This window comes from Neovison vison, chromosome 5, assembly GCF_020171115.1.
Source record: "Neovison vison isolate M4711 chromosome 5, ASM_NN_V1, whole genome shotgun sequence".
Taxonomy (NCBI): domain Eukaryota; kingdom Metazoa; phylum Chordata; class Mammalia; order Carnivora; family Mustelidae; genus Neogale; species Neogale vison.
Window position 1 is genome coordinate 33876390 of NC_058095.1, and position 140892 is coordinate 34017281.

A 140892-nucleotide genomic window follows, 5' to 3' on the forward strand; every position below is an offset into this window, starting at 1 on the left:
AGCCAATTCTGGAGTCCTCGAATCGAGGTTGGGTCTGAATTCAGAACTGGGGGGACCTAATGTAGCAAAGAGGTGCAGGGCAAGGGCGGGCCATCGGCTAGTCCTAAGAGCTGATACTCACTGGGCTAGGCCAGACCCTACGTGCCTTATGTGTCCCCTCTCTCGATCTCAGATCAGTACTGACCTGCACCATTTTTAACCCCATTTTATACACGAGGCACAAAGAAGAGAAGAGACTCACCCAAGTACTAAGAGGCAGAGATGAGGTTTAGAAACTGAAGAGCCTGGTTCTAGAGACGGCCCACCTAAGGTCATTCACTTGACAACTATTGATCGGTCCCCTCTTACCTGACCCGGGCCCACAGGTTGGAGCAGTGAACTAAGCAGACAGAGACACCACCACCCCCTCGCCCTCAAGGAGTTCCCATCCTGGTCTCTAGTCCCCTTTGCCTGTCTGTGGATATCATGGGACCTCCACCTGCCATGCTGGTCCCCCAGGCAGCCTTTCTCCTGGTTCCCATTCTAGAGGACTCTTCAGCCCAGGGGCCCTTTTCTGACTTCCATGCTCCTCCTTGGGAGATGGACATTCCTTGTGCAGGCCAAAGGGACTTTCTCAGGGCTTAGACCTGTGCAACCTCCAGCTGCTCTCGAACCCAGGGCCTTGCCCGGGGAATAACTCAGCAGAGTCGTGGCAGACACCTCTGGTATGCACACCGGCCGTTGATCCCATAGCTCACGGGCATCTGGCCCAAAGGAGGAATGGGATCTTGTTCCCCATTTCTCAGGGCAGTCTAGCATTCCCCTCCCTCTCTCCTTTCTGTGGGCAGGAAAACCGGCTCTAATTCACCCAGTGTGTCTTGTGTCTGAGTGACTTCACAGCCGCAGATTTCTGCATTTCCAGCGGGGCCCTGTGTCACTGACTGCAGATGCAGAGGGGTCAGACAGGGACTTCCAGAAATCTCAAGAGAATAAAACCACCAGTGAATGCTGCACAACATCTGCCTGCCGTAACTTCAGCAGCTCAGGTCCTGTAAGTAAGTCCTTGTTGTGTATAACTACTGTTCGTGATAGCTCTGACCACACACCTCTTTGTGCCTCAGTTTATTCTCTTGTAAAGTCAGAATAAAAGTAGTACCCACTGCATTGTGGCTGGGAAGAAATAAAATGAGTTCAAAGGATTCCAGGTGCTCCGAATGGTTTCTGGCAAAGAGTAAGTTCTGTGTAAAATGTTAGTCATAATTATTATCATCATCATTTCTTGTCGTGCTTGTCTTTCCCTTTACACGCATTATAGGGTGAGGACGTATTTTAAAAACTTGGTGTCTGTATCCTTAGCACATGCCAGGGCCTGGCACATATGCAGTATATGCTGAAATTTTAATTGGATGAACAAACGCAGTGTTTCGTGCTCTCTTGAAATATCAGATTTGAGGGGCGCCTGGGTGGCTCAGTGGGTTAAAGCCTCTGCCTTCAGCTCAGGTCATGATCCCAGGGTCCTGGGATCGGGCCCCGCATTAGGCTCTCTGCTCAGCGGGGAGCCTGTTTCCTCCACTCTCTCTGCCTGCCTCTCTGTCTACTTGTGATCTCTGTCAAATAAAAAAATAAAATCTTTTAAAAAAAATCAGATTTGATGTGGTGAAGTCACTTGATTTCTCCCTGCCCTCCACCATCCCGTGTAGGAGATTCTATTTTTTTTTTTTAAAAGATTGTATTTACTTATTTAACAGAGGAAGAACAAGAGCATAAGCAGGGGGAGAGGGAGAAGGAGAAGCAGGCTTCCCGCTGAGCAGGGAACCTAACACGGGGCTCCATCCCAGGACCCCGGGATCATGACCTGAGCTGAAGGCAGACACTTAACGACTGAGGCCCCCAGGCTCCCTGAGATTCTATTTCTTAGAGGATCAGAGCTGGAGAAGACCCGGGAGACCCTGTGGTCTAAGCTCAGCTTACAGAGAACCCCAGGAAGGGCAAGGGAAGTACCTGTTGTCCCCCAGTTAGTAGCAAAGGAAGGATTTATAAACCAATAGACAGGAGGAGTTTAAGCACATCTTGTGTGTGGCCATTCTCCGAGAATCAGAGCTCTTCCCTTCCTTGTACTTTTTATGCACTGACAACACGTCAGGGATGCTCACGCTGGTCTAGGGCTCAGGGGCACCGGGCTGGCTCAGTCAGTAGAGCATGCAACTCTCGGTCTTGGAGTCATGAGTTTGAGCCCCACATTGGGTATGGAGCCTGCTTTAAAAAAAATAAAATATTAAAAAAAAAAAAAGAAAGAAAAAAGTACAGGCCTCGGTGCTACACTGGTCAGGGTTCAAATCCCAAGGGCACCATTTGGTCATGTGCTCTTAGCTAAATGAAGCCCCAGTTTCCTTGGTTTCTAACGGTGACAGTAATAGGGAGACTGCAGGAGTTCTGTGAGGGCGAGGGTGTTCATGTCTCTAGCCCATCGGAGACAGGCTAGTTTCCTCGCTGCCTTCCCCACCTCCTGTTCTGATAGCAAACCAGAGAAAGAGAAGACAGGACCCTTTTTCCAGGAGGCAAAGCTTTCACTTTCCAAAAATGAAGGAGCTGGAGGAGACATGAGCTGAAGGGAACATCCGTGCGGGTGGAACGTTCATAGGGGACGTTTGACGGAAGAGACGATCCTAGTCTGACAGGAGAGAAATAAGGGAGATTGCCAGAGGGCAACACGAAGCTTTTCTGAGAGGCCACCGGTATAAAGTAGCCCTCCCTCCCTCTCTCCCGCTTCCCCAGATTTGCTTATTCACGGTCCTTACACCGCTGTCTCACTCATTCGTCTTTCTGCAACTGTCTGCGTTCCCTGCCAGGAATGCACGCTCCAGAAGGGAGCCTTCGTCTGCTTTATGCTGGGCGCTCCTGTTCCTAGAACAATGTCTAGCACACAATAGTTGTTCAGAAAATATTTGCTGAATGAATGAGGAGTGACAAGTCACAAAGGTGGGAACCGGACTATCTTGGGAAGAAAGGAATGATCTGACCGGAAAGCGTCTATGTTTAAACTGTTGAGAAATACCGTGGACGGTAACAGGGTCCTCAGGGCTGAGCTGCGATCCCTTCCCAAGGCAGAAGGTGGCCTGGGCTGTGGGGCTGGCGGAGGAGCTTTCTCTCCGGAAGGCCCACATTCCTGACCTTTGGCCGGCTCCTCTCACTCTCGTACCAGCTGGCGAGCCTAGAGAGATACCTCTCCCCACCCAAGACTGCAGGGGCCTTTAGGTCAGCCCTTTACACAGGGGTCATCTGTAGTCACTGCATTTGACTTTGTGGCATGTTGGCCTAGTGAGGGCAAAGTGTTGGAAAGACCGGCTGCCCAGAACCCACAAGGAACATAACTGAATCACCAAGCATCTTGTTTGTGTTGGGGGGAGGGTGGGGGTGAGGTAAACTCTAGGAGCCTTCACCCATAAAACTGTCTGCCGTATTGAAAACATGCTTCATAAAAACTCCCCGGTGACCAGGAATGTACCCTTCTAATGTGGGATGTGACTGAAAACATCTCAAAAACCTGATAGACCGCAGGTGGCCTAGGTTCGCTGGTGTGCAGCAGGGGGCGCACTTGCTCCAAATGACAGTAGTTAAACATTGACTCCCTTAGAACCTGACGACCAGCAACCCGTGTTTACAGCCCGGCACCGACACCACAGACACGGGGCCCTCCTGACGCTGAATAGTTAACAGGTGGCTTACTCAAACAGTTTGAAGGAAACATTTTCCTGGTTGGCATCCTATTGAACGAAACTGATTCTCTTTTTACAAAAGCGTTTTCACCTCTATCAGTTCTCACCGCGTTAAGACTAGCTGGCCTCCTACAGAGCATGTCTATCAAAGGATCAACGTTTGGTGAGCCTCGAGAATCCCTGTGCTAGAAGAATGCCCAGCTGTCCGAAATGAGGGAGCCCAAGTCCCAGCCAGTGGCTTGAAGAAAATCTAGGCAGTACTTCTGGATCAAGCCCACTCCTCCCCAGAACTGACCTCATGAGGGCTGCAAAGAAAATTGTTTGGGAAACTGCTCCTGGCTGCCCCTGGAAGTCATCCACAGGCACTGGAAGAAGGAAGCCGCACCCAGGGGAAATCCCGAAAAAGAGGGTGCATGAAAGCTTCCGAATGTCAGCTGTGGTAGGGACAGGCTCCCTGTTTAGGGACTGGGCAGCAGATTTGCATTTCTAAGAGCACAGAACTTACACAGGAAGGAATGAGCAAAGGGTGCCCTCCTTACCTCCAACCCTTCACCCTCTCCTAAGCAACAAGCCCCCAAGGCTGGCTCAGCTTCACCAGATCCTGCTTGGATGGCCTTGGGGTGCCCAAGTCGCCACACGAGTCAGGAAGGTACCAAGACTGTTGGGGACATGCAGATACTTTGCTCTTTTCTGGAGTCTTGGACCTTCATGGTTCCCGACAAGCTTGCGCCTAGTTCTTCTAGCAAAGGAGGACAGTGAACTACCAAGAAGTTCTGGGGTTCCTCATGGCTCAAGGACTTTGAGACCCCACGTCCAGGCCGCCTCGGTGTCCTAGAACCAAGCAAAGGGAGCAGCCAGGAGGTCCCTTCTGGCCTCTCACCCCCCTCTTCTTCCCTCCACATGACTCCAGAGGACGGAGGTGCCAGAGAGAGGCTGGGAAACAAAGGTGGCTTTCACCCAGAGCCTGCTGAAAAGGGACAACTGTGGCGGGGTCTGCAGCCCTGAAGCAGGGTCCCGTCCTGTGACTCTGAGCTCAAAAATGTGTGAAATTTCTTTTTGCTGGGTATTCTACATCAAGCGGAACCTGTTCTCAGAGAAACATTCCATTTCACAGACCCTAATGGCTTTCCTCTGTGCTGTTGCATTAATGAGGCTCCGGCTCGTTCTAATCAGAAGGAAGCCATGCAGATAATTGCCTGAATTTTTAATTCAGGGTTATGATAGGGGAATCAAAGTCACACTGCAGTTGCTGAGGCTGCCTCTAGTTCCAGGCCATTGACTTTTGCAATTTTCTTTGATTTCCCCCCCTCCGTCTCTTTCTCCCTGCCCCCACTTCTCTCTCTCTCTTTCTCTCTCTCTCTCTCCTCTCTGAGGCTTGGTGGAGACTGACAGTTTCGGGGTAGGGTGATGTGGAGGAATAGGGATGGCCCTTGGGGTCTCCTGTACAGTCTCTCCTCCTCTGCCTTCACTTTTTAAATCCCCACCCCCCACCCCATGGAAAAGCGGAGGACACAGCCTGCACCTATCACCCCAGGGCAGGTTCTGGAAGAGTCAACAGCCAGCCTCCCCGCTCAGGGTCTCCATGCCCATAAGCAAAGACAGGAAATTTGCCCCAGGAGAGGATCTCCCTTGGTAATTTACTTCTCATTTCATTTCAGTTCTTTGGGGCAGGGGAGAGAAAGGGAAAGGCAAAGGGGGAAGAAATCAGGTGACCAGATCAGCGTCTTCCAATCCCTGCCAAGGTGATTTGCTCTAGACTGATGCTGGGACCAAGGGCAGGAGAGAAGCTGGAGGAATCCAAGCCTGGGTTTTTACTAAATTAACTTACCACCACCCCCCAACCTAACCAACACTGAGTGCTAGAATTTCAGAGAATGAACAGAACTCTGAGAAGAGACAGGTGGTGGAAAGAAGTGAATTCAAACTGGTTGTTTTATGGGCCACCAACCAGGAGATGAACAGGAACCCAGAGGCTGGTACAGGGGGAGGACCCCTGACGCTGGCCAGTTTTTCCAGTCTCCTGGACCTTGGAGTGCCAGAGAATTGGCCAGGGTGAGAGTCAGCCTTTCTGGCTCTGCTCCAACCACGCAAGCTGGCTTTTCCAGGCGAGCGATTATTCCTACAAGAGGAGGCTCTTCTCCTAGCACTTCCCGTGCTGTCGACGACAGCAACACTAGAGGCACAGTTTTATACTTTAAGCTGGTAGTCATCACAGAGGGAGTCTTCCCCTTCCAGACTGGACGGCTGAATCGCTGGGCCCCAGTCCCATGGCCTCTAAGAGCAGAACCTACTTGCTCCCCTCTGATGCTACAGAGGGTCAGGACTCCTACTTTCAGGAGAAAGAGAAGGTCCTTGCGCTGCAGCCGAGCATCTTCTAGCTGCAAAAGGCTTGATGGCACCGTTCCGCTTCCTCCTGCCCAGTGCCTTGTGAAGAAGAGGTGGGACTGCCTTGACTTTACAGATCCGGAAAATCAGGTTCATGGGAGGGAAACAGAAATCGTGCCCCCAGCTGCACCTCACCTTCCAGCGGGAGCTTTCTTCAGTAGGACCCCGAAGTGTCTTGAGAGATGCCTTCTGGGCTTGGTGATGTTCCAGCTAATGCAGGCTTTCCAACCACTGGCTGCAGCTTTCCGAAATTATAAGGAGTGGTTGTCTTTATCATGCTGGTGGAATTTGCCCTCCATGGGGCTCTTGTTTCCTCAATAAAATTTCACCGCATGCTTGAATAGCACCTCTCTCCCAAGAATGCCATCCAAACATGGAGGGATAAAGGGGAGAAGACTGAGCGCCTTAAGAACATTCCATCTCTTTCCAACCAGTGGACCTCATCTTGGCTCTGTGATAGTTTAGGATACCACAGAGTATCTCAAAGGATGTCTGTGAACTTCTCTTAAACTAATGCAAAATCACTCTCCATTTCTTCTAATTATGTGAACATGAAAACAAAAAAGACGTATGCTTCGGAACCCCTGTAGGCTGAGTTAGGATCTTGTTTATTCAACCAGTCAGCAAATGTTTAATGAGCACCTACTATGTGTCAGGCACTGAGGTCACTGAGATGAAAGATTGAGCGAGGACTGCCCTCCTGGAGGCCACAGTGTATGGGGTAGATGGATGATTAAAGGATTCCCATGCTATATAGGGGCTGCGGCAGAGGGAATTACAGTATCTTCTAAACACTAAAAGGGAATCCTGAAATTGAACTAATAAGATGATAGTGAAACTCCAACAAAATAGAAAAATCGTGAGTCCTTTTTCCTGAGCCTCAAATGTAGATCCATTCAGAGACAAAGGACCCCCTTCTAAACTTTGGTCCCTTCCCATCTCAAGAACCATCTTTCCCTTAGCGCCCTGGAGACCCAGGCCACCCCCCAGGTCCTGTGCATTCCAGCTCCAACCCTGTGAACTTGGGAGTTAATGATTAAACTGGGCATGGGTGCCATGGCTTCCTTGGGGTAAACGGGCTGCTCAGCCCAGGAAGCTACCAAGCTCCTGGCTCTGCCCCAGCCCAGGATAGGCCAGAGAGAAAGATCCAGTCCCCACACTTAGATATAGCTCATTTTCAAAGTTGGCTGTGGTCTCAACGCACGGTCACCAAGCCTCCCGTTACAAACTTTAGGCACTGTGCTGTAGTAGAAAGGGGAGTGGAAAAGGAGATGGGGGTCTTGTATGAATCCTGGTTCTGTTGACTAATCAGCTGAGTGACCTTGAGACAGTCTCCTTACCTTTCCGGGGTTTCAAGTTCCTCCTCCATAACAGAAGGTTGGACCATGAGGTGCCACCTTCTTTTCCACTTGTATGCTTTGGTATGTGGTTCCTTTGCCTGGTACACCCTTCCTGTCTGCCTTGCCTTCCTGCTCATCCTTCAGCTGAAGCCTCACCAAACTCAGAAAGCCTTCCTCCACCCTCTTCCTGCAGACTGAGCTGGAGGCTGAGCCCCCCTCTTTAGTTCCCTTTGTCTAGACACTTAGCCTATTATCACAGCTTTGTTTTCCCCCTACCCCTACCCCAAAGAGACCCTGAAATTCCTGAAGACAGAAACCTTAGTTTATCTATTTTTGTATCCCCCACACATCGCATAGTGCCTGACATCAAGTGTGTGTTCAGAAATTTCAGCTTTCACCCAATTAGAGTCATTGTGATTTGTGAACTTCTTTCTGCCATTTTGCTTAATGTTTTCTTTTTATCTTTTTGTTTTTTCTCTCTCTCCCCTTCCCCCTCCCTTTCTTTTTTCATTCTACTAAATTGACTGTATTTTCTTTGTTTGAAGGCTTTACATTTTATTTTCCTACTTTTTAGTGGGAACCCTTAAAATCATAACATAATAAAAAAAATCATAACACAAATTCTTGTCTTAATAACTATAAAGTTAATAATACCTCTGATCTCGTTCCCCAGAGTATAAAAGCTTTAGAACACTTTAACTTATCCCTATTGTGTCTTAGTACTTTAGTTTCATTTTATTTTTAGACCCACCAAATTATTTATTTATTTTTTAAATTTGTTTGAATACTGACTCCTCCACATACTAATCACGTGACCATGAGCTAACAAAGGAGTCTTTTTTTTTTTTTCAATTTTATTTATTTGACAGAGATCACAGTAGGGAGAGAGGCAGGCAGAGAAAGAGAGAGGAGGAAGCAGTCTCCCTACTGAGCAGAGAGCCCAATGGAGGGCTAGATCCCAGGACCCTGGGATCATGACCTGAGCCGAAGGCAGAGGCTTTAATCCACTGAGCCACCCAGGTGCCCCCAGACCCACCAAATTACTTTAAAAAAAAACCTTATGGCCATGGGCGCCTGGGTAGCTCAGTGGGTTAAGCCTCTGCCTTTGGCTTGTGTCATGATCTCAGGGTCCTGGGATCAAGCGCCATCGGGCTCTCTGCTCAGCAGGGAGCCTGCTTTTCCTTCTCTCTCTGCCTGCTGCTCTGCCTACTCGTGATCTCTCTCTCTCTCTGCGTGTCAAATAAATAAACTAAATATTAAAAAAAAAAAAACCTTATGGCCAGGGATTATAGAAATATAGTAGTATGCATACACACACACACACACACACACATATATATTTAATTTAATTTATCTCATCTTGGTTCTTGCAACACCATTCCTTCCATCTGGGCTCAGGTCTCTTCTTCTTGAAGCATGTCCTTTAGTAACCCTCTCAGTGAGGGTTTGTTACAAATAAACTCTGTGTTTGCCTGAAAATACCATTATTTTGCCATCCCCCCCAAATAGTACTTTAGCTGGGTCAGATTAATTTCTTTATTGATGGTTATTCTTCCTGTGTCCTTTGCAGACTATTTCCACTGTGTTCTGGCCCCTTTGGTAGCTGACGAAAGGTCTTGTTTCAATCTGTGTCTCCTGTATAGGAAATGTGTTTATATTTAACTCTGGTAGCTTCTGGCCTTTTGGGTTTTTTGTGTTTTGTTTTGCTTTGGTCTGTATTATTTCTGCAGCTTCATTAATCTGATGTGTCTGAGCATATAGTTGTTTGGTCTGTCTTGCACAGGACTCAGAAAACTCCTTTAACCTGAGCAGTCATACCTCTTCAAAGTTGGAAGTCAGGATCTCTTTAAATATTGCCATTTCTTCATTTGTTCCAGACACTGTTCAAAATCTCTATTAAAAGTATGTCGGGGGTGCCTGGGTGGCTTGGGGGGTTAAAACCTCTGCTTTCAGCTCAGGTCATGATCTTAGGGTCCTGGGATGGAGCCCCACATCAGGCTTTCTGCTCAGCAGGGAGCCTGCTTCCCCCTCTCTCTCTGCCTGCCTCTCTGTCTACTTGTGATCTCTGTCTGTCAAGTAAATAAATAAAAATCTTTTTAAAAAATAAAATTAAAAAAAAAAGTATGTTGGGGCTTCCTCCCCCCCCCGGTTTAAAATACTGTTTATTCATGACCATGTCCCCTCTCCGGTGTAAGGTCCAGCCTTCCCCCTCTACTTGGCCATGTCGATCAGGCTCTGCAGGGAGGTGGGTCTCACCCTGGACAAACACCACTCCCCGGTCAATGTAGATGACGAAGTAGCCAAAGTGTTGGGGGCGCCTGGGTGGCTCAGTTGTTAAGCTTCTACCTTTGGCTCAGGTCATGATCTCAGAGTCCTGGGATCGAGCCCTGCTTTGGGCTCTCTGCTCAGTGGGGAGCCTGTTTCTCCCTCTCTCACTCCCCCAGTTTGTGTTTCCTCTCTCGCCGTGTCTCTCTCTGTCAAATAAATAAAAATAAAATCTTTTAAAAATTAAAAAAAAAAAGAAGCATGCTGGAACTTTCTGTTCTCTGTTTCATGTCTCCTAGCCTCCTTCCATGATGCGTATTTATCCACTTTTCATTTCAGGTGACTTCCTGAGATCCATAATGTGTATCACTAATTCTCTCTCTGTTTGTGGCTATTCTATCATCCAGCCAACAGTATTTTTTATTTTTGAAAATTCCACTTTTTTAGATTAATTGATTCATTTTTAGCATCCCATTCTTGACCTTTTACCACAATAAATATTTTCAACCCACATATCTTACATTTGCTTTTAGAATGTTCTATTATCTGCAATTTTTGTGGGTACTAATGTTCCTACTTCTTTTTTTTTTTTTTTTTGATTTTTTTTTGATTTTTTTTTTTTTTATTTACTTGACAGACAGAGATCACAAGTAGGCAGAGAGGCAGAGAGGCAGAGAGAGAAGAGGAAGCAGGCTCCCTGCTGACCAGAGAGCCCGATGTGGGGCTCCATCCCAGGACCCTGGGATCATGACCTGAGCCGAAAGCAGAGGCTTAACCCACTGAGCCACCCAGGCGCCCATGTTCCTACTTCTTGTAGGAACCTACTCTCCATGACAGTTTCTTAGCACAGTTGGTAACTTTCATCACAGGGTCATCTTTGGAAGGGATTATGTTTTGGGCCATTTCATATATACCTCCTCTAGGATTCTGGTGATTTGACTGGTTTCAACTGGTTTTTACACTTCCTCACGTGGATATTACAAACTGAGACTCCACACCGACATACGACACAGTCTATTTTTTGTGGTGTCTCTTCCCCCACCTACTGTCCCAGGAGGGTATTAAGGCTCCTTGTATATTCCCTAGATCGGGAGCAGTTTTCCAGTTCCCATTTGTGAACAGGGGAACTCTTAGAATCTACCCCACCTCCTCACCTCTCCCTGTCCTCAGCATTTCTCTTCTGTGCCCTTTAAGTATCAAAACATAGCTTCTGACACCTCAGCACCTGTCTCAGATTCTGAGACCCCTGTCAGCCCTCAGGGTCTCAGTGCTTACTGGGCCCTCAGACTTTGAATCTTCCTCTTTATTACTTTCTTACAAACTCAACAGTGTATTTGGAGAAATTTTTTGTTGTTGTTCTACTTAATCCAGATTGTCTGTGACTTTTTAGAGAAATGAACCCATGTTAGCCTATCTCATTAGCCAGAAGTCTCCAGAAAATTCTTTATGATGAATGAATGAATGATATCCAAGGTTGCTTCAGGTCCAAAGTCTGTCCTTTGAAGTGTAATCAGAGGAGAAGTTTAACACCAGAGAGAGGAATCTAAGTACCCTATGCATCTTTCCAGATCTCTCTGTGGAAATAGACAAAAGGTACCCTGACTCCAGTGAACACATGTTTTGGCACATAAACTAAGGTTTGTTCCCAGTTACATTGGGTGACAATGGACAGAAAATTTGCCTAGGTTTTTTTGTTCTTCAAAATGGAAGCGATTTGGGCCACCTGGATGGCTCAGTCTGTTAAGCATCTGCCTTGGGTTCAGGTCATGATCCCAGGGTCCCAGAATCAAGTCCTGCATTTGGGTCCTTGCTTCCCCCTCTGCCTACAGCTCCCCCTGCTTGTGCCCTCTCTCTCTCTCTTTCTGACAACCAAATCAAATCTTAGAAAGAAAAAGCAAGAAAGAAAGAGGGAAAGGGAAGGAAAGAGAGGAGAGGAGAAGGGAAGGGAAGGGAATGGAAGGGAAGGGAAGAGAAGACAAGGGAAGAGAAGAGAAGAGAGAGAAGAGAAGAGAAAAAAGAAGAGAAGAAAAGGAAAGAAAAAGGGAAGACCCAGACTTTCAAAGCTCAGATAAGAAACTACAGTCAAGAAACTATAGACAAGGGGTGCCTGGGTGGCTCAGTGGGTTAAGCCTCTGCCTTCGGCTCAGGTCTTGATCTCAGGGTCCTGGGATTGAGTCCCGCATCGGGCTCTCTGCTCAGCGAGGAGCCAGCTTCCCCCTCTCTCTCTACCTGCCTCTCTGCCTACTTGTGATCTCTCTCTGTGTCAAATAAATAAATAAAATCTTAAAAAAAAAAAAAGAAAGAAAGAAAAGAAAAGAAACTACATACAAGAAACACCATATGGGTGTGGTGAGGCTCTGTCCGAGTACATGGTATCCTAGGTGCACGAGAAAAGGAGGGGCCAGTCATTTCCCTGGGTGAACCGCAGGGAAAGAACTCGATTCTATTTCCTTGCAAGACAGTCACTTCCCTTCTGGTGACTAATGCCAAGGATATTTTTTCTAGAGTCTTCAAGCGAAACTCAAAAGGCAGGCTCCCTCCATCATGCCCACTCATGAGCCCAGACCCCGTCCTCCCACACACCCCAGAGGCCACCGAGGCTTTAGTACCAGAGCCAGAGTGGATCATTCAGTCCAGTTCCATTGGTATAGACATCGGCCCCTCTGGCTCCTCTGAGCCCACCTGCTTTTTAGAAACAGTCCCAGACCTCCTGTGGATACCTGAATTCTTCTGCTGGTGGTAGGAAGAGGGAGGAATTGTGGTAAAGGCTGACCATCTGCCTATTTGTATTCATCCCTTTATCTGATGGTGTTCTAGAACAAGAGCCCCTTCATTCTGCTACTCTGGTTCCATGAACCTGTTTTGTTTTGTTTGTTTTTTTCTTAAAAGGGGGGTGGGGAGGAAAGAACTTGTTCCAGTAATAATCTCATCTACATTTAATTACATCGCCCCAGGGAATTTTTCTTTCACTGGCAATGAAGGTAGCCTATAAACAGTGTCGAGGGCCCCCAGGCTCTAGTCACTTCCTGCATGAGAAACAGAGGGGCTCCCCTGAGCCAGCCCAGCGCTGCATGGGGACCCAGGGTCTGCGCTCTTCCCCACGGCGATGGGCATGCCAACTCTAGCAGTGAGTTCTCCAAGTGGCTCTTCAAATAGGCCAGGAAAGATGGCAAAGATGAGACAGGAAATTCCTTGAAGGAGCCCCTCAGTTTTATTGCCAAGAAAGATGCAAACGCCCCAGCTCTCTAATTCTGTATGTTTAAGGCTTTTCTCTCTTAGAGATTAACAGGAGGAAAGCAGCTAAACTGAGTGGAGTGCCACAAATTCCCACAGGCCTCAAGTGCATGGTCAGAGGCAGAATGCAGGGGTGCTGCAATGCTCAGCATGAGCGTGGGGTGTGGCGGGAAGGGGGTGGGGACTTCAGAGAGAAGGACCTGAGCACTTGCTGAAATCAGCCCCTTCATTTACAAAGGGGGAAACTAAGCCCCCGCTAGAGGAAAGGATGCCCCAAAGTCACTGTACAAATACCCCTAGGGTATTTTAAGTGCATTTATTAAAATATTATTATTAAAATATAATACGGATAAGGAAGATGTGGTCCATATACACTATGGAGTATTATGCCTCCATCAGAAAGGATGAATACCTTTGTAGCAACATGGACGGGACTGGAAGAGATTATGTTGAGTGAAATAAGTCAAGCAGAGAGAGTCAATTATCATATGGTTTCACTTATTTGTGGAGCATAACAAATAGCATGGAGGACAAGGGGTGTTAGAGAGGAGAAGGGAGTTGGGGTAAATTGGAAGGGGAGGTGAATCATGAGAGACTATGGACTCTGAAAAACAATCTGAGGCGTTTGAAGTGGCGGGGGGTGGGAGGTTGGGGTACCAGGTGGTGGGTATTATAGAGGGCACGGCTTGCATGGAGCACTGGGTGTGGTGAAAAAATAATGAATACTGTTTTTCTGAAAATAAATAAATTGAAAAATATATATATAATATATATTATATATAACTATATAATATATAAATATTATTAAAGTAATTATTTTATTAAAATCCCTTGGCACATTCTCATGGCTCCTGGGTGGCTCAGTTGGCTGAACATCCAACTCTTGATTTCAGCTCAGGTTGTGATCTCAGGGTTGTGGGATCGAGTCCCTCACTGGGCTCACCGTTCAGCAGGAGTCTGCTTCTCTCTCTCTCCTTCTCCCTCTGCCCCTCCCCCCTTGTGCTCTTGCTCTCTCTCAAATAAATAAATATTTTTAATAAATAAAATTAATTTATTTGAAAGTGAGAGAAAACAGGCAGGGTGAAGGGCAGAGGGAGAGAGAGAATCTTAAGCAGCCTCCCTGCTGAGAGTAGTGCCCCATGTGGGCTCAGTCTCAGGACCCTGAGGTCATGACCTCAGCCAAAATCAAGAGTTGGACACTTAACCAGCCAAGCCACCTGGGCGCCCTAAGTAGATATGTCTTTTTAAAACAAAAAAAAATGGGGGCACCTGGGTGGCTCAGTGGGTTAAAGCCTCTGCCTTCAGCTCGGGTCATGATCTCAGGGTCCTGGGATCGAGCCCCACATCAGGCTCTCTGCTCAGCGGGGAGCCTGCTTCCCCCTCTCTCTCTGCCTGCCTCGCTGCCTACTTGTGATCTCTGTCTGTCAAAAAAATAAATAAACTCTTTAAAAAATATAAATTAAAAAATAAGACCAAAAAATGCCTTCTGAACAATTTATGAAAACTCAAGAGCTATCTAAGGCAGACTCAACTGTCCTTAAGTTTCTCTGGTACTATTAGGATTCCCTGAATTCATCTGGGGAGAAAAAGTACCAAATACACGACGAATGCATGAAAAACCAAGTCAGGCGTGGGCAAACTACATCCTGCTCTTTTGTATATCCTATAAGTAGAGAGTGATTTGTACATTCTTTGAATGACTGGGGGAAAAAAAAAAGAAGGAAAAATGACATCTCATGACATGTGAAAACCCCTTGAAATTCACATTTCAGTGTCCATAAATCAAATGTTTTTGGTATACAGCCACATTCATGTGTTTACATATTAACCACGGCTGCGTTTGCAGCAGAGTCCATAGTCAGACAGACTGTCAAGTGCTCAAAACCAAAAATACTGACCATCTGGCTCTTTACAGAGAGACCTTGCAGACCCTTCAGGTCGAGAAGAAAGATTTGGAGCAGGAATTTGGAAGTGGTCCCAGGCTATGCCATCTAAAGCTAAAAACCTCCCAGGGGGAACCTAGTACTCATGAAGAAAAACCCCTCGTGGCTTACAGAGGACGGTGTGTCGAGAGGGCAAGAATTCACCCCCTGTGCATAGAGAATCAGGGTCGTGTCTCTGTGAGCTCTGTCTCCATCCTGTACCTTCCCCATGGTTCACAAGCTCCATTAGCCCTGAGGGTCCCCATGAGGGCCTCCGGGTGGTTCCCCTGACATGTCCCTTTAAGACCATTGCACTTTCTGTGTAGACATCACAGGTATCCTCCCATGGAAGGCCCTTTGCTATGGGGTATTAGGAGTTGGCAATCAGAAATGAAGGTTTAAAAAAAAAAAAAAAAAAAGAAATGAAGGTTTCCAAATCAGGGACTTGTGCTTTGATCTGCTATTAAGGGTATCAGAAGATAGGAGAAATGAAATTTATCCTTAAAGCCTTTAGAATTTCCTCCTCCGGGACACTGGCCCTGACTCTACCTCTGACCTACCTCTGCATGACTTTGGACCTTGAGCTAATTAACATATTGCACCGTAAAGCGGTTATTTGGCTGTTGGTCTCCAGGACCACACGGACCTGATCTTTGCATCTCTGGATCCCCCAAGACCTGAGACCACACCTGGCATACAGTAGGTGTGTTAGTTTGCTAGGGCTGCTATAAGAACATATCACAGGCTGAGTGACTTAAGGAACAGACGTGAATATTCTCACAGTTCTGCAGACTGGAAACCCAAGGTCAATGTGTCCGCAGGCTTGGTTTTTCCTGACGCCTCTCGCTGGCTTTAGAAAGCCGCGATCTTCACGCAGCCTGTTCTCTGTGAACACATATTCTGGGTGCCTCTTCCTCTTCTTTTAAGGACACTGTTCCTATGGGATTGAGGCCCAATTCTTAGACCTCATTTAACCTTAATTACCTCTTTACCGGCCCTCTTTCCAAATACAGTCATATGGGGGTTAGGGCCTCAACATGTGAATTTGGGGGATGCATGATTCAGTCCATAACATTGAGTGCCTAATAAATAATTTTTTGCAAAGAGGGAAGGAGGGATGTATCCTGAGCCCTAAAACATTTACAAACAGCAGGACATGATACATACGGAATTATATCATATAGTAGAATAGACCATCCTCTCTTCCCCTTTCCTTCTGAAATGGACTCAAGCCACCAGACACCAATTATGTTGAGTTTTGTGCACTGAACAAGAGAAAGGAGCCTTTGCTATTCTGGTCTTCCCATGACTATTGACCTTGAAGCAACAGACCTACTCTCTAGGCCTTCCCAATCATCTTAGGCGCTTAGGGCACTGAGAAATATATTTTACATCAGAACTTGGTATGTACATTTCCCAAAACAATGACATTACTTTGCAACATGGTCTGGCATTTTTATTTACAGTCTTTAAAAAAAAAATAAGTTTTCTTCATGAACCAATAAATTGATTTTATGACCCACTAATGGCTCAGGACCCATGGTTTGAAACACACACAATTTTCCTTATAAAAGAAAGCATAGAAGGGTTCCTTCTCCTTTTTTCCCCTAGTTATTCTCCCTCCGTATATCACTTAGCATTTTACAGGAGACTTCTACAGATCTTGTCTCATTAGGCCTCACAACAATCCTGAGAGGTACATTTTTTTTTTTAAAGATTTTATTTATTTATTTGACAGACAAAGATCACAAGTAGGCAGAGAGGCAGGCAGAGAGAGAGAGGAGGAAGCAAGCTCCCCACAGAGCAGAGAGCCCAATGTGGGGCTCGATCCCAGGACTCTGAGATCATGACCTGAACAGAAGGCAGAGGCTTTAACCCACTGAGCCATCCAGGTGCCTGAGAGGTACATTTTATAACATAAAAAAAACTGAAGGTTAGAAATAGTAATTATACCCAACATCATTCAGCCAGAATTCTACTGGGATTTGAACCCATGTTCTCTGGCTTCCATTCAAAACTCTTCCATGTATCATCCTGTTTTATTTTATCAAAAATGGGAATATTTACCCATTTTTTCACACATTTATTTGACTATTATAATTGACAATTCTTACATTGCTTCCTAATATAAGAAAGTTTTAAATGTGGAGGTAATTTGATTCCTAGCATCTAGGATCCTCATATTTTATTTTTTATAAAATTTCAAAATTTTTATGAAGCCTGAGTGAAAATATTTTTTCAGATTATAAAAAAAGTAGAAATAAATTATGTAAAATTTGGAAAAATATAGAAAAGTTGAAAAAGAGAAAATCACCCGAATTCTGGATACCTAGAGAAAAGCATTGTAGGCCGTTTGAGTGTTTCCTTCCGGTTTTTTTTTCTCTATATAGCCACATCTACATTACACTAGATTTTATCACTGAACATTATCCCAGAAGTCTTTTTCCCACATTATTTCAAATCCTCATGTTTTTAATGTGACAAAAACACTTCATGGTGCGGACATGCCACCATTCACTTCACTACCCCCTACTGCTGGATACGCAGTTTGTTTCCAGTTGTCATCTTTGTAAATTGAAGAAAAGAAACAGTCCCCAAAGCCTTTTCAGTGCCCAGCTGTGTCTCCTGGATCAATTCCAACATTCACTAAATCTGTCCTGGAACTCAGAGGTAGACAGAGACCTTCACTATTATCTAATTTAACGTCTTCAGCTTAAGGGTGTGGATTCCTGTAGGGGCTCTACGACCCTACAGCTGGATGATGGACAGAGCCGAGTCATGCCCTTGGATGGGGGAAATCAGAGAATCTTCACATTTAGGAATGAAAAGTCATGTAAGGAGACCCCAGACCGAGGGCTATATTCTCATCACCCACTCAGCCACCACAGCAAAAAGTCTCCAAAGACCAAGCCCTCAGAGTTTGGGGGCAGGGAACAGGATTTGCCTCAGATGACACTGGAAGATGATGAGAGAACAAGCCTCCAGACCCAGATCAAGTAATTCCCCACCACGGGTGCTCTCCGCGCCGCTGCAGAGGGGCGGTACAGATCACAAAGTGTGAATGAAAATACCCCAGCACCCAACTGCACGCCCTCCACGTGGAAAGGAAGTGCTCCAGCACTACGGTCTACTGTTCGGCTGAGTGAGCTCTAAAAACCAGCAAAGCAACAGCTTTTATGCAAATCAAGAAGACAGGAGTAGAGCCACTAGTTTTTAACAATTTAACAAACTCCCCAACAACTAGCAACATTAGTCATCAATGCAAGATGTCAGCAGAAATTTCATTTTCGTGATTCTTTAAACTAGAAATAAATTTGGGAAGAGTCACATTTTGCTATCAAGTACTTTGAGCTTTCCCCAAGCCCAAGCTTTAAGGAACACCCCAGATGGCAACAACTATCTGCCTTTGGTTAGTCTGTAACTAGGCCCGGCCTCAGTCCCATCACCTCCATACCACCTAGAAAATTCCTGACTTCCATTATCCCAATTCCACCAACTGCTGCATTTTGGTTCCTTAAAGAACCTGATTATTGCCGAACTACAGGACTAACATTACTTGTCCCAGACTTCCCTTGGCTGCTAGCTTTGTGTCAAAAACGGGTTACATGGCCAATAACCACATGGACTGATATCAGCATTCTTAGAAGGCCAATGGGCATTGCACATCAAAAGCCACAGAAATGTTGATACCCTTGGGACAACCAATCTCACTCCTGGGACTCTTCCCCAAAAGAGAAGTCAAAAGGAGAAGGGCCTTTGTAACTGATGTCCCTCGTAGCGTTAGAGCTACCCAACAAGAGTTCTCTACTGACAGCTGCCTTTTGTTGAAGAAATTCTCTGACAGGTCTCAACATACTTCTAAAACCTCACAGTGGCTGTGCACGAGGGGGAAACTGAGGCTCAGAGCACAAGGCGGGAACTGAATCCAGGTCACATGGCTAGCACCCGGCAGATCCAAGGCTTGAACCAAAGACTCTGTGACTGTCCCACTCATCCCTAGGATTGCTTAGGACCAAGACCCCTGGAGCGGTGAGGCTCAGGAATGAGCCAAGATGCAAGAGCCCCCATGAGAAGCATGAAGACGATGCAGCCCCACAGGAAAGGCCTTCCTGAAACAACATTAAGGGGGAAAGAGGAGCACTTCAAATTAAAGCCTGCAGTGTGATTATAATTTCCATTAGAATATTGTAAAAATTGAAAGCAGTCCCAGAGACAAATCTCTGGGCCAAGATTCAGGGGGAAATATGGGTGGGGGCTTTATTCTAGCTCTATTTCCTTGAATGTTATACCAATGTCTTAAAAACAGGCCTCAGGAATAAAAAATGTAAAAAACAAAAACAAAAACAAAAAAAACCCTGCCTTGGTCACTGACTTGAGGTTAAACGAGCACACAGGGCCGTTTTTCTCTGTCCTCTACCTTTGGGTGACTCCCCCTTCCCCGTTCCTCCTCCCCACCCGCCAGCTCTCTCGGTTTCATGATGCCTGCTCCGTGCTGGAAACCACAACTTCCCCCCTGGGGATTGCTGAGCACCTAGGAGGGAATCACCGGTAGGTCTTTTTCAGCAGAGGTGAGAGGCTATTGGAATATGACATCACTATTCAAATGGTGAAGGACAGAGGGAGAGCACCAAGCAAATTCATATGCCAAGGAGAAAATCGGTGGGCTTTTATGGCTCTGTTGATGGGAAGTGCCCTGCCGACTGAAAGGTCAGGAGCTGACGTGTCCCGTGGCACTGGAGCATTGCACGAAATTGCAAAAATAGAATCTTATAAAAATTCATAAGCTCATGAAACACCCACTTGACTTACAGGTTCGGGGTATGGTGGCCGGAATTCCAGCAGGTCTTGGGACCAGAGGAAGCCTAATAGCTGCATCTGTTTGGGGCACCAGTGTGTCCTCAGCACTGCCCTCGGCCCCTCTGCATGAAAGAATGCTGGGTAACTCACATGCACAGAGGGTTTCCCATATATATGCCTTGAGCAGAGCTCCTCTTGTTTTAACTGATTGACTCCCACGGTAGATACTGCTGGTTTACCTTCTAATGAAGAGTGCGGTCTAGCACAGTGCCTGGCATGTAGGGGAAGTAGCTTCCCTTTGGTTACTCATCTGTGCCTTCTTGGTCCTAAAGGAACTTTGAATGTCCCCTTCTCCAGTGAAAGTACTGTGAAAGACTTGGTGCCTCCAGGACAAGGCACTGATGACTTGTCATGCCCATCCAGCAGCTACCTGTGGCTGTTGCCTTTTCCTTCCTATCGGTGCTCCTACTATGCTCTGCCTGATCAGCCCACCAGTGGGATTTCTCTTTCTCTGATAGGAGTTCTCTCTCTTTCGCTTATCCATTCTCCGATCTTTTAAGACGTTAATCTTTGTTGTGCCTAGTTGTTGATGTCCTTGTTTCACTTTTCTTTGCAAGCTCACTAGATGCTAGGTGCCTTGCTTGTCCACACTGTTCCATGCACGCCCAAGAGTCTGCACATGGAAAATGCCACCCGGATACATTTTGCAAGGGCTCTCCTTACCCTCCAATCCCCCAGGGTCCGAGCGCGATACCTGGCATATAACAGGTGCTTCATGATCATGCGATAGACAAGTGAACAAATAAATAAGTGATTAGCAGGGAGTTTATATAGGGGCCTGAGTGGAAAGTGGGTCATCCTACAAATATACGCAAAGCACCTGTTGTTGGCTATGGGAGGAGAGTCACAAGATGGAAGGTTTGTTAGGCTCCCTGAGAGTCTGGTGAATTATGGCAGCTTCTCTGTTACATGTTTCCTATACTCATGTGATCCTAAAGGAATCCTATACATGCGAGGGGACACTTCATTTTACAGATGAGACTAACTCGCCTGGTTGCCCAGCTCTCCCTGACTCCAAAGCCAACATTACCTCCTTTCACTGGACAACCATTTAGCAGAGTGGTCAAGGGCATGGGCTCTGGGGTCAGACGATCTGGATCCATGTCCTGACTTGCTTCTTACGAAGCAGTGGGAATTCTGACCAAAGGGAAACCACCAAGGCTTAGTCTGTAAAATAGGGATTGCGATATTTCCCACTTCAACGGTTGTTGGGAGAAGTAAATGAGACAGTTGAAATAATATCCCCTGAGTGAAGCACACCGCAAGCCTTAGTAACAGTCGTAGCAGCAGTGGCGTGGGGTTGATGGTAATTGTGGTGGTAGACCTCCACATGAAACTGGAAGACTGTCTGAGCGAGTGTGAGAGCGGGAGTGGAGGGGTGGATTGGAAACCCAGCACCTATGGGAAGGCGGCTGGTTGTCCTCACCGCCTAGGGAACAGGAAGGAGGGCTGCAGTTCCCAGGAATAACCACAAGGTGGAGCAGCGACTGCGCACCCACAATGTCTGAACCCCCACCCCCCACCCCGCTTAAGACAAAATAAAGGCATTAGGTACTAGGAGTACTCTGAAGAACTCAGCACTCAGGAGACTCCTGATACATCGAGGCAGGTTAGCTCCTCAAGCTTTAGAGGTGATTTTTGTCCCTGTCATTTAAGACAGGTTTCAGGAAAGCAAGGTCAAACATAGGAAAGCACGAAGAGCTTGGGCAAAGTGGGAACAGGGCAACAGGGGGTGACCACGAACAGGGGTTCTCAACTTATTCCACCTGACTGATAATGTTGTGACAGGGTTTGCTTGTGCCACTCCCTCCCAGCTGGGGTGGAAGCAAATGGGTCACAGGTTACGAGCAGTTCCCCTTTCTTTCTCAATCATCTAGACCCCATTAGGTGAGTTAAAGAACAGCTGGACTGGGCCACACATGGTCGCCTGGGATGAGGGGAGTTTAAAAGGTCTTGGAGGCATAATATTTCAAGAAACCTCTTACACACAGAGGCCTAGCATGGGGCAGAAGGCTGACTATGGGCAAGATGGACCTGGGTTCAAATTCTGCCTCTACACTATAGTTATATGACCCTGGGCAACGGAGTAATATTAGTACCAATCCGGTGGGTTGTTTTGCCCATTAAATGAGACACTACCTGTCAAATGCTTAGCATATGCTGAGGAGTAAGTACAGTAACTGGTCAAAGAAAGGCAGCTATTATTATTACCGGATAGTGATGGAGAAAAGATTGCTGTGACGTCCGCTCCCACAATCCTGCAGAGGTCCCACGGTCTCACATGCCAAATGTCTTATATTTTGCTCAGTTTGTATCACATGCGATGGAACTGACTTCCCAATGAGAGCTCAAGGCCCTGAAAGTAAGACTCAAAACACCCATGTCTCTTGACCATTGCACAATTCTGACTATAATTCTGGACATAGGAGAGTTGAGCTGACCATCGAGAAGCCCTTCTGTTGGTCAGTTGTGGTTTCCAGCAGCTGGAAAAGGGTTTCCAGCACGGCTCCTAACGAGGCAAGCCAATAGCCATTTGCTAAGCACCTGCTGTATGCCCAGAACACAGGGACCGTCCGCTCTGAGAATGTCCTGGGTGTCCGTTTTTTCTCATTGCCAAAATGTGGCTCTGGGGGAGTCTGTGTACCTTGGCCCCCTGCTCCGACCTAACTGACCCCACTTCTGGACAGAAACACTGGCATGGAACAGAAGGGACAGTACAAGAAACTAACTTGGTTCAGTGCATTTAGGCATTTGTTTTTCAAGTTCACAAGGCCATTTCCTCCAGGACTAGACGAAACTGATGTATAAGTTACTGTGACATTGAAGGCGAGGAAGACAGAAAGAACTGGAAGTCCCACTCACATAAACTCAAGAGAATCTGAAGGGGCAAAGGTCCATTCTAAATATCTTCTTGGACTCCTAAGCCCTCCTCGGCCTCATTGCTCTTTCTGCCTTACTGGTCTCTGTTTCCTCAACTGGAAAATGAGAGTATGCGAGCAACAGGTCACAAGGTCATTTGAGAACCCTGGATGTAGCTCCTGGTGGAGGCTCACGGTGGGAGAGCCCTGGCTCCTTTCCAGTCACCAACTCTCCATGTGACCCAGAGTCCTTCTTTCTGAACCTCAGCTTGTCCATGTGCATTGTCCGTGTGCACATGACCTCCGAGGTCTCTCCAGATGACCTGGGGCCCACTCTAGCTGGGCCGTTGATGCCACTTCTAAGGTTGTTCCCAGATTTGCCTGCTCTGTTCTCACCCCTGATTCAACAGTGTTGACTTGGGGCTTGACTAGTAGATGAGTTTCACTTCTTCCTCTCAGTGGCGGGTAACTTTCGTGATGACATACATCTCCAGAGACTGTCTGGGACTCTTCAGGTAGATGGAGGCAAACATGACTATCCTTTGACAGAAGGGCTGGGGTTGGTCGGTTTTGCTATTGTTCTTGGAGAACCCATGACCCTTCTTGTGTGGCAGTTTTAAAGTAGGAGCACTGGCTTTGTTTTTAATCAGCAACTTTACCCATAAAGAAATTTTGAATGGCAATTATATGTTAAATATCTCAAACTTCTTTCCTTGCAAATTACAAAATGAACAGTCTTGCCGTTCCTCCTTTGCTCCTGCCCTCTCTTCAACCCAGAAATTCAGGGGCTCTTTAAAGGTATTTACTTACCTTTAGAGAGGGGGAGAAGAGGGACATTATAATGGGATTTCTCCTTTGCCCTGATTCATCCTCATTTTGTTACTGGCTGAGCACTTCCCACACATCTATATAATCAATACTCAATAAGCTGAAGGTTGACCTTCAGTGACTGGGCGGTTCCTAAAAATGAGAATGTGGTACATGAAGGCACTGTCTTCTGGAAGAGTCCAGGATGACATTGGAGTCAATGTCCCTTGATAAATTCACGGAATGTGGGGTTAGGTCAGCAGCCCCCATGACTGCAGCATGTCACCCAAGCCTCTTTGGAGAACTTTTTAGGTAGGAGCTGGGTTTTGGGTGAAGAGGCAGTGATAAATGAATCATAATTCAGAAGAATGGCAAGGTGATTGGGGGAACTATGATCTGTTCTGCAGATCACGAAAAGATGAGCCCTGGTGGGGCTGAAATTCAAATACTGTCAGGGACCAGAGAAGTTTCATTCATTCATTCAAAAAACATCATTGAGACCTACTAAGTGCAGGCATTGCTCTGGATGCTAGAGCAGACGACAACTCAGTAGAGACCTGAGGGAGATGAAGAGTGAGCTGTGCTAATATCTGGGGAAGAGTGTCCCAAGGCAGCAAATAGCAAGTGCAAAGGTCCTGAGGCAGGAATGCATCTGGTATGTTCCAGGAACAACGAGGAGGCCCTGTGGTTGGAGTCGAGTACTTCATGTAGGGTTTTTGCGCAAAGGGAGAAGGGTTGCCATTGAGACATTTCTCAGCAGAAAAGAACACGATCTTACTTTTGATTTGACAAAATGCCTCTGGCTGCTGAGCAGAGAATAAACTGGAGGGAGCAAGGACAGGAATAGAAGGACCAGAGAAGACAATGACAGGTGAAAGTTGTCTCATGTGACCGAGAGGATGTTGATGGAGGTGACAAGAAGCGATCAGATTCTGGGTTTATTTTGAAGGAAGAGCCAGCAGGATTTGCTGAAGGATTAGATGAAGGTAGAAGAGAAAAGGATGAGTTCTTGTTTGGGGCATGAGCTGGTGGGAAGATGGGATCACCATTCATTGGCTTGGGAGAGATTGCAGGAAAAGCAAGGTTGAGGAAGGAAAAGGGAAGCTGTGTATTCACAGCAAGATGGGGAGAGACATGTGGCAGCCTTGTCCCACCTTGAGGGGAGGTGATGTCCAAAATTCTGATAAAATAGGTCCACTACCACACGTACAAGTAATACCGTGAGGTGGGGAAAGCCCTGGTTTTTTTTTAGTCAGAACACCTAGTTTTGAGCCACACACTTGCCACCCTCTAGCCAAGGGATTTGGGGCCTTTCACGAAAGTGTGCTTGCTCTGACCTAGTCGTCTTCCCAATCAGGTTGTGTAGATGCGCTGTGAAAAATGTAAAACATTAGCCATGGAGGTGGAGGGAAGGTGCAAGGAGACCAGTCTCTGGAACCAAGGGGAGATGGGTTTGGAGTCTCTTGCTATAAATATGATGTTGGGCATGTTTCAGAATCTTTTCAAGTCTTGGAACTAGGAGGTTCTTAACAGGCAGATAAGACCAAAGAAAAGGACCTTCGAGATCATGTTGCTTTGAGAACAAATAATACCAGAGCTCAGAGAAGGCACAGACTTCCCCAAGTGACCCAGCAAGTGAGGAGTGGAGCTAGGACTGGAAGCCAGTGCTCCTGTGGCTTTGCCCCGTCTCTGTTAGGAAAAACGGAAGCAGCGGGGGTGAAATCAGGATCTTCTCCTCGATGTGGACCCTTTCCAGTCTTGTCCGCAGGCTCACACAGGCTGACCAAGGTTCCATGACCAAGGCTTCCCGGTAGTGACGGCAGGACAGAGCGGGGCTTCTTGAATGGTCCCTTTTAGCCTCTTGGATTTCTCTGGGGCCTGCAGTGTTTGCACTGGTCTAGACATTTTCCACCAAAGCTCCCGGCAAATATTTGAGGGCCCCGATACAATGCCACACAAATAACCATATCTAAAGCTCTCCCTCGGGTAAACAGCCTCAAGTCCTTAGTCAGTGAGCAGTGATCAGAGGGGAAAAACCAAAACCAAAACTGGGCGGCTCCTCGAAACAGTTTTTAGAAAGTAAACCTCAAAGACCACCTAGCAGGTGACACATTTTTTGTTGTGGTTAAAGTCCCAGTTTTTTGTACACCATTCACTGAAAACTTGGCAGGGTGTGTGTGTGTGTGTATGTGTTTAACAGCTTTTCCCTGATACAGAAAAAATGCCCTGTGGGAGCAAATGCTGTTTTAAAAAATAACTTTTAAACTTCAGAAACCCAGTACGTACCCCTCTTGTTTGGTCTCAAGTGTCGCGTGTACAATATTTAATAATCCCTCTATCCGACAGTGGTAGGAAAGACTTTAGAATTCGATTAAATGGGCAAACTTTTTTTGCTCTGAAATTTTGACATGGTTCACATGAGAAATTTCCTGTCATCAGCAGAAGGAGGTAAATGTACTCCCTCCTCACACATGAGCCAATCTGGGGGTAACCCTCAAGCAGCTTTGGATGGGGAGATGGAGAGGAAGTCACATGAAATTTCAGGGATAGTGGCTAAAGTTTAGACCAGGGAAGCCACAGTGGGTCACCCCAGGTTAGAAGTCCCAGGACCACTCCTGACCTTCCAAGGTTAGAAATCTGCCACCCCAGATCTTCAAAGAGTCTTCATTTCATCATCCTTTCTTCTGCTCTACCTTCACACCTGGTAAATTGGGAATCCTAGTTCCTAAAACCTTCTGTTATTCATCTCAGGTAATCACAGGTTAATCAGACCAATTATCCACTGGTAGTCAGGGAGTGCTTTCTCAGATGCAGAGAACGAAATTACTTTCGTGTATTATTATCGGCAAGAATAGCAACTAACATTTATTGAAGACTTGCTCTGTGACATCACTGTGTATTATCTAATTTAATCTTTATTAAACCATGAATTTACACTGTATTAACCCCATCTGACCCACATAGAACCCAGGTCCTCGCTAGAACCCTATTCCAGTCTAAATACAGGAAGGCTCTTTAGAAATAACTGACAGAATTTCAGAATTATTAAAGCCCAAAAGATCATATGATCTTAATGTAGTGTCTTGTATGTTTATTCTCATCACTGATACTTAATTAGTACTTCCTAAGCCATAAATAGGATCACACTATAAAAATGTTTGAAACCTTTTTTTCACTTAATATATTGAGATATCTTTAAATCAGTAAGTAAGGATGAAAAAATATCTACAGCACTTGGGATTAAGGAAACTGGCACTTTCTTATTTTGCCTTAATTTTTTAGAATGGTTATATATCACAAAGAACAACAATTTTAAAAAAGCAAGTTATTTCCATTCCTGGAAAACAAAACAAGATTCCATTACTGCATTGGCCTATGGCAGGACATGGGCACAAATCTGCTGGTAACAAAAAATCACTAATCATCATCTGCACCTGCTTAGAGCTTTCTGGTTTGCAAAGCACATTTGCGTACCGCTTTACCTTAATCCTCATACTAATCTTATATGATATGCAATATGATGCCAACTTTCAGGCCAAGGAAACAGGGTCAAAGAGTTTATAGTATTCATGACTCAAGGTTACACAAAGCCTTAAGATAGAAGCTGGGCTCAGTTTTCTTGATGCCAAGTGGTACACTTATTCCATTACTCCCATACCTTTTTTTTTTTTTTAAGACTTTATTTACTTACTTGGAAGAGGAGAGAAAGCACAAGTAGGGGAAGGGGGAGAGGGAGAAGCAGACTCCCCGCTGAGCAGGGACTACGTAACTACGCAGGGTTCAATCCCAGGACCCAGGGATCATGACCTGAACCAAAGGCAGAAGCTTAACCAACTGAGCCACCCAGGTGCCCCCTATGGTTATCTATCCACATAACCTGGGTCCTTGGTATTTTCTGGATTCTGCTGCCACCTCCTCCTAAAAGTTTACATGATGAGTCTTCACTCTGAGGGTCTGCTGTTTTGAAAAGGACATCTGTATATAACAGCTTCCCCTGATTGCTGGAAAGATAAAGATAATGCCTTCTTAATCACGTGTTCTTAGCTAGCCCCTCTATGGAAAGATGATACACACAGGGCAAGTGTGACCATAGCACCTCCTGGAAGCTCCTCCCTCCCCTCCCTTGCTGTGGGCTTCCTTGAGCCCTGTCTGCTCAGAGAGCACGGGTGATGGGGGAACCTTCCAGAGAAGGACAACCACAGTCAGCCCTTGTTGTCTGTTTCCTAGGTGCCAAGCCCCTGCCACTCTTCTTCTTAAGTCCTGACAATAATAGTGTACCCATTTTCACAGGAAGAAACCGAGATTCACGCAGGTAAAGTCTCAAGCCCGTGGTCACAATCAGTAAAGAGTGGAATGGAAATTCAGTCCCAGCCATGGGCCCCTAGTGCCTATGCACTCAAATTATGCTCCCCTCGGTGACCCCCTCAAGGAGTGAGTACACAATGGAAAAGAAGGGATCAGAAATCCTGCTTGGGTTTTTAAAAGTATACGTCTTAATCATTTGTAAGTGTACAGTTCAGCAGTATCAAACACATTCACACTCTTGTGCAACCATCACCAACAACCATCTCTAGAACGTCTTCACTCTGCAAAACTGAAACTGCAGCCATGAACCACTAACTCCCCATTCCCTCCCCCCCTACCCCCGCCCCGCCCCGCCCCCAGGCAACCATCATTATACTTTCTGTCTCTGTGAATTTGACGATAGTCAGCATCTCATAGAAGTAGAGTAATACAGCATTTGTCTTTGGGACTGGTTTATTTCACACAGCATAATGTCCACAAGGTTCATCCGTGTTATAGCACGTGTCCACACTTTCTTCCTTTCTAAGGCTGAATAATATTCCATGGAACCCATTTTTCTTCTCCGTTCATCTGTTGATGGACACTTGGCTTGCTTCCCCCTTTCGGCTGTTGGGAATTATGTCGCTGTGAGCACGCATGTGCCAGTATCTCTTGGAGACCCTGATTTCAATTCTTTTGGGTGGAATTGTTGGATCCTATGGTGATGTTTATGAGTTTTATAATTTAAAGAAATAAAGGTCTTTTTTTAAGTGAACACTCACATGGATTAAAACATGTTTAATAATGAGGCCTGGAAGATAATAGTGGATAAAGATGGTGGGCTTGGAGGTCCTTGAGGTCATCTTGGGCTCTAGAGCATCTGTTGGGCTGTGAGATTCCTGAGGGCAGGGGCCAGCTTTGCAGCTCTCCACCCCACCCCATGCCCGGCTTCTGGTGGATGCACAACATACATGGACTAGAGGAATAACTTCATCACAGCATCTAGGCAAGTGACAGATTTTCCCAAAGGTAAACAAAGGACTGCATGGAAGCAGGGCCCCCTTGACAATGAAGGACAGGACTTTGTCACTTGGGCACTTAACTTCCTCGGTCTTTTTCTCCTCGGTTACATGAAGACACTACCACCTTGTATAATTCACAGGACTTTTTTTAAGGATTTTATTTATTGGGGCACCTGGGTGGCTCAGGGGGTTAAAGCCTCTGCCTTCAGCTCAGGTCATGATCCCAGGGTCCTGGGATCAAGCCCAGCATCGGGCTCTCTGCTCAGCAGGGAGCCTGCTTCCCTCTCTCTCTCTCTCTCTCTGTCTGCCTCTCCGCCTACTTGTGATCTCTGCTGTCAAATAAATAAATACAATCTTTAAAAAAAAAAAGATTTTATTTATTTATTTGGTAGAGAGAGCATCAGAGAGCAAAAGTGGGGAGAACAAGAGGGAGAGGGAGAAGCAGACTCCCCACTGAGCAGGGAGCCTGATGTGGGACTCAATCCCAGGACCCTGGGATCATGACCTGAGCTGAAGGCAGATACTTACCCACTGAGCCACCCAAATGCTCCTAATTCACAGGATTATTGTGAAAATTCACCATTCATTTATTCAACAAATAACTGCATGCCTCCTGGCCCAGGGCTAGATCAAAAGCAAAATAAGCATTCAATGAGCATTGCTTGAGTTTTCATTCCGTATAATTTTATATAGTATTTTTTATTCTTTGGTAAGTTCCACATTGAAGTGCCTTGTCTTATTCCTTTGTCTTTGAAACAAGATTCTAAAAAGAAAGAAAGTGCTCAGGGCTTTCTTTTCATGACCTTCCAACATGACTTTGTTCTGTTAGGTCTATAAACCGGAAGATCGTCTCCCATGTCCTAGAGGAGGGAAGCCCTGGGTCAGGAGCTTTCTGGGAAACTGCACATTCCTCTGCTCTCGGAAGAACCCATCAGCTTGCCTAACCAATGATGGGCATCTCCAGCTGCAAGCAGGAGTTAATGAAGTGTGTGGGACAATGATGGGAAAAGGTCAGCCTCTCCATCACTCCTGACACGGCTGCTAAGTGAAGGCCACGGAAGGGAACTAGCCATAGGGTTAAGAGAGAAGGACCAGAAAACAATATCCACTTCATTAGCCGGTGATTCCAAATGTGTGGAAAGAGGCCAAGGTCCAGCCTACAGACTGTGACGAGACGTTCTTACAACGCTGAGAGGTCTGGGCAAAGGCCGACTCAAGAGCGTCCACGCTGCCTCTATCCAGTGGCATCTTGGGGACATTTTCCCTTTACCCTTTACCTGTCCACTTCCCCACTCCTTCCTTCCTTCCTCCCTCTTCCTCCCTTCCTTTCTTTCTTTCTCCCTCTTATCTTTCCTCCTTTGCCTTTAAAATTATATTAATCTTCTCTCTTTTTTCATTATCCTCCATTTCTTCCTTTGAACTTTTCTCTCATCCTATGCTGCCAGTCAATTTCCTCTTTTTTCCAGATCTTGAAAAATTCCCGAGAGGCAGACATCTGGTGGCCTCTAGCCAGGTTTGTTTTTTTGTTTGTTTTTTTTTTAAAAGATTTTATTTATTTATTTGACAGAGAGAGATCACAGTAGACAGAGAGGCAGGCAGAGAGAGAGGAAGGGAAGCAGGCTCCCTGCTGAGCAGAGAGCCCGATGTGGGGCTCAATCCCAGGACCCTGGGATCATGACCTGAGCCTAAGGCAGCGGCTTAACCCACTGAGCCACCCAGGCGCCCCTCTAGCCAGGTTTTCAGCTACAAAACATAGCACTCGCATGCATTAGAACAGGGTTCCCAGAGCGGAGCTCACGAGGTGGTACGTTGCCACGACGGGATGAAAACACGAGGTCTTACTTTCATGTTTGCATTAATTCCGTGGCCTTTTTAACTTTCCTGTTTGCATCCAGTGTTAGTACAGAGGCACCTGTAGTAAGTGTATTAGTCACTCAGTACAGATTGTAGGATTGAGGTGCTCAAACCTTTTCAGCTAAACTGAGAGGAATAATGGGGACACCCGTTTACGATGCCCACTTTAAGAAAAAGCCCCTTAAAAACCAACACTTCCTTCAACTCATTCCTGTTGCCCGTCAGCGCCTCTGACTGTGCTCAGAGGGGGCTTCTGGACATTCGGAGCTGCTGCCCGGCTCCATTTTCAGCACTAGGTCCCTTACCTGAAAAGTCTTCCTTGGGAAGAACCTTCATTACCAAGTGTCTCCCACGCGCCCTTTCACTTTGCTGTCTTTTGGCCTCTCTGCACAGGGGACAGTCCTCAGACCTGCGACACATCTGTGTGTCTGCTCACTCCCTGGTCTTTTGGTGGGTGGACGCAGAGCTTTGTGAGGCCGGGCCTTCCCCAGCTTTCCTCACTGCTGCACCGCTAACTGAGAACCGTGCCTCACACAGTGCTGGGTGAGCAAACAAATGGGGTCATGGATTGGCTCTCTTCTCTTTTTTTGTCATTGATATTCTAAAGGCTAATTTCACAGCCACTGTGAACACTCTCTGACCCCCTGGCCAGACCCAGTTCCTTAAGAGCAGGAGCTGTCTCTTTAACATCTTTAAACTCCCAAGGTTCCCCTCCCCCCACCACTGAAAGTGCATGACAGATGTTTGTTGAATGAATAAGTGAGCGTAGGCTGGGCCTTGGGTGGGCAGAAAGGCGGAATGGGCACAGAGCGAAGGTGAGGCCAGAGCCTGGGAGGGTGCCAGCCGCGGGCTGTACTTGCTCTCACGCAAGATGGAGAGAGTTCCTGTCCCACGGCTTCAGATACTCGCCATCCACTCAGAGGAGCCCAAACGGAATCCTGCAGTACCTCAGAGGAGCTCAAGGTGGTTTCATGCTTCCAGCAGACACAACATGACAGGTTTACGTGAGAGAAGGTAGGTTCATAGGCCCTGCTGGTCAGTCCAGTCAACGGGTACCGAGAACCTGCTACGGGCCAACACTGCCTCAGGACATGGCAACATGAAGATAAATGAAAATGCAGCCCTCCCTCTGGGGGACACCCCCCCCCCACCATGCCCACAGTCAGGTCCCTGAAAGGCACAGAGGGCAGAGATGGCTGTCGGGTGGGAGTAGAGATGGAGGGGCCTGGCGGGGCCAAGGACACTGGGTTGCGCAGAAGCTAGAGCTAAAATTCCATCCCAGAAAATTAGGGAGGCGACAGGACATGAATGTAGTAAGCTGAGGCTCCAAGCCCCTGAGGCAGCAGCCTTCACTTACAAAACAGAAACTCAAAGGTAAGATTATTAAGATTACAGAGCATTAAACCCCAAGCATATCCACGAAGCCAGACCAGCCAGACAGTGGCTGAACTCCGAACCTCCGGTTCGGAACCACTGAACTCATTCTGGAGTTAGCTGGGGTTTCCTAAGGGAATGAGCCCTCAGCTGATCCCAGAAGGTTGGGGGTGCGGGGTGGGGCAGGGAATTGCTAGAAGGGACAGAACTCATCAGGAAAGCTCCTGCAGCTCGTGAATTCTAAAGCAAGTTTTCAGGGAGGTTGCAGAATCTGGTTTGGGCTTTAAGCCTTTTCTCTGCACTTGTTTCTGCCTGAAATGCTCTGTGACTCCTTGTTGTTGAAATCCGACTTACCCTCGTAGGGCTCTGAGACCCCACTGAACTTTGCTGGCTCCCCAAAAATTCCCCCAAATTATCAATGTTTTCTTCTATTGATTAATTGTGCCAGACGGTTTATGTCTTTTACCTTTCCTGCCAAATTCTACGCTGTTTTCTTTTTTATAGATGAAGAAACAGAGGTCAGAGTGGCAACTTGCCCAAGGTCACAACCTAGGAAGTGGCAGAGACAGATTTCCAACCCAGCTCAACCCGACTCCAGGCCCCTGGCTGATCCCCCTGGGGCATTCGCCCCTCAGCTCGTAGCTGGAACCGAACTTGGAAGGCCAGCCCTGCTGCTTTTGACCTTCAACTTGCCATGAACAATAGCAGGTCCTCTGCAACTCAAGCTCTATGAGCATCAGGGAGAAAACTAAAAGTAGGAATTGATAATACCGTCTCCTGTGGCTGCGATGAGGAGTAAAGAGCATACACTGCTTTTATGTAAAGCCATCAGCCGGGCCTTTTATAACGCCTCCTCCATTCCTAACTAGAAATAGAGGCGTTTCCACGTCTCTCTTTCCCACTATGTAAATAACTCCCATTGACTCTCTCTCCTCTCGGTGGCCCGACCCCTACCGCAGAGCCTGGCACATAGCGGGGGCCTCAGTAAATGTTTGCTACATTGACTCAGCAACCCTGCAGTGCTCTTTACCCCCAGGCCTGGGAGCAGGGACTGTGCCTAGTCACCAGAGCATTAAAGAGTACCATCCTTAGTGTGCGGCCCAGTGGTCACCCTCGTGCCCCAGGTGCCTCTCTAGACAGCACTCCCTCCACAGAACAAGCACAGGGCCCCTCATGGGAGGAGGGGAGATAAAGGGGGTGGGGAGGCACAGGGTAGCACCAAGTGGGTAGCCCTTCCTGACTCAGAGCCTGGCCTTTCCTGGCACCCAGGCCTTTCCCAGCACCCTTTCAGCTTTTCTGTCGCTCAAGCATGACATTGGGAATGGAAATAGGAGGATCCTGCCTTTCTCTTCTGGCTCACACCCTCCGTGCTCATCGTGTCGTTATACAAACACAGCCCCATGATACCTAGATGCAGAAGACCTGGGCCACGAGATGGTGCTTCTGACGCCTCCCAGGGTCATTTTTCCTCTCTGAGCCGCAGCTTTCTCATCTGTGAATCTCGGAGAGTACTGGCTGTCTTGCCTTCTTTATGGGACTGTCTTGAGGATCGTTTGATCTCAAGGATCAAATGAAAGGAGAGAGCTCTTTGCACACCATAAAATCCTGTTCAAATGTCGCAGTTCTTCACATGCCAGAGATCTTGGACAGGAAAGACTGCTGTCTCTCTCTTGCACGTGCAATCACAAGATTTCTCTCTGTGCACTAGACCATTCCAGGTGCTTCTGTGTACTCCTTCCTCTGTCTGGGTGGGTAGGGGACTTGCTGCCAGAAAGAGCCAGGAAGGAGGCACCTAACATGGAATTAGGAGGTCCACCCTTCAAGTCCCATAGTCATTTGTGGGTCCCTGGGCCACCAAAAACTCTCCCTCTCAGAGTTTACATGCACTCATCATTAAAGCAGGGATGATATTGCCTACCTCATAGTCTCTGAGAAGTAAAGGCGAGAATAGAGCAAGGGCACCTCACTAACACTTATTTGAATATTAATCTGAAAACAAATTCCAAGAAATTTTCGTAAATATTATTGCTCTTCCCCCCCCCTCCAATACCATACCCTAGCCCACACCGTTTCTTCTACAAACATTTATGGAGTACCTGCCGGGTGCCGGGCCCACTGCCAATCCCTTTTCATGGCTGTGGGAGGAGGAGGAGGAGGAATAGATTATCGCTTTGTAGTAAAGGCTCTCCATGCTTAGGTGTAGTATTTATTAGTTTAATATCATACTAGATTGCTAATTTTTAATTTAATCTTTTACAGGCTACTGGAAACACCCTATTTCTAAAAATGACCCTGTAGAAGGATGTGAGTTGTTGAATCGAAATGAGAGAAATCTCCTCAACCCTTAGGAGTTACCTTGGCAAAGATCATCTGATAGCGGCCTGTTTGGGAAATAAAAGCACGAGCTGGAAGAGATTTCTAGAAAGAACGCCGAGGACTGGGGTTGATGGGATTTCGGATCTCCCCGTAATCATTTGTTATTAGCTGACAGCTCTCCCCAGAGGACTTCATAGGTGGCAGGCAGGTGCTTGGTAGGATTTGTCCGTGAACTCACACTGGAAGCTGTGCATCTGGAGGAGAGGCAGGGAGGCAGGCCCGGAGGGAGGCCATGAGCCATGCCCTCTGAGGAAGCCCTTGACTGAAGGTAAGACCTGCTTGTGCCAGCCCCCACGCAAGGTGTGTTCTGTGTTATCTAATTTAAATCTTCTATTAACCCTTTAAGGTATTGATTCCATTATTATTACCATCCATATATGGTGATAATATAAAGACTCAGAGAAATTAAGTGACTTACCCCAAAGCTATACCCGCCCTGGTCTGCGGCTCCAACGCTAGGATTTCTCCAATGCAACGCACTGTGTATCTCTTGGGAAAGTCATTTCTCCTTCCCAAATCTGCTTTGCCAACCCGCAGACAAAGGCTGTGATTCTGGATGACCACAAGTTCCCTTCAGATCTTTGGATTTCTAGCCGCAGAAGTGCTTTATCCAAGGATTGACAAACCGTGGCCCATGGACCAAATGCAGTGGCCAGTTGTTTTTTTTAAATAGTTTCATCAGAACACAGCCACACCTAGTCATTGATGTCTCAGCTGCAGTAACAGATGGGAGTAGTTGTGGCAGAGACCACATGGCCTCGAAGCCTGACATGCTTCCTGTCTGGCCCTCTAGAGAAAAAGGGCCAGACCCCTGGAATATGCCAACATACAGGTTTTAATAGTGAGAAACGATACACAGTGAATGGAAGAGACTCTCCCGGGCCACACAGCAGCTGGGAGACATCCAGTTCCAACTGGGAGACGGCCACTGTTCACATCTTACACTTTGTAATTATTTAATTGACTTTTCACTAAGTTACAATTTACAACATGCACAAGTCTGAGGTGTGTATCCTGGTGACGTAGCCACCATTCCCATGTGAAGACAGAGCACTTTCCTGGCACCCCGGAAAGCCCCCTTGTAGCCCATCCCTGTGAACACACCTCCCCCCTTTCTCCAGAGCAACCTCCGTATTAGCCTCTATCACCGGAATTACTTCTTTTTGCTTTTTAACTTCACGTAGATGGACTCACACGGTGTATATACCCTTTTGCATCCAGGAATGATGTTTCGTTTTAAACTACAACTTCATGGCTGATAGTTTGGAAAATCGAGCTGCGCACATAAAGGAACAAATATACTCCTTAATGGCGTCACCCAGAGATGATCACCGGTTCATTCACTCAACAGGTATTTTGCTAAGCATGCGAGATTGCCAGGCCCCTCTCTGGGCATTGGAGAGGGAGAAGTGAGACAGTCCCCACCCTCATGGAGCCTCCAGTCTGTGGTACAGGTTTTCAAATGCTGCTCTGGAGTCCCATAGAGATCCTGCCAGAGGTCATAAGCCACCTGCCCAAAGGCCTGGAAGTGGACACCCTGGGATTTTGAAACCATTTAGAAATGTCAAACCATAGAAGAGTTAGGGAAATCAAATGGTCGTGTGGACTAACTTGCTTTTTTTTTTTTTTTTCTCAAGAAGTGCTTTTATGAGTAAGAGAATTCATTAAAGATTATTGAAGAGAAATTTTCTCATTTGGGGGAGGTCTTTATTTTCTTTGAATTAACTAAGTAGCATCTTGACGTCCATCTTTTAGCATAAAATTTATTGGGGTCCTGTGGAAAATATGCTGTTTCCTCCTGGTTGGGTGCCATGAAACCCACACAGAGGAGTCTCCTAGCAATCTTCTTCTTCATTCCATCATGACCGGGCATCATGAGAATGCTATGTTTCCAAGCTCAGACTGTCATTGAACTTTTTGAGACTTAAGGAAAAAATATGGGAAATTTGAAACATACAAATAGAAACATGTAAGACCCCATAGATGTCATCATTCATCTTCAGAAATTTCAAGTTTGCCAGTTGTGTTTCTGCTATCCCTTCACATCTTATGGGGTAAGGGTGCTAACTGGCCATTTCTCAAAAGCAGAATCAGAAGCCCTGAGAGGAGTGCTCTCCAAAGGCCCTTGGGAAGGTGAGTCCTCCAGAAAGGAGTACTGTATCCAGAACTAGGACCTGAGGCTCTAACCCTGCAATCTAGAATGTTCTCTGGGCTGTGGTAACAGCAAAGCCCCCACGCCCCTTCAGACCAGGATAGAACAGCACTTATGTTTTACTCTAGAGATGATTTCATTTACTCTAGAGATGATTCTACGAGGCCTTCTAGACGCAGCCAGATCAACGGGAGCGCCTTGGAGAATGGAGCAGCAGCTGGTGGAGAGGACCAGGCCCTCCCCGCGGCAAGCTAAGCAGACATTGGGAAGTGGGGGGAAGATGGTGCGCCCAAGAGTGGGAAAGGAACATCACTTACACTATGAAGCTACAGGAGAGGTAGGTCTCCTGGAACCACATTTACTATTCTGCGGAAATTCCAAGATGGTGCTCAGGCCTTCAGACAGTCTTGAGCCAACTGGATTTTAAAAATGATCTTACAATAAGGCCAGCACTTACCACAGCAAATCTTGAGATCTGACCTGCAGATGCATTGTTTGAGTAGAAGAACCTAATACAATCTCTTCAAATTCAGTAACTCTTAAAAAAAGAAAAAAAAAAAAAAAAGCTGATCATGAAAGACCTCAAAGGGATCAGCTGCCTGACTTCTTTGCCCGTTTTCATGATGTGCTGCTGCTTCTTCCTGAACATGGGAGAGCAGATCAGGTCACCCTCAGGGAACACACAGTTACTAACTCATTTAATCCTCACACAAAACCCAGCAGGGTGTGTTGTTATCATTTTCCACAGAAGGAAACTGAGGGTCAGGGTGATTATGTAACCTGCCCAAGTCCCAGCGCTGGTTAAGCAGATCTGAGACCTACATTTAGGCGCGTTTGATTTCTGCATCTACTCTGTACTTCTCTGCTGTGGATCCTCCACTTCTGCCTCATAGAAACACCGATTGCAACTTCCCATCTGCCAAAGCAGTAAAAGCTGGAGATTTTCCTCTTCCATCTTAATGCCCTGCTCACAAGTTCTGAGCCCCAGTCCGGGCCCTTCGCTTACTCCAGGAGCTGCCAGACACCTCTAAGTGTCTTTTGTTTTATTTTCCCACCTTTAAAATGAGGCTACTGTATCAGTTCATCACCATTTTGTCCCGGGTGAAGCATAAACACAGAGTATTTCAACGATACTCTTGTTTCCTCTATTTGGGGGATATTTAACCAAAGGACTTTAGGAGGTAACTCAATTAGCATTTATGACCTACATCCTAAAATCCTGAAGGACTGTCTGCTGAGATACTTACACTTCTTTTTTTAAAAGATTTTATTTATTTATTTGACAGAGATCACAAGTAGGCAGAGAGGCAGGCTTTTTCTACCTGCAGAGCAGAGAGCCTGATGCGGGGTGGGGTGGGGGGGCTCCATCCCAGGACTCGGAGATCATGACCTGAGCAGAAGGCAGAGGCTTAACCCACTGATCCACCCAGGTGCCCCTACATTTTTCTTCTTAAATGTCCATATGAAGAGGCAGGTATTGCATCTGGGTCGATCTATAATTGCCCCTACTTAATAAGCCCCCCTATTATACCAGGTAGCATATTCAAGGTAGGTCTGAGCCAGAGGATTACAGGAAGTTGCTGGATACAAACAGCCAGACTAACTATAGATATAACCGGACTCTGGTAGGAAATTTCCCTATCAAGGTGAAACTTCCTGTACGTTCACTGGCTTGAGCTAGAGGGAGAAAAGAATGGGTTTGCAAACACCTGAATTTTGAGAGACAAGGAAGCTTGAGTCAGACTTGGCGCTCAGTAGTTTGGAACTACGAATCAAAGCTTTGCTGTTGAAAGGGAAGTGACTGCTGGTGTTTTAATGGGTTTTCCCAGCTGAACACAGAAACTGATCTTCATTACACTTGACTGCTTCTATCATGATAGCAAGTGAGAGACAGAGAAAAAGAGATTGTTCTCCAGGGACATTTACTCTCAACACTTCATTATCCTGGCTGAGGGGAGCTCGGTAGGCAGAGAATGTTCTCCCATTGGGCCGAATTGTGAGGGGCAAGGACCTGCCATATGTCACAACAAACTAAAAAGACAACAGGGTGGAATGAAGGGCCCTCGTTTCCATCAACTTATTTCTCCCTTCTCAAGAAAAGAGCGTGAGATGGTGTCAGCCTTCTTTAAGGCTACGGGAGCACAGTGACCCCCCTTCTTTCTGGCTCTACCAGCACCCAACCCAGGAGGGAGGAGACCCTTTGAGAGAGGCAGACTCACTCCTCCGAAGTCAGTCCCACCTGGGGGACTTCAGCTCCCACACACCTAGATTCATCCAGAACCAAGCAGATGAGAGCCACCAACCTTTCCTTCCCCCTCACTGAAATTCCTCCTTTCCCAGAACTAGCCCCAACTTCCTCCTAATTGTCTTTTAAAGGTGGGAATGGTAGGAGAATTTGATTAGAAGCTCCTTTGCAAATTCCCTGCTGATTCTGAATTTTTGTCCCTAATCTCTGAATCCCTCCAGGCCCAGCTCTGGATCTGCCTGATTCTGAGAAGCTAAGGCCCCAGGGGTTAGCTTTTTCTACTGGAACTGGCTTCCTCCCTTTCCCAGACTGAAAAGTGTTAACACCAATTATTAAGCCAAGGATTTCACAGGTGGTCTCATTCGATGTATACAACGCCCCTCCCCCGGCACTATTGGCATCAGTGTTTCACAGATGAGGAAACTGAGGCTTAACGAGGGTCGGGGTTCCTCTGCCCACCTGCCTCCCCCCCCCCCCCCAGCTATGGGTGTACTGTGGATCCTAAAAAGCTCCTTGCCCTGTTCTGCTGCAGGTCAGGGCCAGCCTGTATGTAGGTCCAGGGGCGCCACAGGCCTCCTTCTTTCCCACACCGACAGGGGAGATGCAGGTGAAACTCCCATAGAACTGAAAGGTTCGGGCTTCCTTCCAGACCTAGGTCAAGGCGGTAAAAATCTTCACTCCCTCACCAGCTTCGTGGGCGCCGGCTCCCTCCCGCCACTGCCTTGGTTGACTTCACCTCCCAGGAGCTCCGTCCTTGGCCCGGGGAACCGCTGGGTCCTGGAGCTACGAATAAACCAGAAGGCAGTGGGCCGGGGGACACGCAGCTCCCACTGTTTCTCCAGGCAGCCGCAGGCCAAGGTTTGCTTTCACTGTTCCAAAGGAGACCCTGCAATCCTAGTTTCGCCGGAAAAGCAGAGGCGCTTTGATATCCTGGGTTTAAACAGGAGAGCTTGGCCCAGGCGGCCAGCTCCCCCGCGGCTTGGCCGACCTAGGTGCTGGGGCAGCCCGGCGGCTGGAGGACCTCAACTTTGGCTGCTCCGCGGGCCATAAATTAGTGGGGGCCTCCTCCCAAGGGTTCTCCGGGCCTCCTTCCCTGTCGCCTACGCTCTCGGGGCCGGCAGTTCTGCGAATCCAAACCTCCAAGACTCGTCTGGGGAAGGCCTAGGGTCTGCAAAATAGTACGGGTAGAACTAAATGGGGTCGCCGCGATCCGCACTCACCCCGCCTGCCACCCCCGTTTCCTCCGAGTCTGCGCGTCCATTCCCTAGGGGGCAGTTTCTCCTCGCCCGGCTGGCTGTCCCTGCCCACCACCTGCGTGGTTTGGGATGCGTCGGAAGGCCTCTCTACTCTTCGCACCCTCCTCCGTCTCCTTCTTCCAAGGGCACCCCAACTTCCTCCTTCCTCCAGCTCTCACCTGCACCCCTGAAGTGCAGTTTCTTCTCTCCAGACTAAACCTGGACCCGCGGCGTCTGGAAAAGCCCCGGAGTCTCCCATACCGAGGCTGCAAGCTGCTTGCTTACCAAGTCCAAAGGTCAGCTAAAGTTTGGCTGATAAACAGAACCAGTACAAGAAGGTCTTCAGCCCCCCAGCGTGAGTACAATGGACCCTGGCAAGCCCTGCTCCCGGCCCAAGTCTCCAGCTCTCCACATCTGCCCCTCATGCTCTCCCTCTCTCCCTTTCCCCCCTCCCCACGACCATTTGCATCTTGCCGAAAGCCGGGCCCTCCCCGCTAATTTGCATATCTTATATGGCCTAATGGTGGCGATCATGGCAAGTTAGAAGTTTTCTGGCTCCTCTCGGAGGAGACTCCGGGACCCCGGGGAGTTAACAGGTGTCTGGAGGCTGAAGGGTGGGGGGGGCTCCTGGACTTGGGGTTCGCTTGTGAAACTCCCCTCCACCCTCCTCTCTTGCACCCACCCACCCCCTCACCCCCTTCTTTTTCTGTCCTTGGAAAATGGTGTCCAAGCTTACGTCGCTCCAGCAAGAACTCCTGAGCGCCCTGCTGAGCTCCGGGGTCACCAAGGAGGTGCTGGTCCAGGCCTTAGAGGAGTTGCTGCCATCCCCGAGTTTCGGGGTGAAGCTGGAGACGCTGCCCCTGTCCCCCGGGAACGGGGCCGACCCCGACACCAAGCCAGTCTTTCATACGCTCACGAACGGCCACGCCAAGGGCCGCTTGTCTGGGGACGAGGGTTCCGAAGACGGGGACGACTATGACACCCCTCCCATCCTCAAGGAGCTGCAAGCGCTCAACACCGAAGAGGCGGCAGAGCAGCGGGCGGAGGTGGACCGGATGCTCAGGTAGGCGCGGACCGAGGTGGGGAGTACGCGCGGACCGAGGTGGGGAGTACGCGCCCCAACCCCTGGAGCCCGGGCCTTGTGCCTGAGTGACGCTGCGCGCGACCCTGTTTCCCACCAGAGAAGTCCCCCGGGGGGTGCGCCGCTTCTCTCCCAACACCTGGACCCCTCCCAGTGCCGCATTCGGAGGGTCCTGAATCCCGAGGCTCCATCTCCCCTTCCCCAGGCCAGCGCCCGGGACCCGAGGGGCCCTCCAGGCCTGGGAGAGCCCGAGCGGCGGAGCTCTGGGCGGGAGATGTGCTCGCGCCACTGGGTGCAGTGAATCAGTGGCCACTTCCCGCGAGCCGAGGCTCCCGCCCGCACAGGTCCCAGGCCGAGCGTTTCTCCCGCGCGCCATCTCTCCCGTCCCGGGAAACGCGGGCCGGCGTCCGGTACCGCGTCCTGCTGTTCTTTGCAGAGGGACTGGCGGCGCCCGGGGCCGGGATCCGGGGGGCGAGCTCTCTGGCGGGCACTCCCATCTGCAGCGCCCCTGCAAGGCCCTAGGGTTATCCGGAATCCCCAGGGCCAGGTTAGATTTGCAAAGGGAAACGTTGGCGTGTTGTAGGGCCGGGGCGGACCCGCAAGGGGCAAAAGGATCACGTATCTAAGGAAGCCAGGGGCAAGTGCGGCTAAGACCGCCTTCGCAGCGGATTTGGTGGCATTTTGAGAAAGAAGGGCGTTTCCAGATCTGGCCGCCGACATCCCGGCGTCCTCGCGGAATTCGGGCCGCCTCGCGGGCCTGGGATCTTTTGCTGGGCCTCCCCGACCGGCCTAGGGCTTTGACAGCTAGTTACTAATTATCCAAGGAGCCGAGCGGTTCTCTTAGACCGCACGTTGCTCCCGGCCCTTCGGCTTTAGCACCGAGTCCCTTGCGTGGCCTCAGACCCTTCAGCGCCGAGATTTCAGGACAGGGGCCGGAACCAAAGTCGCGCCCCGAGTAAGGCAGCCTCGGCGTCCCGGCCGCAGCAGCAGTTTGGGGGTGGGATGTGACCTTGCATTTGAATTTGCCATCTGGGGACCCAGCGGCTTACTCTCTAGCAAAGATAATTGGGGATTTCTAGATTTTTCCCCTCCGAAGTATTTTTTGCTGTTCGTAGGTTTGAGATTCTTCCCTCGCGGTTCCCCCGAGCGGCATTCGTTACTGCCGGGGTTCGGGCGCAGGAAGGTGAGGGATCAGAAGAGGAGCCGCTGGGGCTCCAGGGCGGCCTGGAGGGCGAGCAGAGCCGGGCAGTCTAACCGAGCTCCCGGCCGCCGGCCACGGGGAGTCCGCGGGACCCAGTCCCATCCACCTGGACGCAAGCGTGCGTCTTCCAGCGGGGTTCTGGGAGGTTCTGCGAAGCCCGAGGCGACCCAGGGCCCCCTCCGCACCCAGCCCCGCGCTGGGCTGGACGCAGCAGAGATGTAACATAAACGGCAGCACGTGGAGTTAGGGTGTTATTAATTTATTTCTATAAATCATCAACAGAAAGATACACAAAGAGTCGTGATTAGGTTGAGAAGAGAGGCGGGTTATTCATTGGTGAAGTTGTAAACGCGGCTTAGAGAGGGAAGGAAGTCCGAACGCAGACGCGGGGCTCCTGCCCGTGCACGCGCTCGGCGCTGCGGGGCGCTCCCTGCCAGGCCCCCCGGCGCCTAACCTGGGCTGTCCCGGCCGCCCCGGGGCGGTGCGCACCTGCCGACCGGGCCTCGGCCCTGTGCCCTCGGCGCAGCCTGGCTCCCGCGGGACGGGGAGGAAGGCGAGGGGCAGAGACCCTCACCCGGCTGGAGACGTAGAGACGCAGGATAGACCCACGGTTTTCCCTCCTTTCCCAGGCGGGTGCCGCCTTCCCTCCCCCACCTTCGGGAGTGCTCAGACTTTATTAAAGTAATTTTTCAAGAAATTGCTAGCGGTTCCCAGGTCACTGCACGGTCGGCTCCCGAGCACTCCCTTTTTTGCCCACCCTGTTCCAGTAAAGTGGAAAGAACAGAACAGAAGTGTCTTGGCTGGACGCAGGACTCCTGGAAGGGAAAGGCAAGAAGGAAAGGTCCGGGACGGCGCACCACTTGGCCCCGCGCTCCGGGCTGCAGCCGCCTCGGGAGCCCGGGCGTTTGGAAAGGAAGGAAGCCAGAGTTGAGGCTTCTGAAGGAGCTCGGGGCGAACTGTACGGGGGTCCAGGGCTTTACTGCTCCTGGGCAGCAGAGTCCCTGTTTGAAAAGGAGCATGCTGGGCCCACTCCCGGCACCGGGGTCGCACGTTTGACACCTGCGCCCGAGCACAGTGGCCGCTCGTGTTTCTCGGGATCCGTGTTTTTGTCGGGGTTTGGAACCTCTCGATCTAAGCTGTATTTTCAAATGGACAGACGTAACTAACTCTCTGGGGTCCTCCCGGTGAATACAGGTGAATTCTGGGGTCAGAGAGCTGTAAAGGTATAACTACGCCATCTTCCCCCAGGCTCTTGTCATTAAATACGGGCTGAAGGGTTTACTCGAGTTTGTAGGGTTTCTCTTGTTTTGTTTTTTTTCTTAACCTTCCCAGTTGTTAAACTAATTATTCTTTCCACAGAACCTTTCCATCTTAGAACAGTAAACTATTTTCCTAGGTTTCCTAGACACACGAAATGAACACAGGTAAAGAAATTTAAACAAAACGAAGAGAGTCAAAGAATCTGTTAAAGCAATTAACTTTGAAAATCCAAAGGCGTTTTCTAAGTTCCAAAGCAATTGTATCTGTTGAAAGTGTTTTTCTACCCTAAAAATATCGATGGAAATATTCCCCAGAAGCAAGCGTTAAAATGATCGCTGATGTTTACACGGGTATTTGCGTCGTGTGGATATTTTCCGTGTGTGAAATGGATTGCGTTTTTGCATTTTTTTGCCCTTGTTTTGTCATTATGCTTCATCACTTGGATGTACCTTTATAAATACTTGAGAAATGTATTGACATATATATATAATCTTAAAAGTGTGTCTTTCAAAACATCTCTGCTAAAGCCTGTGATCTCATGAATTTAATATCAAAGACTTGTTAAAATAACCAGTTACTCAGACACTTACAAAATATGTTTATACATTTTTAAATTCGTTAAACAAAAATAAATTTTATTTGCCATGTGATAGGCACCATTTAGAAATGACCATTTCATTTGCAACAGTATCTCTGTTTTATCCTCTGCTTTACACGTTCTTTATTGTTTCATTTCAAACTCAGGTTTTTTCTTCATTTTTTTTCACGTTCTATCAGACTATTATACACATCAGCATTTAGTAAAGGGGTATTCGGGGTTTTTTTTAAGTTAAATATATAACTGTCAAATAGTATATGTGGATATGTCAAAAGTGAATACTTTTGTTCTATATTGTGCCTCATTTTTAAAAATTTCTTGTTTTAAGTGATACCTCTCACTTTGAAGTCACCTATTCAATAAGCAAGAAAATATATTGGCAAAGTTGAAAGCACTTTAAATAAATAAAATTCAAAAACCCTAGTACATTGCTGCAGAGAAGCTTTTTGCGTACCTGTGTTTCTGAGAAATGAAAAGTATAATCAAGTTCTTATCCCACGCTTGAAATTGATGAGAAACATTGCCTTCCAGATATATTTCTTCCCTGATAGGGTCAGGGTAAGAATAGGAGAAACCATGGCATTTGGGATGGTTAATACCTTATTCAAAAATTTATTTGAAATTATCCATCCCTATTAGGTTTCATCTGGAAGGTGGGGCTGTGGAGGGTTGTTTTGTTTGTTTGTTTGTTTGGTTGGTTGGTTGGTTTTTAAACTTGCTGTTACCTCCCTGAAGTGATTCTTCATTCTGGGAGGAACATCATTGTATTTCTTAAAAACTTTTCTGAAACTCTGAAAACTTGAACATTTGACTGAGAAGTCCTCCTTGCTTCTCAGGAGATGGACACACATGTTTCACTCTAATTTTATAGGACAAAAAACTGAGACACCTACTCAAAGGAAATAATGTGGAAAAGGTCTGGAATTCCAGACTGGTGCTGCCCCCTGTCATTGCAGGAGGATCAGCCAACCCAGCCCCAAGTTAATGGCATCTCCACTTTCCAGAAGGCCTTTGCCTTCCCGTCCCTCACTTTCCAGGAAAATGAAGGAAAGCAAAATAAAATAGGAACTTTTCTTTCTGCTAAAGAAAGTGAGTGCTGGTAGTGCCTTCCCATCCCTGAAGATGGGACGTCATTGTCACCTTTATCCTCCTGATCTCCGATGACAGGGACTGAGTATACTGTATAGGAGCTCTCGTCTCCCTTTCTTTTAGGTTCTGTCTTGGCCTTACCTCTCTCCCCTCGATGTCACTTGGGCAGATGGAGAAGTGGGTGAAGATCAGGGTTTTGTACAGAGTGTAGGTAAAAGCCCTAAAAAGGGAATATTTCTACCCAGACATCTTCCACCAAAATCCTAACCATCTGCTTATCTGTTTAGCGAGGACCCCTGGAGGGCTGCCAAAATGATTAAGGGCTACATGCAGCAACACAACATCCCCCAGAGGGAAGTGGTCGATGTCACGGGTCTCAACCAGTCCCACCTCTCTCAGCATCTCAACAAGGGCACCCCCATGAAGACCCAGAAGCGCGCAGCCCTCTACACCTGGTACGTCCGAAAGCAACGAGAGATCCTCCGACGTAAGTGCTCTAATCCCCCCTGGACCTCAACCTGGAGTGACCTTTTCCCTAACTCTGACCCCTGTGGGATGCCTCAGTTTCCTCTACATCCAGAAGGCCTGCGGAGCATTTGGCAGATACAAGGAAGCTGGCAGGTGGATTTGGTTTTTGTAGTTACCATACAGCGGATTGATTTCCATCATTTTCTTCTTCCATGGTCCCTTACTACTCAGCCAGCTGGCTTGATGAGTCCATTAGTGTGTGCAATGTACATTGAATTTTCTGGTCCCCGCTTCCAGCATCCTTCTCTTTGAAACCAAGTAGGTAACAGTGGACTGTTGTCCCCAAACTAAACCAAAGCTCCCCTTGCTGCAGATCAGAGTTCCCAAGGAAGATGTCCTGTAGTCATTCATACCTGTTGATCACTAATACTGTTCTTTTCCTCCCCTCTGGAGAGCATGTACAAAACAGAAGATAGCTGTAGATACAGATACAGTCAGAACTCAACCCTGTTTCCAGGAGCGGGAGCACTCTCATCCCAAAGCAATTTAGGATGATCCCGGACATATGTCAATATCGACACAGTTTTGAGACTTCAGCTGATGACCCTGTCTGATGAGGAAGCCGCTCTGGCTAAATCAGGACATAGCAGCAGTGTCTCCATTTGGGACACTGACCAATCAGTTACTGTCATTCCCACTTCCATCCCCAAATTTCCTTTCTGTCCCAAGATTTCTTCCACTCAGTAATACCAAGAGATTTTTGTTTTGAAGTGTAGGGAAGTTTGAACTGCATTTGAATGATGGACTGTTTTTATTTTTAGGAGAATATGCTTTTCCATTATCTTTAATTATTTTGATCTGGCCCTTTTCCCAGGAAAATTTTGTATGAGCTTTCTACTCATCCCATCCACTGTCCTCTGGGCCATGGGCTCCTCTCTCTTCATCAAGATACTAATTTCCACCACTTTCTGGTTTGGGTTTTTTCCACTCTCACTGGATGTCCACTTTCTAAAAAATCTTTCTTGTTTTCTGCCATACAGTGCTCTGAAGTGATTGTTACAGTATTTATTGTCTCTGTGCCCATGGGCGGAAAGGCTTCCTGGAGGAGGGAAAGGTTTTAGACCTCCCTCTCCTAGGGTGTCTGTCTTTTGAAAGCATTAAATGGATAGATGAGAAGAAGCAAAGCCAGAGGTCTTTGCTGCATAGGAGAAGGGGCCCCTTTTAAACTCTGGGTTGATTCGCCACACACAGGTCTTTAAGAATTTGTGTTTCTGACATGAAGCAACTCTCTCTGATTCCTGAAGAGTCTGAGAACATTCTTAGGAGCCACAGTCTCCGAAGGCCAGAGAACCCTTGGGCCTGCCCTCACTCCAGTCCAAGCCTCATGTGGCATCTCCAGTTTGAGCTGCCTCCCTGTGTTCAGTGGATCTCTCAGAAAGCAGAGAGATCCAGGAAAGGCCAGTTAGAAGCTATGAAAAAGACACATGTCCCAGAAACTTTCTCAAGATGCTTGAGATGAAACTGTCCCTGCAAGGGATTTTTAAAATCATTATTGTTTTAAAGCCACATGAGATCTAAATCTTAAGAAACATTCCTTCATTCTGTAGATATTATTTGAACATCTATTAGGTGCCAAACACTGTCCTGGGCTGTAAGATGCACGGGTTTTGTTTTTTTTTTTCCGAGATTTACCACCTGATGGGGGAGATGGCATGTTTAAGTAAATAATGACTGTCGCTTTCTAAGAGCTGTTATAAAGGTGTACACAAGGGGCAGCAGAGGAATTGCTAAATTGCCTGGAGATATCACAGAGGGCTTCCTAGAGGAGGTGGCATTGGACCCAATTCTTGCAGGATGAATTCAAGATACACAAGCATGGGATAAAAATTAGCAAGTGAGATGGAATGTGTGAAAGGAGAAAGGGGGGAGGATTTATTTTTTTTAATTGTTTTTATTAACATTTAATGTATTATTTGCCCCAAGAGTTCAGGTCTGTGAATCGTCAGGCTTAGACATTACACAGCACTCACCATAGCACATACCTTCCCCAGTGTCCATAACCCCACCACCCTATCCCCACTCTCCCACCCCCCAGCAACCCTCAGTTTGTTTTGTGAGATTAAGAGTCTCTTATGGTTTGTCTCACTCTCGATCCCATCTTGTTTCATTTTTTCCTCCCCTACCCCTCAAACCAAGGGGAAGCATTTAAAAAGACATACTTTTTTGGGGCGCCTGGGTGGCTCAGTGGGTTAAGCCGCTGCCTTCGGCTCAGGTCATGATCTCAGGGTCCTGGGATCGAGTCCCGCATCGGGCTCTCTGCTCAGCAGAGAGCCTGCTTCCTCCTCTCTCTCTCTGCCTGCCTCTCTGCCTACTTGTATCTCTCTCTGTAAATAAATAAATAAATAAATCTTTATTAAAAAAAAAAAAAAACATACTTTTTTGAAAACTGAAAAATGATATCAGTGATAATATTCATGGGCCCATGTACATGTAGAGAATCTGCTTGTCCAAGCTAGCTCCTGAGCCTATAAAGAGGCTGCTGAAACCAGAACCATTTTCTGTCTCCCTGCTTTCCCCCATTGATCTGGAAGGAAGCGGAGGAGAGATGGTGGTGGCTGGAGGATGGGCCGAAGTCTAGTTCTTCAAAACTCCAGAGGCTAGGGCCCTGAGGTGGGCAGAGCCCAGATGTTTCCAGGCACCTGCAGTCAAGGCAACCTGGCCGATTTGGGCATGCGTGCAGGGAGGCTGCCTCCCCAGAAGGCAGCCCTCAGACAGAGGCCACCCCAAACTCTGGGCAGCTGTGAGGGAGCCTCACCCCTACCACAGACAAAACTAGTCAGTTCTGTTACCTCTACCCAAGTCAGATGTGATGGTTTTGTGGATGTATTGTTGGGGTTTGGTTTGTACCAAGAGGTGATGCAAAGGTTGCTGATTAAGGAGGCGTCATGTCTGTAGGGCTGTGGCCCGTGCCTCACATCCATACAACTTTGGGCAAGTCCTATAAGCAGTCTGAACCTCGGTTTCTTCAGCTATAAAACAGAGAAGACCAGACTTCTTGCATGGAGATGTTGTGAGAATTAGATGGACCTTTTGGATACCCCACCACACCGGGGGCTCAATCCACGTTCATTGTCATGATCTGTATTTGGGAACAGAGGAAGAACCTCCTGTGGCTCCTGGGTCCTCGGGATTATCCTTACTGGCCTTGCCTCTTACTCTTGGTGACGCCAGAGGGAGGAGAGGAGACCTTGAGACAGGAACTTCCTACTTCCCCTCTTGCTGTCCCTCAGGTGGCTGTATGAGCTGGTGGCCATGGAGACCCAGTAATGTAAGAGGTGTGGAGGCACTTGGAAAAACATGGCCTCCCTAGGAATGTGGGTCCCCATCATCATCCTGACTAGAGGTAGATGTTTTGAAAGACTATTGAATGCCCCCTTAGGTTTTCACCTGTCCCATCCCACAGACAGGGAAACAGGCGGGGCAGGGGGTGGGGAGAGTTAGGTGACTTGGCTAGGGCCCTCCTTTAGCCAGAACTGAGGCAGTGGCTTCCTGCCCAGAGCTTGGGCAGGGCTTCTCTCGAGGTGTCTGAAGCACTTATTGGGAATCACTGAACACGGAGCCGAAAGTGGCCTGAGAATCCTCCAGAGTAGGTAGGACCCAAATCTAGGCCCCAGGGATAGGTCAGACACTACTTAGAACTTGGCCAGTTGGCAACCATTCAGACGAAGCCCAGCACGGCCTGTAGCAGAGTCCCGAGTTCAGGCTGGTTAGAGGCCCACTGTTCCCGAGGATGGGCCAAAATGGAAAATGATCCCTAGACCGGTAGTAAGTTCCCCATCGCTGGAGGGGTGTAGACTCGAAGACCACGTGGAAGGGTGTCATGGAGGGAATTTGAGCATTAAATAGTGGCCTGACTCTGAAACTTGGAGAATTTTGGATCAAGTTGGCTCTGACACCTGCAGAAGTGACTCCAGGAATCAAGAAAGAAAAACATCAAGGTCCAGAACCTGGGGACTGGGAGTTAGGAAGTGAATCTGTCATGTGTCCTTGCTCAGCAGGGTGGCTAGCCTCTGTGTTTGTTCATCTGTAAAATGGAACTAAAGACTCTGAACCCTGGTTCGTGTAGTTCTGAGGAAGATGAAAACAAAGTTCTCTTCTCCCACAAGTGAATAGTAAATCTCATTTAAACCTCATGGGCTAGAGTGTCCCCAGTGGGTGAGCTGCCACCTTTCATGCTTTCATTCAACAAAAAAATGTATTGAGGGTCACTGTGTACCCAGATCCTGGGAATTGACGGGGAGCATCGCTTTGTCTACATTTATCTTTCTCCAACTCATTAAATGCCGTTGCTAGAAAGGTCCTGTGTTTGCAGTCTTCTGCATTTGCCGTCTGTCAAAAGTGAGGCAGATCCGTGAGACCTTTCCTTCTTGGACTGTTTCCCTCATAAATGGACCCATGGACACACACACACACACACACACACACACCATTGCCTTTGAAATTATCTGAAATCTGAGAGCTTCTTCTCTTTCTATTCTAAAACTCCAGTTATATTTATTCCTAATAGTGAACAGGTTTGGGGGTTTTTCTGAGGGGATAACATCATAAGGTAGACGCCTAGGATGCATGAGGAGAGAGGAGCGCTGGGGAGAGCTGTTTTTTGGTTTCTGAATATTTGGTCTAAGAGCATATTGTATCTTTGAGCCCTTTACCTCTAGACCTGAGACTTGGTTGAGCTCATCCTCTTGGACACCAAAATGCAAGCGTTCAGGATTCAGAGGCTTGCTTCATGGCTGAGGGCCAGTGAGCCGATGAAAACACACTGCCGCTCAGACAAGGGCTGGGCCACAAGGGAGCTCCTTCAGAGAAAGGAAAGCAGTGGCTTTGGTGGAGGGGCCTGTTGTGGGCTTCCCCCCTGAACCCCATGGCCCCACACGTCGTAATGGCAGATGGCCAAGCTTAGGGGAGAGGAATAAAGGTGTTTTTGTCTGTCTGTCTGTCTATCTGTCTGTCTGTCTGCCAAGTGAAGGCTACAGACCCTATCAAATCTACTCCTTTCTCTTTTCAGAATTCAACCAGACAGTCCAGAGTTCTGGAAATATGACAGACAAAAGCAGTCAGGATCAGCTGCTGTTTCTCTTTCCAGAGTTCAGTCAACAGAGCCAGGGGCCTGGGCAGTCCGATGACGCCTGCTCTGAGCCCGCCAACAAGAAGATGCGTCGCAACCGGTTCAAATGGGGGCCCGCATCCCAGCAAATCTTGTACCAGGCCTACGACCGGCAAAAGAACCCCAGCAAGGAAGAGAGGGAGGCCTTAGTGGAGGAGTGCAACAGGTAACACCACCAGAAGCTCACTCGAGCAGGCGGGCAAGCACATGGACCTGAGATCCATCCCTACAGTGCTGGGATATTGAAGTACTGGTTATCCAGCTAAGTGTGGCTACGGCAGGGTTTCCCAAAGTGTGGTCCATGGAACCCTGATTTCACACTATTAACAAATAAGTTTGAGAAACTTCAAGTGCATTCTTCCTCCCAGGGAGTCGTAACCCACGTTAACCTTAAAAAGACCCTGAGAAGTCCTAGAGTTGAGAAATAAGAAGCATACGTCGCTTTGTTGAGTTGATTGTGAGGAAAGGGGTACTTAAACGATGAACTGTTATTGTAGGGAAGATAATTCGGAGGTTGCTGGTCCAAAAATAAGATGTCAGTAGGACAAGAACCAGTGTTTGACCTCCATGCAGACCAGGGAAAATCGGTCCCTTAGCCAGAGATTGGCTCTGGCTTTGACCAACTTACTGGTCCAGGAGGAAACTTGGTGGAAAAGAATTGGTTAGATCTGTCCAATGCACTCTGCCCACACTGCTTAGAATTCTTCTGTATCTTAACAACCACATATAATTTTAAAGAAAATGATTAGAAATCCTTGGGATATATTTTTTGTTTCATTCTTGCCATCTTCCCTGACTCCAACATTAACTTTGACTTCCTAAAAAGTCTTGTCTGCAAAAGGTGGGGGACACTGGGGTGACTCAGTCAGTTAACCTTCCAACTCTTGATTTCAGCTCCAGGCATCATGATCTTAGGGTCGTGAGATCTAGGCTCATGTCAGGCTCTTCACGGGGCATGGAACATGCATGAGGTTCTCCCTGTCCCTCTCCCTCTGTCCCTCCCCCCTTTCTTGTATGAGAGCTTGTACTCACCCTCAATAAATGAAATGAAATGAAATAATAATAAGTCTGGTCTTTGCTCTGGCCAAGACCTGTGGGCTCTCTGTCCATCTCTGGGCTGGGCTGGCTCTGATAACAGGACATGGCTAGGGAGCTGAAGCCAGGAAAGGACATGTCACAGAATCCCCAGGCTGTGCTCTGTCCCCCTGCTAATGAGAAGACCCCCCCCCCCAGCACCCAGCGGTGTCTGGGAGTCCCTCTCCCACCTGGCCAGCAGTAATAAAGCTAGAGACCAAGCACCTCTCTGTTCCTCCTTCCACCACTCCCAGCCTGCCCTTTGAAGAGGATTCCTGTGGCACATAAGGAATATGGCATCCCTGGCACCCTTTTGGGGCTATCTGAACCCTAAACGACCAGAAGTCCCTCGAAGGGGTTCAGATGGAGCTAGCGAAAGATTTCACCTTTTGTAGGTTGGGAAGAGTCGCAACACAAGATATCAAGAGGCCCTGTCTGGACCCTCTCCCTGCATTACCTGCCCGTTGGCTGCTCTCTCTGTGTTGGGAGCCACACCAGAGGCCTGAGCCTCTCATTCCGGGGCCACAGAGCTTGTGTGGCCCATTTTCGGCCCTACTCCAGCCAGATAACTCCATGGGCTGGACTTCTCTCAGAACAGGCTTTTCCCCAGGCCCCATCTCTGTCCTTGGCCTCTTCACGCTCCTGAGCAGAAGCACTGAGATGTTGTGTCTGGGGCCAAGGACCAGCAGGCCTCCCCCTGGCTGCTCTCACTCACCTTCTTCCCCTGCTTCCCCCTCCCCTGTCCATCCTCAGGGCAGAATGTTTGCAGCGAGGTGTCTCCCCCTCCAAAGCCCACGGCCTGGGCTCCAACCTGGTCACTGAGGTCCGTGTCTACAACTGGTTTGCAAACCGCAGGAAGGAGGAGGCGTTCCGGCAGAAGCTGGCCATGGACGCCTATAGCTCGAGCCAGACGCACAGCCTGGACCCCCTGCTCTCCCACGGCTCTCCCCACCACCAGCCCGGCGCCTCTCCTCCAAACAAGCTGCCAGGTAAGCCTGGCCCAGGCCCCAGTGCCTCGGAGGCCCAGCCACCCTGCTTCTCCCCACCGGTCTGGGCTGGCGCAAGGTTTTTCCCGAGGAGGAAATGGCAGGACGGTGCTAGGGCTGGCCCGCTCCCGTGGCTAGAATGTTCTTGGGAGAACAGTGTGTGGCTGCACTCAGGTTTCCTCTGAGTCCTTGCTCAGACTGTGGGAAGCCCCTCTTCCCCAACTTTCTCTGGGTCTCCTTTCTTCTCCCTGGGTGGCTGCTGACTCAGCAAAGCGGGGCAATTGTTGGATGAGATGGAGAGACTGCTTTATTGGCACTCCACATCTGAACTACAGGGTCCCCTCTACCCCGTCCAGATCCCATGCCGGGGCTCCTTCCAGCCCTAGCAGGGGGAGCCCAGAGGCCTGTGGGGAAGGGCCACTCTGCTGGCAGTCTCTTGCTGGCTTCGGTGCTCTGCCAGAGTTAGTGCAGAATCTCACCTGACAGCTTTGCAGGGCTGAGATGGCCCAAACCGGTTGAGTCCCTACTGTGCGCTGCCGTGTGCCGGGCCCCTGGCCTGAGTTAGGCGTCTCTGCTACAGGGTTTGGGCTTGTCGGGCCCAAAGCCTACATCATCACTGTGGGAAAGCACCCCTATATGCTGAGTGGTGCATCAGGCCTGGTCTGAGGCAGAGCACTTCTCCCCGCCCTGCCCCGCCCCCCAGGGGCTTAGTCCTTCCCGGAAAGCTGGCTGCCCAGCGTGAGGATGCTTATTGGGGCTGGCTTGGTGTCCATATAGAAAGAGGATGGCATGATCTGCCCCCTGCTCTGGGGAAGGGTTTGCAAAAGGAGAACCAGGCCTCATTTGCAACTCTGCCAGCGCTTGCTCTGCTGCCGGGAGCGGTCTGAGGTCTGGGGCTGGCCTCAGTGGTGGGGGGCCCGGCTGGGCTGTTGCCAAGCATTTGTTCCACACACTGCTCCCACAACATGACTGCTTCCAGGGTGTCTGGGTACCTTGGCCAGGCCTGGGGCCTTCTTGGAACCCCACTCCCGCAGAAGGGAAAGGTTCAGCCACGCAGGGAAAAGGTTCAGGTTATTCTTGAAAGGCCAAGAAGCCCCCTCTCCCCCCTGCTGCCCCAACCCCAAAGAGCACTAGCCTGATGGCAGAGTAAGTCCATCCCGTAACGGAAATCCAAAGCAAGGGTTCAGAGGGCAGAGCAAACGGCATGTGGCCAGCACAGAGCATGACTGGGGCACTTACTGCCCGCCCGCGGTGATCCATGGAGCAGGGGCTGGAGCGGTGGGGGGCGTGGTTGGGGCAAGGGGCATTATTGAAAAGACAATGGCTATTGTGCTGGGACCTGTGATCTCCACACCAAAGTCAGGGAGCCTGCAAGCTGAACAAAGGCCGGGCAGCTTTCTGACAAGCTGGGGTTGTGGTGAGGTCACCACGGGGTCGTTTGGCGGAGGCCTTCTGTATACTTACAGGAGACCCAGAGCGGGGCCAGAGGAGCCGGGCAGGTACTGGAAACTGAGCAGGGTGCATGCCAAATACAGCCCAAGAGCTTTCTGATCGGGGTCCTGGGACGCATGGTCCCCCTGGAGTGGGTTCCCTGGGGTCCGCCAACCAGACCTCAGCCTTTGAAAAAAATCATGGAATGCTAGAACTGGGGGGAGCTTCAAAGAAGGAAACAGAGACCCAAACGAAGCAGTAACTTGGCAAAGTTAAGAGAGCGAGGGTGGCAGACGTGCCTAGAACTCGGGCCTGCCGATTCCCACTCAGCGCCACGTAGGTGCCTGTGCGTCCTGCCCACAGAAGCTTCTCGTCTCCTTGGGAAGGCATCGCGCTGGCATGGAATGCACAGAACCATCTAGGGCCCAAGGCTGTCGTCTGGGGCCTCGTGTGTGTTTCTAGGGAGGGACTCCTGTTTATAGAGCAATAACGAGGGGACACTGTGTGTTCATAGTGGCCGCCTTCCCCTCTGCCTGAATTTTCACGCAGGGCTCATCGTGGCAGTCCTTGTGCATTCCCAGAGAGGGGGTTCTCTGGACTTGGTTCTGAATCCTGCCCCTAGCTAGCCAGGTTGATCCCCACAATGGCAGGGTGATCCAGTCATGTCACTTCTCCAGGTCCGACTTGCCTGTCTGTAGAACAAAGAAAGAGGACCTGCCTCATCAGGCCCACGTGAGGATTAAATGAGAGAACGTGTAAACACCCTCTTTCCCAATAAATGGTGACGACTCTCATTATTACTGTGGTTCTGACAAGCAGCCACAGAAAGAAAGGCAGGCAGCAGCCATCCATTTCCTTCGGACTTTCACACCCGGGGGCATCGTGTCCTAAGAGGCGGTGACATGCGCCCTGGGGCCGGGCTGGGGCCTGGGGTGCAGGATGCTGGGAGGTGTGATAAGCTGCAAGGGTAGCAGTGAACTGTGCTTGGGCTCCCAGGGGACACACCCCAGGCTCTGCAGACAGCAGGCTGGAGCCCCTGGCTCAGGGTGGGCTGCGTAGGGTCTGCAGAGCCTGGCAATGTGCTTCCTATTGGTATGGCCTCTAGCCAAGCCTAGAATGTACCTGGACACTGAAAAAAAAGAGCTCTGTGGGGGGCCAGGGAGAAACCAAGACCCAGAGTCAGCGTCAGCCCTAGTACCCTCTAAGGCTGAGCCTGGGGTGGGGGACAGGGAGACAAGGCCCCAGTGCCCCTTCTCCGTTCTCCTGGCGCCCCCCGCCCCCCCGCACGTGAGCCAGGAGCCCCTGAGGGCACAGGAGAAACCCATCCTCCCCTTGACCCTTCTTCCTGGAGAAGAGAGCATCCCGTTTCTAACGAGCCCCTGGTCTCGCGGCCAGTGTCGGTGGGTTGCGTCCCACTGGCCCACAGTGACCACAGTGTGACCCGGGGGCTGGAATGTCCCGCACAATAGGAGTGGCAGGGGGAGCACTCTGCCTCGGTCAGCAGCTGATTGGTTACAAGGTGCCCCACAAACACCCTGTCAGCAGAATCAGCTGTTTTCGGGGGCTGCCCCTCCTGCCTTTACAATCACGCACCAGCATGCGGCCCAGGGTTGTCATGGCTTTGTCCCCCTTATGCATGCTTAATTGACAATTAAGTTGGGGCTTTGAACCAGCCTGGCTGCCGCTGATGGGCCTTCATCTTTCCAGGGAGAGTCACAGGGGCACCCTTTGTTTGCTCTTCTTGGGGGCCTGAAGTTACTGTAGCTGGCTGCCGGCAGCCATTTATCTTCAGCCTGGAAGGCCTTTATCTGCAATCCCCCTCCCCATTCCAGCTCTGGCCAGCAGGAGCTGTCCCTGGTTAGAGGCCCCATGACAGCCCATTCTGAGGCCATTGAGGAGGCCCGGAGTGATGGCCCCTATCTCCATTCTGGAGCAGAATCAAGAGAAAGGCCCCCAAAAGGTCAGAGAGCAGGGCTGTGGCAAGGAAAGGGACTGGTTGGAGACAGGTGCTTGTATTGATTGGCTCGAGGAGGAGGAGGAGGAAGTTGGCCTGGAAGGGAAGCCGAGGCTTGGGCCAAGGCTAGGGATCCAGCTGCATGAGCTGTGGGGCTCCGTGTAGCCTCCACTCCAGTCTGCGGCAGACTCACCTGGCCAGCTTGCCAGCGAGGGGCAGAAAGACCTCATCAGCCTTTGTCCACCCAACATGTTGTGTCCTTGCTCTTACACCATCTTTTGGGGAGGTTGAGGTTCATCCTCCTAGAAAGAAAGTGAGGCACAGAGGTGAGAGGGAGCCCTTTCAGAAGAATCTTTGGATACCCTGACCGACAGCCTTTTTACATGGGGGACTTCCATTTCTGTGGCCATGTTCTCTTGCCTCCCTTCGAACTCTATTGCCCCCTCTCCAAGCCCAGGGTGGACTTGATTGGCCCAGTGGTCAGATCAGAGATTGAAACCCATTGAATCCTGCTACCCACTTCCCCTGCGTGGCCCCCTTCACACGTCCTCCCCAAGTCACCCACCAGAATCGAAGCCTGGGTCTTAGACAAATCGAACCCTGGGCCAGGATATCTGTGTGGTTGCTGCTGTTTCTCCCTGATGCAGAAATTGGTAGGACCGGAGGAAATCTCCAAAGTGCCCAATGGAAGGGTTATGGCTGCATGTGAATAATCATAACATGGAGTGTTGATTAAATATTTCCTGGGTCCCAGGCCCTGGGCTGAGCGCCTATATGCATCATCTCAGTTAAACCTCACAGCAACCTTATAAGGGTAGAAACCTTCTGTCCCCACACCCCCATTCTACAGTTAAGGAAGGGGAGAGGTTTAGAAGGTAGATTATTTGCCCAAGTTCATATAGTAAGTAAGTGGCAGACAGGTTTAGAACTGTCACACGCTTACCATCTCTCTGCATTATGCAGATGCTAAGAACTTTGCAGGCATGGAAACATACACACTACACATACACACACTACTCCCATAGTCCCTTCTTCTCCCACATTCTTACTGCTCCCCTCTGAATGACAAAAAGGCTTTAGGAGAGCTGGGCCAAGGATGGAGGGGTCACCCAGTCTGGCTGGTTTATTGCTTCCCGCCTGCTCCCCCCCCACACAGTTGCCCCTGACCAAGGAAGATTCTGCACCCTGCCCCAGCAAGAAATTCAAGCCTCCTCTTTCATGAACCCATCCCCATCTGGGTAGGGATTTGAACTGCCCTTGTAGTCAGCACTGTCTGGGGCACTAAATGCCTTAACAGCTTAATGGGGCCCAGAGACAGCCTGGGCACCTCAGCTCCCCTCTGGAGCTCCGCCCCCTCCCGGGGCCCGCAGACAAGGGGCGGGGTTTATGAGGGCGGCTGTAAAAATATTCATCTCCACAGCAAAGGTCCCCCTGGCAAATAAGCCCCATTGTCCCTGAGTAATAGATCATTGCAGTTCAGAAAAGAAACAAATCCTGCCTTGAAACATCTGGTACTTCAGGAAACACTTTGGTACCAACACTTGGGAGCTGAGCGCTTCTCCTCCGTCGGGACTTTATCTGCCGGTCGTTTTATCTGCTAAATTTGAAGGTCGTTTATCTTGCAGTACCACCCATGGGCTGCCACTAGATTGAGGAAGACAATCAGGATATTAATGAGATTAAGAGGCCCAGCCTTTCAGAGGCTTCTGCTGGTAACCTCCTCCTGATAGTTGTGGCCCGTCCCCGGTCTGCATACAAAGAGACCTGGGCTCAGAGGCACTGCACAGAGGGGCTGGAGATACGGGAGCACTATCGCAGTAGGCAGCCTGGTGGGCCATGCCTAATCATCCCCCTGAAGGACCCTTAGATGATTCAAGGACTCCTTGTTGTCTCCAGTCAGCTCGAAGGAGGAAGGAAGCTGCCTACAAGGGCAGAGCCCTGGCCAGCAGGTTCCTGGAGAAGTGCCCTTGGAATCTGTTGAAGTTTTTTTTTGTTGTTTTTTTTTTCTTAAAGATTTTATTTGAGAGAGAGCACACCCACACAGGGGCAGGAGCAGCAGGGAGGGGTAGGGGGAGAGGAAGAGACAGACGGCCCTGGGGCTCGATCCCAGGACCCTGAGATCAGAACCTGAGCCCTAGGCAGATGCTTAACAAACGGAACCACCCCGGAGCCCCTGGTTGTTGAAGGTTGAAGCGAACTTCTTGATATGAAGGCCCAAGATCTGGCATTTTGCCTCTACCCACTTTTCAAGGAGAAGTACAAGCACAAATAGGGAAGATATATAGATGTAGATAGGAATGAAACATAACCCCACAATAAGGTCAAGTCAAGCATTCAGTTGTGGTTATCCTAGTGGTCTGGTATAGGGGTTGGCAAACTTACCCTGGAAAGAACTAGACAGTAAATATTTTAGACTTTTCAGGCACTATAGTCTCTTTTCACAACTGCTGGACTCCTCAGAATAAAAGCAGCTCTGGACCATATGTAGGTGAGCGAATGGGAAGGTCTTCCAGCAACACCTGATTTATGGGACTGAAGTTTGAATTTCCTATAATTTCCAAACATCACAAAATGCTCTCCTTTTAACTTTTTCCCCAAGCATTTAAAAAATGTAAAAACCACACTGAGCTGATGGGTTCTACAGAAACAGGCTGCTTTGGAGTGTGGGCCAGAGTTAGCTGACCCCCACTCTAGGATAATGGTTGCCAAACTTTGTCACACCTTAGAAATCAACTAAGGAGCTTCTAAAAATCCCAGTGCCCAGCCTGTGCCATAGACGCCTGACCATCAGTAACCCAGACGCTTCATACACACTGAAGATGATCTGTGGACTTGATTTCATGATCTAGCAACAGAATTACAGGCTGTCGGGGAAGACCTGAATTCCACCTTCAACTTGACCACTTATGAGCTATGTGACCCTGGGCAAATCTTTGTGATCACTAAGCCCTAGTTTCTCAATTTGTCCAAGGGGGACACCAAGTCATACAGATGCCACAGGGATTAAATGAGATAATGTATGGAAACACCCTGGAGATTGCAGGTGCTCATAAATGGTAGCTAATGCCATACCTTGCAGAGCTTTGTTTTGGGGTTCCCCCCTCCTTTCCCTCCCTTCCTCTTGGAGGTCTTCCAGTCCTAACTCTTAAAGAATTTTTTTTTTAAGATTTTATTTATTTGACACACAAGAGAGAGTGCACGTGCATGCACAAGCAGGGGGAGTGGCAGGGAGAGGAAGAAGCAGGCTCCCACTGAGCGAGGATCCCGATGTGGGGCTTAATCCCAGGACCTCAGGGATCGTGAGCTGAGCCAAAGGCAGATGCTTAGCTGACTGAGCCACTCAGGCGCCCCCGGGCTTTTAGACAATTTGAGTGTTTTCCACTAGATACTCATCTCGGTGTTTGTGGCCAGCGAAGTCTGGCCTCCCTCATAGAATACTGTTTTTTATTCTTCCAAGGACGACTGCCCTGTGACATCCATAGCATACTTCCAGGGCCATGTCCGGTACAATAGGCATGTAGTGCAAATGCACTAAACCGGAAGAGAAAAGTGGGGAAGCGCCAAGGATCATGGGGAGGGGCAGAGGCTCATGACCATGTAGCTGGGAGGTCAGGTTCATAAGATGACCCTGAATTTCCTGGAGGGCATTTTTCTCCTTTAATTCAGGGAGGCGTGAGCACCCTGCTTGTGAGTAATTAGCCCCGGGAACCTGCCAATTAGAGGGGGTGTGGTCCTTTCTCGCTGGAAGCCTGGTCTGAGAAACTTAATGGTCTTTGTTCTTAGGAGGGAAGCCCCCCCCAAACTTAAGGTGAAAAGAGCAGCAGGGAGGGGAGGGGGAGCACACCCCCTGCAGTGAATGCGGGAAACCTCAGAAGCTCCAGAGGGCTGATTTTTCTGGAAGCTCCTTCCCTCCACCTGTGAGCCAGCTTCTGCTCTAGACCGCTGCCCATTGCCCTCCGCTCTGGCTGCAGCGGCCAGACAAACAGGTCGTCAATGAAGTTCAGTCTTTGATGCTTTCAGAAAGTCAAGAACCAACTTTCTTAGGACCCATACTCACGTCCTTCTCAGGTTGGAGGAACACGGAGATCTCTTTGGTGTTTAATGATGCTCCGGAGAGAAGTCTACACCCCCTAAGGCAAGCAGGCTACAAGCAGTCCCTTCCCGGACCACACTCAGAAGGGTGTATCTGGGTCATGGGTGGTAGCACCCCAGAGAGGCTCAGGCTTGATCTGTGGTTCTTTCACTGTCTGGTGGTTACTTGGTCTCTCTAAACCTCAGTTTCTTCCTCTGTGAACTAGGGATCATGGTACCTACCTCCTGAGGGCTGTTGAGCGTCTTAAGGATGATCCATAACCAGGTGTTGATGGCTCTGGAGCCTTCCAGGCCTTGAGAGGAAGGAAGAGCTCTGGGTTTCCCTGGGTTCTTGACAGGGGTGTAGCTTGGCAGTTTCACCCTGGAAGTCTCCCTTGGGCAGGAGCCCTGCTTCTCATTTGAGGCATCAGAAACCATGACATCGCAGTACTGGCAAGACCTGGGCTTCTCACATCTCCTTCCCAGGCCACATAAAAGGCATCTGGGAAGCTCATTTAAAAACATGCAGGTCTCCTTTTTAAAATCAAAACCTGGCATGGGGGGGGCGTCAGGCATGGGGAGTTTCAACAAACTCCTGAAGAGATGTGGAGGTCTGAGGTCAGGGCTGGGTATTGCAAGGCCTGATGGAACAGGAGGGTCGTGAAGGGGTTGATGGTTGTCTGGATGGCCCTTTGCTGAACTAGAGGAGGTGAGGCAGCAGAGGGAAGGGTCAGAGACTCCAGAGCCATGATTGAGCAGGAGTGACCTTGGGCCAATCACTTCACTTCCTAGGGATTCTGGCAAATGAGGGTGTTGGACCTCTTGGGTCTGACAGATGATTATTTGGAGATCGGGGATCCTATGGAGTCTTGGGACCCAGCAGCAGAGGAAGGTTGGCCATTGTGGTATCTTACTGTTAAGCTCATCATCTGTCCCTCTCCCTTGCTCCTTCCCCATTTCAGGAACTGTGTGCTGTTACAATCCTTCCACCTTTATTAGGGACCATTAGAGCTTTACAGCACCAGCAGATTGGGTGGGGCCAGTCACAATAAACAGATTTATAATGGGTGGAAATGAGACACCTATCACTGTTGGGGGTTAACACTTTCAGGGCCTTTGAGTGGCAGCCCGCCTGCCCAGGCCTTCTTGCCCTGCGGGCCGCAGGGAGCCTCCTCTGGCCAGCACCTGTTTGACCGCGCTGGCAATAAAGCCCAGTGAGTTCTTGCTCGGCGAGGGTGGGAAACCTCTAAATAACGTCTCTCATCTGTGTAACATCGATTTGCATGGTGGGTGGGCACAAAATAACTGCTTAATATATCTCAAGATATTTCACGAATGGAAACATTCGAGTTTACAGATGGAAACAGATGGATCTGCTCCTCCTTCTGGAGAATCCTCCTGGTGGGTGAAGTAGAGGGTTTGCATCCCTACATGTCCAAGAAAAGAAACAAACCAAGTAAGGCTGTTCTGTCTGCCAACAGAGCTGCTCCGGAAGGCTCTAGAACTATGTATGTATTCTGAATGGTAGAATTCTGGGCCGTACCAGCATCTGAGCCCGAGTGGGCTTTCTTCACCACTGGTCCACAACTGGTGCCTAGCATAGGGCCAAGGTTCTGTGTATCTTGCAGTGATGAGGTCTGTCAGGGAGAGCTTCACATCCAAAAAGGTGAATGCATAAATCCCGTTTTATTACCTGTTTCTTAGTTTTAAACTGAGCGTGTGGTATTTGTTTCATTTTACATAACATAGTATGTTGTTATTTAAAGCATGTGTTCCCTTTTCTAGAAACAGTATCATCCAGCACTGTCTGCATTGATGCTGCTTAACCAGCATATACAGCCTAATACACACACACACACACACATGCACGCACGCACGCACACCGTCCAACATTAAATGCTACCAGGAATTTTTCAAAGAGCAAGAGTATTCATTCTCCCTTAATGTTCTCATTTAGTTTCTACTAGTTTAGTTTACAAGCTTAGTTAAGTCTGCTCGTTTGATTTAGTTCTACAGCTTAATGTTCTGCTAGATTAGTTCTTACGATCTCTTACCAACATCCCTTAGGCAAGAAAAGAGCTAGTATGGCTCTTCCTGAGGTTTTGTTGAGCAAGCTGAGGTCTAGGAAAGGGACTGGACGTTGTAGATCAGAGTCATTTGGCAAGATGGCACTAAGCTGCCGCTATCCTCAGGGAGTGCTCCCTGAGTGCTTTGCCAGTGCTCCTGGTCAGTGGAAGCCAGTAACCATCCAACCTCTGAAGCCTCAGTGAATAACACCTGGTGCTGCCTGGGACCGGGGTCCATGAGATGGCGACCAGTGGCTATCTGTCATGATGATGACAATGGTGATGATGCCTGGCAGCGGTGATGAAGAGGCTGGGGTCTGGCCAGGCAAGTGCCCATAACGAGGCGGCTCCGACACTTGCCAGGCCTCAAAAGATCTTCTCCCTGGGTGTCACTTCCCAGCAGGGCTCTGCTTATGAATAGGTCGCAATGGAAAACCTCTCCTTTCTGAGGCAATTTTATGAGCCCTTCAGTCACAATACAGATGTCTGTTTTTAGGACCTTACTTTTGTGTGGACACCTAGTGGCTCAGTCTGCTGATGGCTTTATAGCCTTCCCCTGTTGCCCAGACCCACTAGAAGCATCATCATTCTCCTCACCAGCCAAGCCCAGGGGCCTTTGTTGCAGCCACATTACCCCTCCCCGCAAAGGCTGCCTCTGAGAAGAGAGACCCCAGGAGCCAGACTGCAGCCGGGCTCTGTCTGTCCTCCCTGCCTTTACCCTAATGATGTCCACCATTAACCCTTCTCAGTTTTACTCCAACTTCCTTTGGAGAAAAAGGCATTTAAGTGACTCTTGTTGCCACAGCAAATTCCCATTAATTAATCCTTCCTCAAAGTCACCCGATGAGGCCCCAAACTGGGTTCTCACAGGGTGAGTCTAAATTTGGGTTCCCACCCACAGCCCCAAACATTTAGAAATGGTCATCCTGTGCTTATGGAAGCACCCATTCCCATGCCCCTTATAGCAGTTAATGGGGGTTATGTTTAGGTCTCAAGAAATCAGGAATGGGTAGGCTCCCCACAGGTGCCCCATTGGCCCTTTTTTTACACCAGGCAGAGCTCTGCCCAAGATCTCTGCTGCTTCATACGTGATACTTAACACCGCTGTGCACCAACCTCTGGCCTTCCAACACCAAGTCACCCAAACATGTCTGTGCTGTATCTACCTCGATGATCTTTTACTCTCTTTCTCTTCCTCTCTTGCTTCCCCTTCTCCCTTCTTAAGAGGCATGGCTCCCACTAACCTCAGCAAAACCAGGAGATCTAGAGGAGAGATGTTTCCCACTCCCACTTCTCCACCGTTCTGTTCAGCAGACCGGCAGTGTGGGTCCTGCACAGGGCCGGAGTGTGAGTGATTCATTCATCAGCTGCTTGTTCCAACAGTATTTACTGTGTGCCTACATGGCTAGGCTCCCAGCGCCTGGGTGGCTCAGACAGTTAAGCGTCTGCCTTTGGCTCAGGTCATGACCCTAGAGTCCTGCAGGATCAAGTCCCGCACGGGGCTCCCTGCTCTGCGGGGAGTCTGCTCCCTCTCCCCCTGCCGCTCCCCTTGCTTGTGCACACACGTTCTCTCTCTCTCTCTCTCTCTCTCTCTCAAATAAATAAAAATGGAATCATTAAATAAATGAAAATAAAAATAAATGGGCTAGGCCCTGTGCAAGGCGCTGAGGACACAGTGGAGAAGGCAAGCAAGGTCTTGCCCTCATTGGGTGTACATTCCAGCAAGAGATACAGCCAAGCAACAAGTAAACAAAATCATTTCAAACCATTGGTGGCTGATGATGGAGCCCAGCATACCTGGAATCGATTCGGGGTCTACGGGAAAGAGGAAGAAGGGTCAGCTTTGGAGGGGAGACAAGGAGCCAGAGGTAGTGAAAATAACCTCTTCTTCGTTGAACCTCAGTTTTCCATTCTGTCAAATGGGCATCTGTGACACACGGAGAGCAGCGTGTGTAGGACACTCACAGAGGTGAGGACTTCTTGAGCTCTCAAGGGCCAGACTGGCCTCTCTCACTTGTAGCCACGGGCTCTAGGCTGTAGTGCTCATTGCCAGTTGTCTGATGTTTACCTGTAGAGACTGGCTCTGGGGTAAGGACCCGGCAGGGTGGCCCGGGCGGGCCTCATGGGGAGGACAGGCAGAGTTTCTGTTGCCCTTCTACCTCCCCACATGTGTGATTTTCTCAGGCGCTCTGTACACGTTAGCGTCTGTTCTCAGCCAAGATGCTTTAATGGAAAACGACTTTTTTTCCCCCTTTTCTTTTCTTGGCTCCCTCTGCTTTGATTTTTATAAGAAAACCAGTTTGTGGGCTTCCCTTAAGTATCACTCCACTTTTACTCCTTGAGTTCAAGAGTGTTTACCGTCCCCGCGGGCCTGTCTGTGTTTCTGCCCTTACGAACCGGCCTCCTCACTGAGCCACCTCAGGTAGAAGGCGATGTGGAATTGAAACCAGCCTAGTGTTTGAACTGCTTTCATCTTACATCAGCTTTTTCCTCTCAGGCTTTCAGATTTTTAATCTCCTAAACTCTCTGCAAACATTAATCTTGATGCCCAGAGAGGAGGAAATAGGACTAGGATCTGGCAGGAGTCCCGTGTCGCCGATGAGGACACTGAGGCAGCAGGGCTGTCTCCTGTGTGGAAAGCTCTCGTTGCTGGAGTTCTAGTCACACAGCGGGGAACGGTGCGCCCACTTTTATCCCAGATGAGCATCTCAGAAGTTCCCAAGACGGAATCATGTGTGTCTCTGACTCTTTCCTCAAGAAAGTGACTCCTCTGTGGGAAAAGGGGGAGTGGATTGCTGTGGACGCATTACCGGGCCCCCATCAGGACTGACCTCATTCCTCCTGGCCCCTTCCCCGGCCCTGAGTTCTGGCGTCATAGCAAAGACAGCTCTGTCTGCCCATAATTGATGGACAGGGTTGTTTCCTTTTCTCCTTCACACGCTCCCTCTTGCCTGGGCTTAAGTTCCCAGTTTCTCGACCCAACAGGGTTGGGCTGTGCTCTGCATGAGGTTAGAAACACACGGGAAGAATGCGTGTGACAGAGCCCTGGCCCATTGAGTAATGTTTACTCTGTTGGTGGCTGGGACGCTCGCTCACACTGGCAAAGGTCCATCGGTCGGAGGAACATTCCTGCATTATCAGGGATGGGAGATTGGCTTGGAAATGTCAAGGGTGAAAGGCATCCCACCAGATTCTGGGTATAACTCACAGACCCCTGGAAAATGGGGGCCCTGGCTTCAGTGCCAGAGGCCACGTGGAGGCAAGCCAAGCTTCACAATTGCCCTGGAGGCCCCACCTCCCTCTTCCCCCCACTTCCTATAAAAGAGCAATTCTGGTCATGTTTCCCTGGCTGACATGGCTCTTCTGTTTTCCCAGCTTTTTCTCTCCCCGGAAAACCTGGTGCTTCTCTCACCTTATTTTACTCACTCAGTATTCTGGCTTCTGAGGAAGAAAGATCCATACGGCCATCTTGTAGATAAGAATGCCGAGATGCCCAAGTTGACCGGCCCAGGATCATCAAGGCAGAGAGACAGAGAGAATTCATTTCAAGTGTCTCGATGCTGAAGAGACAGAATTCATTTCAAGTGTCTCGATGCTGATGGCCTGTTGATTTCTGGAATTGTGGCATTCCGGCTGTTCTTAGAAGCTCTTAGGGAGCTATAGTTCTCGCCCCCTGAAGCACAGGTTTCTGAAAAGTCCTTGTGGTTAATTACACCCTGAGTGGGTCCTCTCCCAGGTCCTCCTGCAAGGCAGTTGTGTCTGGCCTCAAACACAGGTCCATAGCCAGTTCTGTAGAAGCTGACATTGACATCAGAAAAACCACAGTGCTCTGTAAAGTCACGCATAAACCATGAGGTTTATGGGTTGGGGGAGAATGGGGTTAAGGACACACTACTCAAAACTTCTCCAGTGACACCCTTTGAAGAGATAAGAATCTAATAAAAAGATGAGCAGAGTTTTACCCCTGTGAACTGGTTAGGAAGTGTTTCAGTGCAACAATATATGGCGTTTTACCTTGAAAGAGCCCTAAAGTTTGCACAGGGGAGCAGGTGTCACAAGGGCTTCAGCCTGCTTCAGCCTGTGAGTTCCCGTGAGGTGGTGGGCGGAGGACTGTCAGAAATCGGAGGGAAAGTTCTAACTCCAGATATGGGTGGAGGTGGCCGATAGCCCATGCAGGGAACTGCTGGTAGCTGGTAGAGGCTTAAAGGGGGTGTGTGCGTCTGCGTGTGTGCGTGCACACTAATGTGTTCAGTGTTTTCCCCTGTGGCTCTGCTTGGCTGGGTGCAGGTTTCTGGATTCCTCAAATGGGAAATTCACGTTGCATTCAGATTATTCCATAATGTATCAATAGAATTGGAACAGATGCATGCTTTTAACACCAGCATTGCCGTAGGACTGACTGCATTTTCTCCTTCCGCCGGAAGGGATGCTCTCTTGTCCTGGGGCATGCCTGCTCAAAGCAGCTGAGGGCTCATTCCTTCTTTCAGTAAATAGTCACAGTCCCAGGCCCTCTGTGAGGCTCTAAGGATGCCACAATGAGTAAACAGCCATGCCTTCCTTTAAGAGGGAAAGAGAAGTACCCTGTCAAAGGAACGTTATGGTGCCAGGGGACGGACTCCTGCTGTAAGGTTCTCAACTGTGTGTAAAATGCAAAGGGCAAAGCAGGTAACTACCAGGATGAATCAAGGAGAGCTTCACAGAGGTGGTGACATTAAGCCCTCTTAAAAAAACAGATGTGACATGGAGAAGAAGGGAAGAGCTTTCCCAGCAGAGGGAACAGCAGAAGCAAAGGCACGGAGGCAGGGGGTGAACAGGCCAACATGACGGACAGCAGGTGCTCTGATACGGCTGTATGGGGGTGTTGTGTGAGAGGCTACAGCCAAGGGGCTTGGAGTCCCAAAGGCCTGATTCTGCCAGTCCTTGCTGTTGTGGCTTTTCCAGGAGGCAGTGAGGGGCCATGCTGGATTTCCAAACAGGGCAATGACATGGTACGAGTTTGTTTTGGAAAGAAATCCCAGGCCGCAGCAAAGTGAAGAGTGCCCTGAAGGAGGGTGCTGGCACAGGAAGCCGAGTGTGAAGATGCTGGCTTCTGGAACCATGAGTTCCATTTATGCCTTGATACTTCTGACCAGTCGTATTGCATAGAAACTGGATGCGTTGTCTCTGTCCCACGTGCCATCAGGAATTTAGAAAGAGCCCCATACCCTTGATCCTGAGGCCTAGGAACAGGTGAAGTAGGTCAGCTCCTCCCCAGGACCTCAGGGATGGCTCTGGATTCTAGCTGGGAGGACTTTGGCTGCTGGACAGAACGTGCTGTGGTTCCTAGGACCAGCAATGGGGACGTGGCCAGTGAGTGCTTTGAGCTGGGAAGTGAGTGCAAGGGAGAGGACCACCTTCTGGCATTGTCTATCTCCTCTGGGGACCTCCGGGGACCTCTGGGGCTATTGACGCAGCATCTTCAGTCAGTTAGTATTAAACCAGAGCCCTGGTGGTATATTCCCGTTCAGAGTTCATGGAGGTAAAGAAAGAAGGGGAGAGGCCATTCCACTGCCCTAGTGTAGTACCTGGCCTGTGATAGGGGCTCAGTCAAGTTTTGTGATCTCAGCCTTCCTGAAAACATCTTTTAGACAAAGATGGTCCCAAGGTAGAAGGAGCTGAGGTATCTTGAGCAACTGTTATGTGCCAGGCAGTTTCTGGGGACTTTCACATCTCTTAAGGTCATTCGTCTTCTTCCCAATGACCTAAGGAGCAGAGACTGTTAAATAGCAAAGAAACTGAAGCTCAGGGAGGTTTAGTCACTTCCCCAAGGTCACACAGCACATGTGTGGTAGAACCAGGATTTCAGCCCAGGTTGCCGGGTTCCAGAGCCTCCCCCGCGCTCCTTCTCCTTTGAAGCGCTCTTCTGGGTTTGTGAAATACCCAAGGACCTGGCCTCTCCTTCCTCCAACGAGAACACTATTCCTGGTGCATCGCCAGCAGATACCTTGTGATACACCTTCCCCCTCCACACGCCCTTTCAGGCGGCTGCCTGATCCCGGAGCCACCTTCTCTGGGCCCAGAGTGATTCCCAGACTCCTGGGGAGAGGAGCACCGGTCGGAAAGCTCACAGGTGAATCAGGAACGGGCGAGCAGCGCCCCCAGCCTCACTCCCACCACACTCAGGGGGCGATAGCAGCCCCCTCTCCCCGGGCTCAGAGGTGAGGAAGCTGGGGTTCCCCCAATACACTGAAGGCAGAGCTGGGATCAAACAGGGATCCCCTAACTCCCTCCCGATGCTCCCTCTTAGCCAGAGGTCTAGGCCCACTGGTCTTTTAACACAACAGCCCCACCTTGACATTTCTCCTAGAATTGAAGTTCTGCTGGGGGAGAAAAACGAGGTTTAAAAACCATGGCAGCCTTGGGCTACATTGCTGGGGTTCTAACAAATGGCTCTCGACACCCCTTCTGCCAGGCTCCTTCCTAAAAGGAGGCTTTTGTTTCCTGCGGATATCCTTGGTTAATTATTTTTAAATAAATAATTCTGTAGCCTGCAGTAGGGGAGAAGCCTCTCCGTGACCCATATTTGATCATCAGAGGACTGGCCCTCTTCCTTCGGCCAAATTAAATAGGCTAAAACCGGAGTCTGTTTGACTTGAGGCTGAATCGATGGCGGGGACGGGCTGGGAGGGGAACGCACACCTGACTCCTAGTGTTATCACCGCGCTCTCCGGAGCAGAGCATCTTGGGGAGGTAAATAGCTGGCCCGGGAGTCAGAGAAAGCAGGAGAAAACAGGGTGAAGTCCAGTCCCTCCAGAAGGAAAGAATGAGAGTGGCAGAGGCCAGGCCTGCCTCCCAAGTTGCTTCCAGAGCAAAACCTCAGGGCTTCTTCAGGGAAGGATCCTTTGGGAGCCCTTCTCCAGGGACAGGTCATTCCACTGGGTGCTTAGAACCTGCCCCAGGTTGTCTAGAATTCTAGAGTCTTCAGACAGGTACCTTGGGGTCCCTCTCCATACTAGTCCCCTCCCCACCTATAGTTACCCCTTTTTAGCATTAGGCTAGGAGACTTACAGATATTTTCTCCTATCTCGAGATCACTGTGTTAAGGATATGTTTCCTCCATTGTATGAGACGAGGCTATGGCACAGACAGAAAAGTCATTTTCCCAAGATCATCTCCAAAGAGCAAATTCGGGAACCAAGCCTGAGTTTCTCTAGCTCCTAAGCCCACAGTCTTCTCATTGTCCCTCCTTGTCAGAAATCTCTTTCTCTTGCTGATGTAAAACCTGCTTTTCTCTTTTCCATTGGATCTGCTCTGGCTCCTGAGCTCACAAGGCACACATCTTTCTTCTTCTGTGTAACAGCACTGGGAGCTATTGGGACACACCCTGCCAGGAGCCCAGTGGCAAATGTGAGTGGAGAAAAAGAACCTAATGTGACCCAGTGGGGCAGAGTAGAGAGACTTTGGGGACTGCAGGTCGCTGTGGAGGAACATGGGCAGGACCAGGCAAGGGGTGCTGGTTTGGAGGCAGGGAAGCCTTTCCTCCTTTTAACGTTATGGCTCCTGTTCCCCCAAAAGTGGAGTGCCCTAGACCAGTAACCACCAGATTCCAATCCTGTCCCACTGCCACCCCCACCAGCAGCCCCATGCATCGAAGGATGAGGACAACCACCAATAGAAGAAGGTCCATAGAGCACACAGCCGCTCAGAGTCAGGCAGATTGCTTTTGAAGGTTGGAAGCCTGCCTTAGCATTTGTTTGTTGTCTTCCTAGTCCCCTATGGCTCTGGGTCATATCAGCCTTGGGTAACGTCCTTTGGATGGTGCCAGGAAAACTGGCTTGGGTCTCCTTTTGGCAAGCTTCGTGTTAGTGATTTGGAGGCTCCTGGTGGGGGAGGGGGGGCTTTGTAGCCTCCTCGGGAGGGTGGGGCCCTGGGGGAGCAGGAAGGAGGGCAGCGGGAGACAGACCAACAGAACCAGTGTCCTTGATACAGTCAGAGTTAATAAGGGGAAAGCTGGCAGACGGAGAATTGCAGCCAGACAGTTGGCCCACCTCTCCAAGCAATGGCACTCTGAGAGTATTCCATCTCCCTACCTTGCAGGTAGACCCAGGGTCCCTCAAACCTTTTTGTTGAATCCAAAGTGAAAAACAAGAACATGGTCTTCATCAGCTTTGAGCTTAGGTGAGGTGTCCCGGAGACCTCCAGCTTTGTCTTTGGCTGTCTTGTGGGCACATCCTGCGAGACTTTGACCCTGCAAACTGGGGCCGGGTTCTTTGCCCCCACCCTCTTTCTCCTTCCTTCTGTGGGCCACCTCTGCACGGCACTTTTGCCTTCCTGAGCGCAGACCTCTGTTTTGGTTCCTGAGCAAGAGGGAGGGTCAGAGCAGTGAGGCTATAAGCATGCTTGGTTCTCCCCTCCCTTGCAGACTAACCATCCACATCCCGCCAGGATGTGCTCCCTGCCCCACCTCCTGGCGGCTGCACCTTCCCCTGAGCCCTGGAAGTCAGCCAGATGGGACCCCATCAGAGGAGTGTGAGTTACAGAGCCCAAGACTCCCAGCCGCAGCCCCACATCCCTGTCCTGCTCCGCCCCTGTCCCCCCAGGGGCCTCTCTGTCTCAGCCAAAACCATGGTGTGCAGAGATGGATGCCTTCTGCTATGGCTCGTGCAGGGGTCCCTGGGCAAGTGCCTCTCTGTAGAAGGGGTCTGCTCATACTTTGCAGGCCCCACATTGCCATGAGTGCTGGGAAAACATTTCTAGAAGTCATTTTGAAGAGTAAAAGAAATACTCTTACCAGGAAGAGAAGGCCAATCTCAGCACCTAAATCCTGAAACAATTATGCTAAAGCAACAACGAGGGGAATCCTCTCATGCATTTGAGTTCCTTCCTTCCTCCTTCCCTCTTTCCCTCCCTCCCTCTTTCCCTCTTTCCCTCCCTCCCTTCCTTCCTTCCTTCTTTCCTCTGACAGGTATGTATTAAGTGGTTACCAAGTGACAAGACACTAGGGATACCACCATGAACAAAACAAAACAGACAAAAAGGCCCTGCCCTTGTGGAGCTTACATTCTAGAATTTGAAGTCAGGCCCACGCCAACTCTAACCTAGAGAAAGATGGCCAGTGTTTCTTGTGGGCAGACGGGGGAGGAGAAGGCTACTTGGCCTTCTTGGCGTCCACCCTTGCCAACAAGGGGAGCAGAGTCTGTGTTCCAAGGCCCTGGGGGCACTCACGGCTGCTGTGGGGTCCGTCTTGTTTTGCAGGCGTCCGCTACAGCCAGCCGGGGAACAGTGAGGTCACTTCCTCCTCAACAATCAGCCACCATGGCAACAGCGCCATGGTGACCAGCCAGTCCGTTTTACAGCAAGTCTCTCCCGCCAGTCTGGACCCTGGCCACAATCTCCTCTCACCTGATGGTAAAATGGTGAGTACACCTGGGCCATTGTCGCTCTGGAGCTGATAAGATAAGAGGCAAAACAAACACAACTTCTCACAAGGCCTGCCTCAAACAATGAGCCATTGTAGCCCCTTCGGGGAAAATGGGGGCTGTCCAGAGTTGGAACGGAAAGGTAGGACCGGTGACCCAGCCTTTGGCGGGTGGAAGAGGTGTTCAGTTTGAACCTAGCCAATAAATCTGACAGAGTTCTGCTCTCATTTTATTGATTGAATGCCTCATAAAGGAGCAAGCCGGGTGGGACCCTGTTTGTTTTGGGGCCCGCCAAAGACATTTGCGTTGATAAAATGTTCATTCTTACCCACCCCCCACCAAGGCCTCCAAAGCCAGTCTTTTCACCTCAGAGAGGACTTCACTTGGAAACAAGCCCCCTCTTTCTCTTCACCGTCCCCTGGTGCTGGCATGGAGAGAAACTGAGTCAGGATTTAAAGGGCGGTAGGGATGGAGGGAAGCTTCTTGAGCTTCTTGATGTACCTCACGGAAGAGCACAGCACAGAATGGTGGGGTGGGGCAGTGCTTGCCCAGTGAGAAACACCGACTTTGAAGTTCCAGGGACCAGGGTTCAAATCCCAGCTCCTGCACATAATAGCTGAGTAGCCTTGGGCGGGTTACTGAACTCTTAGTCTATGTCTTTCTTTCTCAGCTATAAAATGGGGGTGAGAACAATATAGTAGCTTGGGGGAGCAAGTGTGCTAACAAGTTAAGACTCCGCACCATGTCACAGAGTCGAGAAACGCCGTGGTGGCGTGATGTGGATGTCTGTGTCCCTCTCTCTAAATGAAGCTTTCTATGGCCATACCCGCAGCCCACACCCAGATGTAAGTTTAGCACACTCGGTGAGGAATAGACTCTTGGAATTGACAAGGCTCTCACTCTCTAGCCACACAAGGGCAGGGGAGCACGGCGGGTGAGAGAGACAGGCATTACGACACCGGTAAGGGCAGGAAATGGAAAACTTTATTCTTTGGGTCACGCTCTGTGTTTCGGTGGGGGAGGAGCTGCTGGTTCCCAGCTTCCTCGCTCAGGGCGGAGCTGCACACACTCCCTCAAGGTGTCTGACCCAGAGGCAGGTGGGGGCTGGAGCAGTGGGGGGGGGGGCTAGGGGAACGGGGACGGGGAGCAGATGCCATTTCAGACCTTGACGTGTGTGCACTGTGTAGGCAACACAGGAATGGTGAGTCACAGGTGACTGAGTCCCCAGCTCCCTGGAGGGAAAAACAGTGTGTAGTTTCCAAGGGAGGGCTAGCCTGGGTCGTGGTCTGTGCAGACGCCCTGCTCTCCCCTGGTAGCAGTCTGTGCAAACGAGAGAGGCACAGGCAAGTTTCTGTGAGTCACTTGGAGACCCAAACAGGTTAGGGGTAAGGATCGCCCAAGCTGCTCTGGAGAAGGGGGGCTTATGGGAGACATAGCCCACAAAACCCTCCAGGTCTCCACTCCTCTTGCTTGAAGGCCCTTGGGGTTTCCCTTCAGACCTTCCGGCTCTCTCTCCTCAGAGACAAGTGGCCTCATCCCAAGCCGGGGCTGCTGCAGACAGGCGTTTTGCTTCCTGTTCTGCTCAGCAGTGCCCTAATGGGCAGCATATTACTGGATTGATGATTGACCAAGAGAGCACACCTCAATGTTAGCAAACACCTGGAAGCTTGTTTGCGGGGACCGGCTTTCTGCTAGTCTCCAACACCCTGGCTTACATGTTATGTCACTATTACTGGATGCCCAAATGCAAGAATCTGTTTTCTGTTAATATATAACAGGTCCATCCCAGAATGTGGTCCACCAAGGCAGGAGTGGAATATGGTTAAAAATAACGCAGGCAAGGGAACCTGTGTGTCCACGTCCTGGGCTCGGTTGTTTATCAGTGATAGGATGGAAGTTGCTTAACTTCCGCTTCCTCGTCTGTAACATGGGGGGTAATCATGCCTGCTTCGTGGGATTGGTGTGATGATGGCTTGTAGTGCGGCAGTTCTTTGGGTAAGCCCCAGGCGAGGAGTGGCAATCTCTTGTGTACTGACGTTCACTAGGATGTGAATTCAAAATCTTCCCCCGGGGATCGGTTTTGGAAATATTGCTGGTCCACGTGAGCTTTCCTTTGCACTGTCTGTTCCCTCTCCCGCACCCAAGGGCATAGGCAAAAAGCTGGCCAGATTTAGGGTTGCAGTTTGTGTGTGTTGAACATTGTGTCATTTTGTTTTGTTTTTTTAAGTACCTACTGGAGGGCACCTGGGGGGCTCAGTTGGTTGAGTGTCCGATTCTTGGTTTCAGCTCAAGTCATGATCTTGGGGTCGTGGGATTGAGCCCTGTGTCGGGCCCTGTTGCTCACACAGAGTCCGCTTGCCCTCTACTTCTCCTCTGACTCATGCTCTCTCTTTCTTAAATAAATAAAAATCTTAAACAAACAAACAAGCACATACTGGGGCTTCTGGCTGGCTCAGTCGGTAGAACATGTGCTCTATATCTTGGGGTCATGAGTTCGAGCCCCACATGGGGCATGGAGTTTACTTAATAATAATAATAATAATAAAAATTAAAACACACATACTGGATACTTTCCCAGTATCAAAGCTCAGGCCTTAGAGGCAGATGGCCTGCTTTCAACATCAACATGACTTGAGCACATTTCTGAACTTCTCTCAACCTCTGTTTCCATGTCTGCAATGTAGGGGTAATAACACCAACCTTGTAGGTTGTACACAGTAAAGCACTTAGTGTAGGCGAACTGCAAATGGCAGCATTCATGTAATTCAGACACAGTGAATTATCATGTAAGAATCATGAAGGCAGCCCCTGGCTTCCTTCAGTGCCAGAGGCAAGTAGAAAATACTTGTTGCATTTTAGAGTGGAAAGGAACTTGACCAAGGTTACCCAAAAACAGTAAGTGGAAGGGATTTGAACTCAAGCAAAACTGAGTGTGAATTCTGGCTTCCTCACTGACTAGTCAGGTGACACAGGGCTGGTCTGTCCACTGTTGGAAGGATCAGTCTCTTAATTGGTAACGTAGGGGCCGTGGTGAGAATGCCCTCCTTACTTGTGTCATTATCTGTTGAGGACAATCAGTGCAAGCACCTGACAGACTCTAAAGCCATGGTTGGCATCTGTGTTTCTCTTTCACCATTAAAATCAAACATTGAAACGGCAGAGATTACTGTCACTTCATTGACTTTCTCCAAAGGACTACGTTACCCAAAGGAAGTCTGAAGGCAGGTTACTGATTTCTTTTCTTTTCTTTTAATGACTCTGACATTTTGAAAAACAAGCCAGTGAACAGGCTGGTTCTCTCTTGTTTGATGTGGTCAGAATTCCTTCTTGGTCACGTGACCCCCCCCCAAACTGGCTCCAACCCCAACTGACTCCTTGATGCCCATTTTTTAAAAAACACAAACAAACGCGTTTGGTTTTTTTCTTCTTTCTTTTTCAAATTAACCTTGGAAGCTATGGGGTTGACCAGAAGGTCAGGGCAGGAGATAGTGTCTTACCCAGGTGCTGGTATGAGACCTATCATAGGTTTGACAAACTCCAGAAGAAGGGCAACAGGACTACTCAGACATGATTGTATATACTCTAACCCTAAAGTATCTCCAAGTAGTCCTGATACCATCAAGAACGTCTAGAGTAGTTCAGAATGTCAGGAGACATCTCTCTCCCTTCTTCTTCCCTCCCCCCTCTCTTTTCTTTCTTTCTTTCTTTCTAAGATTTTATTTTTAAGCAATCTCTGTACCCAGTGTGGGTTTTGAACTTACAACCCCAAGATCAAGAGTCACATGCTCTACCGACTGAGCCAGCCAGGTGCCCCGAGACATCCTTTCTTAAAAATAATTTTAGAAATTATTAAAACTATAAATAGTAAACTAGTTTGTCACCAAAAAAAAACCAAATTATGTGCTTGTGTGCATCTGAAGGTGTGTGTGTGTGTGTGTGTGTGTGTGTATGTGTGTAAAATTGATAAATTCTTATAATTAGTGGGGAACCTTTGGAAGCATTTTGGAAAACATCAGAATCAAAGCAAGCACATTTATGACAGTTGTTTAATACTGTTTAGAAAGTTCTAACCAATGCAATAAGACCTGTACACATACTAGTACTAGCAAGGAAGAGATCCTATCAGCACGTGGGCTCATGATGCCTTCATACCTTGGAAAAGTGAGGAAAATCAATAAGGAAAAGACACTATAAGGAATAAATAAAAGTATTTGATCCCCAGTGAAAGGTTGCAAAGTGGCCATGTGCGTAGTAAACATATTAAAATTAGTAGCTGTCTCTTGCTCATCTGTCATTAAAATATAATTCTGCCAACAGAATGGGGGCCCCTGGGGCCCAGGGCTTATCATTTAGTAGCTTTGTCATTAAGATAGCAGCTCCTTGACCAAAAAAATAAAAATTGTTCATGGATAGTGGAGATTCAGAAAAGGTAGAGAAGCACAATGATGGCTGATCTCCCCCAACCCTTAGTAGTAATGGCCGGAGCGGGGTAAGGAAAGGTCCTCTGTAAAAGGTAAGGACTTGACTTCCAGAGTCAGGCAGACCTGGGTTTGAATACCACTTACTTGCTGGGTTATTAGATCTTAGGCAACCTACGTATCTCCTCTGTGAAACAGTGATATATCTACCTGATACCGTAATTACCTGATACAGATCTACCATGAAGTTTCTGCCTCACGGAACCACAGTGAAGTTTGTCTGTTAACGTATGAGTGGTACTTAGTGGAGTCTGTAATGGTGAGAGCTTTCTGGCGCTTCTGCCTAGTCCTTAATCCACTCTCACTCGGGCAGATTTCAGTCATTACTTTCAGCAATCACATGTCTTTAGCACCAGTAAGAGAGACGGCATGGAGCAGAACAGAGGATACTTCCAAATTGAGCAAGCCACACTCCCACAATACCCGGGAGCAGAAGAATCCCTAAGGCAGGCAGGTAACTCAAAGTAGTCAACAGACAGAAGTACCATAAGGGTCGGGTTGTGTGTTTTGCTTCTTGGTCTTTAGCACCTAGAATTGTGCCGGCGCCTCAGTGGATGCTTCATAATTGTTGAATGAATGAATGAATGAGTGTGTATGAGTGAGTGAATGAATGAAAGAGTGTGTGAATAAGTGAATGAGTGAGTGAATGAATGTGTGTAAGTGAATGAATGAAAGAGTGTGTGAGTAAGTGAATGAGGAATGAGTGAATGTGTGTGAGTGAATGAATGAAAGAGTGTGAGTAAGTGAATGAGTGAATGAAAGAGTGTGTGAGTAAGTGAATGAGTGAGTGAATGAATGAGTGATGAATGAGTGAGTGAGTGAATGAATGAATGAATGAATGAGTGGGTGAATTAGCCGTCCCGAGGACTTACTGAGCCGTGTCATTTTGGATACTGGTCTTTGCAGTCCTGGTCCCACTCACGTTGCTTTTGTTTCTTCTCTCTAGCAGATCTCCGTCTCCGGAGGTGGTTTGCCCCCTGTCAGCACCTTGACGAATATCCACAGCCTGTCCCACCATAATCCCCAGCAATCTCAAAACCTCATCATGACCCCCCTCTCCGGAGTCATGGCCATTGCACAAAGTAAGCTCCATTCTTGGTCACAAAACCTAGGGGGAAGGGAGAAGAAGGGTGGGAAGTAAATCAATCTTATTTTTTAAAAAGGTTTATAAAAAGCTCCCTTCAAACTCACCCACTGCTTGTTGATTTTGATTCTGCTTATGTTTAGTTCCTTATCTCTCTCCTCAACAATATTTAGACTGTTCAGCCTAAAGAAAGGGGAACAATGGAGTCACACTGAATCTGGGTCACGGCTCACCAGCCGTGCATCCTGGGGCAAATCATTAACCTTAATGAGGCTCAGTTTCCTTATCTGTAAAATGGGTTGCTGAGGTGATCCAATAACAGTGCACAGAGACATGCTTGTAAATCTGCAAAGTGTGAGTATGTAATATTAGAGCTTGTACTTTTGTCTCGTGTTCATTTCTACCTGTAAGGATGTGGTAGATGTTCCAGGAAGTGATGCTGATGTTTCTTTTTGCTGGCGAAGATGGAGCAATGATGGGCTTCCTTCTAAACAGGGAATTTGGTGTGGTCATGGGACAGCTCTTTGGCCAGTGGTGAAAATACAGTGAAAACTCCCAAGGGAAACTGTAGGAGCATCTCTGATCCTTCAAGGAGAAACATACCGGAAGATGGGGCATGGATCTGGTCCTTCCAGTTCTAGGAGGCTCTTGTTCTACAAGGAACCTCTAGCCCCTCACGGATGGGCCAGATCAGGGCATGGAAATACTGAGGGGGGTCGCATGCCGCTCTCAGAATTCTAATGCTGATGAGTAGTCAGTTTGTTTCCGTCTTCCGTCATGGTAGCACGGGCCAAGTCATCACCCTCACCCTGGAAAGTCTTCCCGAGAAGTCTCGGGAGAGATGGAATGGTGCATTGCTCTCCTTCTCTCTGCTGATATCACCCCCTTGTCCTTGTGGCTTCCCTGTATCGAGTGCCTGCACTTCTTTACTTTGTTCCTGCCTTTTCCTTCTCTCTCTCTCTCTCCTCCCTAAGTCAGCTCTAGCCAAGGTGGCTACTCAGATCACTTCTGCAGAGAGTGGCTCGTGTGCTGTTGGAAGGTAGAACTGGGCTAGACCCACGGCAGGTACCCAGCTTTACTGAGCATGTCCTCAGCTGCTCAGGAATTGAAATAGCAAATGCGGTTGTTTTGTTTTTGTTTTTTTGTTGTTGCAGAGAGAAATGGGACTAGAGAAGCTTTTAGAGGACTGACAAAATAAAAAATTTTTAAACCCACTGCCTTTTCATAGAAATGTGGTAACCATACTAACAGCAGGGGTTGAGAGTGAGCAAGGATATCTAAGACCAGCTTGCTTGCCTTCTAGAAGATTTGGTTAAAAGACCCATATCTTAAGCTCTTTTTATCACCTCTTTATTTCCACAACCGAAAAGATACACAAACCATCCCACTTTACCTTCTTTCCTCGCACATCAAGCTTCGGCTGACACACAATCCTTAATATTTTCTTAGGCACTCTCTGAACTAAAATTTTCCCAGAAGCTATTCCATATTTTTTCAGCTTTGTTCCTCCTGATTTCTTCCACCCAGACTTCTCTGCTACCTTGCTGTATCCTTAATCTGCAGAGTATACATTGGCCTTGGAAGTGTGTTCATGGTGCATGTGCAGGTGTGTGCTTGGACTTGGTGGGGGGTATGAAGAATGGCGAGGATCCCCAGAAAACATCGCTGAAACTCGTGGTCCTAGCCAGTGGAGTGACAGGCTGAAGACTTGCTTGCAGGCGTCCTCCTGTGGCCAGCTCTTGTCCCATGGAGTCTGAGGGTCCTGCCACAGGCAGAAGTGGTAACAAAGTACTTGGTAACAAAGTACTCATTGCCAACCCCTCATTCTCTATTCATCCACTGGATGGACAACATGCTTCTCAGGCAGGAACCAGTGCCCAGAAAACAGGTGAAAAGGCCAAGAGTCACACTCCGTGGGAGCTAGAATGACATCAGTGGCTCTCGATCCTGGAATTGAGGCACACAGCAGGATCACAGACTGTGTTGAAAATAAGATTCCTGGGCCTCACCTCTGAAGGCTCTGACTCATGAAGTCCTGGGTGAGGCAGAGGAATGTATATTTCTTAAAGAGCTCCCCCAGATGATTCTAAAGCACAGGCAGGTTTTAGAACCGTGCCCTCAAATGTCATCCACTCCCATCAGGGTAATTGGCTTTTCTGGGCAGAGATTTCCCAAAAGAGCAGCAGTAATAAGCCTGGGAGGGTAGAAGTCCATGGGGCCTCCCAGGAGACCCCAGGGGAAGGTAGGAGAGGGAAACAGGATATATCAGGATATCAGGTGAGACTGGGGCTTGGGTACCTGAGCCCCTAGGGAATGGGAGATAGTGCTAGTCTGTATGGGATCAGAGGACCCGGCCCCAGCCCCCCTCCCCAGAAGACCCAGGAGGGGGCTTATTCTCCCTTCACTTCTGCTCAGGGGTCCTCGCCTTTTAGGTTTCTGATAACAGTATCAGCTAAAGCCCTGAGTAAGCACCAGCTGAGGTCTTCTTGCTATCTCCACAGAGGACTTCCCACACACCCGCTTCTAGAACTCTCTCCATTTCAGGAAAGGCCCTCTAGGTGTCGCTTCCACACTTGCCTGAAAGAGACTTTTTTTCTGAATTTTCTTCTTCATCCCATCCTGCCCTCCGTTTCACAGAAAGCAAGCTCAAAGGAACATTGGCAGCCCCGGGAAAGAGGTTGGGGTATCTTGCCCCGATCCTCTCATCCCTGCTCCCACCCTGGCTTGGCTGTCTCCCCCAGATTCCCACCCAGGGAGCACATGGAGCGGGGCGGGGTGGGGGGGCTTGGGGGTGGACCAGGGACCCAGTCTCTGCAGCGCTGGCCCCGGTTCTGAAGAGGATATAGACACAGAACAGGACCACAGAGGCCTGACCCCTCCAGAGCAGAAAGATGGCAAGAGCCCCTATCAACGGCCAGCCTTTAACTTACAACTTCCTCTTCCCACTACCTGGACCTTTTGAAGCCACAAGCTCTGTGCCACCAGATAAAATCCGTCCACTTCATAGATGGGCTGAGGTCTGGTATTTCCCCCCTCTCTGCTACAGTCAAGAGAAGGAGCATCTGACCTCTGCCAGGGTCTCTGCACCGGTTCGCTAAATGACGGTCTTCTGGCTTCGTACTCCTAGGGCAGGTTGTTGGTGGTGGTGGTGGTGGTTTTTCGGTTTTGGTTTTGGTTTTTGAATCAAAATGTGAGTTCCTGAACTCTCCTGCCCTCTGCTGGGCAGACAAGTCTGGGTAGTAACCTGTGCCTTTGAGTGGCTGCACTAAGCTGCCCTCAGGGCGCCCAGGTAGGCCTCGCTCAGAGTCAGGTCTGGAGGGAGCAGGCCAGTTAGAGGCCGCCTTCCCAGGGTCCTGGCAGCCTCAAGGGAGCCAAGTTTGGGAGGATGACTCTCAGGCCTCAAATCTGTGTAAGCCCAATTCCATCCACACACAGCTCACTGGAATGTGAGGGAGCAAGTCAGTCTCTCCAAGCCTTAGTTTCTTTGTCTGCAGAATGGATCTATAAAAACCATTCCCCAGGCAGTCTCTCACTCGAGGCCCAGCCATGCCAGGCGCATGGCAGGACTCTGTTGGTGACCATGCCGGGGCACTCGCCTCTCCGCATCCCTGAAGCCACCTCTGATCTTTCCCTCTTGTTCCCACAGGCCTCAACACCTCCCAAGCACAGAGCGTCCCTGTCATCAACAGTGTGGCCGGCAGTCTGGCAGCCCTGCAGCCTGTCCAGTTCTCCCAGCAGCTGCACAGCCCTCACCAGCAGCCCCTCATGCAGCAGAGCCCCGGCAGCCACATGACCCAACAGCCCTTCATGGCGGCCGTCACGCAGCTGCAGAACTCCCACAGTAAGGACATGGGGCGGAGTGGCAGGGGAGCTGGGGGAGTGGGGCGGGCACCACCAAGGGCCCTACGCAGCCCACCTCTGCCCTCTCTGGATCCGTACTTGCTTGGAAGTGAATTGATTTGGTCACTTTTCCCTACCTGTTATCAACCCAGACAATTCCTCAACATAACCCTTGGGTGGTCTGTGCCTTTCCTAGACCTACTCTCTACCTCCATGACTCCTGGGGGAGGTTTGAAGAGGACAGTTGAGCCTACGTGTAAAGGGGAGCTGGAGATAGAGAGCAGGGTTGGCACCCATGGACGATCTTGCTAGGCAACCACAGAGCCTTTTCCCCATGAGCCTCAGCTTAGTCCTTTCAATCTAAAATTCCAGGTAGTTGTTACCAAATGACAAGAGTAGACATGCAGTTTGTGTTCTCTGAAGCTGAAGAATCTTCTAGAATCCCCATGCTCTCCCGTTGACACACCTCAGACATCTCTAATCGAAAACCACAGACATAGATGGACAATATCACCTCCTTGCCGTCTTGGATAAAGAATAGTTGTGCTGGGGCACCTGGGTGGCTCAGTGGGTTAAGGCCTCTGCCTTGGGCTTAGGTCTTGGTCCCAGGGTCCTAGGATCGAGCCCAGCATGGGGCTCTCTGCTCAGCGGGGAGCCTGCTTCCTCCTTTCTCTCTGCCGGGCTCTCTGCCTGCTTGTGATCTCTGTCTGTCAAATAAATAAAATCTTTTAAAAAAAGAAAAAAAAAATAGAATAGTTGTGCTTCTGCCATTACCCGCCCCACCCCCACCCCCAGATTATTTCTTATATCCTGTCTTTCAACCAGTTAGTTCCCACCCACTCCAGCCACTGTATTCCTGCCCTCTGTCCTGAGCCCCAGCCCACAGCCAGCCCTCTGGCCAGATCAGGATACAGCCCCTGGCCTATAAGTTTGGCAGGGTCCCAGAGGAACACCCGAGAAGTCTCTGGAATAGAGTGATCATCTTGGAGCCAGACAAACGTTAAGATTTAAATCCTGCCTCTGAGGCTTACCTGCTGTGTAGCTATTGGTAGAGTTTCTTAGCCATTCTGAACCTCAGTTTCCTCATCCATAAAATGGAATGTAGAGAGGTTATGGAGACGAGATAAATAATGGAGAGTGATTATGGAGATGAAATAAGACTAGGTATGAACTGTATCTGGTAAACACAAGAGTTACAGAAATGCAGGTGATGATTTATTAAGGGACTTTTTAATAGGAGGTAGGAATGGGGAAGAGGGTTTTTGTTTCTCCCCTGGCTGCACAGCTCACCCTTCTTCTATCCTTCAGGGCACTCTCCCCTCCTCAGGCCTGCAGAGCTGGTTTCCAAGCACCATCTCACATTCCAATCACATTTTTTTAATGTGGCTTCTGGAAAAATCTGCCATAACCTGTAGCAGAGTCTGGGACTGCACATACCCACTTTCCTTTCTGTTCGGGACCTGATAATATACCTGATAATATGCAGCTTGTCGCTGCCCCCCTGCCAGGCCCAGGTGGGACTGTCAGAGAGTGGTCCCTAGTACCTGTGAACTGCAGAGGCCCAGTTGGGGGCCCCAGGACCAGGCAGCAGTCAGCCTCCCTCCACAGGAAGGACCGGCTGGAGTGGCAGGCAGTGACCTTTACCCCGTCACCCTCTAGAAGATGCTGTGGTGGATAGAATAGTCTGCTCCCTCCCTCACGGCCAAACAGCCCCATGCTTCTGTTAGCTGGTCATGTGACTTGGAATTTATATGAATCTAATGGATAAATCGCATAAGTCAAAAAGTTCTAGACTTGGTGAAAGAAGTACTGGAAAAGTGAAAAATGAGTCACCTGCTCCTAAAGCTTTTATTTGCATCTAGCCTCCCCTTGTCTGTTGTCCTTCATCTTTCTGTGACATCATAATATGACCTGTGATGTCATTTTAGCGCAAATTGGAACAACCCAGAATTGTACAATGAATTATACCCATGTCTAATTATAATTATTAATCAATTTGTAATTGCTTTGCATAAGACCTGGCTCTTGAGTCATGGCAGATAGGATAAGCTTGTGCTGGCCAACTCGTTTATGTTTGCTGGCTACTTAGAACTTTTTCTGATTTACAATCTCTGATGCACCACAGATGCCTAAGGCCCATTTGTTGATGTTAAGCATCTAACATTTAACTGAAAAGTCAGGAGAACAGAAGTGCCGTCCACTACCGTCAACAAGACTCTGTGCAAAGCTGTTTGTGTCTTTGGTACAAAGTACTTTCCATGGGATGTTTTCCAGTCTACAACAGCTATCATTCCCATTTTACAGATGAGGAAATTGAGGTGACGTAACTTAATTGAGGAGCCAGAATTGAAACACATGGCCGTTCTTTTGACCACATCAGGCTGCCTTCTGAAACATCACCAGCACCTGTCCCCTCTTCTCTGCCTTGGGACATAAGAGCTTACGGTGTGGGATCGGGGCGGGGTCTGTAGGTCTGTAGCTGTGTACATACCTGTGTGGTCATACCAAAGTGGTCTTGACTTTGTCTTCCCTCTGTTTCTCCAGTGTACACTCACAAGCAGGAACCCCCCCAGTATTCCCACACGGCCCGGTTTCCGTCTGCGATGGTGGTCACGGATACAAGCAGCATCAGTACGCTTACCAACATGTCCTCCAGTAAACAGGTAAATGCCCAAAGGAAGTGCGGTGGGGGCCGCGACCCAGGCTAGTGATGTGCAGAGAGGGTGGCACGTGGGGCCTGAGCCTGGTCCTTCCCAGGCTCCTGGTTACTTGCTAAAGGAGTCCCTGAGGTCAGAGGCAAAGAAGATGGGCCACCCGCTAACAGGACTTTCTGCTCCCTCAGCTTCCCCAGCAAGAACACTAAATGACCAGGGCTTGATAATCCGCTGAAGACTGGATTACACAGAGCCTTTAAGTATTGAGACTGAGTATTTCCCATGGATTGATCAGTGATCCATGGAAAAGGTGTTTCCAAGGGCAACTCAAGACAGTCACGCCCTCTAGAGCATTTCTTGCTTTGCAAGAGGGATGCCTGAGGCTTTTCCACAAATTAATCAATGGAAAAAGGGAGTAGTAAGACCAATTACCCCATCCGGGACCCAGGCTGGACCCAGAACACTGCAAATTCCAGAGAGTGACCCAACTCTCCCAACCCATGGAGATTCCCCAGCGCACAGTCAGGCCTTCAAGGAGCCTGTGTTTACTTGGTGTTTTATCAAGAAACTTAGAATTTACTTCGCAGTGCACTAAAAGTGGGGAATCCAGAGGCTTCATCACTCTTTCAGTGGGTGGCTGGTTCGTCACTCTTTCAGTGGGTGGCTGGTTCCCACCTCCAGGGAGAGCAGATGGAGCAGTAAACCCAACCAAAGACAGGGCTCATCCCTACGGCTTGTCCCTGCCATGGGACACGGAGAGTAAGGAAACAGGACAGGGTGTCTGAACACACACGACAGTTCCAGATTAATACAATAGTACCTTTTAGGAGCTGGGGTCTGTGCAGCGTGGGAACTGTTTGGCCTCTATTGATTACTAGATAAGTAGGTGACAGCCTTGAACTTCATGTCAGAGGCGCTCAGCAGGGTTTGGTCTTGTTGATGGTCTATTTTCTGAGTCCTGGGACTCAAACCTCCTCCAATGCCGTGTGCTGCCAAGTATGTGCTTTCATGGGCTCAGGTTCTCTGCTCTTCCCTTTGCCCACATCTCTTCTTGGTCCCACAGTATGGTAGAGCAGGTGGGTTCTGTTCCTGGGTTTGCCCACCTTGACCTCTCTGAGCCCTCATTTCTTCACCTTTAAAATGAGAGTCATAACATGGACTTGTCCTAGGGACTCGATGAGATCGTGTGGATTTAGGGTCCACACATGGCCTAGGCAGCTGGGCTCTGGAGTTGGGAGAGGGAGGAGGTGTGTGGGACCTGCTCTGCCACTCTTCTCTCACCCAATGGAAGATGAAAGGACACCCCCCGTGGCCCTGCCCTTCGACTCCCGTGTGATTTCCCACTCTTTGTAGTGAGCAGGGAAAACATTTATCTGTGCTCACAAATCTCAATCAGGGAACCAGCCATGCGCAGCAGCCCTGCTTGGGAATACCTTCCCCCTTTGAAAGGTTTATCAATCCATCTGCCACTTGGTCAGCCCTAGACAGGGCTCTGATTAATTATTCCTGTCTTTCCCAAGTTGACTTTGATGCTTGCTTGTTGAAACAAGCCCTCTGAATTCAGGAAATGGTCTCTTAATCAAAATTCTCCGGGACGCTCTCTGAGACGCGGCACTGGCCGGCAAATGGCTTCTCCCCTTTGCTGGACAGAGTGGCCAGCCGACCTTGAAGCTGCACGAACAGCCCTCCAGAACCACCGGGAAGCTGTCCCAGCCCCTGGGTGGTTCAGGAGTCTGGCGGTAGCCTCATCTCTGGGGTGATGAGAAGGATGTTCACATGTAGGATCAAACTATGCACGGAGCCCTGTAGGTTTATACTTCTCGTGAACATGATCTCATCATCATCTTTCTGTTGCAACTTCCTTGGTACAAAGGAATGAACTGAAGCTCAGAGAGGCAAAGTGACCTGCCCAAGGTCTCACAGCTGGTCAGTTCTAGAGCTGGACCTTCAGACTCTGGGCTTTGACTCTAAATCTTGGACTCCTTCCATTTAAGCAATACTGGCCTTGCGATCTCCATCTCAAAAACACCCCAAGCCTTTGCTGCTATTGCAGTCTTTTTTTTTTTTTTTAAAGATTTTGTTTATTTATTTGACAGAGATCACAAATAGGCAGAGAGGCAGGCAGAGAGAGAGAAGGAAGTGGGCTCCCCGCTGAGCAGAGAGCCCGATGTGGGGCTCGATCCCAGGACGCTGGGACCATGACCCGAGCCGAAGGCAGAGACTTTAACCCACTGAGCCACCCAGGCACCCCTGCTATTGCAGTCTTAACAGTCCGGATCAAGCATGAAATTCAGCCCCCGTACGTATCCCAGTCAGTCAACTTTCTTCTTCCAAACTGAAGGAGAAGGGGGATGGGGAAGTGAGGGTAAAGGTACAGTCAGACAGAAAGAACCAAGGTTAAGAAAATTTTGTACCAAATCTGTTCCCCAGGCAAAGGGTCAGAATGAATGCTGCAAGAGATGTGGTACAATGTTGCTTTCTCTTTGTCCTAAAGTATTATTTAACAAAACCAAGTTTCAAGAACGTTGCTGGGAACTGGGCGTGGTGTAAGGACAGGAGGATTCCTTGGTCCCATATTTTGGGGGAACAGCTGGGTTCAATAGCTAAAAATCACAAGGCCAGGCTTCTCCAAATCTTTCGTAGACTGCTGTGTGCATGAAATGGGGCCATTAGGGTGCACAGATGCTCCAGGCCAAGGGACGCATCCCGGGTAGCCCTTCTTGAGAGGCATCACAGAATGCTGGGAAAAGCCAGCAGACTTGCATTCACCCCAGTACCTTCCCTGCCCCACCACAGGACCTTGGGCAGTTAATTCATCCTGCGGGACCATTTCTGCATCTCTCATGGGGAAAATCCTAACCCCGTCTCACAGGATATTCACATGCCTAGAAGAATGGCTGGTACATGGTCAAGTACTCCACGTGCTAAGTCCTTCCCTCTTGCTGCTTTCCATCTGTGATCCTTTAGGAGATGCCTTCTATCGACTCCTTCAAAATTTGACTCATTGCTTGGTCTACATGCTTCCCATTTTTTTTTTTAAAGATTTTATTTATTTATTTGACAGAGATCACAAGTAGGCAGAGAGGCAGGCAGAGAGAGAAAGGATGGGAAACAGGCTCCCTGCTGAGCAGAGAGCCGGATGCGGGGCTCATCCCAGGACCCTGAGATCATGACCTGAGCCGAAGGCAGAGGCTTAACCCACTGAGCCACCCAGGCGCCCCCATGCTTCCCATTTTTATACTGACTCAAAGATGTGCTCTCATCCCTGGACTCCCACACTCCCAGGAAAAAAGCAAATCGTGAAAGGACCTCTCAAAGCACCAGAGCCCTTTGTGCTTAGCCAAATGCCTGGACTATAGTAGATGTTCAGAAAATATAAATGGAGGAATGAAATGAATGAATTCAGAGCTAGCATTTTTTGAGTGCCTCTCATTTGCATAGCAACAAGTGCTTCATCATTCTTATCTCTTTCCCAGCTAACCCTCCGACCCATTCTGCAAGGTAGATATTTTTTACACCCAACCTGCAGAGCAAAACACTGAAGCTCAGAGGTGGGGAGGGATCTGGCCAAACTCACACAGATGATAAATCTGGAGCTGGACTCCCAGACTTTGGTCTTCTCTCTCCAAATCCGTTCCACCACACTCATCTTCTCCTATCCCTTTTCCTTTTTTTTTTTTTTTTAAGATTTTTTTTTTTTTAATTTGACAGACATCACAAGTAGGCAGAGAGGCAGGCAGAGAGAGAGGGGGAGGCAGGCTCCCCACTGAGCAGAGCACCCCCCACCCCCCACCCTACCCCCGATGATGCAGGGCTAGATCCCAGAACCCTGAGATCATGACCTGAGCTAAAGGCAGAGGCTTTAACCCACTGAGCCACCCAGGCGCCTTTTTCAACACTCAGAAAAGTGACCCAGGTTTATGTAGGTATCAGGCTCAAGTGAGGATTTGAACTTGTATCTGATCTGATCACAGTGTTTTCATTGTCAGGACAGACATGCCCTGGGGCCATGTGGATCACATTTCAGGAACCTCTGGGCTGGGTCGCTCTCACCTGCAGCTCCTGTAGCTCTGTGTGCCTCCCCCTCCTTCTCAACCCTGCATACTGGCGAGCTACCATCTGAGTGGATCTGTGCCCAAGCTCCTGTAAGACAGGGCCCTGCCAGTCTGGAACAGGACCGCAGCAAGCACTGACACGGGTTAGAACAAGTGTGGGCTGGCTGCCCGCCAAGTCCTGTTTCTGCAGCCTCTATACCCACTGCTCCACTTCCCAGTTTACAGAGAGGTCAGGAGAAGACCCCTTCCCCTCCCCCCTCCAGCTAGCACGGGTAGGTCAGGGGGCTGCTAAGGAGGAGGCAGACAGCCTCTTGTAAATCCTGGGCAGCTTCCCACATTCCAGCCTCCTCCACTGGTGGTCAGGCAGGAACTGTGTGATGATTCAGAGCACCAACTTGGCATTCCTGAGATCCTACCACTTTCTACCTGTGTGACCTCGGGGAAAAGTCTTAGCCTCTCTGAGCGTCATGTTCCTCGCCTGTAGTACGAAAATGATGGTTCCTTTTCCATGGGATCATTAAAAAGACTAAACACAGTGTGTCCTGTAAGATACCTAGCTCAGTGCTTGGCTCAAAACCCCCCACCCGTGGTGGCTGGGGCAAACTTGACCTTCCCTCACTGGCAACCCTGAGTGTCTCTCAAGCTTCGGAAGAAAGACTATAAATGGCAAAGGGTATTTATTTTCCAGTGGCCATACTCAGAAGGTAGAAGGAAGTCATCTTCCTTGTGTTGAGGAGCACAGACTTTTCTCGTGTGAGATTCTGGGCAAGTTACCTACAGTCTCTCTAGGCCTCAGTTCCTCTCATCAGTAAAACTGGAAGCATAATCATTACATACATTTATTTATTTATTTGAAAGGGAGAGAAAGACAGGGGAAGGCCAGTGGGAGAGGGAGAGAGAAGTTTAAGCAGGCTCCATACCTAGTGCAGAGCCTGACATGGGGCTTGATCTCATGAGCCTGAGGTCATGACCTGAGCCAGAATCAAGAGTCTGATGCTTAACTGACTGAGCCACCCATGTGCCCCATCATTACTTTTAATTAATAGAACCATAAATCTAATCTCATAAGAAGAGCAGTGAGTTATCTGTGTCCACTGTTTCTACCTGCTCAGCCCCAGTTCTGTCTTGAGGCTATTCCTGACAATCATCGGTCCTCACATGGCGTTGGAGCATCTCCTGTCCAGCTCACTAGTACAGCTGTGTTGTCAAACCAATGGGTAACTTTCCATCTCTGCCTCTGACATAGCTGATCACGCCCGCCTTTTGTCACTTGGATTTTAGGACGATGCCCCGTTCCTGGTCCTCTCCACCATGGCACTCGTCATTTCCATAGCGGGCAGCTTGTCTCCCCAACATGGAGTTGTTGGAGGACCCTCGTGCTCATTCCCTACTGTGTTCACTCCTGGGTGATTTCCAGTCCCTTGGCTTTGGATCAGGTATCCACACTGATGGATCCAGTAGTTCTGTCTCCAGTACAGACCTCTGCCTTGAGTGCCCATTCGGAAATCTGCTGCATCTTTGACATGACAAACCTTGCTAAAATAGGAGCTCTTCATTTTGCCTCTACTTCTCCCTACTCAAACTGCTTCTTCCTTGGGCTTCCCCATTTCCAAAAATGGTACCAGTTGTGCAGGAATCCTGCAGAATGCATCCCACATCTGAGCACTTCTCGTTTCCCCACCAGTCCAGACCCCTCCCTCACTGATTCCCTCCAGTGCCCCCAACTTCCCACTCCTGACCCACGATGGTGGTTATGGTCTGCTCACTACGCAGCAGCCAGAATTATCTCTTAAAGGGGGAAACCAGTCATGTCACCCCTGCCCTGACAAAACTTTCCAGTAGCTTCCCGTTGCAACCAAGCTGAAATGGAGGCTTCCTAGGCCCAGTGTGATCAGCCCCTGGCAGACCCTCCCCTCCTCCTTCTTCCAGTCAGCTTCAGCTGAGCCAGGATTGAAATGATCCCACTTCAGGGCTTCTGGTTTATGGTCTCTTCTGCCCTGAACACTCCATAATACACATCTTTGCATGCTTGTTCCCTCATCTCATTCAGCTCAAATGTCACCACTTCAAGGAGGCCCCTCCTGATTGCCCTGTGTAAATTATTCCCTTTTCCTTCAAATCAGCCTAACCTGTTATGTGTAATTTTTTAAAGATTTTATTTATTTATTTGACAGAGAGAGACTCAGTGAGAGAGGGAACACAAGCAGGGGGAGTGGGAGAAGGAGAAGCAGGCTTCCCGCCAAGCAGGGAGCCCGATTTGGGGCTTGATCCCAAGGACCCAGGACCACAGGATCATGACCTGAGCGCAGACACTTAACAACTGAACCACCCAGGCACCCCTCGTGTATTTTTTCTACAGAGTATTCATCTCCACCTGGAATTTTGTTTTATATATGCATGTACAATATAGATCCAGTACAAGGATGAGTGTAAAGCCCCCACTTAGTGCAGAGCCCGGCACACAGTAGGACCTCAGGAAATGTTAGCTCTTGCCATAGGCAATCAGCCCCTGTAGAGTGAGGACGTCCTTAACTGTCACCCCAGCTACCACCACTCCTTTCAGAGAGAGGGTCCCCTCAGAGATCCTCTGGCCAGGGCCCCCGTGGGGCTGGCTGTGCCAGGCCTTGGTTCTGAGGGACCCCAGTGCACCCCTTATCAGCTGTTTGTGTTTAGACTCTGAAGGGGACAAATAACTCTAGTGCCTTTGACAACATTTAGGGCTCTGCCACCATTTTATTATGTGAGCAAACATTTGATAGCTGGGAAGCCCATCCCTAATGACAGGTCATAGAATCTCGCTGGCGTCTCCTTATCTGCCCTTCTTGTTTGCTCTTCTATTGAAACCTGCAAGGTCACAAGCCATTTTCTCTCTCCTCACCTGAAATCTGAAAATTGGAAAAAGGCTGATAGTGGGAAGTAAAGAGACTCAAAAGTGGGGGTGGGTGGTGGGAGGAAGAGGAGGCAAAGGGTATCAGAGGACCCTGACCAGGGCCTCAAGAATTTAAAAGGGCCAGAACATGTCCTCGCCAATGAATGCACAGCTCAGTGACAGAGGGCTCACGGCTGGGGCGCCCTGCGCAGCCCAGTGTTAATTCTGAGCACGTCCCATGTGTTGGCTCACCTGACTCCCCAGCAGCCTCCATTTCACCTGTTAGAAAGAGAGAAAGGCACAGAGAGAGTGCCACGACTAAGAACACGGAGCTAGGAGAAGACTTTTAATCTCTGAGCATACTAGAAAGAAAACGTGCCCAAGGGCACCCAGAACCAGTTTTGAATCTGTCTCTACAGTGTCCTGGTTCTGAAACTGGATGATTTGCTCTTGGAGCTTGTCTTCTTAATCTGTAAAATGGGGGTAATAGCAACCTTGTACAGGAGTATGGCTGGGAGCACTGGTTAATGAGATAATAATGTGAAAATGGGCCTTTAGTAGTAATAATAGGGGTGTGTGCATTTACGCACATGTAAGCTCCTGAGTGTTGAAGGAACGGTCTTTTTTTTTCCCCCTTAAAGATTATTTATTTATTTATTTATTTGACAGAGAGAGAGAGAGAGAGATCACAAGTAGGCAGAGAGGCAGGCAGAGAGAGGGGGAAGCAGGCTTCCCGCTGAGCAAAGAGCCCGATGCAGGGCTCAATCCCAGGACCCTGAGATCATGACCTGAGCTGAAGGCAGAGGCTCAACCCACTGAGCCACCCAGGTGCCCGAAGGAACAGTCTTTAGAGAAGGAGCCATTAAGCCAAAAGACAGAGAAGACTTTCCCTTTAGATGCCAAAACAAGTGAAAATGAAGGAAGAGACAGAGGGAAGCAGGAAGGGTCTTCCTGGAGAGAAAAGGACGGGAATGATGTACCATAACAGCCGAAATGAATGAGGTCCAAGGTCCTGGAAGGAGAGGCTGCCCCAGGAAGGGGCTACATGACTCCTCTTGGTGGGTTTCTCCATCCATTCTGGGGTCTCCTGCCCCGCCTCCCCACCCACCTGGAAGTCTTGCATCAGAATTCTTGTCTTAATAGGAACAAGCCTGTAGAAAGCACTTCACAGCTTCCCAAATGCCTTCCCTGATGGATCGTTTGAGCAAGTGGCGATTTTCTCATGTGCTTAAGTGATCGGCAGCTCTGGCCCAATCTGGGAGCTGATTAGAAATGGCGGGTGCTTCGGCCCACCTCAAGCCCACTCAATCAGAATCCACCTTTTCACAGGCTCCCCAGCATTCATAGGGCCGTTAAAGTGTGGGGATCAGTGTGGTCTAGGAGACCCCTGCCCATAGAGGTGTTAGGAAGAGGACCCTTACTTCCATGAGAGGCCAGAGCTCCCGTCCAGCTGCTGTTGCAACCACACACTCCCAGAAATAGAAGCTTGACTTGAGGACAAAGGTCAGCGAGTTACGACTATTTCAAGGTCTGCAGCAGTTTGCTGCTGCCTTCTGAAGTGGCCGAGAAACCTGGCTCGGGAGTTTCCCTAAAGGGAGCATGCTTCAGGAGCGGGCACTGGGTCCTCAGCCCGCAGCGGGCCGAGCAGGGTCTCAGCTCCCCTGGACTAGCCAAAAGAGTGCCATCCCTGCTGAATACACACCGCTGAGCTCTCTTTCCTTTCTCTGCAGTGCCCCCTCCAAGCCTGGTGATGCCCACCCATCACTTAAACTTTGTGCACAGCAACAAGGACCCTGTTTTCTACACCGTCCCCCTCCGGGCAGCTGTCACGGAAAAGGCCAGTGGCCTGACAAGCACCTTCGAGAGAGGCCCCTGCCTACCTGCCATCCTGCTGGCACCTCGGACAAGGACAGCCCGCTGGGAGGCGCAGCCCAGAGTGCAACTTCCCTCCCCTTCTATGCAGTATTGTCGCCATGCCTCTCCCAAGACGGCAGGTACTCCCATCCAGCCCACGGGTGGGAGGTCAGAAACCACGGAGGAGGAAGAGAGAAAGCTGTCGCGACGTTGCGCTCTTTCATCGAACAAACCGATGCGAAAAAAAAACTTGAATCTGTTACTGAAATGAGGAGGACATGTGCTATTGAACTGAGCCAAACACACTGTAAATATCAGCAGCCTCCCGCACCGCCCCCAACCCCATCCCAGCTGATCTTGAGATTTCTTTTGAAGAAGTAAATTTCTCCAATGGGTGTAAACGATAACCTACTGTAATTAAGTGCAATTTCCCCTCCGCTCCCTCCCCCCGCCCCCAGCCCTGTATATAATACTGAAGTGTCTATTAGTTCTCTTTGTAAAGGTCAGAGTTGAATTTTCCAAGTGGTTGGCCCCCTCTCCCCCCACTCCCCCCATGGAGGAATAGCCCCAGTCGGAAGTGAAAGCTCCTGCCCCTTTCCCTCAGGCCTGGACAGACACCAGGATGTTTGTGTGGGACTGACCGCCAGCTGACTCCAATCTCCTGTTGTGGAGACACAGCTCTGGATCCTGGAGGGGCTGAATATGGCCTCAGACTAATATCCTAGCTTCCGGTGGGGCCCGGGGGTTCTGCCAGCCCACCACCGAGACACTGCAAGGCAGGAAAACTGGCTGCTTGATAGCACAGGAAAGCGTCACCCTCTCCGAAAGCCTCCCATTAAAACCATTTATTTTATCACTGCCCAGAGTCTCCTATCTCTGTCTCTGACGCTTCCTCTGCCAAGGTTCCACCAAGAACCCCCGGCCACGACTCCCCTTGGAATTTTCCATGTGTTCCACTGGGTTCGTGGCTGCGTGTCCCAGTGTCTCCGTGCTGGCTGTACCACTATGGTAAGCATTGATTCCCCCCAACCAGCCTCCACAAGCCCCTCCGAGGGGCTCTGGCCAGAGTGGGAGGCAACACTTTGGTCATAGGTGAAAGTGAAGTCCTAGGTGAAGGTCATAGTGAAGGAACAGAGCCAGCTCTTGGTGACTCTTGGTCATAGGAACTGATAAAAAGCAGGAAGAATGGAAACCTGTGGGTAACTTTTTCCGCCACCTCCTAACCATTAACCTTAGGCTTTCCTTCCTTCTTTAGAACCATTAGTCACTAGGAGAAGGGGATCCTGTGAGTGTTGCCTCCTGCCTGGGTTTCCCCCTCTGGCAAGGACGCTAGTGAGCACAAACAGTCCAGAAGGCGAAAAGCCAAAGCCCTGGACTCTTCACCCAGTGAAATCATAATCCAGTGTTGACTCCAGGAAGAAAGAGGATGTATCCATCCACTTTGCTGTGTCCTCTCGTACAGCGTAGACCCTACCCGCGTGTGGTTTCTTGCTTCTCGTCTGAGTATTTCCCAGGCAAGGTGTGGGCCAGGGAATTCTGCTGAGCAGGCCCCAAGCAACAGGTTTTTAAAAATCCCAGAGCAGGGGAAGATGCTTTTCACAGAAAGCTGTGCAGATTTAAGGAGAACCTACTCTGCTGGGTGCCCAGGACAGGGATGGCTAGATAGGGAAATGCCAACCTCCTCTGGTTCCTGGCTCCTCTAGACAATGTAATTGGAGCCAAAGGGGTCAAGAGAAAACTCAAGGCTGGGTAGAGAGGAGTGGGAGCCAAGGCCAAGCATCACAGGCCAAGAGAGGCCAAGATCCTCTGTCACTAGCTGGGATGTCCTATTAGATGGCTCCTGGGAGTTTGAAGAACAGATTACAGGCCTTGAGCCCCAGCCTCAGCTGGAACCCTATATCTGGACTCATGTTGTTTCTGGGACAGCAAGTATCTGCATTTGACAGATTCAGATCTTGCATTATTGCAATCACCCTGAGGACCACCCCCGCCCAAGGCCTTATTCATCTAAGAGATTATGGAGGCAGGGCTGGTGGCTGAGAGGAGCAAGGATGGATGGTTGGGGCAAGTCTCTGGGGACTTATCTAACCAAACCCTATAGAAACCAAGACACACAGGAAACAATGCTGGCAAGGTTAGCACCTCCCTTCTGAATAAAGCAGGGACCTCCTCCACTGGCTCTAAGCAGGGCACGGGGGTCACCACATAGTCTTGATGTGGAATTCTCCATGCCGAACATTCACTTGCAACTGAAAACCCCCATTCTTCCTCTATTCCATCTATCCAATTCCACTGACATTTCCAGGTTCTCTCCTTATACCTGGAGCCTAGACTAACAGACCGATGGACCTCTTTTTCCCATGACCTGCTGTCATTTTCTAGGGTGAGCCCCGGGGAAGCAGATACCATTTTAACACCCATGGACAAGGAAGAAAATTGGTAATGAAGACCTGCCTTAACCTATTCCATGCCGAACAGGGGAGTATCCCCCACCCAAAGCAGAGATAACTGGGGGGTTAGCTGCTAGATTCAGGTGGATAAGAACACAATGCAGACACCCAGGGAATCCCAGCTCTTGGCCCCCAGCTGGTGGGGGGGCAAGTCTTTGATATTCCTTTTGGAGCCAGAATGCCTTGATTAGAATCTCTAACGCCAGCTCTTAGCCCCATCATCATAGTCCTCCTGCATAAAATTGAGTGATGATAATAGTTCCTCCTGTATAAGGTTGTTTGAGGAGTAAATGAGTGGATACCTGCCAAGCCCTTGAAGGCGTCTGTGCCTGCTACATTGCCTTAGTATCCTGTCACCCCGCAGGTGACTTCTCCTGCAGGCTTCTGGGCTTTGTTGCTATTTCCAGATATTTCTTATCACAAATTTGATGCTTGGTCAAGAAAACCACCAAATTCCTGGGAAACTGATATTGTTCCTTTCTGTGGTACATGGCAAATCCAGCAGGGAACCAAGGATGAGTCCAGGTGGGAGGTCTGAGGAGAGGGCAAGGCTTGACTGAGGAGAGTCTTTGTCTCCTGAGGGAAAAAAGAAGGTAAAATGTGGTGACTTTGCAGGAAGTGTGAGAGCCAGGGGGCCCAGACCAAAGGTGGGTGGGGTCATGGAGGAGGACTGCCTAGAGCAAGGAATGGCGTGGGTCAGGAAAAAACAGGAGCAGACACCTTCCCAAGGAAACTCAGGGCTGATGTGTCCCCTTTGAATTAGGAATTCATTCAAACACATTACACCATCGAAATCTCCCAAACATAAGATGGCCAGTGCAGTGCCATATGACATGGCCATGTTTTAATACTTCAAACAGACCCCAATTGCCTCAAACAATTGGGTGTTGAATATTCATTCACTATTCATATTGGCTGAATATTCATGAGAAGCTGTAATCTGCTGAAGCAAATTGTATAAAGCCTGCCCCTCTCACTTCAGCTCACCCTCCTTCCTCTCCCCCTCTCCACTCCCTCCCCTCCCCCTCCCTCCTCTACCTCTCCCTCCTTCTCCCTCTCTTCCCCCCCTCCCTACCCCCAGTTATGGTGCAGAGGTCATTCCAACTAGGCAAATACTAGATTGTCAGCCAAGATTTATAACATGACCGTATTTTTTAAATGAATCTTTGGGGTATGCAGGACTTCACACACACCTGAATGACCATTTTTTATTGGGTGCGTGTACAGTGCTGTGCTCATAGAGAGGAAACACATTCTAAGGGAAAGCAGTGCAGAACAAAAGGTGGGGGGGGTTACCATCAAAAGCAGGAATCATCAAAGTGGTTTTCCCACAGTCTGCATGTATATGTTTACGCAAACAGATCCCACAACACAATCGAGATATTTCTTTACAGTCTTCACCTATTTAATTTTCTTAATACTGTTGCATTCCCAAAAGACAGGTTTCTCTTCTATGCCCTATTATGCAGACAACCTTAATAAGCCAATTATATTCAATTAGTCTCAATTACAAAAGGGATAAAAAGAGAAAGCTAATTTTTTTAATTTTTTTAAATTTTTTTAAAAAGATTTTATTTATTTATTTGACAGAGAGAAATTACAAGTAGATGGAGAGGCAGGCAGAGAGAGAGAGAGGGAAGCAGGCTCCCTGCTGAGCAGAGAGCCCGATGCGGGACTCCATCCCAGGACCCTGAGATCATGACCTGAGCCGAAGGCAGCGGCTTAACCCACTGAGCCACCCAGGCGCCCTAATTTTTTTTTTTTTAAGACAAATTCCAGTATAAGGAAAACGTGCCTGATTTCCTGAGCTACCGTAAGACCTTTGGCGTATCCCTTTGCTTTTGGAAACATCTTCTAGTCCACAATAACGTCTCTCGTTTATTTATTCAAGAAATATTTACTGATACCCTTGTGTGCCGAGCACCATTGTTCTGGACCCTGAAGATACATCAATGAATCAAATACATAAAAATCCTTTCCCCCTTGGGGCTGGCTGGCTCAATAGGTGGAGTGTGTGACTCTTGATCTCATGAGTTCAACTCATGAGTTCAAGCCTTGCTTGGGGCGTAGAGATTACTTAAAAAAAGTCCACCTCCTCCTGCAGTTCATTGTGGTGGGGGAGACAAGCAGTAACTGTGAATGGTGCGTGATGACAAAACCAGGAAAGATCCAACAGGGAGGCTAGAGGAGCTGGAGCTGAGTGACAGAACTATGGGTCAGGGAAGAGAGCAGGTGTGAGGCATGACAACAAGTGACAGAGGGCCTTGTCGCCACCTGAAGGGACTGCTGTAAGTTGCCGTGAGGACCTGGCTTTTACCCTGAGGGAGCTGAAAGCTGTCCCTTATGAACGGAGCAGGGACAAGAAGGAACGTCTGTTTTCAGAGGATCCCTTTGGCCGCTGAGTTGTAGGGAGAGGCCAAGAGGGACAGCAGAAAACCAGAAGCTGTTGCTGTCGTCCGCCTGAGAGCCGGGGTGGTGGTGGAGATGAACAGAGGTGGTCTGATTGTGGACGTCCTCTTGAAGGGAGAGGATTTGGAGGCACTAAGATTTCCTGGTGGTTTGCACGCAGAGTGTGAGAAAGAGAGGCGCTGAAGGCGGGTGCTAGGTTTGGGGACTGAACAAAGGAGGAAATAGCAACTGATGTTGTAGAAAATGAGACAGGGTTGTCAGACCGTAGACTCTACCTCAGATATTTTTTATTTTTTTTAAAGATTTTATTTATTTATTTGACAGAGATCACAAGTAGGCAGAGAGGCAGGCAGAGAGAAGGAAGAAGGCTCCTCGCTGAGCAGAGAGCCTGATTCAGGGCTCGATCCCAGACCCTGGGATCATGAACTGAGCCGAAGGCAGAGGCTTTAACCCACTGAGCCACCCAGGCACCCCATACCTCAGATATTCTTTAAAGTGGCGCTTTAGGAAGCAACTTGGTAACAGGTCATCGGGTTGTGCCTGCTATCATCTGACCCTGATGCGATGTTGGAGCTCTCCAGGGGCAATAATATGACATTCAGGCATTCATCCTACCGATGTTTATTGAGTACTTACTATGTGCTGCATGCTCTTCTAGGCATGGGGGAGGAAAACCATGGAAAAAAGGGTCACTTTCAGGGCATCTGGGTGGCTCAGTCAGTTGGGTGTCCAACTCTTGAGACATTACCTAGGACCTCCATTTTTTATCTATTTCCTCCCTTATCCCCATTTATAGAAGTAATAACTGTGAGGAATGTCTGGGTGACTCAGTTGGTTGGGTGTCTGACTCTTAGTTTTGGCTCAGGTCATGATCTCAGGGTCCTGGGATCGAGCCCTATGTCGGGATCCTCACCCAGCAAGGAGTCTGCTGGAGATTCTCTCTCTCTCCCTCTCTCTCAAATAAATACATAAAATCTTTTTAAAAAATAGTAAAAATGACTTGATCCTTCCTCTGAAGTTTGAGGAGTTTGGGATTGTGGTAGTGGTAGGTGGACACTGGGTCATTTTCCAGACATTTGACTAGTAAACTCCATGACATACATGCACACATTCACTCATTCAAACATTTACTGAGCACCTAATAGGTGTCAAGTGCTGACACCATAGGGGTCCAAATGGTGAACAAAACACCAAGTCTCGGGCACCTGGTGGCTCAGTGGGTTAAAGCCTCTGCCTTTGGCTCAGGTCATGATCCCAGGGTCCTGGGATTGAGCCCCACATCAGGCTCTCTGCTCAGTGGGGAGCCTGCTTCCTCCTCTCTCTCTGCCTGCCTCTCTGCCTACTTGTGATCTCTATCAAATAAATAAATAAAATCTTAAAAAAAAAAAACGAAAAACACCAACTCTCTGTTCTCATAGAACTTAGATCCTAGTCGGGGGAAGACAGTCAGGGACAGTGGGGTTGGGGCCCAGACTGGAGGTTAATAATGAACAATTAATTTATTTTCTCTATACTTTCTCTATACCAGACAAAGGGCTTGAGGCACCCTGCATCTCCTTTCATCCTTATGACAACCTTATATGCAGATATGGAAACAGAGAGCCTAAGTGGATGTCCCAAGATCACACATCTAGTAAGTGGCAGAGCCAGGATTTGAACTTAGATTTTTACTGTCCTCCAGCCTGAGCTCTCCACCACAACTTTATACGGCAGTAGCAAATGTTTATTAGACGAACAAAGAAGTGGGTGAATGGTTAACCCTAACTACAGTGGTAGCCTATTGCTTTGCTTCCGTGATACAAACGTGAGCATAAGTTTTTCATTTACTTATTAAGTCAAACTTCTCCCAAGTATGGCTCCTGCTGAAAACAGATTTCCTGAAGATTGAGAAACAAGCACCTTTCTCCTGACCATTCATGTTTCCTGGGCAAGGCAATCTGTTTTAGGGATAAAACTTTTCTCTTTCAGTTTAATTGAAAAATAATTGACATATAAAACTATATAAGCTTAAGGCATGTAGCAATGTAATTTGATTTATACGTATTGAGAAGTAATTACGAATTTAAAAAAATATTTATTTATTCGCAAGACAGAAAAAGAGAGGGCAACCAAGAGCGGGGGTAGGGGGAGGGGCAGAGGGAAAGGGAGAAGCAGACTCCCTGCTGTTCAAGACTCCATCCCAGGACCCAGGGCATGCTGGGATCATGACCTGAGCCAAAGGCAGACGCTTAACTGACTGAGCCACCCATTCAATTAAAATCATGAAATTTAATTGAAAAAGTTGTACAAAATAAACTATCACCTTAAGTTCTCTTCTGGGTTTGCGGCAAAGTCTCTGTATTTGGCTATAGGATGATGCCCAAATATATCAGGTCTTAATTCCTGGAAGCTGTAAATGTTACCTTAAAAGGAAAAAAAAAGTCTGTGCTGATGTAATTTAGGGAGACTTAGATAATCCAGTGGGCCCTGAATGTGGTCACATGTATCCTTATGAGAAGGGGAAGGGAGAGATTGGATGCTGTAGAGAAGGAAACAGGACCTCGGGGGTGAGGGCTGGGGACGCGTCCACCAGAAGGTGGAAGAGGCAGGCAAAAGAGCCTCCCCTACAAGCTCCAGAGGGTGTACAACCTGCTGACATCTTGGTTTTGGCCCAGTGATACTGATTTTGGACTTCTGGCCTCCAGAACCGTGAGAGAACATATTTCTGGAATTTTGTGACAGCAGCCACAGGAGACAAATACAGTATCTCACAGGGATCCCTTGACCAATGAATCCTCCTCCTTCCCCACCCCCTTTCTTAGATATTTGTTTCGTCCTAGTACCCATCCACACCGGGCATAGTGTATGTCTGTGTATCATCATTGGCTCCTCCCTGAGGACCCTGAGATCACGACCTGAGCCAAAACTAAGAGTCAGACACCCAACCAACTGAGCCACCCAGACATTCCTCACAGTTGTTACTTCTATAAATGGGGATAAGGGAGGAAATAGATAAAAAATGGAGGTCCTAGGTAATGTCTCATGGCTAATGTAGTAGTTAACTAGGGCTAGTTAGGCCAGCTTGGAACCCCTTCTGACTCCTGACTGCGGCACTCAAGAAGGAAAACCAACAACAAACCACCACTAAATTTCCATGGGCCCAATCTCTATACCCCATCTTCAAATATTCTGTCATCCACGGGAAGATGACCAGACTGCAACCTTCTCAAGCATGGAACTCCTAGGCTATGCCTTTCTTCAGAAGCCCAGCCTAGGTCTTCATTCCTCTAACTGTATTCTTTGCACGTTTTCATTACCCAAAGCATCTAAGTACGGTGGAGAGACATGTCATAGATTCCCATTCGCTCATTCATTCAACAAACCTCTTGCACACTGACCTTGAGCCAGTTTAGTGTGGTGGGTACCAGGGGTTCCAATATGCCCTGAGGGTGTTCTCAACATGGCTGGGGAGACAGACAAATTAGTGGTGATTGAACTGCAGTGTGTAGGTGTGAGAAGGCAGAGTGGTAGGACAATGGAAGCAATTCTATTTAGATAGAAATCAGAGAAGGTTCTTTGAAAGACACTTGAACTACGTCATAAAGAATGAGTGCCAGTTCACCAGATGGAGGGGGTGTGGGGGAGGCTTTCCACATGGAGGGACCACAACATGCAAAATGAGTGTCCAAATCAATGAGTTCCCAGTGTTGTCTGAGCCCAGACCTTCTGTCTTCTGCATGCCTGGGACACCTGTCTGAACTTCTCTTGCCCTGGTTCTGTAAATGATGATCTGACACTGTGAAATATGTTCTCCAGGCTGCAAGGTCCTCAGGTCAAGGTAATGGGTCACTAGCCAGCCAGTGCCTCCAAGGAGTGGACCAGAGTCTGAAAATCAAATATGCGGACCCCACATTTCAGATGAGCAGAGGGAAGGCATGGGGCAAGGCATGTGATGTTTACGTTCAGAAACTGCAAAGCCACTAGCTTGCAAATTGTCATTACGTCTGCAGGTGGAGGGTAATTTTCTCGTTACTCAAGGACTCTTGATCAGGCTCAGATTGGTCTCTGGGGAATTGCTTTATGACCCAGAGCCGGGCAGCGGTAGATAGGAGATGTGGTTTGCTGGGCAGAAGTTTACAAGGCAGGAAATTGCTTCACTGGGCACAACCATTCATAAGAAACACCTCTGGGAAAAGGAGACTGGGCTCCTGGCAGGTCTGGCCCTGGCCATGTGTTTACATCAGCAATAGCCCATGTTCCTGGTTACACAATGTGGCAGCGTCACTTCGAGTTGGGGGATCTTTGCCCCATGGAGGAATAAACACATTCCTCACTCACGGTGTAATTAGCAGACCTCACAGACTTTGTAGGGACTCTCCTAGAGGCCCTAATATCATTGGTAGGTGACCCTAAACATGATTAGCTAGACACCCAAACTTGAGTCCAAATTTGGTTGAATTCCCCTGTAAGTGGTAGCACAGGTTCAGATGAAGATACTGCAGAACTGAAGGGTAGAAAAGTGTGACACTCTTTTGTCAGGCAGTCGCCAAAGCCACACTGGGTGTCTTAGGAACAATCCAGGTGCTGGTAGAGGGGTCATTGGTCAGTCTTTGGGGAGGAGGGGGACAGGGCTATGGGTTGTTTGCATACATTCCAAAGCCCATGTGTCCATTGTCGCACGAGCTTGGAGCTGAGGTTTGGAGCCCAGAGCTTTTCTGCACAGGAGCCATCAGATCTGCACCTGTCATGGGGAGGGAAGATAAGGGGCAGTGACCAGTGTCTCCAGAACCGTGGGGGTCTGTCTGGCAAGTTGCTGGAAGCCTCCAACCCAACACTGCTCATTAGAATCAAGGGTCACACCCTCCTCGGCCCTACTCTTATCCACCCCCTTGGTGACCCCATCTCGGTCTGGTTAGGTGAGCACCAAGGAACTGCTTCCCTTCTCTGAGGCCTCAGTTTGTATATCTGTGAAATGGGGGACTTCCGGTGCTATTAAGTGTTGCAGCTCCAAAGTGAAGATCCAGTGAGACTCTGAATTTCCTTGCTCTCAAGTGTGTTTGCACACCCAGGTTTTGGTGCATTTTTCTGGCACAGTTGGACAGGCAGGCGGACTTGGAGGAGAATCTTGTATTATGTTTTCTTACCTTCATAGGAGAAGGTGCAGATGGTAAATCCACCATTACCTCTGACATAGTCCAGAAGCTGCTGTTCATGTACTTATCCTTCCAGACAGAACATTCGGGGCAGGAGCAGCTAGCAGGCTGCAGAAGACCCTGGACCGGCCCTCTCTGAGGTTCTTTTACTTCCTTGGAGATTATTTGTTTAATTCTGTCTGCCATTTGTAAGTTCCTCTTTTTTGTAGCTTTATGGTTTTATTAACATAAATATGATATGTACATAAGCAGTCTATTCATTTTCTTGGCTGCATAGCCTGGCATTGGGATTGGTGACTCTGATGGCCAGCTGGGCTTCTCTTTCCATGGTGGCTTTACGGTTCTTGGAGGAGACGTTGTGAGCAATCTCTGCACAGTAAAATTTGTTCTGCGTGACATTGTGGAGTAGGAACTTCAGAAGCCACTGGGCAGTATGTGCTTTGTTTTCCTGTTGCTCCCATTACCATCGTTGGGCATCAAGATCTGGTCCTTGAATCTTCTGTGCACCCTATTGTCAATGCCTCTGGATTTCCACCGGTTGAACTTAATTTTGACATATTGGTCTGACTGGTGCCGGACAAATGGCTTGGTCCTCTTTTTAACAAGCTTGGGCTTCTCCAGAGGTCTGAGGGTAGCCATGTCACCCTAAAGAGGCCCGGACCATTTCCCTCTTAGTCACTGTTCTAGCTCCACTATTTCACGTGTGTAAATGCAGGTATGAATAAATCAATGGGTTGTATTTTTTTAAAATCTGAAAACCACTGATATCCTGAATCCATAACAACGTACAGCGGACTTCGGATCACCTAGCTTCTACCTTGTCAGATGAACGGCAGCCTTGATTCCTGGTTCCCTTTTACAGATGGAACAGATGTGTCAGGGAAAGCAAGGTGGGGTACAGAGCTAAAGCCCACCAAGGGCACAAGGGCAATTCTTAGCCCGTTAGGTAATTAGGTCCTGAAGTATCCACTTTAGGAGTTGTTTTCAAGCCCCTCAGGATCCCACGCAGATGTTGCCTGCCCTACCCATTCCTGGTGAAGGGCACTGCAAAAAGGTTTAGAGCCACTGTCCCTAGACATTTGGGGAAGAGTGTTACAGGCCACCTGACCTCCAGATCCTGCAAGAAGAAGCAGGATAAGTCCAGAAGGGAAGGGATGATCCTGTGGGTCAGCCCAGAGGAGTATGTGGCCAGGGCAGCATAGGACAAACTCAGAGGAGCCCATGGCCATGCAAGTATGTCAGGGACCCACTTCAGGATGGTACCCCTGAATGTGGTGTATGTGTGTTTATGGGTCTGAAAAAAAAAGGCATGCTTCACAAACTGGGACATAGGGCAGTGAGCCATAGGGAGTACAAAAGGCCTTAGGAAAAATAGCTCATCTTCTCCAAGCATCAATTTTATTCAGAAATAAGTAATTGTAACTGCATTTTTTTTTAAAGATTTTATTTATTTATTTGAGAGAGAGAGAGACAGTGAGAGAGAGCACGAGCGAGGAGAAGGTCAGAGAGCGAAGCAGACTCCCTATGGAGCTGGGAGCCCGATGCGGGACTCGATCCAGGGACTCGAGGATCACGCCCTGAGCCGAAGGCAGTCGTCCAACCAACTGAGCCACCCAAGCAAATGCATGATCATGGTGCAAAATTTGCACACAATTTTGAGATAAAATATGGGGCTTCAAAGAAATCTCCTGTTTGCAGTGATCTGAAACCCCACACTGCTTGTGAAGTGCAAATTTGCTCTTTACTGCCATTAACAGGGCTTCAGTAGAAACAGTTTCAGAAGCACCCCCCTAAAAGAGCTGTGCAGAAAATGTCACCCATTGATGATACCCCCACCATCCATGCATGATGCTAAACCCCCCTCCAAGCAGAGAGGGTGACCATGATGAGACAATGGCATTGCTACAGCAACAGCCTCTCCCATCATCTGGGCTGACCCTTGGATTCCTAGAGATCTGCTTGTTGTCCTTCTTCTCCCAGGTTCTCAGAGACATACATCGCCTGTTCTAGAAGAGGAGTTACACTCCCATTATCATTGCCTCTCTTTCCTGAGGCCAGCACGGATGAGCCACTCCATTAAGGTGGGTTAGGATGAGCTGAACTCCAGACAGACACCTGCACCTCCTCCTTCCTTCCTCCTGAGGGCAGTGGCAGCTCTGGCTGCAGATCCATGGGGAGCCCAAACCAAACCACAAGGCCCACCTAACATGTGGTGGGGACAAGTTTTACTTCCTCTGTGCCCAGGCTACCAGCTTAAGGAATTCATTCCAAATAGAGACACTACTTTTGTTTTACTTTTATTCACCTTTTTGAGACGAGGACACTGACATGACACAGGAAAAAGCTAGACAGGCAGATAGCCAGTAAGTTAATATCTCTACTCTGAATATGCAGAGATCCCCAGTGAACCGGGTCTGGGTCTGGGGTTATCTGCTTAAGTTTACTCTTTGTCAAACTTTGGTTACCAAAGCAGATTCCCTTGGGCCCCCAGCTCCAGCTCCCTCCTGTGACCTCCTGGCAAGTGAACTCCTCTAAGTCTCCCTGACTCCGGGGCACGCCGCTGAAAGTGGGAATGATGTCTAATTAATCTTTGTGCTGCCTCCTGCTTAGCAGGGTCTTTGCACATGAGACTCCCCCAGTAAATATTTCCTGGTGATGAGTATGACAGCAATTTACCAGATAGTTCTGAGTCGTTTACCAAGTAATTGTGTTCTGCGCAGTCTGCTGGGCATAGAGATTCAATGACAAATAAGAAACACTCTCTTCCCTCAAGGGGCTTGTGGCTTAGCAGGGAAAGCTACCCTCCCAGACAGTACAAGCACTTCCTGCGCTGTAGCCAGAGCACCCAGCAGCTAACCTGGTAACTTCTAAAGCCATTGAGGTGGGCTTGGCCCGGCACAGCTGCAATCAGGGGGGAACCAAAAGGAGAGTGGCGTCGACTGCCCTTCCACAATCACAGGTATGCCCAGAGCGGGTGGGCTGGAGGGTGACCTCCCCATCACCCTGTAGAAAAGTGAGACCAGGCTCACACCTGTTGAGACAGGTACCTCCCATTGGCCCATTGGCCCATGTTTGCAGAGGACAATTGGAGAATGCCGGGGAGGAAGGGGATAGGTCACAAGCAGGTGAGCCTCCTTTCTGTGGCACCACAAGCATCAGCATGGAGATAGGGCGGCTGTGCTAGAAGGATTTATAACTCCAGATTTCCAGGTCTTATCAACAAGCTCTTTCTCAATCGTGATATTGGAGGGAGGGGCAAGAAGGCAGGGACAGACTGGAGAGGGGCATTGTGGGGAGGGGAGAATCTGGCAGAAGTGTGCACATCTGGATGTAGCAAATAGAGGAGTTCAGAAGGGAGGGAGAGCAGGAAGAGTGAGGAGAGAGGCAGGGGCGGGGGAAGCTGTTCATGGCCAATATTTATATGGGATATTGAACCGGTTAATAATAATGCTTGATCTCTTGTCTTGTTTCCTGTGGCCCAAGCCTGAAAGGCCGTAAACCTGCTTTGGAACGCAGTGAAATCCTGAGGCAAGCCCAGAGAGCCAGCCCAGGGGGAGCTGGGGGAGCATTTTATTGCTTGGGGGAGGGGCCAGGTGGGCAGGGTCTCTGGTCATACCTGTAGCTTCTGAGGCAGAGGCACAGCAGAATGGGGAAAGGCAAAATGGCCACCTTGTCCTCCTTTGGTGGTCAAAGGGAGAAGGGAAGAAGGAGACTCTGTAAGTGGCAATGGCGGGCCCATGGCCACTGAAGGGACCAATGCTCCCTTTAGGTGCCTCTTTCTCCCTCCAGTCTTCCCCTGCTGTTCATTCTTACCTGATGCCACCTGAATAAAAACATGGCCCAAGGGAAGTAGCACATTCTGCGGTTTGCCCCTGGCCACACCCCAGCTGACTGCCTCGAAGGGCAGGGACTTCCCTGGCAGGCCTCCTCTGGACTCAGCCCCTCGTCTGCATTCAGCTCCCAAGTAGGCCCGCAGGCTCAGCAAGACTTGAAAACAGCCCTCTGAGGACCCCGGGAGTAGGCCTCCCTCCTCCAGCTTCCCCACTGAAACAGCAAATGCAGCAGACCTGGGTGGGAGGGTGGAGTTAACAAACACAGCCAGGCTTGGGGGAGGCAGCTCCTTCAGACTCCCCACTCCAGCCTGAGCACATCCCCCCTGGGACTTCAAAGCCAGAGGCTTGTTTGCCTGGCCACAGAGCAGCAATAATGCTTTCCCTTTTGACCTAAGAAGGCATCCCTCCAATGTTGCAGGAGGACGGCTGGCCAGAGGGGGCAGCAGAGAGCACCGGGACCCTTCCCTGGGGGCTGAGAAGTGGGCACCGCTGCTGCCTGACCTGTAAGTCCCAGACCAGGGGATGTGTTGAGAAGGCCTGAAAGGCCCCTGGATACACCTCTGGAAGGACTGTCCCAGCCAGGAATGGGTCTGAGAGAGCAGGCTCCACCCCACCACAGGCTGGTGGAACTGGCCATACAAATGTCCCCCAGAATGGAGACTGCAGGCCCATGCGCTAGCCGCTCACTTGAAGGCAACCCTTGGTTCCAGGAACTGCTCGCCATGAACGTGGTGGTATAGTGTGTGTGTGCTTGTCCATGCCGTGTATACGTGTGTCCATACACATATGTGTGCTCAGGAATGTGCATAGCCCAGTGATCCCAGACACCAGCCTGTGGTTCTCTGGGAATCACGCCCTTGACTCACATTCTGAAAGCAAACATTTACGCTTGATCTGAATGCAAGACCAGAGAATGGTATATGAGAAACAGTAAATTTCTTGAGCCAATCAGCTCAAGAAATGGAGAAACCCATCTTAGGACTTGCTGAAGCCTTACTTACCCTTTAACTTCCTGCTGCCAGGTCAATGATGAAAGGTCAGGGATCCTCAAAGAGGCGTGAAAAGTCTTCCCAGACTGTAGCATCTAGCATACTGGTAGACCTTTAACAAGATGGTAATAATAATGACAAAGATGATTTTTGGTTATAATGATCACGGTGATGATTTTTTTCCTAAAGAATGCCCCCCCACCCCCACATTCTCCATCCCCTATGGAAGAGGATACTGAGAGTGTCTAGGCTTTTTCTGAAGAGATGGCCCCACAGTAGACACACCATAGTGTAAGGGAAGTTGAGGGGACACTAGAGTCACCCAGAGCTGGGTTCACATCCTAATTCTATCACTTATAGCCTGCATGACCCTGAGGACATGATTTAACACTTAGATCTCACATTTCTTCATCTATAAAGGGGCTGAAGCCTACTGGAAGATCCTACCCTTGGAAAGGAATTTCGCTGGTGATTATGACTATTGGAAATTATTTGGTGAAGGAACCAAGGGTGGGAACTCAGGTCTGGGGCTGCAGGTCCCATGCATGGGGCATCCACAGCAGGTCCCTTCCCCATCTAAAGACACAGCACCTATGGTGGTTCAGAGCCCAGACACCACAAAGGGGCTGCCAGAGTCCAATCCCACACACAGCTTTCAGCTGAATGACCTTGGGCAGACACTTAAACTCCATGCCTCAGTTTCCTTACCTGTTAAACAATGATAATAGTGTCTACCACAAAGGATTATTGCCAAGACAAAAGGAGTTAAGATGTATCAAGTACTTAGTACTTAGAAAATGGATGACAGGTACCTTTTTTTCTTTGAAACTATGGCTCTCTGTTTTCATGTGGACAGTTCAAAGGAAGTCAGCAATAGTTTTTGTTTAAGGCAAAAAAAAAAAAAAAAAAAGAAAGAAAGAAAAGAAAAACTGGGGGTTTAAAGAAAAGCATTAGTAAGAGCCTGGTTGAAGGATTTATATTTTTAGAAGGGAAATACAGTGCAGATATCTATATCTGTTTTTAAAGAAGTTTGGGAAGGTTAAGTTTTAAAGCTAGCTTGGGGGTCATTTCCCAGGTTTAAAGTAATTTGGGGGTGGTGTCACAGTGCTAAGTGTAGGGTGATAAGACAGTGGTCACTGCTCAGGGCCTTGGAATGGATCTTGCTGTCACACAATGCAGATAACAGAGAGTGAGACAACAAAAAGTAATGAAGGTGCCAACTGACATTTTTGAATCGAGCATTCATCACGTAGGTCCAAAAGGTATAGGCACAGGCTGTGTTGGGGTAGAGGTGCCGGAAACTGTCAGCCAGTGGCACAGCCTGTAGTAATGCCCCAAAGCCTGACGCTCTTGTGGAGTGAAGCCAGCATTCTTTTTGTTTCCCTTGGGGTTGCGAAGGTCGATTTCTTCATGAGCCACATTGAGGTCCCCATATGGCACAAGGGGCTTCTGGGAAGCCAAACCCTTCAGGAACTTGCGAAAGCCTTCATCCCAGTGCTGCCAGTACCCCAAGCGTAACAGACCTTGGCCTGCATTAGGTACATAGGCTGTTACCAGCACAAATGCGTCAAATTCAGCCACAATCACTGAGACCTCCTGCCATCTCATGTTTGCAGTTTTCACTATTGTATTGTCAACACTGGAGTCACACGATGCTGTCCTTGTAAATACTGTCCAGGCAAAATTACAACTATTTGGTGGAGACAAGGAACATAGATTGGGGTAAGAGGAGGCTTATTGATTTGTAAGTACGGGTTTGTAAACAAGACAGGAGCAAGGGAGATTTGGGCAGCTAGAATTTCCATCTCAAAGGCATGTTGCTGAAATTCATTTGTGTTAGATAGAAGGATGGATGGATGGTAACCCCACTAAACCAATGTTGGGTATTGCATCCATGAACATGGTATGTTGCTCTATTCATTTAAACCTTCTGGCCTGTCAATAAAGCTGAACAGAGAACTCTGATTCCTGTTGTCCCTTCCCTTCCTGGGGTTCTTCTATCATCTCTTAAGAAGGTTTTATTTTTTTAAAGATTTTTATTTATTTATTTGACAGAGAGAGAGAGATCACAAGTAGGCAGAGAGGCAAGCAGAGAGAGAGGGGGAAGCAGTCTCCTTGCTGAGCAGAGAGCCCAATGTTAGGCTCGATCCCAGGACCCTGAGATCATGACCCGAGCCGAAGACAGAGGCTTAACCCACTGGGCCACCCAGGTGCCCCTCTTAAGAAGGTTTTTAAAAAATCATGAGATTTCTGGTTTCTTGTAAGAAATTTAAACTCTATAGCAAAAATCTCAAAGTACTGATGCTCTGAAATTTGACTTTTATTCTGTACCAGGACAGCAGCTCCAAATGAGTTCACCTATTCCTGACTAATCAGGTGTTTCTGGGTTACCTGTTGGCAACCTCCAAATTGCAGATCCTTCCCCTATTGTCCCTGTCACAGAGTAGATTTATGTCCTAGCTGCCTCCCCACAGACCTTGCCCTGACCTAGAGAGCTCTGAAGTGCTACAGGAAAGGATACAGGAGATGAAATGGGAAAAAAGCCGAAGAGTGAACCCTAAACTTAAATCAGCAATGTGCCATAGTTACTAAGAAGACAAAAATCTAGAGTGCATCAATAGAAGTGACTGTGTCCAGATCATGTGACAAAAGAGCCCCACTTGTTTGCAATCAGACCCCACCTTAAAGTCTGGGTGTCAGTTTCAAGAGGGACAGTGAGCAACTGGAAGGCATTGAGACGAGAATAATCAGAATAGTGCAAAGTCTGGAAATAATCTCATGTAGACAGTAGCAAACATTCTAGAGATGGGTCATCTCACAGGGAAGATCTAAGGAGAACAAATACTTGAAGAGGTATAATGTAGAGGAGAAAATGGATTGCTCTCTGGACCAGATTGTGGGGAGAGTGTGGATCCACATGACCATTATTCGACTGTTTGTCAAGGAAGCAAACCTACCCTAGCAGTAGGTAAAGGCTGGAGGGTGATCGCAGCAATGGGGTATAGGGATAACTACATTAAATAAGAGGTTGGAAAAGATAAGAAGCCATTCAACTCTAAGAGTCTGTGAGGTTTTATTTGTTTGTTAAGTTATAAGTAGGACAAGTCTTCTGTTTAGGCAAAACAGTATCTGCCCAACACTCCCACTATTAGAGGCATCTAACTGGGCAAAAGCATTGTTTGTTCTGAAACAATCTCTTTTAAGATGCAGTGTGTTGTCTGAGAAAGGTGACACATTAGCACAGACAGGGAGACAGAAGGAAGTTTGGAATCACGGAAATAGAGTTTCACTGTGAATCAGAAGATTTTGGTTTGAATCTTCCACTTATTAGCTATGTGGTCTTAAGCAAGTTATTTATCTCTTTGAGTTTCTGTTTCTTTGTCTATTAAGTGAGAATAAAAATGCCTATTCTCAGATACCAAAGACATATACCTTTTGCTGGTACAGACCCACCAGGCACAACATAGTTTCAGAGCCAGCAGCTCTAGTGACATATCATAGTAAAGGTGACATGTTCCTTTAACTAACATCTATCAACTTTCCACCACTTTCATCCATATTCTACTGGCTATTCCAGGCAATGCCACAAGGCAAGAAAAGAAATAAAAGGTATAATGATTGTAAAGGAAAAAAATGAAGTTGCTATTTGTTAACAATATGATTGTCTTCATAGAAAATCCAAGGAAATTTATACACCGATTATCATAACTATCACAAGAATTATGATTGCTGATTTCAATCTAAGCATATCAAAAAATCAAAAGCATTCTTATATACCTGATATACCTGCAAGAACTGATTAGAAAGTGTAATCTTTAAGAGTTCCTGTCACCATATGTACAAAAACTAAAAGGTATTATAGGTACTAGCAATGGATCTAATAAAAGAAGTGTTGATTCAAATGGAGAAATTATAAAACCTCATTGACAGTCAGAAGGTCTAAATGAATAGAGCAATATACCATGTTCATGGATGGAATACCCAATATTATTTTTTAAATCCCAAATTACCCTATAAATTCAATAGAGTTCCAATAACAATCTCAACCTGGCCATATCTGTGTATAGGAAACTTTCAAGCTAATCCTAAAATATGACAGAAAAGAGCCAAGAATAATAAAGACAATTTTGAAGAAGAATGAGGCATTTGCTTTACCACAAGTGAAAAATTTAATAAGGCTATGGTAATTAAAATAGTGTGATTCTTTTTTTTTTTAAAGATTTTATTTATTTATTTGACAGAGACAGATCACAAGTAGGCAGAGAGGCAGGCAGAGAGAGAGAGGGAAGCAGGCTCCCCGCTGAGCAGAGAGCCCAATGCGGGACTCGATCCCAGGACCCTGAGATCATGACCTGAGCCGAAGGCAGCGGCTTAACCCACTGAGCCACCCAGGCGCCCTAAAATAGTGTGATTCTGACACAGAAAGCGAAAAGTAACTGCGATGAAATGGAATAGAGAGCTCAGAAATAGACCCATGCATTTAAGAATTACAGCAATGGCATCACAGATGACTGGAAAAATGATGGATAGTCAATAAGTGATGCTAGAACAATTGATTATCAATATGTAAAAATAACAATAAAATTACCTTCTTATCTTACACCGTAGATAAGGAGTAACTTAAAGGCTTTGGGTTCTTTGGCCTTGAAGTAGGGCAGCATTTCTTAGGTAAGACCCTAAAAGCCCAATACTATAAAGAATACACTTGACTATATTAAAATGGAGATTTAATATACTAAATGTGCTTAATATATTAATTATATATTTTTAAAAGATTTTATTTATTTGAGAAAGACAGCATGAGCACAAATGAGTGGGGGGGAGGGGCAGAGGAAGAGGGAAAAGCAGACTCCCCACTGAGCAGGGAGCCCAACAGTGGGCTCAATCTCAGGACCCTGAAATCATGACCTGACATGAAGGCAGATGCTTCACCAACTGAGCCACCCAGGTGCCCTATATTAGACTGAAATAGAAAAAAAAACAAAAAAACAAAAAACCCACACACAACAAAGTGAAAAGCCAAGCTCCAAAGTGGGAGAAAATGTCTTCAAAGAATATTACTAACAAAGGGCGAGTACCAGGTTATATAGACATTCTAACAAACCCATTTTTTAAAAAGGACCCACAATCTAAGAGAAAAAATACACAAAGAATATGAACAAGCAGGTCACAGAAAAAGAAACACAAATAGACAAGAAACAAATGCAGAATTACTTGACCTCATCAGTATTTTGAGAAAGGCGACTTAAAATCACAATAAAAATGACTTTCCTGGGCGCCTGGGTGGCTCAGTGGGTTAAGCCGCTGCCTTCTGCTCAGGTCATGATCTCAGGGTCCTGGAATCGAGTCCCGCATCGGGCTCTCTGCTCAGCGGGGGACCTGCTTCCCTTCCTCTCTCTCTGCCTGCCTCTCTGCCTACTTGTGATCTCTCTCTGTCAAATAAATAAATATTTTTTAAAAAATGACTTTCCGGTAAAGATGTGGCATATTGAGCATTCTGCCATTTCTCCAAAAACCTCACAAAGATGACAGCAGTTTCTTTTTATAAAAGGCATAAACTCACAAGGATAAGGAGAATGGGAGAGAAGGCTATAGCACTAAAACTTTGGAAGCCAGAAAGCAAACAAATGGGAGATAACTGACTCAGAAAACCAAAGAAAGCTGAATCTCAATCTATAAGTGGAGAGAACCGGGAAGTAACCCAATTTGGTCTACCAGATACCTCGGGCAATGAGGATGAAGATGGAATGGTAAATAAGACTGGATAGAAATCTTTAAAAAGCTAATAGGTTCCTAGATTTCCTCTCTTGCTTCATGCAGCCAGAACTTTTAAGAGATTAAAAAAAGAGTCTGTGGAAAAGAAAAAAAGCAGACAAATGTGAGAGCAAGTTATTATACAGAACAAGAGAATTAAGTAAATGTTTATATAGTAAATCCTGATAAAGTGAAGGGAGCCTGTACCCTCCGGGAAGGAGATTGGGAAATGCTTCTAAAGGATTCTGATTAGTCCAAGGGGAAAATCTTGGTACTTCTGACATCAGGTTCCCCCAAGGATATGGCCCATCCCAGCCAAGTGAGCATCATAATCTCAAACTCAGAACTTTCGGTTTTTTAGTGCCCCATGTTTAAATATCAGTGAGCATTTAGCATCACCAGACTCCTAAGGAGAGACCTCTAACAAAAACAATAAAGACGAAAATAAACAGGAAAAAGGCAACCTGGAGAAAACAGATTCTCAGCAGGAAAAGAAAACTAAGAACAAACAAACAAAAAGTCAAAATAAATAATAAAAGGAATATAATTACTATTCTTAGAGGGGTAAGAGTAGATGTTACTACATCCCTAGAATAAGATGGGGGAAACATTAAAATGAACATTTGAGGAATAAAAAAAAAAGTTAGAAATTTAAAATTAAAAAAAGAAATTAAAAACATATGACAATTTCAATGGAAAACTTAATAAATGAATTGGAAAATAAAGCTGAGAAAATTCCCAGAAAGTTGAATTAAAGACAAAGAGAAAAAAAAAATAAGAGAGAAATTAAGACCAATGCAGGAGGCCCAATATCTAAATTATAGGAGTTCCAGAGAGAACCAAGAAAGCAGAATGGAGGAAATGCTCAGATAAATAATCCAAGAAAAATATCCCAGAAGTAAGACCTGGCCCTCAGGATGGAAAGGGCCCACCAGATGGATACCACATTAGATGAAAACAGATCAATCCATACATACATATTCTTAAATACATAAAACCACAGAATGAACTCAAACCAACTTCAGAACAGTGGATACTGGTGAAGTATGAGAGGGTAAGAGGAGTGGGGAGAAATACAGAGTGGGTTTCAACTAAATCTATAAACTTTCTTCAAAAAAGAACTGGCTATGGCAAAATGTTAACTTTTATTAAATATGGGAAGTAAACATGAGTATCTGTAATATTCTCTAAACTGCTCTGTATCTGTTTCATAATTAAAATACAAATGCAATGAGGCTCAGGAAAATATATAAGAATAATCATAGCAAAAAAAAAAAAAAAAAAAGAGGGACACCTCGGTGGCTCAGTGGGTTAAAGCCTCTGCCATCAGCTCAGGTCATGATCCCAGGGTCCTGGGATCGAGGACCACACTGGGCTTTCTGCTCAACGGGGAACCTGCTTCCCCCTCTCTCTCTCTCTGCCTACTTGTGATCTCTGTCTGTCAAATAAATAAATAAAATATTAAAAAAAAAAAGAATAATCATAGCAGCCAAAAACTGGAAATAAACTAAATGTCCATTCCAAGAAAATAGATAAGTTGTGGTATATTCATACGATGGAGTATTATTCAATAAAAAGGAGTAAACAGCTAAGTCATGAACAATGTGAATGAATATGAAAAATATGTTTAAAGGAGCCAGATACAAAAGCACGTGGAATCCAATAACAAGCAAAATGAATCAAGGGTGATAGAAGAAGGAGTTGCCTAAAGAAAAGAGAAGGATTATGGGATTGACTGGAAAGGACAAAGAGAGTGATAGACGGTCCTATACCTTGCTGTAAGTGAAAGTTACATGAGTATATGTAATTATCAAAGCACACTGAGCTGAATACTTGAGATCTGTCATATTATTGTCTGTAAGTTGTACTTCAATGATGAATGAATGAATGAAGTGGGAAAAACAGGTGACTAAAGGGAGCTTCAAAGTTAAATTTTGGGTTGAACCAATGGAATACTAGTCAGCCATCAAAAAATGAAAGTTTGGTGCTCACTTTGGCAGCACGTATAAAATTGGAATGATACAGAGTAGATTAGCATGGACCCTGTACAAGGATGACACACAAATTTGCGAAGCATTCCATATTTCAAAAAAACAAGAAAGAAAGAAAAAAATGGAAGTTTTCCATTTGCAATGACATGGATGGAACTAGAGGGTATTACACTCAGCAAAATAAGTCAATCAGAGAAAGACAATTATCATATGATCTCACTCATACGTGGAATTTTAGAAACAAAGCAGAGGATCATTGGGGAAGAGAGGAAAAAATAAAACAAGACAAAACCAGAGAGGGAGACAAACCGTAAGAGACTCTTAATCATAGGGAAAAAACTCAGCTTTGTTGCAGGGGAGGGGAGTGGGCAGATGGGGTAGCTGGGTGATGGACATTAAGGAGGCCACATGATTTAATGAGCACTGGGTATTACATAGGATTGATGAATCACTGACCTCTATCTCTGAAATCAGTAATGTTAATTAATTCAATTTAAATTTTTAAAAAGGAAAAAAATTTAAAAATAAAAACATTTTAAATTTAAATTTTTTAAAAAGGAAAAAGTAAGTAAATTTGGGGTTGAAGCTCATGGTCTGCATTCTGTGACTCCAGATGTTCCTAATGTAAAGTCCCAGGTGGGGTTGGAGAGCCCATTGTTTATAGAAGTTCCACATCTCTTCTGTATTTTCATCTCTTAACCTGCTCCAGAATCCACATGTAATGGTATCAGAGTGATGGTCTGCTTCAGAGCTCTGGGAAAGAGGTAGGCAAAAAGGCTACGAAGAAAATTCACCAAGCTCAGACCTCATCTTGGCCAAACTTCCTTCCCATCTGTGAAGCTCCCTGACAACGTTCCTGACCACGGGTCAGCCAGTCTTCACGCTTGAACCTCTAGTGACAAAGAGCTACCCACCTCCCCAGTAACAACACCCGTAGTAACCACGAGCCAGCTTGAGTGAGTCCTCTCCACGTGCCTGGCGCTCTTCTCAGCCCTTTGCATGTATTGACTCACCCCAAGTCCGCTCGATCCAAATTTGGACAGATCTGCCTGCAGAAAGTTCAGATGGGGCTCCCCAGTTTCCCTCTGATCCTCATGAAGTCTCTTAACTGAGGGGGAATGAGGAGTTCCATGTTGGAACAGGTTGCCATGGAGACCCAGGGATGGACAGATGAGTGTGCAATGGGCTTCATGCTTATCATTGCAAGCCCAGTCTATCCTGGGCTCTCAAGTCATGGCAGTAGTCATAGTAATAGTTAACTTTTATTGAAGCACGTGCTTGCTTTACATGCATTTGCCTCATTTAATCCATAGAACAACCCTCTTTTTCTACAGATGGGCCAACTAATGCTTTGAAATGCTAAGTCACCCTCTGAAGGCCCCAGAGCTGGTTGCTAGCGTTCTAGCCCCGGCTGTCCGGCCAGAGGCCGGGCTGTTAGCTGTCCCCGTCCGTACAAGTTTTCAAAGTTAATGTGTTTCTGAGAAGAGTGTGATAGAAAATCGCTGAACAGCGTGAGAAGGCTGGGGCTCTGCTCCCCCTTCTGCTACCTCTCTGTGAGCCTGAGCAAACTGCTGTCCCCTGTTCCTTCAGTATGAAACATGAGAGCGGTGTCAGATGATCCTAAAAGCCAGGCCTCACTCTGATAATCTATCTGTGTTCTAAACTGTAGGTGTCTACAGTTCTTTCCTGTCGGGAGTGTGTCCTGAGACACACTCTAGTTAACTAATGTCTAGTTAACATGTGGAGGTGAGGAGGAAGGGATGTGTGAATGAATGAATGAGTGGTCAGATGGAGTAGAATCTAGCATTTTCCTTTGCAGAAGGCTGTTCCTGGTCAGCTGATCCTGGAGGAAAAAAAAAAAAGAAAAAAAGAGGGTCCTGATCTCACTTTTTAATTTCATTGCTTTTCTCCAGTCAGCTTCAAATCTTGGCCGATGAATAAAGCCCGCTTCAACCCCAGGGCTTTCTCTCAAGACCCAGCTGTAGGCTAGAAGCAGAAAGTGAATATGCACAGAGTCGCCAATTAGTTCGCTCACTGCCCTCATGACCTCTGACCCCTGCTGGGCCACCCCATCCATTAGCTGTCCTCTTCCCCTCTGCCCTCCTCTCTCCCAGTTTGAGCGGTTGTCGGGCCATTCTCTTTCAGCAAAGAAACATGCTCAGGCATTCAGCCAGCCGTTTCCACTTGTTGTTCTTTTGTCTCCTCCCTCTGTTGCCCTTGTTGCTAACCTGGTCACCACTCCTTGACCCTTGGCTAGGTTCTCGCCCCTCCTGGGGACAGGGAGGGGCAGTATTGCAAGGCAGGGCTCTCTGGGAAGAAGGCAAGTCCTTGCTTTTCCTTTTGGTTTGGATTTCATTCCACATGCTTGAGGTTTTTTTGTTTTGTTGTTTTAAATTATTTATTTATTTATTTGACAGACAGAGATCACAAGCAGGCAGAGAGGCAGTGGGAGAAAGACAGAGAAGCAGGCTCCCTGCCAAGCAGAGAGCCCGACTCGGGATCATGACCCAAGCCGAAGGCAGAGGCTTTAACCTACTGAGCCACCCAGACACCCTCACATGCTTGAGTTTTAATCCTAGTCCTCCTCACAAGAGAATCCCTGTAATGCTTCCCCTGGGATGATGGTTTCTTTTAAAGGTAAGTGTTTTAAAGGTTTCTGTGAGTTGGAAAGTCAGCAGTATGTTCCTTTGAGATGCTGGCTATTCTATGAGTTTGGGGGGAAAAAACTATATTAAATACAAACACACACACACACAAACACACACACACACATATATATATATAAAATTTATGTGTATATGCATATATATAGATATGACATATATATAGTTAATTAGGACAGGAAAGCCTAGTTCAAGATTATGGGTATGTGAATACCTCTTTGTGAAATAGGGTAAAGCAGTCATCAAAACAGGAATATAAACCCATTTTTTTTTAAAGATTTTGTTTATTTATTTGACAGAGAGAGATCACAAGTAGGCAGAGAGGCAGGCAGAGAGAGAGCGGAGGAAGCAGGCTCCCTGCTGAGCAGAGAGCCCGATGTGGGACTCCATCCCAGGACCCTGAGATCATGACCTGAGCCGAAGGCAGCGGCTTAACCCACTGAGCCACCCAGGTGCCCTATAAACCCATTTTATTGCACTTGAGAAAAGCCTTCTAAATGTTCATTGCATCTGTTAATTCTTTAGAATTCCAGCAAGGGAGCTGGTAGTGAGTTTATTAGAAAAGCCCAAGGTTGGGGGAGTCTAACTCATTGCATTTAAATCCAGGTCCCGCCACTTGTCATCTGGGTGACTTTTGGTGAAAAATAGTGGCTTTCAATTTTCTGAGAGCATTCCATGTGCCAAGCTCTTCATATCCATCATCTCCTTTAATCCTCATAATATAAGCAGTGGGACAGCTGTTTGAAGTCACCATTGTCATCACTGCACAAACAAAGAAATGAAGACTAAGAAAAATGAAATTATTTGCCTCGGGGCTGTCTACATCGTAAATGGCGGGAAAGGAATGTGAGAGAGCAGGGCCATACTTCCTCCCCATTATAATGCAGCTAAGTTATCGAAGCTTCATGAGCTTTGGTTTCCTCACCTGTGAAGCACCTAAGAGTAATGACAAACTACTCCCAAATGCTTCTTATTATATTCCAGGCACTTTTCTAAATAGCGACACACCATATCTCGTTTCATCGTCACAAAGTTCTAAACATAGGAACTAGTTTTATTCCCATTTTACAGAGGAGGTAAGTGAGTCTTAGAGAGGTTGAGAAACTAACCCAGATTGCATGCGGCTGATAAGTCGTGGAGCCAGGATTCTATTTTGAGCCCGTTTGGCTCCAAGCCCAGGCTCTTTCTACTTTCTGCCCTAGGACGGTGACCTCCAAAAGGCCTGCTGACGGAGATACGGTATGTACGCAAAGAGAGGATGACAGGAATGTGAGGGAGGAGGAAACGAATTCCAACCGAGAGGAACACGGACGGCTTTATGGAGAATATAGAGGAGAATCGCTGGATGGAAATTGACTTTAATGAGGCTCAGAAATCCATCTGTTTTACAAAGGGAGGCACACCCTCATTATGGACCAGTGTTTATGCTAAGGGCTGGACAGAGTCCTTGCCATAGACATGTCTAATAAATCTAAGACAGGACCTGTATCTTATCCATCTCGGTCCTACGTCCCCCCCTCCCTTCCGCCTCCCACCCCAATAGCATCTAGCATGGGTGCTTGGACTACAGTACATACTACACAGTGGAGATGTCCTTGTCCCTATCATACATTCCTTAAATGAATAAATGAATAACCTCAGGAAGGATTTGGTTGGGAGCAAGTGGCTCTCCCGGTTTGGGGGACACTGTCGCCCCGCAGTGGGAAGACCCTATCCCTCTTCTCTTTCTCCCTGTCACTCCTCTGACAAGAAGCCCACAGGCTGAATGATAGGGGCTCACTGCACCAGAGATGATTTACGGTTCTTTGTTCTACTAACCCTTTCACATTCCTCTCCATCCTCTTTCTGCAACCAATTCATCATGATTTAAATGAAACTTTGGATGGGGAACTATGGCTCAGTCCTGAGACAATTGTTCAAGACACCTGAACAACAATAGGTCTAGCATTTGAATCTATAAAAGATCACTTCTCCATTGGGATTATCTTAGATTTCCCTGCTTTCCCCAAGGACCCAGGGAAATGCCTTTCTTTCTATCCTAAAAAATCCCTGGTACTCAATCTGAACAGTGAAAAGAAAGGGGCGACATGGAGATAAGTGGCTGCCGAAGGCAAGGTATAGTTTCTCCATAATTAGAATAAAGGAGGCCCCAAGGAAGATCTCAGTCTGGGCTGCAGAATAGCTTTGCAAAGATGCTTCGGAGTTCTTTTACTCAGTGCTCTGGGAACCCCAGGCTTGTTGGGTCAATCTGCCATCAAAATGATGATGGCCCAGTGAAGCGAAACTTCCTTGGTTCTTCATGCTATTAATACACTCTGATGTCATACTAATCAAAGTAAACTCATTATCATGGCTCTAGGAGTGATCTAACAGTGAGCATTTCGCTCCTCTGTCATTAAGCATACGTCAGTCACATCATTCATGGGATACCCAAGGCTGGTGTTACTTCGACTATGTCGGCATAGTCAGAATCAAGAGTTAAATTATTGAGCAAAAAACCCCACATATACTGAGTTTAATAGAAAAATCATTATAAAAATGGGCATTTAAAATTTTATTGATTGTTTCATCTCATCACCTTATTGTGAAAAGAACTATCATGGTTAGAGACTAAGATCCTAACATCATTTTTTATAACACAGATGAGTAGGTGATGCCTTCTAATTTTTTACTGTGTGATACTCAACTCTTCTTCTCTGTGTCTCATTTTCTCTTTTTTGTACACAATTAGGAGATAAATGTTTGCTTCCTATCCTCCTCAAGACAAAACTCAAATGCAATGCAAACAAGATATTTTCTATAATAATGTGTTCAAAAAAGTTAAAATACATCTTAATTTCAGGGAATCACATCAGACTTTAAATGCACAAAGGAGGGGCGCCTGGGTGGCTCAGTGGGTTAAGCCGCTGCCTTCGGCTCAGGTCATGATCCCAGGGTCCTGGGATCGAGTCCCGCATCGGGCTCTCCGCTGAGCGGAGAGCCTGCTTTCCTCTCTCTCTCTCTCTCTCTCTGCCTGCCTCTCTGCCTACTTGTGATCTCTCTCTGTCAAATAAATAAATAAAATCTTTAAAAAAAAATGCACAAAGGAATGTCAGGGTGGCTCAGTTGGTTAAGTGTCTGCCTTCAGCTCAGGTCATGATCCCCGGTCCCAGAATCAAGCCGCGCCCCGCCCATCACTACCCCCCACTCCCCCCCCTGCACCCCCGCAGCCCCAACTGTCAGGCTCAGCAGGGAGTCTGCTTCTCCCTCTCCCTCTGCTCCTCCCCCTGCTCATGCACAGGTGCACTCGTAAATAAATAAATAAACAAACAAACAAACAAATAAATAAATAAATATAAGTAAATAAATGAATAAAAATACTAACTTCAATCACGAGGAAGGGGTAGTCATTGGTCCACTCTCTTCTCACTGGAGGTTATTTAAAAATACTAACTTCATATACAATTTGTTAACACTCACACTAAGTAATATAAAATATGAGAACTGGGTTTTATTTTTCCTCAAGAGTTTTGTCCCTCAAAATAATTGTCCCTGAAAATAATTCTGTGTTAGATCCATAGTTCTCAAACTGTGTCCCAAGGCACCACAGGGTACCATAGCAGCAAGCCTATGGAGGAAGATAGAATATTTTATTTATTTATTTTTATTTTTAAAAAATAATATAGTTAACATAGTGTTATATTTGTTTCCGATGTACAATATAGCAATTCAATAATTCCATAGATAAGCCATTGCCCATCACGACAAGTACACTCCTTGATTTCTATCGCCTATTTCACATATCCCACTACCCACTTCCTCTCTGGTAATCAACAGTTTATTCTCTATAGTTAAGAATCTGTTTCTATTTGCTCATTTGTTTTGTTTCTTAAATTCCACATATGAGTGAAATCATATGGTATTTGACTTTCTCTTATGGACTTATTTCACTTAACATTATATTCTCTAGTTCCATCCATGTTATTGCAAATGTCAAGATTTCATTCTTTTTCATGGGTGCATAATATTCCATCGTATTTGTTACCATCCCAGCATCTTTATCCATTCATCTATCAATGGACAGCTGAGCTGCTCCCATACTTTGGCTGTTGTAAAATGCTCCTATAATCATAGAGGTGTATGTACCTCTTTGAATTAATGTTTTTGTATTTGGGGGGTAAATACTCAGTAGTGTGATTACAGGAATTTAGGGTAGGTAATTCTATTTTAATTTTTTGAGGAACCCCCATACTATTTTCCAGAGTGGCTGCACCAGTTTGCCTTCCCACCATCAGTGCAAGAAGGTTCTTTTTTCTCCACAACCTCACCAACACTTGTTTTGGTTTTGATTTTAGCCATTCTGACAGGTGTGAGGTGATATCTCAATGTGGTTTTGATTTGCATTTCCCCGATGATGAGTGACATTGAACATCTTTTCATGTGTCTGTTGGCCATCTGGCTGTCTTCTTTAGAGAAATGTCTGTTCGTGTCTTCTGCCCATTTCTTATTTGGATTCCTTGTTTTTCAGGTGCTGAGTAGTATAAGTTCTTTATATATTTTAGATACTAATCTTTAATTGGATATGTCATTTGCCTCAGGAGACATATCTAGAAAAATGTTGCTACAACCAATCTCAGAGACATTACTGCCTGTGCACTCTTCTAGGGTTTTTATGGTTTCAGGTCTCACATATAGATCTTTAATCCATTTTGAGTTTATTTTTGTGCATGGTGTAAGAAAGTGATCTAGTTCCATTCTTTTGCATGCTGCTGATCAGTTTTCCCAACACCATTTTTGAAGAGACTATCTTTTCCCATTGGATATTCTTTCCTGCTTTGTCAAAGATTAATTGGTCATATAATTGTAGGTTTATTTCTGGGCTTTCTATTCCACTGATCTATGTGTCCATTTTTGTGTCACTACCATACTGTACTGATTACTACCACTTTGTAATATAAGTTGGACGTCTAGAATTATGATACCTCTGGCTTTGCTTTTTTTTTTTTTAAGCTGCTTTGGCTATTCAGGGTCTTTTGTTGTTCCCCACAAATTTTAGGATTGTTAGTTCTAGTTCTGTGAAAAATGTGTTGGTGTTTTCATAGGGATTACATTAAATCTGTAGATTGCCTTGGGTAGTATAGGCATTTTAACAATATGAGTTCATCCAGTCCATAAGCATGGAATAGCTTTCCATTTCTTTGTGTCATCTTCAGGTTTTTTTCACCAATGTTTTATAGGTTTCAGAATACAAGTCTTTCACCTCTTTGGTTAGGTATATTCCTAGGTATCTTATTATTTTTGGTGCAAGTGTAAATGGGATTGTTTTCTTAATTTCTCTTTCTGCTGCTTCATTATTAGTGTATAGAATATGCAACAGATTTCTGTACATTGACTTTATTTTTTTATAATTTTTAAAAAAATTTTATAAACATATAATGTATTATTAGTCCCAGGGGTACAGGTCTGTGAATCACCAGGTTTACACACTTCACAGCACTCACCATAGCACATACCCTCCCCGATGTCCATAACCCCACCACCCTCTCCCTACTCCCCTCCCCCAGCAACCCTCAGTTTGTTTTGTGAGATTAAGAGTCTCTTATAATTTGTCTCCCTCCCAATCCCATTTTGTTTCATTTATTCTTTTCCTACCCCCCAAGTCCCCCATGTTGCATCTCAACTTCCTCATATCAGGGAGATCATATGATAGTTGTCTTTCTCTGATTGACTTATTTCGCTAAGCATAATACCCTCTAGTACCATCCACGTTGTCAAAAATGGCAAGATTTCATTTCTTTCAATAGCTGCATAGTATTCCATTGTATATATATACACCATATCTTCTTTATCCATTCATCTGTTGATGGACATCTAGGTTTTTTCCATAGTTTGACTATTGTGGGCATTGCTGCTATAAACATTTGGCGCAGGTGCCCCTTCAGATCACTACGTTTGTATCTTTAGGGTAAATACTCAGTAGTGCAATTGCTAGGTCGTAGGGTAGCTCCATTTTCAACTTTTTGAGGAACCTCCGTGCTGTTTTCCAGAGTGGCTGCTCCAGCTTGCATTCCCACCAACAGTGTAGGATGGTTCCCCTTTCTCCACATCCTCACCAGCATCTGTCATTTCCTGACTTGTTAATTTTAGCCATTCTGATTGGTGTGAGGTGGTATCTCATTGTGGTTTTGATTTTTATTTCCCTGATGCCAAGTGATGTGGAGCTCTTTTTCATGTGTCTGTTGGCCATCTGGATGTCTTCTTTGCAGAAATGTCTGTTCATGTCCTCTGCCCGTTTCTTGATTGGATTATTTGTTCTTTGGGTGTTGAGTTTGCTAAGCTCTTTATAGATTTTGGATACTAGCCCTTTATCTGATACGTCATTTGCAAATATCGTCTCCCATTCTGTCAGTTGTCTTTTGGTTTTGTTGACTGTTTCCTTTGCTGTGCAAAAGGTTTTGATCTTGATGATGTTCCAATAGTTCATTTTTGCCCTTGCTTCCCTTGCCTTTGGCGATGTTCCTAATAAGAAGTTGTTACGGCTGAGGTCGAAGAGGTTGCTGCCGGTGTTCTCCTCCAGGATTTTGATGGATTCCTTTCTCACATTGAGGTCCTTCATCCATTTTGAGTCTATTTTCATGTGTGGTGTAAGGAAATGGTCCAATTTAATTTTTCTGCATGCCGTTGTCCAATTTTCCAAACACCATTTGTTGAAGAGGCTGTCTTTTTTCCACTGGACATTATTTCCTGCTTTGTCAAAAATTAGAATTTAGGGTCTATTTCTGGGCTCTCTATTCTGTTCCATTGATCTATGTACATTGCTTTTATATCCTATGACTTTACTGAATTCACTTATCAGTTCTAGTAGCTTTTTGGTGGAGTCTTCTGGGGTTTCCTATGTATGATATCATGTCATCTGCAAATAGTGAAAGTTTTACTTCTTCCTTACCTGTTTGGATGCTTTTTATTTCTTTTTGTCATCTGACTGCTGTGGCTAGGACTTCTAGTATATTCTGAATAACAGTGGTGAGAGTGGACATCCTTGTCTTGTTCCTGATCTTTGGGGGAAAACTCTCAGGTGTTTCCCCATTGAGTGCGATATTTACTGGGGTTTTTCATAGATGTCCTTTATTAGAAACATAGAATATTTTAAAATTTTAAGGGCATCACAGTGAAACTCAACATCTGTTAGAAATTATGTGAACTTATGGGGTGGGGTGCCTGGGTCTTACAGTCAGTTGGAGGTCCAACTCTTGGCTTTGGCTCAGTTCCTGATCTTGAGGTTGTGAGATTGTGCCCCATGTTGGGCTCTGTGCTCAGCATAGAGTCTGCCTAAGACTCTCCTCGGTCCCTGGCCCCCACTCTCTCCCTCTCTCTCAAATAAATAAATCTTTCTTTTTAAGATTTATTCATTTGAAAGAAACAGAGAGAGAGCGCGCACAAGCAGGGAGGCAGCAGGCAGAGGGAGAAGAAGGCTCCCCACTGAGCAGGGAGCCCAATGTGGGGCTCAATCCCAGGATTGAGGGCTCAATCTCTCACTCTCTCTTTCTCAAATAAATAAAATCTTAAGAACAAACAAAAATCAAGGAGGCTTTAAGCAAAACAAAAACCAACAAGGAGGCTTAATAAACATAAGCAGAGAAACTATTTTCTGTTCTTTCTCAAATCCCCAAGACATAAGGAATAAGGCCTAATGGGTCCCTAATCCCAACAAGTCTAGGATTACTCAGACAGGCAGCCCTACACAAAGCACAATGACGAAGGGTCTGAACAGAAGCCACGAGTATATTTTTCTGTCACTTTTTCTTAGGGTATCAATGCATTTCAAGAATCTCCTGTTTTCCTTGCAATGATTCAAAATCCCTAGAAGATGAATGGCCATTTGCAGCAAAAATGTACTCCATGTACCAAGCTTCCACACTATGTCCCTTTTTTGTTTTTTCAACCTCAGAGCTTGCCAATGCAAGAAACTTGTATCCAGAGCCAAGGTCTGGAGAGACTTTCTCAAACTGGCCAAGTAGAGCAGCTGCATTTGCTGACAAGGAGGCCTCGCCATCTGTACACAGGTTCCCTCCACATGTCCTGAGATCTGTTAGTATCTCCCCCTTTCTGTTGAGAGTAGAGGCCTCTTTCCAGCTTTACCACCACGAGATCTCTATCCATCTCTGCTAACCTTGTCTGAAGCTGACCTGTTTGTTTCTTTCAAGTAATCTGATGACGTCTGGGGTTTAAAAGGCCTGGCTCATAGAGGCCTGGTTAGCCAGTTGCATTCAGCTTGGCTCATCTCCCAAAGTCATATTTCCAGGCATAATTTTCTTCAATAAATCATTAAATTCACTTAGTTGCTGCAGTTTCCTTTTTGGTTTCTTCATAGTTATCGGTATCAAGTTCCTCTCTGCATTTCCACCAAATCTTGTAATTGCTGTCTAACCATTCTTCTAAAGTCTCCTTTAATTTGCTTGTCTCTGTCTTTCCATTGGAAGCCATTTGGATCTCTTGTCTCCTAGCACTTTGAACTCTGCACAGTGTTGACTGGTCCCAAAGTGCGTAAACCTCCAACTGTTGAAGTTTCGGGTGTCATAAACTTGAGGAACGTGAAATTGTTCCTCAGGACTACAAGAGGCTCAAAGTTCAAACCATTTGGAAGTGCAGTGGGCTCCTCAGGCCCTCAGGGTCCCCTGTCCCAAGACAGTTCTTTTTAATGATCTTATATTTACTAATATGTAATAGAATAATATGTAATAGGAAAAAAACCAGTTTTGGAGTATGACTATGCATCAGTCACATGAAAACTTTATAATTGCCATAATAATCATAAATTTCTTTTTTTTTTTAAGATTTTATTTATTTATTTGACAGAGAGAGATCACAAGTAGGCAGAGAGGCAGGCAGAGAGAGAGGAGGAAGCAGGCTCCCTGCTGAGCAGAGAGCCCGATGCGGGCCTCGATCCCAGGACCCTGAGATCATGACCTGAGCCGAAGGCAGCGGCTTAACCCACTGAGCCACTCAGGCGCCCTAATCATAAATTTCTATTTAAATTTACCATCTTGGAGGAGAACAGAAACTACTCCATTCCTTTACTGTTTGATATCTTTGATTCTTAGGTCTCCTGGGATTGAAATCTTCATCCAACTGTTTGGTTTTTTTTTTTTTACTAACTAGAAATAAATTTGTACCTGGTACATACCAGGAAGTTTTAAAAATTGCTATAAAAAACTCTCTTTGAACAGACTTACATCTTTTTAAAAACTCAGTGGGTTGAGCCGCTGCCTTCGGCTCAGGTCATGATCTCAGGGTCCTGGGATCGAGTCCCGCGTCGGGCTCTCTGCTCAGCGGGGGGCCTGCTTCCCTCTCTCTCTCTCTCTCTGCCTGCCTCTCCATCTACTTGTGATTTCTCTCTGTCAAATAAATAAATAAAATATTTAAAAAAAAAACAAAAAAAACCAAAAAAACTATTTTTAAGGATGTCTGGCTGGCTCAGTCAGTAGACCACGCAACTCTAGATCTCGGGGTTGTCATTTCAAGCCCCATGTAAGGTGTAGGTAGAGGCTACTTAAAAAATACAGTAAAAACTTTTTAAAAAAGAAAAAAAATTTAATTTTGCTCAGGAAACATCTAATAGAGTTTTTGACCTCGCAACTGATGGCTTTTCATAAGCTATTCTGCTAAGGAGGCAGGCAGAATCAACTCACTATACATCGATGACAGTTTTGTCTTGCTGTAGCTTAGGAAACTCCTTAAATACCACTTCTTTTTAATTTTTAATTTTTATATAATTAAAAATTTTATATAATCTCAAACTTACCAAAAATTGTAAAAACAGCACAAAAGTATTCTTGTACACCTCTCACCAAGATTTCCCATTCATATTTTACCACTATATAATTTACTACTTTTCTTGTTGTAATTAATAAATATCTTGTGAGAACATACTTTGTGACTATGTATATATCCTGTTTCTCACCCAAATTTCACCCACTAGCTTGGCAAAGCTAAAAATCATCCACTAATGATTCAATTATTACAATGATAGTTGCCAAATCATGATTTTCTTTTTTAAAAAATATTTTATTTATTTATTTGACAGAGAGTGAGAGACACAGCGAGAAAGGGAACACAAGCAGGGGAATGGGCGTGGGAAAAGCAGATTTCCTGCCAAGCAGGGAGCACAATACGGGACTCAATCCTAGGCCCCTAGGATCATGACCTTAGCTTAAGGCAGAAGCTTAACAACCGAGCCACCCAGGTATTCTGCCAAATAGTGATTTTCTAATCCCATCATTCCTTATACATTTATTAGCTGACATTCTAATGCTCGCTTCGGCAGCACATATATTAGCTGACATTCTACTATAAAGACTTACTTTCCCTTCTCACACATTTCTTATTTATTTGTTTGTATATTTTTTTCCAATTTATTTATTTTCAGAAAAACAGTATTCATTATTTTTTCACCACACCCAGTGCTCCATGCAAGCTGTGCCCTCTATAATACCCACCACCTGGTATCCCAACCTCCCACCCCCCCCCGCCACTTCAAACCCCTCAGATTGTTTTTCAGAGTCCATAGTCTCTCATGGTTAACCTCCCCTTCCAATTTACCCAAAAGCACATACCCTCCCCAATGTCCATAACCCTACTCCCCTTCTCCCAAACCCCCTCCCCCCAGCAACCCACAGTTTGTTTTGTGAGATTAAGAGTCACTTATGGTGGGCGCCTGGGTGGCTCAATGGGTTAAGCCGCTGCCTTCGGCTCAGGTCATGATCTCAGAGTCCTGGGATCCAGTCCCGCATCGGGCTCTCTGCTCAGCAGGGAGCCTGCTTCCCTCTCTCTCTCTCTCTGCCTGCCTCTCCATCTACTTGTGATTTCTCTCTGTCAAATAAATAAATAAAATCTTTAAAAAAAAAAAAGAGTCACTTATGGTTTGTCTCCCTCCCTATCCCATGTTTGTATATTTTTATTTTATTCCATGGGTTATAATGCATTACTATCATTTTTATTTTTATGCTTAATTGTCCCAGATTTGGCTAGTAGGAGACTTTCAGTATGACTCTTTTTTTTTAAAGATTTTTTTTAAAGATTTTATTTATTTATTTGACACAGAGAGAGAGAGAACAAGTAGGCAGAGAGGCAGGCAGAGAGAGAGAGGGAAGCAGGCTTCCCACTGAGCAGAGAGCCTGATGTGGGGCTCGATCCCAGGACCCTGGGATCATGACCTGAGCCGAAGGCAGAGGCTTTAACTCACTGAGCCACCCAGGCACCCCTTTTTTAAGATTTTATTTATTTATTTGATAGACAGAAATCACAAGTAGGTGGGGGGGGCAGGCTCCCTGCTGAGCAGAGAGCCTGATGTAGAGCTTGATCACAGGACCCTGGGATCATGACCTGAGCCAAAGGCAGAGGCTTTAACCCACTGAGCCACCCAGGAGCCCCTCAGTATGACTCTTTATCATCTGGACATATCCCACCATTCTTCAAGCATTTGCTAACTTAGCAGCTTAATATGAGGCATAATATGACATTAAACTTATTCTTTCCCAGCTCTAGCTCTGGAATCAGGCAATTCACCAAAGAGCAAATGGAATTTAGAAACCATGTTCTGGGTGCTAGGTGTGCTTATTGCTCCTGGGGTATCATTGCTTCTGTACTTTCTCAGTAGACAGAGCTAAAAATTATATGCATATATACACACACCCATATCTATCTATATTAAAAGCCATGAGTTCAGGGGCACCTGGGTTGCTCGGTGGGTTAAAACCTCTGCCTTCAGCTCAGGTCATGATCCCAGGGTCCTGGGATCGAGCCCCGCATTAGGCTCTCTGCTCAGCGAGGAGCCTACCTCTCTGCCTACTTGTCATCTCTCTCTCTGTCAAATAAATAAATAAAAGCTTTTTTTTTAAAAAGCCATGAGTTCATACTGTCTTGTCCAATTCTAATCCAGTACTATAGGATATATTCCACTCTTCTCTCTCTTCCTATTTGTACCTCTTTTCTTTCAGTGAGAAGTTTGAATCCCATTGTCTATAATATTTTTACTTATTTACCCAACCCCAGAATACACAGAAAGTAGTTTTAGAATTGCTACCAAAAACAAACAAAGACAAAAAACAACCATTGTTGGTTTTATAGTTCTTTTTTTTTTCCTTTAGTCTGAGAGTATATAGTTTTAAAAAAATATATTCTCAAGTTATTTGGCTTGAGTTATCTCCCCTTCCCTCCCACCACACCTGCATTTCAGTGTGATTATATTATTCATTCAAAACTTAGGTTGATTTGTTCATATTCCATTATTAGGATTTTCCCCTAGTTGTGTGGGTATATGTGTTTTTTTAAATATATGCATCATTAACATGGCTCTAAAAGATAGAATTGTACAAAAAGTAACATGCAGGAAAAACATCACTTTCCAACTTCTGCTCAGTATCCACCCCCTTCACCCTTTCAGCCACATTCCCACCCACCTCCTGTAAATAACCAGTCTCTTAGTCTCTGGTTTATCTTTGCTGTTTTCCTTTTTGGTCAAAAAGCAAGCTCATGCCTACTTTCTCTCTTCCCTTCCCACCCCCTTTTTTTCCTTACGGAAAAGGTAGCATACTATATTCTTCTGTTCTTTGCTTTTTTCATTAAACAGTATATCCCTGGAAATCATTCCATATCAGTTTGCAGACATGTATCACATTCTTTCTCACATAGGTGCTCTGCTATGTGCTTGTACCAAAGTTGATTCCACCACTCTTTTCTACATGGGCATTTAGATGGTTCCAATATTTTGCCAATACAAACAGTGTAGCAGTAATTGACCTTGTGCCCACATATTTCCATATTGTTGGAGGTATACATTTAGGATGAATTCTTAGAAGTAGGATTACTAGGCCAAAAGTAAACACTTTTGAAGTTTTTAGATAGCTAATAAGTTTTTAATGTAGAGATTTAAAGTCATTTTTGTGATAATACTCATTATGTACTTATCCATATAGATACTCTTATGTTAGATTCTGGGCTACTAGACTTTTATGCCTTTTTGCTGCACAATTATATCTTAACAAATGTGTCCTAGTGATTATAAGCTATTGAATGACAACATTCTTCTTAAGTAGTATTAGATTTTGTATGTGTGTATTTAATTAGATATCACCAAGGGTAGTGTCAAAAATAATCAAGGAAAAAATCCCTTAGATCTGAAAAACAATAGGTATATAAGGATAGATCACATTCTGTCGATGGGGGTGACATAATAGTTTTACATCACTAAGGAGGAGGGGTTTCCTCCCAGCAGAGTTGATGATCTGAAGTCACTGGGAACATGATGAATCGTGAGGGGAGCCAGTTTGCTGGTGCTGCAAGGCTGGTTAATTACACTGTAAATCATGCAAATACCGACATTTTGAACAAAAAGCTCTCCAGACACCATTTCCTTCTCACTAGAAAAATAGTACTTTTAAAAATATGCAGATTGGGAATTGTCTTGGACTGAGAATATACAAAATGTGGACATGAATGCTCAGAGATGCAGAGAAGCTTTACAGCTTTGAAGTCTTTAAGGCATTTAAAAAATGCTTTATAAATATGATATGATACTCTTGATTAAGCACTGTAGAAGTCAGGACAACCAACTCTCACCTCTGTAGTCTATGGTCAGTATAAAACCATTATTCTGGAGTTTTATTATTTATGTCTTTCTTTTGGGAGTCTTCCTTTATATAGAGTCTAGGATTCCCCAATAATTCTCTACCCCTTAAAAAGGTAAATGTTTCATTTGGAAACCTTTGTGGGATCTGAGCTTTCACAGTTGAAGATCAAAGATAGAAATTAGTCCTCTGCTCCACTGCTGACTGATGTCAACAAATCCTCCCTTGTCCCCCTCTTTTTTTCCACTATAAAAGGAAAAGAATTTCTTTATGGCACAAATAATGGTATTTTACCACATTTGCTGAATCATTTATACTTTTATGGTTTTGTTGACTTAGTGTCCACAAGGATTCTCCACAGTAAATTTATCGTTTGTCTCTTTGTAATTAATAAGTACCTTGTAGGACACACGTGTGACTCTAAATATCCTTGTATGTTTCTCATATGTGGGGAAGAGTTTCACGAAGAGGCTTCAGATTCACAACAGGGGTCCTCACCAGACCCCCTTAAATAGGGTATCCCTGAAATCACCTCGTGCCAAACATCTATACCCAAAGAAAACCACGTTTCATTTGTTATTGCTCTTATCTTGGCATCACTAAGATGAAGGAATGCAGACTTGCTTAAAGAGCTCAGGTTTTGGAATCACACAGATTGGGTTCAGATCTGGCTGCATACTATCTATAAAATGTCAGATGCCAGCCACTTAACGTCTTTGAGCCTCAGTTTCTTCTTCAGAAAAACAAGAATAATTATTAATTTCATAGGGTTGTTGTGAGGCGTCAGTGAGCTCTTCTAATACGAAAAGTACCAGACCTGTGTGCAGCCTACAATAGGCACCGATCAATGGTAGCTATTTAGAACGGATAATGTGGATATTATTTTTCTTTGTCGTAAAGTCTGATGGAATTTCTGTTTTTGATGGCTACCTTCTGCTACATTATACACCTATAATTATTGATTCAACCTCAGGTCAGAGCTGATTTAAAACCAGAAAAGCAGGGGTGTCTTGGTGGCTCAGTCTGCCTTTGGCTCAGGTCATGAACACAGGGTTCTGGGGTTGGACTCCCCAGAGTCCTTTGCACCACCCCTCGCTCGTGCGTGCGCGCTCTCTCTCTCTCTTTCAATTACTCTCTTTCTCTCAAATAAATAAAATCTTAAAATCAGAAAAGCATATCCTCCCCTGTAAATTCTCCCCAGGAAGTTTGAATGGGGAGTCTATGGACCTAGTGTTTATGCCAACTCTTGACTTCAATGGGGACCATCCATTTACATGTTAGTGATGTGATTCCAGAGGTCTTTATTCTGGTAAGTCTGGAGTGCCACCGTGAGGTCAGCTTTGGTCCTGGTGATATTTACTTGAATTCTGTCCTGCTTACAAGAGTATTTGAGTGGTTGCATTTACATCGCATTATACTTGCATTAAAGACTGAAAAGTCACTCCGTTGACCCTTGATGGCCAAAAAAAAAAAAAAAGTACAAAAAGTATAAAAATTTGGATTTCTTACAGTACTTGATTTGGATTTCCTTCCTTCCTTCCTCTTCCTCCCTCTTTCTCTCCCTCCCTCCCTTCCTTCTTTCCTTCTTTCTTTCCTTCCTTTCAACTAGGCTTCAGTCCCAGCTTGGGGCTTGAACTCACAACCCTGAGATCATGAGGTCCATGCCCTACCAAGTGAACCAGCCAGGTACCCCCTTGACTTAGATCTCTAACCGCTATAGTATTGTTGAATCTTGAGAATTGGACATTGAAAATTTAGCTCCAGGGAAAGTGAGATTTTCATCTAAGTGTGAGTGGTTGCTGATTTGTTATCTTTGTCCAATCACCGTCTCCCTAACTTTTATTTTTTTCTTCCCCCACCCCAACTTATGTTTTAATTAAGCCCCTGAAGCTGTGATTTAGAAGTCTCTAGTTCCCTTTGCAAAGAAATAATTCCCATTTCCACATGACCTTTAGAAACTCCACTCAGGTATCCCACAAAATCTCAAACTCAGCCTACTCAAAATTAAACTGATTATATTGTCCTTACACAAACCTAGCCAATATATCCAATATTCTCCATTTCCACAAACAGAACCATCCTCACTCAGTCACAGAAATTTGAGACATGGAAGTTATCTTAGGTTTTTCCCTCTACCCATCTGCCTACATCCAGTCACTAAGGGATTCCTATCAATGTTACCTCCTTATTGTCCCTTAGTTCTGCCCCTTTAACCTCTTCCCTTTTGCTACTGCCTTAGCCCTTCACTAGACTAACTATAGCAATATTCTTCTGGTCTCTGACTTCAGATTTGCCTCCCTTCCATGTTGCTGCTAGAGTGATCTTGTAAAATTAAAAATCATTTATATCACTTGATTAACATCCTTTAATGGCTCATTGACTACAAGATCAAGTCAACACTCCTTGGTATCCTATAATGGATATAGAACCAAGTCGTTACCCACCATCCAACTCCATCTTTTCTTCATTAACTGCTTCCACCTTTTTTACTTAAATTAATACAAATGCATGCAAATTATTCATATGAACTTCTTCATTATTATAATTTATAACCTCATGTCAATAAGTGACTTATGTCATGTGTCTTTCCATCTAGAAGTAGGGCAATTTAATATATTTTATATTGATAGCAAAAAGATTTGTTGTTTGTTTTATTTTGGTCCCAACTATGAAATTTCTGTGAAGGATGTAAAGAATTAAACAACTTCTAGGATAGCCTTACACTTGAGGTTCATGAGAGGAGGTGTATTAGAATGTAATAGGCTGATCTCTTTCTTCTGTGTGACAAACCACTAGATCTCTGCACTAAGCTTCTATTTTTTTATTCCAGTATAATTAACATACAGTATTATATTAGTTTCAGGTATACAATATAATGATTCAACAACTTTATATGTTACACAATGCTCATTATGATAGTATAGTCTTCCCATTCACCTGTCCCCCAACCCACCTCCCCTCTGGCAACCACGAGTTTGTTCTCTGTTTTTATTCACTTCTGGCTTTGTTGAACCACTAGCAGATCCCCAAACACAACAGGATTTTTTTTTTCATACCTCTTTATATTTGTTGCTTCTGTTCCCCTTACTTAAAATAACTTGACCTGTCTTGTCTAAGGGTAGGCCAACTTTATCTCCTCTATAAACCTTTCCTAACTTTCCAGAAAGCCCGTGCCATCCTGCCATTACAAAGAGGCTACTCCCTTACCTGCTATAACTTACACTACTGTACCTACAGAAACTTCTTGCTTTGTCTGAAAAGAGCTCTCTACCCTTAGCAGACTTGAAGCTACTGGAGAGCAAGGACTGTGTCCAATCCTTGTGTGCATTATAAGCCCTCGTCCATGCCAAGCACACTGAAAACAACAACCACAAAGTTTGGGGTATGATAGGTGGGGAGTGGAGAAGAAAAAAATATTTTAAAAAACATAATTTTAAGGCATGGTGTGATCACGCTGTTCATAAAAACAAGATATCCCAAGTAGCTCCTACTATAGTGCTGTCCAGACTTCGTGTTCTCACTTGCTACAGTTGAGAAACCATGTGTGTCTACCAGTCAGACCATACTGGTTTTTGGAGAAATTCCAGTTATACAAAACATGATTCAATTTCCTTGCCACTTTTATTGACAATGGTTCTAAATTGTTTTGTTTTGTTTTTTTCCCAAGAGGAAATGGTCCCTTAATGAGCCACCTGGACATGTCAAGATCCGAATTGATAGAAGTCCAACAATTTCCATTTGACTTTATTTATTCAACCCCAATTTATTACAAAGCACCAAGCAAAAGACATACGTCCACTCATAAATCCGCAAGGTTGGCAATTTCAGGGATATTTGTCTATTTTATTTCATCTCATTAACTCAACAAGATTTATTGGGCACTTAGTATGAAATAGGCTGCATGCCAAGCAAACATAATATGAGAATAACTGAGATACAGGCCCAGTCCCCCCAAAAGCTTAAAGTCTGATGTGGGATAGATGTGGAAGCATAATTACAATGCAACAAGAAAAGAGCTAAAATAGAGGTATTTATGAAGTAGCATGAGAACTTCTGGAAAGAAGATAGACTATGTCAAGGGGGGGACGTTCAGGGCAAGCTTCACAGAGGGGAGGAGATATAAAACTGAGTTTTGTTTTAGATATAAAACAAGGAGTTTGTCAGGGAGGAAAAGGAGAAAGGACATTCCAAAAGGAAGGAAAAAATACATACAAAGGTTCTGAGTTAGAAGAAGCAAAGCCAAAATAAGAAGATAAAGTTAAAACTTAGAGAGGATAACTTGCCTAAGGTCATATGGCTGGTAAGTAAAGGGGGGAAAGGGAGGGAGCTGAACCCAAGCTGAAATTATTCATGGGAATGTGTCCTATTTCTTGAGAGGATGGAGAAGCATTGCTCAGGGCCTGGCATACAAGTTACAGGAGTACAGACTACATTCAGTAGACAATGGGCAATTGTGAGAGGTTTTTAAGCAGAGAAACTACATGGTTGGGGCACCTGGGTGGTTCAGGTTATAATCTCAGGGTCCTGGGATTGAGCCCTGCATCAGGCTTCCTGCTTGGCGGGGAGTCTGCTTGTCCCTCTCCCACTGCCCTTCCACCTGCTCATGCTCTCTCTCTCAAACAAACAAATAAATAAATAAATAAAATCTTAAAAAATAAAAGGAAACAACATGGTCCCACTTGGGCTTCAAGAAGATAATTCTAGCAGTGATTATTTTTTCAAACATTAAATGTAAATTTATTCATTAATTTTTTTGAGCAGTGCTATTATGAACTTGCATGTACATGTATATATTTGAGTAGCTGTTTAAGAACCTGTTTTCAGTTACTTTAGCTATGTATCTAGGGGTAGGATTTCTGGGTCATATGGTAATTCTATGTTTAGTGTTTGGAGGAACCAACAAATTTTTTTCCACAGTGGCTGAATCATTTTTATGTTTTTATTTTTAAGATTTTATTTATTTATTTGACAGAGAGAGAGAGAGAGAGAGAGAGAGATCACAAGCAGGCAGAGAGGCAGGCAAGCAGGGTGGGGGAGTGGGAAGCAGCCTCCCCACTGAGCAGAGAGCCCAATGCGGGGCTCGATCCCATTGAGATCATGACTTGAGCCGAAGGCAGAGGCTTAACCCACTGAGCCACCCAGCGCCCCCATTTTTATGTTTTTAACACAAATTCCTATATTTTCAACACAGTGCATGAGAGTTCCTATTTCTCCACGTTCACTAATTTGGCAAATACATACTGATTACTTTAAATGTTCAGAATAAAGTGTGGAGCTATAAAGAGAAAAGAAGTGGAACTGGTATTTTAAGACATAATGAGACCAGATGTTATCTACTTGATTGAACTATGAACGTATAAGGTATTCGATTATATTACATATATTAATATTTCTTTAGATATTTTAGTATATGTTACATATATAAATAAATATATATATTAAATTCTTCACATCTCATGATTTTAAAAAATTTCTTGAAAATAGTTGACACACAATGTTATGTTAGTTTCAGGTATAAAACATAGTGATTCCACAAATTTACGTGTTACCCTATGCTCACCACAAGAGTGTCTGCCGTCTGTCATCATACAGCACTGTTTCAATATCATTGACTATATTCCCTATGCTGTACCTTTTATTCCCATGACTTACTCATTCCATAACTGGAAGCCTGTATCTCCCACCCCCTTTCATGCCTTGTGCACATTCCCTCCACCCCAGCAGTGAGTCTTAACCCTAACTGCAATTAGAATCACTTGAGGAGAGGGGAACCTGGGTGGCTCAGTGGGTTAAGCCTCTGCCTTTGGCTCAGGTCATGATCTCAGGGTCCTGGGATCAAGCCCCGCATCAAGCCCCGCATCAAGCCCCGCATCAGGCTCTCTGCTCAGCAGGGAGCCTGCTTAACCCACCACCTTTCTCTGCCTGCCTCTCTGCCTACTTGTGATCTCTCTCTCTGACAAAAAAACAAAAAAATCACTTGAGAAGCTTTCAGAGGTTATAGGCCTGCTACACTAAAACAATTACCAGAACTTCTGGGACCTAGTTTTCTTTTGTTTTTCCTTTTCCTTCTTTTTTTTTTTTTTTAAGTAGGCTCCCAGTGAAGCCCAGTGTGGGGCTTGAACTCATCATTCCAAGAACAAAAGTCCGACGTTCAACCAACTGAGGCACCCAGGCACCCCATCTTTTGTTTTGTTTTTTTAAGCCCCTCAAAGGATTCTAATGTGCAGTGAGGGTCAAGAGCTACTCAACTAGGAGAATGGGCCAAAAGATGGGAAAGAGCTAATATTTACTAAACACCTACTGTATATGAGATTTCGTTCCAAATGCTTTATTCAATGGCTATAATCTCTCTATATTAGGAAATGTATATATACAGTATCCTGACCCACTTCTACCATGTTGAGCCCTGTGTGGTGAACAATCATATTATTCCTAGCCTTCAAGGTAGATATTATAATTGTATAATTCCTATTTTACCAATGAGGAAACTGAGGCACAGACCAGTGAAATAACTTGTCTAAGATTATCACATCAGTAACTACAACTGGATTCACCTGTAAGTCTTTCTGATACTCCCAGGTCATGCTCTTTGCACTATACACCATTGCCTAGTAGCCTAGCTTAATTCTAGAAGAATCCTGAAGTAAGTCTCGTGATCCTCATTTAACGTATGAGGAAATGAGTTCTGGACAGGTTAATTTGAATAAGTCACAGCTATTAGGTGGAGAGGCTGGGAGGTTTTTAAACTCAGACTTGTTTAACACCAACTACATGCTCGTGAAAGTAAAATATATAGCATACACTCAACATTCAGTACAATTCATTGCTCTGCAAGAACAGAGGTGTGAAGGATTATTAATATAATCCAGAATAATATTCTTTTTTAAAAAATATTTGTTTGTTTATTTATTTATTTGATAGAGAGAGAGAGACAAAGAGAATGGGGGGGGGAGCAGAGGGAGAGCGAGTCTTAAGCAGACTCTGGTTGTGGACCCTGACACTGGGCGTGATCTTACCACCCTAGATCATGCATGACCTGAGAAGAAACTGAGAGCTGGAGGCTTAATGATTGAGCCACCCAGGTGCCCTCAGCTAAATCTTTGTAAAGCGTTGGTTTCATCACAGTTTCCCCCCACCACCATTATCAATTCAATCATCTCCGTCCACCATGCCATTAAAACTGATATTATCAGGGTCACAAGTAACCTTCTCAGCCTCTCAACAGCCTTTGAAACAGCTTATCACTACCTTCTTCCTGAAAGTTTCTTCTGGCTTTGGTAATACAATGTTCCTTGTCTTCTGTCACTGATTGCTTCTTCTCAGACTTTTTTTTAATAGGTTTATCCTCCTCTACCTGATCTCTAAATATTGGAGTATTCTTAAGGGTCAGTCCTGAGTCCCCTCCTCTTCTCTATTCACACTATCTCTCTAAATGATTGCCTTTTCATGATTATGCTTTTTTATGTTTTATTTTATTTTTTCATCATGACAAGTTTACTCTTTAATCCCCATCCCCTATTTGTGCCATCCCCCTCCCCTACCAACTCCCCTATGTTAACATCAGTTTGTTCTCTATAGTTAAGAGTCTGTTGGGGTGCCTGCCTGGCTCAGTTGGTAGAGCATGCAACTCTTTTTAACTAAAAAAATATACTCCCAAATTTAAAATACATATTTAAAAAATAGAGTCTGTTTCCTGGCTTATCTGATTTTTTTCCCTTTGCTCATTTGCTTTTTAAAATCTAGCATATAAGTGAGATCATATAGTATTTGTCTTTCTCTGACTGACTTATTTTGCTCAGCATTATACTCCCTAGCTCCATCCATGTTGTTGTAAATGGCAAGATTTTTTTATGCCTGAATAATATTCCTCTGTGTGTATATGTGTGTGTGTGTGTGTGTGTGTGTGTGTATCCACATCTTTATCCATTCCTCTATCAATGGACACTCAGACTGCTTCCATACTTTGGCTATTATAAGGGGTTTTTAAAAAAATTTTATTTATTTGACAGACTGAGATCACAAGTAGGCAAAGAGGCAGGTGGGGAGAGGGGATGCAGTCTCCCTTCTGAGCAGAAAGCCCAATGTGGGGCTCGATCCCAGGACCCTGGGATCATGAGCTGACCTGAAGGCAGAGGCTTTAACCCACTGAGCCACCCAGGCACCCCAATACTTTGGCTATTGTAAACAATGCTGCTATAAACAGGTGCATGTATCCCTTTGAGTTAGTGTTTTTGTATTTTGGGGGTCAATACCCAGTAGTGTATCCCTGGATCATTGGGTAGTTCTATTTTTAATTTTTTGAGGAACCTCCATACAGTTTTCCACAATGACTGCACCAATTTGCATTTCTACCAAAAGTGCAAGAAGGTTCCTTTTTCTCCACATCCTCACCAACACTTCATTTCTTGTGTTTTCTATTTTAGGCATTCTGACAGGTATAAGGTAGTATCTCACTGTAGTTTTGATTTGCATTTCCCTGATGATGAGTGATGTTGAGCATCTTTTCATGTGTCTGTTGGCCACGTGATCATGCTTTTAGATATGTCACCACTGACATAGGGATTGGGTTCTGAAGTCAGCATATAAAGAGAAGAAAACTCATGAAGTAGAATTATTCTTGGAAATTCCTTAAATCACCTACAAAGTCTGGTAGTTGTGGTTTCAAACATGTTGATTTTATACATGATTGCGGCCATATTTATGTGCTGAACTGCCAACACTTCATTTCCTAATAAGCTTTAAGTGAATTCTTTTCCTCCCATGTTGAGATAAGCTGTTTTTATGAAGCAACGGGCGAAGTACTTGGGGCTTTCACTTAGGGACTGTGTTTCATGAAAAATACTTATTCTTCAAGAGTAGACACAAATGAAACAGCAAGATTCTCCCACTAGGAGAGGGAATCAGGAGTTGAATTCATCTGAGAATACAAGAGATTTACATTTCCCATCCTGCACTTACTCCACACTTTTCTTGAATGTAAAGGAATTACACACACTATTTAAAGTACTTCTAAATTAGGGGCACCTGGGTGGCTCAGTAGGTTAAGCTGCTGCCTTCGGCTCAGGTCATGATCTCAGGGTCCTGGGATCGAGTCCCACATGGGCCTCTCTGCTCGGCGGGGAGCCTGCTTCTCTCTCTCTCTCTGCCAGCCTCTCTACCTATCTGTGATCTCTCTCTGTCAAATAAATATTAAAATATTTTTTAAAAATACTACTTCCCCAGTTTTTAAAAAAAATAAATAAAAATAAAGTATTTCTAAATTAAATGCTTTTTAGATCGTATTCTATTGTACCATTTATATTTTGACAGCTCCTAAATTTATTTCTCCAGACTTGACGTTTTCTCTTGGGATTCAGACTTATAGAACCAACTGCCTCCTTGGACTTCTCCAAGGAGAAGGCATCTTCACATGTCCAAAACATAGCAGTTGATTCCTCACCACCACCTCCACCACTCCCGTGCCTCATCCTCACCAAAAAGCTGT

General features: G+C 46.9%; 1 protein-coding gene, 1 non-coding gene and 3 pseudogenes across 7 annotated transcripts; 2 read left to right on the forward strand and 3 right to left on the reverse strand.

Moving 5' to 3' along the window:
• The first annotated feature begins 40467 nt into the window (after window positions 1-40467).
• On the forward strand, window positions 40468-92605 carry HNF1B (HNF1 homeobox B). Of its 6 annotated transcripts, none has more exons than XM_044248429.1 (9): window positions 40468-40968; window positions 45422-45621; window positions 50671-50935; window positions 52597-52832; window positions 71586-71746; window positions 77174-77309; window positions 80958-81152; window positions 83696-83814; window positions 92460-92605. In XM_044248429.1, exons 1-9 carry the CDS (start codon window positions 40625-40627, stop codon window positions 92478-92480), a joined length of 1677 nt encoding a protein of 558 aa, XP_044104364.1. In that variant the 5' UTR covers window positions 40468-40624; the 3' UTR covers window positions 92481-92605. The 6 variants fall into 6 exon arrangements, with proteins under 6 accessions (XP_044104364.1, XP_044104365.1, XP_044104367.1 ...); XM_044248430.1 differs by having other exon boundaries at window positions 77177-77309; XM_044248432.1 differs by having other exon boundaries at window positions 50749-50935; window positions 77177-77309.
• Window positions 92606-102827: 10222 nt separating this feature from the next.
• LOC122907690 lies at window positions 102828-103213 on the reverse strand (annotated as a pseudogene).
• A 5282-nt stretch (window positions 103214-108495) lies between these two features.
• LOC122907350 lies at window positions 108496-109004 on the reverse strand (annotated as a pseudogene).
• Window positions 109005-115134: 6130 nt separating this feature from the next.
• LOC122908035 lies at window positions 115135-115238 on the forward strand. The gene has a single exon (XR_006384839.1). It is a non-coding gene; the product is annotated as a U6 spliceosomal RNA (small nuclear RNA).
• A 10356-nt stretch (window positions 115239-125594) lies between these two features.
• LOC122907351 lies at window positions 125595-126379 on the reverse strand (annotated as a pseudogene).
• Between the last annotated feature and the right edge of the window lie 14513 nt (window positions 126380-140892).

Excerpts from the sequence above, each read along its gene's own strand:
- HNF1B (XM_044248429.1), top strand. The coding sequence starts at position 40,625 with ATGGTGTCCAAGCTTACGTCGCTCCAGCAAGAACTCCTGAGCGCCCTG. Across the intron at positions 45,622-50,670 it reads GCAACGAGAGATCCTCCGAC|AATTCAACCAGACAGTCCAG; the intron begins GTAAGTGCTCTA and ends TTCTCTTTTCAG. Across the intron at positions 81,153-83,695 it reads GCAGCTGCAGAACTCCCACA|TGTACACTCACAAGCAGGAA; the intron begins GTAAGGACATGG and ends CTGTTTCTCCAG.